Here is a 133,384-nt window from a genome sequence, read left to right as displayed (position 1 = left end):
CGAGCAAATTTAGTCATCATGCTGCCCATCAATCTTTGCTCTTATCCTTGCACTTTTCAGTTTTATGGAGGATGCATACTTCGGGAAAAGATGTACATTTCTTCTGTTGAAAAGAAAGCAATGGTGACTGTCGTGGTGTAATCCCAGTCGGCAACTAAGCACCACGCAGCCGCTCGCTCGCCCTCCCCCTGCCCCGTGGGATGGGGGAGGGAATCGGGGAAAAAAAAAGTAAAACCTGTGGGTTGAGATAAAGACAGTTTAATAGGACAGCAGAGGAAGAGAAAATAATAATAATAATAATAATGATAAAAGGATGTACAAAAGTGATGCACAATGCAGTTGCTCACCACCCGCTGACCGATGCCCAGCCCGTCCCCGAGCAGCGATCGCTGCCCCCCAGCCAACTCCCCCCAGTTTCTATACTGAGCATGACGCCCTATGGTATGGAATAGCCCCTTGGGCAGTTTGGCTGTGCCCCCTCCCAGCTTCTTGTGCGCCCGGCAGAGCCTGGGAAGCTGGAAAGTCCTTGACCAGTGTAAGCACTGCTCAGCAAGAACTAAAACGTCACTGTGTTATCACATTATTCTCATACTAGATCCAAACCACAGCACTATACCAGCTACCAGGAAGAAAATTAACTCTATCCCAGCCGAAACCAGGACAGTGACGGTGATGCTCCTCGGAAAGGCCTTGGCAGAATCCATCGTGTAGAAGAGGCTAGGGAAGAGCCAAGCGCTTGCAGATTATTACGTTCCCCATGCTGCTTGATGCTCTGACCAATCCTGACAGACCTGCTGGAGAACGAACGCTGCTTTAGTGTCGCTTCAAAGTGCGAGACGTGAAGCTACGGCAGCCTGATCTCCTCCATCTTTAGCCCCTGAAGCCACAAGTGCGTTGCTGCTGTGCTGCAAGGGACGCTCGCTCAGTACCACGCTTTGCTTTCTGTGCCGGCCATTTGGGGCATCCCCCAAACCAAGGCTTTTCTGCTTGAGTGCGTTCCCTCTTGGCCTTGTCCTGGGGATGGCTGGAGCCGGATCCCGGCTCCCGGCACAGCCTGGCCGACCCAATACCACCTAAGAAAAGGCAGCATTATTCACTCAACCCAGAGGCTGGCAGGGCTGGAAGGTGAGGGCTGTAGTTTCCTCTTGTTCCCACTTCTCCCTGCACTGGAAGTCCCTCTTCATCCTCACCTTTTGCTTACTGCATTCCCTTTGCCCGCGTGTGATTTCAGAGGACGGTGCCCGTAGCCTGCGCCCGCAGGTTCCAGACGCAGACCTTGGGATGGCAATCTAGATTCACCAACAGAGCAGCCTTCAGTGCTCTCTCCAGTCAAAACCAGTGCGATGCCGACTTGCCGTTGCATTTGAGTCAGCCTTGGGAAGGTTCTTTTAAAGGACTGACGCACGCGTTGGCCGTATTTAAAAATTAACATTAACCTGGATCTTCCCTGCCACTGTTCCCATACCCTGAAGCACAGAAGCAGCGGCAAACTCTTTCAGAGACCAGCTTTGAAACGGACACCCAAAGGATTTAATTATTTCCCTGGGTCTGATGCTTGACAATTTCCAGCGCGACTCTGGCTGCTCGCGTATTAGTTTCAGTTGAGATTGCTGGCATGCAGCTGGAGCGAGAAAGTATATGGATTAATTATAGGCCTGGCCACCTGCTTCACCTAGCGCAAGCTCCGTGAGTTTGCAGCTGACTTCACGTTGGCAGGCTCTGTCCTTGTGACGATGGAAATGGAAGCGGGCTTGTACAACACTGCTTTCACCAGCGTAATAAATTCTGAATGCTCCGCTCAATATTCTGCAAAATAGATTGGAAACTCAAAAGTAGATTTTGCTCATTAAATCCATGTACGTTTCTGGAATGGAATAGGAAAGAAGTGATTAGACCCCGCTCAGCCTCTTCTAGCTGCCTTTCCCTTGGGCTGTGATGAGTGATGGAAGGAGAGCAGGATGGTTTGGGGTAGAACAGAGGCGGAAGGTGACTGCAATTCAGGGAAATCTGCATTTTTTCAGGGCATTTCCAAATAAAGTGAGGCCGGCGATCAGTGGCGGTTTCTCTTATCGAGGTGCTTTTTCTCATTGTCTGCTGCGTCCTCTCGCTCTGGCCTGTAGGTTAAAGGACTGAAATGGCGCTTTGGGATGAAGCTTTGATTGCTTGCTCCGTGTCTTCTCAAAGCTTTTGTATCAGGACACTGAGCTTCTCTATGCCTTAGGTTCCCATTCTGAGGGGAAATGGGTATAATAGTTCTTACTCCTTCTTCTGTCTTTTGTCTTTTGTATAATTTAAGTTGTAAGCTCCTTGGGGTAATGAAAGTTTTCACTGTGCCAGTATGTAGTGCTTACAAATGCGCTGTAATCTTGTCCTGGGCTTCTAAACCCTTCTGCAGTGGAAATAATAGAGTGAGGAAGAGTCTGGAAAGCGCTTGGGATTCAGCGATGCCCTCTGTAATACACGCTCTCTCTATCACACCACAGGGAACAAATCAATCCAAGAACAAGAAGTAAGGAAATAAGGAGACTCAACAAGTTCCCTCCCTCACCTCAACCTCCGAGGAAAGAAAACAGCAAAAGAGAGGATCCTCCCTCCCGAATACAGGGTAACGCAACTGGTTTTCATGGCAAATTAAATCAGGTTCATTTTCCTTGCTACGTCCGTTTCCCTACCTCTGCTGACTGTGTAAGGCCTCTCTCGGTCTCTCCAGCCACCGTCGGTCTCTCCCTGGCAAATTAATTAAGAGTCTGTCGGTGTAATCAGGGCTGGGTGACCCAACAGGCTCTGCCGCGGGAGAAGAGGTGTTCTCGTGAGAGTGGCTGCTCTCCGCTCTCTGGTCCTGGTTCTGTTAAAATTGTCCGAGCTCTTTGACTTTTGTGAAGGCATGATGCGTTAATAGATGATTTATGGATGATGTTTTGCTTGGGAGTGCCAAGCAGGAGCAGGTATCAGAGAGACGATGCTGTGATGATAGGGGTAGCGTGGAGACCTTGATAGATAGGTAGAAAAACCCAGGCTGCTCTGGAGAAGGACCTGGAGGTTTGATCCTTCTCCCTACCTGCAAAATGTTGTAAATTTACTGATGTGGATCCTCTTTCTTACGGTCCTTAGTAGGGAAAGGGAAGGAGCTTGCAATGCTCGCTCACGCATTGCTAGTTATGCACCACACTCGCGGTCTGAGCGGTGAGAAAATCGCTCCTGAATGCTTCGGTGTTTTGTTACCCATAGATTTAAAATTTTTTGTCCTGTCTTTGCTGTTTACAGCTCCCTAAAATGTAGTTTTACAGAAATCGAATCGTGTTTGTGCAAACTCTGGGTTAAAAAGTGAGATGTCTCTGTTATCATACGAATTGCAGTTGGTCGTTTCTTTCCGCGCCCATGAATCAGAAGGGGTTTGCCCTATTTTTAAAGAGGGTAGAGAAGAAAGATGCTGGAGTCTGAGGTCTGAAGTGAAATTTAATTAAGCTTTCTGCTTCTTTATGGCAGCCTGGAGTTTGTTTAGCCTATCCTGGTATCTGAAAAATCATTATTAGACCAATAATTTCTGATGAACATGTTCTAGGAAACGGTGTCAATTATAACTGTGTAGGACTTTGTTATTTCGGTCTATTACCTGTAAATGAGTTATTCAGGAACAAGAAGTTCAATTGATAAAAGGCAAAAAATCAATAAGTAAGATTGTTGAGATTAATTCTGAGTTCATAATGGATTTTCCCCCCATTGAGGTTTCCAAAAGCTTTTGTAGACTATCTGTCTTAGACCTAAATTTAAGTTTCTTGGAGCCAAATTTGTGATTGAACTCAAGGGAAACTTTTGTAAATCTTTGGGTTTGCATTAAGTTTGTTACTAATTTCAAAATTACAGCCATTGGGGATAAATGATGAGAGCTATAAAAACACACTGGACCTTCTTTAGCAGCAATTGCAGGAAGTTTTCTGGATGCAGTGCATGAATGAATGAAGGGATAGATAGTTTAGTTTAATATTTATGTTATCGCATGTATCAAAGATCAGGATGCTATTGTGCAGGCTGCTGTACCGGCTCAAGGAGAGTCATTCAATCAGGGAGATTCTCATCTAAATAGAGAGGAAAAAGGGAACATTATTCTCAGTTTGTAACTGAGCACAAGGAGACTAAATGCTTTGCCAAGGGGGTGCCGTGGCAGACTAAAAATGTGAACCTGCAGCATCCCAGCCAAGTGCCGGGGAGCCGTCTGAGCAGGCTTATTACTGTGCTTGTAAACAGCAGGTACCATCATTAGACCTCGGTTCTGACCTTGTGCTTCCAGGCACCGCTGCCTGAAAAGCAAGTGGGCAAAAAGAGCGTCATTGTACCAGGTCGTTTTGATCTGACATGGAGAGGACTAGAAAAAATTGTTCCAGATGATGTTTTTGTGGAAGTCATGGAGGAAACGGTGAAAGATGGCAGGGCGTAATTCCTGTGCGCTGAGACTGAGACCCTGGCTCATTAGAGAGTTGGAGCGATTACTTAGTTGTAAGTAAATGTGCAGAATTTCTTTTGAAATCCATTTTCTACTAACACGTGTGAAGTAAGATGGGCAGGGAAGCCTTTTCAGGCTCAGCCTTGGCTGTAAACTTGTCCCTCTCCTCCGGCACTCTCGGCACTCTGACACCCATCATGCGTCTTGCCAGCCTTCCTCCCGTCGCCCTCCCTTCCTCTTGTCCTTGCTGAACAGTCCATAAATTCTGGTAACCTGAAGACTGGAGAAGTGTTGAGCATCCTTGAAGAGTCCTTGTTCAGTCTTTTCATGTGACCAGAACAGGTCCCTCAGGATGTTTGGAAAAAGTGCTGCTCACTCTAGTCTTCTCCTACTGGCGTTTGACACCAGTGACACCCAAGTTTCTCATTTCCTTTTACCTTTTTCTGCTGAACCAGCGCTTCCTGGCTCTCCATCCACCCACCTTTCATCGTCACTGGTCAGAAGCTTAGAGCCATCATCTGCATCTCCAAGCCCATCAATTAGTTCCTGTTTTAATCAAGGGATCATATCTTTCTCTTCGGGCCCATCAATCATCTCCGGCTCTTCGTGAAGCTGCAGTCATCCATCCTTCAGCTGCCTCATTACCCAGAGGAAGGTTGTGCTGCGATGGTGGGCAGGGAGGTTGCTGTGCCAGCACTCCCACAGCGCCTGGAGATTGCAGCCTGCGGGGCGTTCCTCTCCAGCGGCAGGACCTCTGTATTTCTTCCTTTCTTCTTGTCTTTCTTCAGGGGACCCAGACCACTTGGGATGAGCTTCTTTCTTACGCAGCTGTAGCCCATTCCTGCTCAGGCCGGGCAGAGATCCCCATGAATGAGGGCATCGCACGATATTGTTTGGCATCAAACAGGCTTTGGCAGCTGTCGTGGTTTAGCCCCAGCCGGCAACTCCGGCCCCACCCAGCCGCTCGCTCGCTCCCCCCCGTGAGATGAGGGAGAGAATCGGAAGGGTAAGAGTGAGAAAACTCGTGGGTTGAGATAAAGACAGTTTGATAGGGAAAGCAAAAGCCGCGCACGCAAGCAAAGCAAAGCAAGGCATTCCTTCACCCCTTCCCATGGGCAGGCCGGCGTTCAGCCATCCCCAGGAAAGCAGGGCTCCATCACGCGTCACGGTGACTTGGGAAGGCAAACGCCATCGCTCCCAACGTCCCCCCCTTCCTCCTTCTTCCCCAGCTTCATATACCGAGCGTGACGCCGTATGGTGTGGAATAGCCCTTTGGGCAGCTGGGGTCAGCTGTCCCGGCCGTGTCCCCTCCCAGCGTCTTCTGCACCCGGCAGAGCAGGGGAAGCTGAAAAGCCCTTGACAGTGCAGCAACACCTAAACCATCTCTGTGTTATCATATTGCAGATTCTGCCTCTGCAACTGGGAACGGCACATACAAGAAGCCCGCTCCCAACAGGCAGTATCATCTATCAGATCTCAGCTGGTGTATCTCTAATTAATTAAGCATATAGTAGACCTAATTAAATGGGAAACAATGCCCAAAGTTAATGCCATCATTTCTGTCACTTGTTAATGTCCTGCTGCTGGTGGGGGGACGATGGAGTGTTATCGTAGAGTTTACGTGCATGTAAATCCCTTTCTAGGGTTACGGAGAGTATGATGACTAGATGCTGCTAAATGTCTTGTTCTCCTGGCTGGAAGTCCCAATATCATGGCCTGCCCTGGGATTTAGGAGGAAAACACTTGTCACTACGGAGCGGTGTCCCCACGCCCCGAGTCCCTCGTGAGCCTCTCGTTTTGAGCAGGGGTCACGCCGCATTTGGAGCTTTCTCTGCCGCACCCCGTGACTGCAGCACTGCAAGCAAGAGCAGGGCGGCGACGCTGCTCGAGGAGAGGAGGGTTAACAAACAGATTCCCTACCTTACACACAGGCATGCAAGCTGAGCGAAGCAGCAAATAAGACAAGGGTAGTAAGGCATATTTCTCATGAAATATAGCAACTGGAAACACAGCTACTGGAAAAGGGAGCTCATTTATCATATCTCATGGATGACGCTGTGTTTTATTACCTCTGGGGCTGTAGGTAAACTTCTGTCTTACTGGGTAACACAAGGAATCAGAGCGTTGTAGTTGCTAGGGTTTCAGCTCCTGTTTTCGTATTTCCCGTCTGCTCCCTTGCAGCTCTCGTTAATTGTGCGGTGTAGTTTTGTGCGGCAGCATCCGAGCCTGCTAGGACGAAGCCCTCCGTGTGCCCCGCCGTGCCGCTGTTCCCGGGCGCAGAGACCTCCGTTGCCTACACGGACTTAACGTCTGGATCTTGAAACTTTGCACCCTGGAATTGCTGCTCTCCCCACCTTGCCTGCTCCCTTGCGTTAAGCCCGTCCCTACAGTGTCATGGTTTAAGCCCAGCCGGCAACTCAGCCCCACCCAGCCGCTCGCTCGCTCCCCGTCATGGGATGGGGGAGAGAATCAGAAGGGTAAGAGTGAGAAAACTCGTGGGTTGAGATAAAGACAGTTTGATAGGGAAAGCAAAAGCCGCGCACACAAGCAAAGCAAAGCAAGGCATTCCTTCACCCCTTCCCATGGGCAGGCCGGCGTTCAGCCATCCCCAGGAAAGCAGGGCTCCATCACGCGTCACGGTGACTTGGGAAGGCAAACGCCATCGCTCCCAACGTCCCCCCCTTCCTCCTTCTTCCCCAGCTTTATATACCGAGCGTGACGCCATATGGTGTGGAATAGCCCTTTGGGCAGCTGGGGTCAGCTGTCCCGGCCGTGTCCCCTCCCAGCTTCTTGTGCCCCCCCAGCCCACTCGCTGGTGGGGTGGGGTGAGGAGCAGAAAGGGCCTTGACCCTGTGTCAGCCCTGCTCAGCAGGAACGACAGCGTCCCTGGGTTATCGACACTGCTTCCCCAGCAGAGCAGGGGAAGCTGAAAAGCCCTTGACAGTGCAGCAACAACTAAACCATCTCTGTGTTATCAACACTGTTTGCAGCACAAATCCAAAACACAGCCCCATACCAGCCACTATAACGAAAATTAACTCAATCCCAGCTGAAACCAGGACATACAGAAAGGGGTTTTTCAGGCCTTAGCTGACACGTGCAAGACAGTGACAACAGCTGCTGTATCACGTATTTATTTCTTGTACAGATAGCAGCAGCTACAAATTTAGGCCCTTTCAGTAAAGTTCTTGACAGTGATTGTCCTATTAAATTTGTGTGCGAATTTTATATCGAAAAGTTATCATTTGATGACTAAACGTTCCCCTAACATCTCATTTATATCAATTGTTGGGGTATGCAGGCATTAGTATGCCTGCATGGTTGTGCAGCTTGTGAAAATGTGTGAAAACTGGCTGAATAGAATAAACTGCCGCTAAAACGTCTATTCTTTTGTTTTAATTTTGGCTGCTGTTCACAGCTGAGCAGTTCACATCACCATGCATCCTTCAGGTGTGGGAAGCTCTCGCAGCTAAACCCAGAGGGTTTGCCATGCTCCTCTGCTGCTGAGGCTCCTGCTGATTCAAAAGCATCTCTGCAGCCCAGAAGCGTTGGGAGCCCTTTGGGCTTCAGCTCCGGTGTCTGTTCCATCACGTCATTTTGTTTTGCTTGATAAGGGGACAAAGATACAGTAGTCATAGTGACTACTATATCACAAGGCAGCCTAGGGAAGCTAAATCCATAGGTGGTTCCTAGTCAGCCTTTTTCTGCCATGCAAGGAGTGAAATTGTGCTTGATAGGACGAGAGGAAATGGCCTCAAGTTGCACCAGGGAAGGTTTAGACTGGATATTAGGAAATTTTACTTCACTGAAAGGGTTGTCCGGCATTGGAACAGGCTGCCCAGGGCAGTGGTGGAGTCGCCATCCCTGGAGGTGTTTAAAAGCCGTTTGGATGAGGTGCTCAGGGACATGGGGTAGTGGTGGGCTTGGTAGTGTTAGGTTTACGGTTGGACTCGATGATCTTAAAGGTCTTTTCCAACCTATACGATTCTGTGATTCTCTGATTCTGTGAAATGCCGGGATCCCTGGTCCGATTTTGAGGCCAGCTTGAGGTCCGTGCTGGAGCATGACCTCACTGTGGCTTTGCTGTACGTACCCAAGGGGTGCTGATGGGTTGGTCTGCCAGCAGCGGATGCAGAGGTGGCTTACGTGGCGAGACCTGCCTGTGTTGAAGCATTCCAGGAATATCTGAGCAGGGATCCCAACTGCGTCTGTGCCCTCCGGGGAGGACACCCAGATGTCATCCTGGCAGTACATAAAACATATAGCATATATTTTAAAGCTCGTATATGAATGTATGTTCCAGTCTACATGATGCATAGGGGCCAATAGAAAAGCTTGTCAACATCAAAGGCTGACAAAGGGCTGCCTCTATGCATGTTAACACCTCGAGGTATATTAATTTGCTTGATATGTTCTCTAACCTTATGCATTTATCAGTCTTCCCTGATTTGTATATCAAATGCATATCTTGTATTTATGCCATGCTTCGCTTCAGACATCTTGCAGCGCTGATATATTCTGGCAGATATGAAGCACCTGATTCCTTCCTTCCTAGCGTGCGGTAGGATTAATTGCCCCATTTTGCCCATGCCCAGGATTAGCACGGGCAGGGAGCCGTTCCTCCGTCACGTTAGGCCTCAGGCTGGCCCGAGCTTTGTCATGCTAATTGCTTCCCAAATATATACCGAAGAAATTGCAGTCTCAATGATGGCCAAATCAAAGTGGTACCAGATGCGGATTACTGATTATGAACCCACTAGAGCTGCACTTGCGGTTTCCTCTCTAAAGCCCAACCTTTTTTAACGTTCAAAAGGACAATTCTCTAAAGAGTATAACTCATGCCTGGTACGTTCTCCTCCATTTTGCAACCGTCGTGCTGCTGTGTAAGAGGGCTGGGTGCCTCATGGCCCTGGTGGGATGGGGGTTCGAGTGGCTGGAGAAACGGCGGCGATACTTCTCCGTGGCTCAATTTTCCTGGTGAGGGTGAATTACAAAGGCAGAACAGATCTTCATGCATCATCTGCAGCCCACTCAGAAAGGGAAAATTGTAGATGATGATGATAAATCTTATGAGGAAAAACGTCAAACACTAGTGAGCTTTCTAGTTAAAACATTGCTACTCATAAGTGTCATATGGAAGGGAATCACTCTTTGCATGTGATATAAAAACTCATAGATATGAGAAAGCTACGCAACCCAGGCAGAAAAATCTATTTTTGCATTCAGTGTGATTAAGCACAAGTCAGTTCTGCTGATATGAAATGCCTGCCCAAAAGAGTTATGCAAGCCAGGTAATAATAGCTGTGGGAGATGAATTTTAAAACACCGGGACATCACGTATGAATAGTGGGTGGACTATTCATTAAGCCAGAGTTTTGTTGCAGGGACAGGACTTGTCCATGTATTTGATAGGAGAAGAGAAAACGTGGTGGAATGGGTAACAGAGTAATTATCCATATTGTTGCTTACCATTATTACAGCAGGTCACAAGGAGGACAGAACAGACTAGGTACCATAAAGGTCATATTTCTAATTTTAATGGCTTGAATTTGCTCTGTAGACTGAGGTCCAAGATGGCTGTTAATCTTTGTAAACAGTTTTGGCGTATAAACTAGTTTAATCGTCCTTTTTGTAAGGAAACGTGTACTCTAGGTATAAAAGTAAACAATTTTTTGTTCTTTATTATCACATCTCTGCAGCAAATGCCTAAGTTATTGGTACTAGTTACAAAAAGCTAGATTTCTTCCTTGACTGGCTCAGGCTATATTCAGTGTTGAGACTCAGTGTTGAGCTTATATAAATTAAAAATATTATATGAATAAAATGTGAAAGTGGCTTGCTTTCTAAGCTGTCAGTTCGCCAGCCTCAGTTGGAGAGAGAATAAATGATTTTTTACAGATTATGTGCCTTTATAGTGTAGCAAAAGATGTAGGGTAGAGTCTGAAGAAGAATTTTTTGTCTTCTTTTCCTGCCCCTGTCTTTCTGAATCCACCCAGGAATAAAGAATTGGGTGTTAGAGCGGAGGGGGAACCTGGATGTATAAAGGAACCTGAACTCTCGTCCTCAAAATCCCTTATCCACCACCTTGCCTGTCAGGTGGGTTTTTTGAGTTCGTGCCATTGTGCGCAAGTCAAGATCGTTTTCAGCCCTTCTGCTCTAGCAGCGTGCTGTAGAAAAAAGGCCCTTTCATTTTTCACTAAGTCTGTTGTTCGACTTGAAAGCTGCCTTTTCCCCGACCCCCCTCGAGTGGCTACCGGAAGCCCAGGAAACACTTTTTGTTCTAGGAACGGTCTTTTAAATGGAAACTAAACCATATTACCAAAGGCAAATTGTGTACTAGTGTTTAAATAAACATAGGCAGGAAAAGCATCTTTTCGCCCTGAGGAAACGGTGAAAACACATGATGCTTCCCCTCATTTTTATTGTAATACTCTGTCTCTCTGTAATAAATGTATTGTCTTTTCCCTACTACGGTTGCTTTGCTCAGCTTTGCCACATCTGACCTGGCTTCGTGGCCTCTTCCCATCGCTATATCTGTGTCTTCTTCCATGCAGCTTTCCCTGCCAGGGTCTCCAGCACTGCCCACCATATTTCCCCCTGTTTAGTATTTCTGAAAGAGCCTGAAACCTCTTAGCGACTGGCCTTTGCACGGAGCTGCATAATGGGAACTGCTTGTGGTTGGTAGTCCGTCGGCTAATGCGTAGATCCGGGAGTCCACAGACATGTGCGTTGTTCTTCATTTGACCCAGTATGTGCCAGAAGACAGAAGAATTCCTCTGCCGTGGCCTCAGGTTTCCCTCTCTGGAAATCAGGAGCAATGGTAATTTATCTCCAGCGAGTACTCCAGGAGAAAATCAATGTCTAATGGCTGAGCCTACGACCTTAAAAGCCCATGAACCTCTCCGAACTGGGACTTGGGCATGGAAATATCACAATAGCCAGCACCATCCACGTTCTCTGGATAGGCCAGGGATATTGCGGTGGTGTCTGCTGTGATTTATAAGCACCTTCTTGCACACAGAGGGAAACAGGTTGTCAGCGAGTTCCCTCTTAATTTGCATTCTTCCAATCTAATCAAACCTTTGTAAACACCAGCTCTCTGAAAATAATAATCAACGGCAAGAGACACATTGGCAGGCTAAGGGAAGGTGAATTAAGATGCTTTTCTTTCTCCTATGCTAATCTTTTCCTAATTATGTTTTATTAATATTATGATGCAGACGCTCCCGTTCTTGTTTTCCCTCATCGTGTCCGTAGTTAAAATCAAATTGCAAATGAATGAGCTATATATTTGACTTAATCACTTAAGCCTCTGACTTTCATCATTTTTGTAAGCAACCCCTACAGTCAAGCCAGAATTGGGTACATTTCTTTTTCTCCCTGCCCCCCCGCCCCTTTTTGAAGTATTCTTGCATGATTATTCTATGGGTGACATTGACATTTTGTTATGATAAATTGGCTGAGTCATTATCATCAGGAGACAGTTGGGTTTTCTTATATTTATAATAAGGTGCTTTTCATTCCAGAATGGGGGGAGAAAAAAAAGCAACCCCTTTTTGTTTTAAACAGTCTAATATTGCAGCTTTTATGCCAGAATTGCCACAGAATAATGTTATATTCTTCCCTTTTGATTCTTGAGGGATGCTTTGAAAGGCCTAATCAAAAAGAAATTGGAGTCTTGAGCTTCGTTGTTCTCTGTAGATGAGCAAGGCTTTGAAGTTGAACAGTTGGTAATCCAGGTTGTTCCAGGCGTAGGGAGTCCGCAATACCGGGCACGGGTATTATTTTTATGGGACAGTATGGCAGGACCCAGTGTCTTCAGACACCGTACAGTTCCCTTTGCTTCCGCAAGAAGAGTTTTGGAAAAGAGAGATTCCTCTGGTAAATGAGCACCAGTAGCTGCCCCTCTTTGGAGGACAAAGTGGTCAAACGAGCGAGTAAGGTGTTCCGCTGCCAACGACAGACAGGCTTCCGAGACGAAATACAAACCCTGCAAATCCCAAATCTTTCCCAATCTCCGAGGCAAATAGAGCGCAATGCTGTGGTGTTTAATGTATAAGCTATTGACTTGGTTTCGGGTGGGCTGAGTGATGGCTATCGCTTCGCCGGGTACCATCGTGGCCGTAACAATACGTTTTGGGTTGTTTATGTGTTCTTGTTCAGGTGCAGCGATGGAGTGAAAAAAATTGTAAAAGAAATGTAAATGTATGTCACGCTGAATTTAGAAGCTTTTGCTCAAGATCTGTTTTGATAGAAGTGCCAAATTCTATCAGCTTAGTTTATTTCAGGTGGCTCTTGCAAATCCTCCCGCTGGCTTGTCCATCTGTTGATGCTGATGTTTTTTATTTTCTGGGTTTTTTTATGGAGAAATGAGGATACCCTTCACCACTACGGACAATTCTGAAAACACTGCCGATGTTCTGTAGCTTATCAAAGAAATGTCAGCCCGTGAGTTTTGTTTCTTCTCAGAAAGAAGCAAATAATGCCTTGAGAAGAGAAACTATTTAAATACATAATTATCACTGGGAGGGAGTCATTAAGATGATACTTTTTTTTACTCTGATGAATGTATTGAATTATTAGTTGCATCAGAACCATTTATAGATCTAGCTTAAAGACAGATACGCAAATAAGATGCGGTGGCATACTCCAAGCTAACGTACCCTCACCGCGGTTGTGTGATGATTAAGGGGCTCCGTTCTGATCCCGCAGCTCCTAAAAACGGACGTAAATTCATTATTACCCAGCCGGTTGTCCTGGATTTTCCCAGGTATTCCTGAGATGAGTCTGTGGACCTCTGTTTATTAGGGGGTGAAATTCAGTTTTGCACAAAGGATCAGTTCAAGTCCCGTGCATGCTTAAGCACCGCTTAGCGTTGGAGGAGAAATGCAAGGTCTTTTGGAAAGCACAGTTTTAAGGGCTTGAGCGGAGCTGAAGAGGCACAGAGGTCTCCTGCAAAGGACTCTGTTTTCACCCTGATGGCAAGGAGGAGAGTATCTTCATTGCAGAGTGCTCCTCAGTGCTTTGTCGTGCTCTCTCTTCCACTCCACAAATCTGGCATTTGCTGAAGAGTCAAGGAGATGAGCAAGCTGCTGAGAACGGAGCCACTCTTAAAGGAAGATTTATTCATGGCTGAGGAGCAAATACTCACATTAATGTAGAAAGAAAAGGACTAATGTTCAGAAAATGCTGCAGCAGTAAAGCCCGTGTTAAACTGAGGCACGTGGAACCTGTTTCTCATCTTCGCTAATTGACACAGTCGTCAGGTTGCACGAGTTGACCCTGGAGTATTTTTGTGCAAACAAATTGCTTTATTCATCCTTCCTTGCTGCGCATTTTTCTTTATCTTATCCAGATCTTCTTTTTTCTTTTAGATCCAGCTTTTATCTAATCGCCGAGCTCCCTGTTTTCTATCTGCGCTAAACTGCGGTCACAAAAAGATAGAGAAGAGTCGCTAACAAAGTTAGAGAGGCAGGGACTCAAAGAGATATTTAATGGAATTGTCCTCCAGGAAGTGCCCCAGAGAAGGTGTATATTGCAATAAATGGCCAACATTCTTGATTAAATTGCTTCCATTGACGGAATGAAGTGTGCATGTCTTGCCAGAAAACTTGATTTTTCTCCTGCTATGCACAATATATTTGCTTTCAAAGATGCAAATACTTTCAAGAGGAGCAATTGAATATGCAGCCTGTCACACCGACCTGGGGACATTCTCAGGCTGAACACTGTGATCTATAGCATAACACGTTGGAACTGGGAACGTGTTCCTGTTACTCATTAATCTTGACGTGCTGAGAAGAGATGCCCCATGTAGTGTGACAAAGTGCATCAGACACGTAAAGTTAAAGAGCAGTAATTAGAGTCGCTCCTGGCTTTCCAGCTATTCCCTCGGCGCTTCCCTGCACACACCAGCTCTCCACGTACATTTTCTCCACGGTCCCGTAGCTGATAGACCAAGTGACCTGGTCATTTGGATCAGATACATCTCGGATAATTTCTTAAAACAAGCTGCACGTGCAGTTCCAGTTGGTTTCAGTAACAATTAAGTGTGCGTAGGAAAAGATTTGCTTTAAGAAAAAAATAATCAAGGGGCCTGCAATGTGTATTTTTCAACCAAACTTTAAGTGGGCAGGTTTCAATATTGTCATCACTCATCTTAATTGCAATTATTCTTAATTATAGAATTCTTCTGTGGTTTATAGATAGTGAGGGTGAGTCACTCCTAGGCCAGAAGTGACTACCGGCTGTAAAACAGCTGATGGATGCTCAGGGCCAGCGTGAGATGATTTGGTCTCAGTCCAGTTCCCAGTAGACATGTATCCACATGACAAAAATAGGACATTATTAAACGGCCATTGAATTGATGGAGTCAGAACAAAGACTCAGCAGGCCGTTAATACTGGACGCTTCCGTGCGCAGGGTACAACCTCCCCGCTCGGAAGGCACGGTGCTATGGGCACCCGTTCGTGCCTTTGACTGGGTCACCGGCTGGTTCCCCCATCCATAAAATGCAGATTGCTGCCCTTTCGGGAGAGCTGCGGAGGAGATCCTCTGAAGGTTGTGATGTGTGCTGATCACACAGGGAGCTGTGAAAGTAGTGAGCTGCTTATTTCTCATTCCTGTGATAGTTAGTGCTTTTGATCACTAAATGGGCACGCACCCATGTCTCCGGCCAGGTCGTCATTTTAGTGTACGCTGTCGCATCCTGCTGTAGCAACTCGAAGGAACATCTTCCCTGAGAGACACCAGGTACTTTCTTACTTTCTGGCTGTGCTTGAGAGTGTTAGAGCTGGGCTGAAAAAGGTGGATGTTGACGTTATTTTCCTAAATTCAAAATTTCACGATTTGTCAAATGCAGACGAGCACTAACAGATGAGGCAGCTCCAGTGGTGGAGAGGAAACTCTAGAGGAAGCTCTGCTGAGGAGATTTCGCAGAAACCTTAATTGCATGTTGCTCGGCATCGTCAGTTTGACACGCTGACATTTGGAGATATTGAGCACCTCTTTTTGCAGCGCAGTGAAGCCCTAACAGTGACAATCAATTATGCCGGTAGTAGTCGTCTTCCACTATCGTAAAGTGAACATCTACTCCGTAAGTTAAAGAAGAAACTCTATTACTGAACAGCCAAAGAGGGCTCGCATCTTCTTCTGAAGACACATGTTCTTCTCTGTACGCACATTGCAGAAACGTGGGGGCAACGGCCTTATTTCTGTCCCTTCGGTGCCGGCTAACGCCGTGCAGTTCAGGGGTTGAAAGCCTGGTTGCTCACTATTAACAGCTGAACAAGTTCTCCTTCATCTTTAGCAAAGCCTCAGAGGGAAAGCAGAGATAAAAATAAAAACCTGGTGAGAATAAAGGTCAGCGTGAGAAACAGGGCTTCAGGATGAAAAGCCTCAAGAGAAAACAATTGGTAACAGCTCTCCAGGTGTCAGAGAGGAGAGGAGGGAGGTTTGTGCCCGCAGCCTCTGCTAATAAGCTGCCTGAAAGGAAAAGCAGCAGTGCTGGTGAGGAGCGTTCGCTCTTTTGCTTTCGGATCAAAAGGCGACCAGCGGCAGCGGAGCGGGCTGCTGTTTACCGGACGGTGTGACGGCCGTGGAGGGTGCGTGATGGAACCATCTGTTTGTGCAGAACCTGCTGGAAAAGTAATAAGATGCAGGAGAGGGGTAGAGAAGTGTGATGTTATTGATTTAATTTGATTACGCTGTTATTGGTTTTCCGTTGTATTGGGAAGTGCCAGATGGTTTGCGTTTCATTTCCTTTTTATCTGATTTAGATAATAATGAAAAGTCTTTGAAGGATGGGAGGAGTACGAATTACCAGCCCAGATCGTATCGGGCGTTCTGGCCGCTGCCAGGCCTTGAAGAGGAAGGTGGGGTGGGAGAAGCTCAGCTGGCACGGGATAAAGCAACCCCCTCGTGGAAGCTTCATCCGTATTTCTCCATGGCAAGGGAGCACTTCAGGGCCTAAATCACAAGGTTCTGTATCCCGCTGAGCTGAACTAAGAATGACTGCGGTACCTCAGGCCATGTTTGTCTTTTCCCCACATGTCCAAGAACTGGAAACATGTTTGGTTTTAGGGGTGACAGTACGGACTTTTGTAGGAAAATGGAGGAGCTTTGCTTTTTGGTAGAGAAGGTCTACTGTACCGAATGAAAAACTTGAAATGCCAATGTATTAATCTTGAGGTGGAAACCGGAATCTAAAACCTCAGAGCTCACTACAAGTGTGTGTGGTGGACGTATTCCTGCGTTCTGCGTCGACGGTGGGCTGAGCCCAGAACACCCATAGCTCCTCCATGACACCTCTCGCCCTCTCGACCGTGTGAAGCTCAATCTGACTCCCATCAGGGCTGACAGGAGCCCTCGGTGGCCTCAGACGGGTCCCTGCTCATTCAGAGCATGAGCCTTCCCAAGGGGCACATCCCAGCACGTCCTACATCTCTGTCACCCAGGACCTGGATCCTCCCCTGGATCTCCGGGCGATAGCTGCCAGCCTCGGTTTTGTTGTCTGTTTACTCTTTTCTCGTCTCTTACATTCATGTATATTTATGTGAAGCTCCAAAATAGCCAAGAGCACTTTAATCAGAGGACTATCTGCAACCGTAATCAGGGATAATACTAATCAGGAAGTTCAGAGCATGCTTTAACACTTGCTGCAGGAGGGGAAAGTTTACTCCCAACTCCAAAACAGAGTTTGGCGATGCATCTTTTGCGTTTGCCCCAGTTGCTGGCAGAGAAAGCAAAGATTTACTGTTTGCATCTGGCGTTGTAAAGCTTCGCGGCAGGAGCGACGAATGCTGGATATGTCATAGGAGGCGGCGTTGTCATGAGTAGATTATGCAAGCAGCGCGACGCTAGTTTAGATCTGAGGTCTCTTGTGTTTCCAACCATAGGGATCTCACTTTTCAAGCCAATCCCTCAAAATCCCATCTCTTTTTTTGTCACGTGGCTGGGGTTGGATGCATGCTCGAGCTTGCAGGAGGATGATTTTAATGCAGAAAAGCTGGTGTGCTCCTTCTGTCCAAGTTTGTTTTAAATCATTGACTTTGCAATCTTGATAACTAGGATTTTCCGACAGAGGTTGTATTCAAAAGGGAGGGAAAAAAGCTCTGATATAAATAAAGGTAAAACTTTTTAAGGTTTAGCCAACTTAAAATTAGAGCTCATGAGGGTTTTAGACCTGCCAGGCAATACTGTACATCTGTTTAACATGATGCCCTTTCTGGAGTTGAGATTTTTTTTTTTATTCTCACTCAGACACAGAGTTTTGCAGAAAATCCTTTTACATGATTCACATGAAAGTCGTTGCTTCCTGAAGTCGTCTCAGATATAAATGACAAAAGCTCACATTATCTGCCCCATTTTTCAATTGCAACTTTATGGGATAAGGAACCACAATGCTACTGGATGATATCTTTAATGCAGATTTTCCACTAAGGTTTTATTTTTAAAGCATTCATCTTTAGAAATATGTGGATTTAAAAATAAATAATCTCTTAGGTCACAATCCTGCTTCAACTGAAGCCAAAGGAAGCAGCATTAGGCAATAATTTCTGTCTCGTTAGCGTGCGTCTCTGCTTGCTGGATGTCTTTCTTCTCTTTCCCTTGGATTAATAAGAAACCGCGGGCCCGATCCCCTGCGGGGCCGGTCACATGGACGGAGCTCTGAAGCAATGCGTGCCTTCGGACGCACAAACTCTGCACGAGCACAGAAATGGCAGGGTGCTAACCCGTAGCGGGGGGGATGCTTTTCCCCTCTCCTCTCTTGGGAACGGCCCTTCTCAAGCCGAAGTAGCAAAATAGGTACTTGTTTTACAAATAGCGAAGCATGGCGTTGATGCCGAATGGTTACGTTGGCTCCGGTTCAGTGCAGGAATCCAGTTTGGTGTCGGCGTAAATGCCGTGCTGTCTATGATCGCGGCCGTCGTAGCGTGGAGCTCGAGTGCCGGGTATGGCTTTGCCGGGGAGGAAGGATTTCTCCCCTGCTCTGCAGAGAGCGGAACTTAAAGCTGCTCGGAGCCACGGCCGGGTTACCATCGCCGGGTGCCTTGCGGCAGCTTTCTTCCCAACTTCAGCTGGGGACGAACGTAATGTATGGCAAAATAGCTCTCGCTATGGACCGAGCTCAACCAAACTGGCCTATACCTTTGGCTAAAACAGCCCATGAGACGGTTACCCTCCGTCAGCCGTGAGCCATGGTAACTTCTTACACCACAGCAAATCGGTGGGTTTGAATTTGCAAGGGGCCGTATAAAACCAAAAAAACTGAGCTGGCTACGAGTGCTGCTCCCCTCAGATAATTATCCTGGCCTCTCTCTTGCTTTAGCGCTGATGCAGTTGTGTGAACAAATTCAAAGTAGCAGTCGTGGTAGATTTAAAGCCGTTGCAGTCCGGATGAGCTGATAGTTTATAGCCCTACCACAAAGGGATTTTTTTCTGTTGTTTTAATCGCTAGCACAAAATAATTACATTCCTTTTTTTTTTCCTCCTGTGAAGCAACAAAATGACAAAGCAGCAAAATAAAAATTTGTGTGATCTTCTTCACACAGCAAGCAAAATTGGGTTTGCAAAATAAAATAAAGGAATCAATCACTTTCCATACACAAAGACTAGTTTTAAGTAATTCTTGAAGCAGGAGATGTTTTAGGATCAGAGAAGTGGCTGTAATCAAAATGCGGGAAGAAAATGGGATTCGTTCAGAAAACTAAGTACCTCATTAAAAATCAACTTCTTTTCTCCTCATTCAAATGGTGTATTGATTATAATACTTTAGCAGATCTCTTTATAGTTACGTTCGCTTGAGAGGGGGGGAAAAAAACCCCATGTTGTATCATATTTACTGAAGGATTTAGCCATGTATAGGTGCAATCTAGTAGTCAGAAGCTTTATGAAGGAAGGTAGGTACCTACCACGGCAGTTGGATGGGGAAGGGCGGTTATAGAAGGAGTTTATCTGCGTTGCTCAGTTCCTAATTGTCACCCTCGCCCTCTGCGATGAGTTCATGGCGACCCCGCGCTGCTCAGCTCGCTCCTTCTTCAGCCTCAGGGCTGTTCTCCCAGGAAAATGCGAGATCTGCTGTCCTTGCAGGGCGTGTTGCTAAAGATCGGCAAGTGAAAACGGGGAAACCAAGCAGTTCAGGGGAGTCTTGGTGCTCATCCCTTGAGTCTTGGTGCTCATCCCTTGAGTCTTGGTGCTCATCAGTTATTTTTCTTCTTTCACCCAGCAAAGCTAACCCAGCAGGTGTGAGCAGAGGCTTCAGATTCCATTGGCAGCATCGTGGTCCTCCTTTCTTACCGAAAAAGCCTCTGAGTGTACCCTTAGTGCGATTCGAGGTTATATATCGGCACCTGAGTTAGACTTTAAATTGTGCTTCTGAATATATATAGGAGCGAGCCTAACTGTGAATCTCAGCCGACCATCCCAATGGCGATCTCTCCCCCTGTGTTGAACCCAGGCAAGTTGGCATGTGCGGTGCGAGTGATTGCTCTGCTGTTCTGCATCACAGACACGTCCTTCGCTTGCATTTACCTGTTCAGTCATCGACAATTAGAGCTGATGGTGCCTTCCAGTGACACACCATTCTCTCGAAAACTCTCCTTTCCCTATCCACTGCCAGCTGCTAGAGACCGGAAAACCCGACGGAGCTGACAGCATAACCTGCAATTGATCTGCATTCACAGATCTAATCTAAAATAATCTCAAGCTTCCTTTCGCTGCCGGTATGTATGCTGTTGGGTTGCAGTCGCCTCACTGAAGACAGACTGCCGAAGTTGCCTCGTGTCGTTCGGGACCGGCAGCGCTGTCTCTGCCCCGCGTGGGGCTGAGCCCCGGGCTGCGGCAGCACACCCCACCGGAGGCTCAGCCCGGCAGCTTCAGCCGACTGCGGTATCTGGAGCACCTTTTTGGTACCAAGAAAGACGCAAATGCGGCAGAGCTTCCCACCGCCCTCCTTGAGAAGCCGTGGCAGGCTCTGATTTCTGTAAGACACAGGTGCTAATTACTGGGAAACAGTTTCCTGAGAGATACCAGTCCCCTAAGGGGAAGTGTTGGGGGAGGCATTATTTTCCATCTAATCTATTAAATTTAGAAGCTAGGACGGCTGCCACCTGGGAGACCCCTGTGATTATTGACTTATGCAAGCACACTAATTTCCACCGCTACCTCGTCTCCACTCTCCTCCCACTGCATTTTCTCCGTTTGTATGTCAGCTGCATATTACCAAAATTGTAGACTTTTTTTTTTAACACCACACGAGCACCCAGGAGCGCTGCCCAAGATCAGGGTTTTGCTGTGACGAACTGTGCTGAGAAGGGCAAAGTCTGTATCTACCCAGGACGTACAAATAGGCAGCCAGGTAGGAAAGAGCAAGAACGAAGACAAGCCTAGTATCTCGGTCTCACGGCTCTGAAAATAACGCCTGGCGTGCCTGGGTGTAGACGACGTAAGGTTGTGAGCTGCCCGGAGCAGGGACTGCTCCGTGGGTGGTGTGTAGTCAGCACGTAACAAAAAAGGACATTTCATGTGAAATTTCAGTCGCAGAGCTGAGGCGTCTCCAGGCTTCTCGATCTCACCAGAGCCAGGGTGTAAAAAAATCAAACAATAAAAAAAAAAAACCAACCCAGTGACTTTCTAGTTCTTCTTCCCAAATTCACCATCACTGAGCCTCTGTAAAGCTTGCTTGGGGCAGGCGACGTCCTTGGGGAACCCTCCTCCTCACCGTGACGTTGATCGTCTGCCATCTTCTTTCTGCGCTGTGCTGTTGTTGCATGTGCCCACCTGTCTCGACCCCCTCGGTGGGTTGCGAGAGGGGTGAATCTGTTCGATTCCCCGACGGTTTGTGTACCGACAAAAGCCGATCTCTGCTCGGCAGAGCCGCGCGGTCGGTAGAGTCACGACGATGACTCAGAGGAACGGGCTGGCCAGCAGCTTTATTAACTGGCGAATTCCACAAACGGACAAACTTAACGAACTGGCAAGCTCAACAAAGGAACAGAGGCGATTTGGCCATGGAGCTATTTTCCGGGCAACCCGTCACAATTTATCCCACACTTGCATATATTGGAAGAGTAGAGGAAGAGAGAAGCGAGAAAAGGAAAAGAAAAGAGGAGGAAAGAGAAAGAAAAAGTACCCCCCTTGGATCCCGCGATGACAACGCCACGCGCGGCGACCCTCCAGTGCTGAGCGCGGGCGGGTCCCTGCAGGGCGTGTCTTTTATAAGCGAAGCCCCGCCTCCAGGCACGCCCCTTCAGGGCTTACACGGTTCCTGTTCTAGAAAGTTCTCAATGTTCTGCGCAGGCGCTGGGGGAGGGGGGTGGTGGCGAGGGGTCTCTCGGGCGGTCACAAGCCCCTTCCTCAGATCCACCCTGTGTGATCTCTGGCCGTACGTGGTCAGGGCCGGCGGAACGCGCAACCGCGCGTCCTCCGACGCGCTCTCCACGTCCCGCACGTCCCGCTCCCGCTCTCCCGCACCCCGTGCTCGCCGCCCTGCCGTCTCCATGCAAACAGCGCCTCGCCTCGCCGCGATGTTTGGGACGTTGACCCTTTCAGTCTCTCACGATGCGTGAGACATTAACCCTTTCATCAGTCTCTCACAGTACCTACCCAGCCCGTTTCTGCGCAGGGTGGCCCTGTTCTGTAGCCGTACGTACGCGTGCTCCGTGGCACCGTATAGCCCAAATAGACCTTTAATGGCCGAGTAATGGCCTTCAGCTCCATGTATCACCGTGCCGTTGATTTCAATGGGCCTTGGATTGGACAGTAAGTCTTTACGATGTGTTTTACTTCTCACTTCCTAGCTCCTTGCCTTTTTTGTTGTTGTTGTTTAACGCAGGCCTTTCCCCGTTACTTTAACAAAGTTTTATGTGTTTTAATTTTCTTTTATTACTTTGTAGCCGATTTCCAACTGCTTCACGAGACAAGTCAATGAGACAGAGCTCCTAATAAACCTGCATTCATCAATGCCTTGTTTTACTCCCTTTCATCTCTAACTGCTATCCCATCACTTGGACAACTGATGCTTCTGAGCTTGCAATTAGACCCATGCTTTCTGCTCCTGATGAAGGAAGATTAATTAAATCAGTGCTTTTCAAGACTAGAAAAAATGCGGGAACATTTTTGGCAATTTTCTCCCTCCTTTAAACCTGTAGCCTATTAATTTAAGACACCTGGCACAGAACTAACATTTTGCCCTGATAGGAAACAATAAATGGAGATTTATACACTGGAGCCTTATGGAAAGGCTGCTTTTCCTTCCCAAAATGCAAATTACGGAATAAAACTACATGAGATCAGGGGAAAAGTTTATAACCTTCCATCCAAAGCATAAGGCAGACTTCTGCAACGAACCTTTCACTTTTTAACCACACCGAAGGGGGGGAGAGAGGATGACGCCGTGCTACCCCAGTATCGGTATTTATCTCATGGAGCATTCACACCGCTCTATCATCTGAAACTCCCCATCATGCCAGTGCTGTCTGCGTCCACATGCACGTTTAAAAGCCTGTCTCACAGGCGCTACAGCCTAAATAAACAAGACAAAACGGAGGAGAGAAAGAAATCGGTGTGATTCCTATTGCATAGAAAAAGAACTGAGTGGCAGCCAGGTTTTAGAGAATGGGAAACGTGGCTAAGAGGCAAAAAGTCAGAGGCGAATGAGCGCTGGTGTGCTGCAGAACAGGATCCCGGGACTCTGTAAACCTTTAATTTCCCTTCCTGAGGGCCGTCGGCAGCTCAGCACTGAACCGTGAGACGCTGCCGTGCTGGCTCTTCTCCCGGGGTCGTGGGGAGAGCCCCTGTTGCTTTGCCCGCTCCTGCGGTCAGGCTTTGATGCAGGTAAATGAATTTGGGTGCAATTCTGCCCGGGGTGACTTCCCACCGTGGGCTCCGTTGCGGTCGCTACAGGTAATGCCACACGCTTCCCTCTTTATCTCCTGGAGAAGCCTTTTCCAGTTTGCTTGTGCTCTGGTGACAGTGGATTTTAAGTGACTTCGGGGGTTTTGCGAGAGGGCAATTGCCCTTTTCTGAGGCTGAGAACAGCTCGTGCCTTTCCATACATCGTGCTTCTCTAAGACAGGTTTTTCTGGGGAGAAAAAGGAGATCAACTGATCTTTTTTACGGTCTATTTGTGTGAAGAAACATCAGAGATAACAAAAGACTAATTATTTTCCTACATCGGCAGTTGCTAGGGGAAAGTTCCAGGCAGCGCAATTAGCTTGTGACAGGTATTCTCCATTTACTAATTAATTACTGTATATTTAAGACCCATATATAAGTTCAGGGTTGGTTGTCCGTGTCCTAACTGCTGATATCGCGTGGACTTCTTCGTTTCTGTGGTCGCCGTTACAGGTTCAGTGAGTGCCTGCTGAAGCCAAAAAGAAAAGCGTGACTTAAAAAATCCGGATAGGAGCCATCGTGTTGGGTGGAATTCACCCGGGCAGGGTTCGGTAGATTTTCCTGTGCGTTGTTAAGTCATTTAGATGTGAAAGGCCTAAATCCTCCTCTTCTCCTTGTGTTTTCTGTTAACCGGTGCTTATGAACCCTCCAGAGCCAGGTATTCAATGAGACAGTTTCGGCTGTTGGGTTTGGGTGGCAAATTCTAGCAATGCTAAAAGATATTAGAGATACGTCTGTCTGTGCACCTCTGCGTCGATCTGATAACCATGGCGGGGTGGTTGTTCGGTAGGTGTCGTTGTATTTTTAAGGATCGTACATGCAAAAATATATTCCTAACATCATCTCTTTGAGTACCAGTGACTGGGCAGCTGTACTGAAGTACAGGTAAGGGACTGCAGGTAATTGTCACTGTTTTAAGTATCATATAAACGACACAATAAGCTACGTACACCGCACAAACCCCTGGGAGAGATTCCCTCTCTATTTCCCAAAAGCAAACGTTCATTATCGTGCTCTTTCAGCACTAGCCACCTCTTTGTTATTGATCTTTTAGTTGGTGCGGGTGCGGTTGGCGCAATTCTGTGGGCCTATATCCATTGCCACCGCCTGTCCCCTCGCTGGTTTGTCAGTGTCGGTATCGGCCAGGGTTGTGTTTCTGGGGCTTGGGAACAGTTTTGGGCACCGCTTAGCCGGTCTTAAAATGTGCAGAGTCTCTGTTGGCATCTGTTGTCCACCCATCACCTGCGCGTTGCAGGGGTTGGCTCCAAATGCTGCCTGACGGTGGCCCGCGTGCCGTTTTTGCTGGCCGAGGCAGTCTTTGTGGGGCTGTGCAGCTTTTGGCTGGGGTAGAGTTCATTTTCTTCATAGTAGCTGGTATGGGGCTGTGTTTTGGATTTGGGCTGGAAGCAGTGTCGATAACCCAGGGACGCTGTCGTTCCTGCTGAGCAGGGCTGACACAGGGTCAAGGCCCTTTCTGCTCCTCACCCCACCCCACCAGCGAGTGGGCTGGGGGGGCACAAGACGCTGGGAGGGGACACGGCCGGGACAGCTGACCCCAGCTTCCCAAAGGGCTATTCCACACCATATGGCGTCACGCTCGGTATATGAAGCTGGGGAAGAAGGAGGAAGGGGGGGACGTTGGGAGCGATGGCGTTTGCCTTCCCAAGTCACCGTGACGCGTGAGGGAGCCCTGCTTTCCTGGGGATGGCTGAACGCCGGCCTGCCCATGGGAAGGGGTGAAGGAATGCCTTGCTTTGCTTTGCTTGCGTGTGCGGCTTTTGCTTTCCCTATTAAACTGTCTTTATCTCAACCCATGAGTTTTCTCACTCTTACCCTTCCGATTCTCTCCCCCATCCCATGGCGGGGAGCGAGCGAGCGGCTGGGTGGGGCTGAGTTGCCGGCTGGGGTTAAGCCGCGACAGTGGCAGAAGCTGTTGGCATTCATGTCCTCTCTTTCTGGAGCGGGCGAGATGATAAGCATATTTGTCGATGTCAGTCGTTGCATTTCCAGACACAGATGGCATGTGAATCCCTGCAATTTCAGGTTTGTTGAAGCCTTCCTTACTTGTCCACACTGCAGGAACAGTTTGCATAAGATTTAGGGCTCCTTTCTTCACAGAGAAAGCTACGAGCAGAAAAAAACCGCAAGCCAAGCGGTGCGCTGTGTGTGTCAGTTCCAAGGCAACATGCTATTTTATTACCCTCAGCAAACTTTCCCTGGGTCTGCATTCCAGCTCCCTGCTACAGTCGGTGAGATCTGACAGTGCTGAACTTGAGGCAGAGCGCGGAAATACCTGTGTTTTAAGCCGTGATTTAAAAAAAAAAAAAATTATTTATTTGTACCCGTGTTTTAAGGCATGGAGAGTGCTGGTGAAATACTACACGCACGTATGTCCTTTATCTGGGATGCTTTGAGATGTTCAGGTTCCTCACCACGATCTTTTGATTAGCTTGAAGCAGAAGAGTTCCCCAGATCTTAGTTAATTGAAACACACATCAAGTAACTACATTCATAAATGAGTCATTTATAAATAAGACAGCAAGGAAAGGAGCTTGGCAGCAGTAACGGCGAGAATTGCTAATATGTACCCGGGCTCCTCCAAGTGTGCAACGTGCATGGACACGCATCAAAAATTCTCTGGCACCACAAAAATAAGAGCAGTGGTAGCAGATGGAGAAACACAACTAATACGATGTAATCCAATTGTCAGTTTGGTGACAATCTTGGGAAATTTAGTAGCGTATCAAAAGACTCGGCTGATTGATACCAGTCCGTTTGGCCCAGGCGTTGCCGCTTGAAGGCTCGTGGGCTATAAGCAGGAAGAGCCTCCAGAGAGGAAGGCTTGAGTAGGATTGACACGGTCTGATTTTGGCCATTGATGTCTCAGAGCATTAAAAAAGTCATTTCAATCTCTGATTCTTTGCCCCGTCCGTATAATTTATAATCACTGCAAGGTCAGACAGTGCCTCTCGCTCTGTGTACATGCAGGGTTTATCGTCAGAAGACCTGCACCTTGAAGTCTGCGTTAGCATTGCTGCAGTCTAAATATAGACGTAACAAAGTGTGTCAGTGTTGTAAACCATCATTATCTGTAAGCAAAATGTTTTCCAGTCCACAGATGAAAGAGCTTTTTCAAGTGCAAAGCATTGCTATTACTGGAAGTTACTTCTTGTTGGGTTTTATTGGATTTTTTAAAAAAATTTTGAATATCTTCTCTGGTTTTCTGGCTAATGTTTCACATTGTATACCTAGACGCATAAATAACACACACACTAACTCTTTGCCACAGTTTGTGATTTATAAAAGGGTGTAATACTATTCAATATTTTCCTTAAATAACCTTCTCTCTGGAGTCTTGCACTGCTCGTGCGAAATACTGCGTTTTCTTTTAAAACTACACCGATGTCGCAGCTGAAAGAAGCCCACACGCTAATCAAAGATAAGTACCAGTTTATATCTGTGGTTCTCAAGAGCTTGCGGAAAGACTTTTCACGTGGGGAGGCTGAGGCATGAATGGGCAAAACGATTTGCTTATGAATGCTGCTAATAGCGTACGCGCCTCAAGACTTTGGTTTTCCCTTCTTGGGACCAGAAGCGTTGGCCCCGTTGGTGGCGTCCTTGGTGTCTCCTCTTCTGCTTTCCTCTCGAAGGAGCCTTGCATGGCCCTACGCTCTCCCCTACGCTCTCACCTGCGAGCAGACCTCTCTAGCTGGGGTAAGAGCAGGACTCTTCCGCTTCCCATCGTATCGCCACCAGCGGCGGGCAAACGTTTGCGTGCGCCACGTAGGGATGTGAGCAAACGTATGGGCACCGTAATCGAAGCATGCTCAGTCTGTGTCTATAAAAGTTAAGTCACATTTGCACGTTGAGTGGGAAAGGAGGCTTTGTAATTGCCATAGGAGCTGGCAAGCGAGATGGGCCGTCTTCAGCAAAATTGCCAAAGGGGTCGCTTGGATTTAAATCCACCGCGTACTCGATATGGGGGGAATGGGAGCAAAGGGATGTGTGGTTTCGCAGGGTCCAACCCTGCTTGCGTTCGTTCACTCCGTCCAGACGAAGCCGCCCTATGTCAAGGGAGCCCTTTGCAGCTGCTTCTGCTCCCCGAGGTGGAGTTTATGAAAGCAAACAGAAGAGATTTGCGTTGGAATCAGTCAAAGTTGGATGTGACGAAACAAATCAGGCACTTGGGAGCATTGCAACTTTGGTCAGCGAGGTCTCCCAGCCCAGAGAATGGGGGGTCTGTGCCCCCGTAAAGGAGCGTGCCGCTCTGGCGTGCGTAACCGCGGGTTATCCGTCCCGGCAGCACGGCGGGTAATCCATGAACGTACCGATCTGAGAAAGGCTTTGGCCCTGGCTGCCCTCGTTACATCTCCTCCGTGGTCCGTAGGGAAGTTCAGGCTCCAGAACTGCCAGTCCAGCATGAAATTCCCATTAAAACACGTACAGTTCACGGCTCCGAGAGCCGGGGGGTATTAGCCCTATAATTGGGCAGGTTAGACTCACGCTAGAGTTTAATGGCAATTTAAATCTCTCTCGCGCTCTGATGCAGAAATATTAACACTTTGATCAAGGCCTTTCAGTCTTTCAGCTCTCTATCAGGCACGGTGCAGAGCCGATTCTCTCGTAATGAAGCAGGGGACCCAAGTGTTTAAGATATCAAAACTAGGCAAATTTCCTTTTTCTTTTATTTCAAACCCTCCAGTCTGTGGTTGAAACCTGCCCTTTTCATACTTCTTCACAGTTCTTGTTATGAATGAATAAACCCAGTTAGGGATATTGTGTTTGTAAGGCTAATAATAATTAATGCATTGATTAAAACCAAGAAATTATGCAATTGGAGCAGAGAAGAAGCCCAAACCCTTTTTTACAGGAGACTGTTTCCTAGGAGGTTTCCTTCTGTTACAGAAATATTCACTTGCAATCAGAAAAACATTTCTTTCCAGTGGAAGAATGAAAAATCATTTTCTCCCCAGCCTAATGGGCAGAGGCATATGTTTTTAATAAACATATGGAAGGATATTTTTTCTGCAGTCAGGAATTAGTATTCAGGAGCTTTACCATGCTTATAAATCTCCGTGCCTTTTCTTTCTTTTTATTTAATTAAGGCAACGTTCAGTCTGTGTCCTCTGACGTCCTAGTAGTTTCACTGAGCCTTTCCATGATCATTTAGGCTGCGCGGGTGCTCTCAGCGTCTGAGCTTTCATTACGATGGGGTTCCCCTGCTCTGTTGAATCTCCCTCTTTCCCTGTTGTGGCAGGTTCTTCATTTGCAATTTTTTGGATGTGATCTTTGACGGGGGGAATCTGCTGTGATCTTTCAAACTCGGTTGTCTTCACACGATGGCTTCGCCTCTGCCGTAGAGCCCCGTCGTGGAAAGAGCCCCGTCCCGGTGGCATCCTTGGGATCTGGTTCTCCTCCACGTTGTAGGTGGTTTTCCAGAGGTGGGGGTTTTTTAAGGGTCTGATCCTGGGTCGATGGCTTTGCAAAGAGGTTTGCACCAGTTTGAAGGTGGGATCAGCATCATAAGGCACTGGGATAATATTTGCTTTACAAGTGCAGAGCAAAATGATGGCTCTTGCCGTAAAGACTGAGCAGCCTGCCCATCGCCTGCCAGCTTTTAGCTTCCGATGGACTGAGGTGCCTGTAAGCAACCTCTGCCCAGGCGATCACCAGCTTGAGAAGATGCTGGGATGGGTGGATGGGAGCCTGCTGGACCTTTCCCTCCTCATTCCTTTTTATTCAGAGCACAGTATCGTTAGCAGCAATGAAGTTTTTATACTTTACAGTTAGCCCAGCCAGGTCATGATGCGTTATAAATCTTTGACAAGTCACGCACTACTTCTTGCTGGGTACAGTATATGCTTGGCCCCATTAAGAATAATAGCATGAATAACCATAAGCCATTAATTTTGACGGGATCAGGCCCATATCACCTTAAAAAGAGTGCACTGATACCATGGGAGACATTTGGCTATTTCCGCTGTTCACTCCCTTAATGAATAAAAATACGAAAGTAGCTGCAGTTTGCCTGACAGTCAAGCACCCGGAGCCCACGAGAAAGTTCATCCCGTCAGCATACGCGGGGGGAAAGCACCGAGAAATTACCGCCGGTGCTCCGAGAAGTGGCAGCCATGGGAAGAGGCACTAACTGCACCCTGCACGGACCACCCCGGGGTCTGGGAAAGGCCTTTTGCAGGGTGAGCAGATTTATTTCCTGCAATAATAAGGAATAAAAAGCCCCGCTTTCTCATTTATCTCGGCCAGAGATAAATCCATCGAGATGCCCGGGTTTTGGGGATCTTACTTTACGGAGAGCCAGGCAGAACCCGCCGTCCAGCACCGAGACGCTAGAAGTATCTCCCTCCTTAGCATCCGCTCGTACCACGTTCTCGTTAGCTCGGCGTGCCCTTCACTAGCACCTCGCTTTTACCTGCGTGCGGGTTTGGGTGCTTGTAGCTATTTTCAGATTTCCCTTAGAGAAAAGATCCCTTTTGTATTTTTTTCTCTGCAAAAAAAAAAAAAGCAGGCTGGGACAGTTTGTTCCCTTGACTTTCAAATGCTCAGAGTGAGGGAAAAAAAAAGGAAAATAAAAGGTGGAGGGAGGGCAGGAGGAGAGTTGCTGTCAGAGTCCCACATGTAGACAGTATTCTTTGTAAGGCAGCGGGTTATCGTAGCTGCTGCTGTCATTTAAAGCAAGGCACTGTTTTGTTTAAAAGCAGCATCTTTCCTCGTTATTTTAAATATCTCTGTGCAAGGCTGTTGCGTGTTCGCTGGCTACGCCGAGTTCCTCATCAAAGTAAACACCGTTGTGCCGGCACCGAGGGAAACGATGTGCAATTATGAGCTTTTCTCATCCCATCTCTTCTTGTTTCCAGTGCTCCTCTGGGACCCGCAGTGGAAACGAGGAGGGCAGGAATGGCAAAAATGTATACGCTGTGTGATGGTAAGGGAGCCTTTATGCTCGATTTAGAGGTTGATGGATGCTATTGCAGCACACCTGTGGATGCCTCTTTCTATTACACGGGTAAACCCGGCGGGCTGAGGACGCGTGACCTCGTTCTGCCGGGTCCGGGGCTTTTTGGAGGGGTCCTGCTTCTGCCCGCGTGCAAACCTCAGTGCTGTCACGCCTGGTGCACAGCAAAAGCCCTCGGCACCTTCTTTTACAGAGGTCTGTGTCCGCCTGCAGCCTTCAAACCGGCCGGTCTCGTGGTTGTTAACAAAGGACTCGAGAATACATCAGCCCTTGATGTAAAAGCGAGCAGGAGGCAAGCTAACCGGGCGCCTGTTTTTCTCTTCTTGTTTTTGTTTCTGCACAAGATAAAGGCAAAAATGTCTAAACATTTGGGGTCTCACTCACTCCTTGCATGTTTTCCCATGAATGCTGTTTCCCATGATTAAGGAGCCAGGCTTAAGGCAAAGGGGAAAGGACAGAAAGGTTTTAACCTATGTAATTATTTCATAACGAGCCTCTGGTTCCTGGGGTTCATTGACTCCTGTTATGCTCGCGTCTGAATTTGGCAGCGACGATTTTGTCGCAGTGGCCTGCTGCTCGCTTCTTAGGTCGTGCCAGAAATGCGTTGGGTTTCCAGGTAGTTTTCTGTTCGAGTATTTGGCAGGCCACGAGCAGCCGATCTCAGATCAGACAAAAGTCGGCGCGTTCCCTCTGGCGTGGCTGCCGTCCAAGCATTTCAATATGTAATTTCCGCTAATTTGCAGAATTGTACTGTTAATTACATGAAAGATTTACTTAGAGCTACCCCTTCCGTAATGTTCTTAATGCCTGCAATTAACTACGTTGCTTCTCGTTTGTAATTCTCGGTCACTCGGGGAGGTGAAGATGACGTAGTCGATGCCCTCTGCTTGCTCAAAACATCCCGTACCGCGCAGAGCACGGTCTCTCCCCGCTGCCCTCGGAAACCGGGCACCGTTTCAGTGTGGGCAGGCGGGTCGAGGCCATCGCGTCCCTGTGAGTCGAGGTGAGACGGTCCAACAGCAAATCTCTTTTTGCTGGGAGGCGAGGGCTCTGCAAACCACCGTTAAACATCTACCGTGTACCCAGCCTCCTGCACCCCTGATCTCGGTAGCCTCAATCTTCCTAATATCAGCCTTTCTTTTCGTTTTTTTCGTTCTCCTCTTCACGTACCACAGGGTGAGGACGATGATAAGCAACCGTACGCCCACTTTTCAGGAACTCTTGCTCACGTGCTTAATTTTTCCACTGAACTAATAGCTCAGCTTTGATCAGAGCGTCCTTACAGGACACAAATTATCGTATTCCACCTTGTGCATAATAGATCGCCTACAACCCCGCGCTGGCACGGGCAGACGAGCTGGGGCAGTTACAAGCGCAGCGTGGACGCTTTCTGTCGGACAGGCTTTCTCGGGGCCCCCAGAATCGGGATTGACGATGAACTATGGAAAGAGTTAATCTTCCTCCTGTGTCTTATACTCAGCCATAAAGAGCTGCAGCCGGTTTCCTCGCCAGCACTCGGAAATGACCAGCGGTTCAGTGGGAAGAAGCTGCGAGACAGAATCAGAGAATCACAGAATCGTACAGGTTGGAAAAGACCTTTGAGATCATCGAGTCCAACCGTAAACCCAACCCTGCCAAGCCCACCACTACCCCATGTCCCTGAGCACCTCATCCAAACGGCTTTTAAACACCTCCAGGGATGGCGACTCCACCGCTGCCCTGGGCAGCCTGTTCCAATGCTGGACAACCCTTTCAGTGAAGTAAAATTTCCTAATATCCAGAAAGGATCCAGGCGAGCTCCCACCTCGCCGCCCGGTGTAAGAGCCCTGGGAGGAGAGGGCAGGGGAGCTGCCTGCCGTCCTGCCCGCTGGTACGGGCAGCAGCACCGATCCGGCTCCTCTCTTCGGCGCCCGCGTCAGGCATCTGTCACCGGTGCGATTTCACACTCAATTTCAGTAATTGCTTGGCACAATTTCTATCAGGTGAAGAGTAGGAAGATGGTTGTGCTTCATCAGAAGACCGGCTATTCATCATGAGAGCGATCTGACACCGGGACACAGTCCGATTTGTTCCCCTCTCCTGTACGGCACCTGCCAACGCGCTCCTCCCTAGGCAGCACAAGGGGGACAGCAGAAAAAAAAAAAGAAACAAAATTCAATTACTTGGTAGTTTCCCATCTACACGCTCCTTTTTAAAATTATTTATTTAAGGTTGTGCCCACCATGGGCGAGGTGCTGGGCAAAGGCACGGGAACTGCCCCAGGAGTGCGTGGTCTGTGACGGGGCAGCTTGGAGCAGACGGGGGAGAGAAATGGGACTACGGCACCGGGGGCTTTGTCCCACTGGGATGACCGGTATCCAGCATACAGACCTGCTCCCGCTCTCTGCTGTATTGCGCTTAGTCAAAGTTGCTAATCATGGCGAACGTGCCCAGCCGGCCTGGTTCATCTCTGCAGAAAAACATCAGGCAGATCGACCTAGACCTGGTTGTTTAGATGCGAATGCCTTGTTGTTCAGGTTGTGTTACCGGTAAAAATGGAAAGGCACAACGTGACCGAAGCCAGGCATATGCAGGTGTGTCGTGGCTTAACCCCAGCCGGCAACTCAGCCCCACCCAGCCGCTCGCTCGCTCACCGCCATGGGATGGGGGAGAGAATCGGAAGGGTAAGAGTGAGAAAACTCGTGGGTTGAGATAAAGACAGTTTGATAGGGAAAGCAAAAGCCGCACACGCAAGCAAAGCAAAGCAAGGCATTCCTTCACCCCTTCCCATGGGCAGGCCGGCGTTCAGCCATCCCCAGGAAAGCAGGGCTCCCTCACGCGTCACGGTGACTTGGGAAGACAAACGCCATCGCTCCCAACGTCCCCCCCTTCCTCCTTCTTCCCCAGCTTCATATACCGAGCGTGACGCCATATGGTGTGGAATGTCCCTTTGGGCAGCTGGGGTCAGCTGTCCCGGCCGTGTCCCCTCCCAGCGTCTTCTGCACCCGGCAGAGCAGGGGAAGCTGAAAAGCCCTTGACAGTGCAGCAACAACTAAACCATCTCTGTGTTATCAACACTGTTTGCAGCACAAATCCAAAACACAGCCCCATACCAGCCACTATAACGAAAATTAACTCAATCCCAGCTGAAACCAGGACAAGGTGCCAAGAAAAAAAAAAAAAAAAAGGTCAACGTTGATCTGGACTCATCAATAACCTGACGCACATCCTTGCCCGTGCTCCGAGTCGAGAAAACACGGCAACGATCAGCACGCGGGGCAGGATTTCACCCAGCTGTCCAAGGAGAATTGACTCTAGCTTCTTCCTAACAAGAGACAGAGGCATAAAAAACAATACAGCGACTTCTCTTCAAGCAATAGCTGTGTAAAATATTGTTCATCAGAGCTCTAAAGGTTACCTCGGCAGAGAAATAACGTCTGCAGCTTTTGGCTTGATATTCCTTTGGGCAATGCATTTGTGAGTGTTGAAGGCAAGGAGAAAGAGCTGGCGACGGGCGAGGGGCGATGCGGCACCCCCGGTCTTGGATTGAGCATCGTCGTTTTTCATCGGCTTTGAGTTGTGTCTGGTTGATAGAGGTTTGTAAAGCAGTTGGAAGCCATCCAGCGGTGTGTTATAATACCAAATACCTCCGCGGGGCCGGATCGCGCTGCACAGAAAAGCCACGCGCCAGCCTGGGGCCGCGGAAAGCGTCGATGCTTTGCACCAGATGAGCGAGCTGAAGGATGAGGAGAGGTTAAGCAACTATCACGAGACCTGACAATCCTATGTCTCGCTTCTGGCTGTCACCAGATGGTTAAGAGAAGGTCAAGCCTGAAATAGTTTACTCTAGAATAGCCTGATGACAGGGAAAGTTTCCTAGTGCTGATTATTTCTCAGTCGTTCCTATAGAAGGCCAGGAAATCTTGACTAGGACCAGATCCCTGTGTGTTTTCAGCCCGTGAATCCTGTCTCCTATTTATAGGATGCACAAATGGCTCAAAGCTCCAGGATCCGTGAGGGCACCCGATATTCTCTGCTGATCGCCCACTTCCACCTCTTCAAATAAATCAGTTCCGTCGCGAAAATCCAAGCGAGGGCTGGGGAAGGAGACTGGTGAATAATTGACATAACAAACAAGATTTTTATTTAGTTTGGAGCTTGTTAGGTTACATTTGCATAGCTACAATGTCAGATTCATTATTCATGAGCATCAACTGCAGTGACCCCCGCCTCCCCCACGTTCGCAAACATCGGCTCCCAGAGTCCCAAGATTAGACATCTTTCTTGCTGCTTTAAGCAATTTCTCTTTAAAAGGAGCACAGCAGAGTGACAGCCTGATTTTTTATTCATGTGTGGGTCTTTTCAAGGCGTAACATTTACCACAGTACATAAAAATCAGGCTTGGGGTCGGGGGGAGAAACGACTTCAGCAAATTGGGTTTAAGAGGAGTTTTCAGCGGCGGGTGTTGGCGGGGAACAGGAACGTCCCTCCCGGGGTCCGGTCCTTTCTCATCCCACCCGGGGCAGGTCAGGCAGGGCATCTCCCATCACACAGCAGCTCCTTTCCCCCCGGGTGACACGGAAAAAGGGTCCCCAGGAGGGGCTGGGAGCGGGCCACTGCCCCACGCAGCGAGACCGATTTGTGTTCGTGTCTCCTAAGGAGGGGGACCGGGAGAGCCCGTCCCACGGCAGATGTTGCTGCTGGGAGAAGGGGAAGCGTACGGCCCTTTGGAGGCCAGACTGATGATTCAAAAGGATCCCGTTCACTGGAAAAAATGGGCTGGAGTCGAGAGGATAAAGACAGGTGGGTGCGGAAATGCTAAATACTAAATATCTGGCTATGCAGCGTTCGCACAGAAGGGGGTTAGGGGGTAAGAGCACAGCCCGTGGAATAAGCCAACACCGTGATGCTCGTGCACCAGCACAAAAGTAACGGCAAAAGAAATGCAGACGGGTATTGAGCGGCTCGTTGTATGTAAGACACGGCGGGTTGCTGTCCTGCTTGGCGCTGACGAGGGCTGGGGGTCACCACGTGTTTGGAAAGACGTCGGCAGCCCGGGGAGCACGCGGGAGGGAACAGGCAGAGCTGTGCCAGGAAGGAGAAGGCAGAAGAAGGACGGACCGCAGCTTGAGGTACCGCCGCGTATTGCAAAGCCGACGATCAGATGTGCGCCGCAGCCGCTGAGGCAATGACGGTCTTGGCTTGGTTTGCAATTAGGGGAGTTGCATTATTGCTTTAGGAAAATCCTCCTGGAAACGATGCTGAAGCCTTTTGATGGGACCCTTCGGCAAACAGCTCTCAAGGGTGGCCGGGGCTCGAGCCTTCCTCGGCGCAGGAGGAACAGCAAAACGACCTTGGGGTCCAGCCATAAACACCGGGAGGAATGAGCGTCAGAACAGCTCCCTCTATCAGTATGTGGCCTGCAATAGAGAAATAAAAAAAAAAAAAAGATGCTTTTGAAGGAGCTTTGCATTGTTTCGGGGCACCGTTAGCATTTTTAGCACCAGGAGGGGGGGATCAGAAGCCGTTCTGGGAAGCGCTGCCAATCAAGCAGTGATTTGCTCTCGGTGTGAGGCACTCTCCTGCTCTCTTACCCAAAGAAAAAAAACAAGTCATCAACACAAATGATCCTAAGAAAAGTAATTAAACATCTCAAAAATTGAGAGAGATTGCATTTAGCGTGTGACAGGCACAAAAGGGAGATGCTGAAAGGAAGCGTTTCCAGTAAGCAAAAGCGAGACCGTGCTAGGACGCTAATTGCCGGATAACTTGACCTTTTCTTGCCGTTCGGTGGCGAATAGAGACAGGAACACGCCAGCCCTGCTTCTCCCCGCGCCGTCGCCTCTCTGTCCCTTCACAACTCACAGAGCAGGGACCCGGGGGCACGAAAGGCAGCGGCAGAGCCTAGACACTGTCCTCGCCCCACCTTGTGCCCAGGTCTCATTCACAGCTTCCCGCCCTGAGAAACTCTGCGCGGCATCAGGCGAAAGCAAACGCGAACTAGAAAACAGCACGGGCTTAGGGCCGAGTTGTTTCTTAGGGGTCTGGTGCGGATTTGCTCTGAATTTTGGCCGGCGGCGGCCGCTCCGAGCTCCGCCGTCTCCACAGGGGTTGATAACGCTGTCACGCAGGGATAGAGGGAAAACGCGGCGTCTTTGGTGCCTGATGGCCAAATTATCAACCTCAACGAAAACCTCTCTTCTATTATCATTTTAATCAAAGGGAATATATTCTGGAGAGGCGCGCGGTCACTTGTCATGAACAGAAACCTACCTGAAAGCCTCTTTTGGCTCCAGCAGCAACTCATTTCCAGCGTCGACCTCTCCCCGGCCAGGGGGTCTCGCCCCCATCCAGGGCCAGGCTGTCCTCCACGTCCCACCGCTTTCCTTCCCCGCTCGCCTGGTGTGTCCGTGCCATCTGGTGGCAAATTGGAGGAAAGAAAAGTTGTTTAAAATCCCTTTTGCCAAGACAGGACTCTCTGTTAAAGGAAAGGGGCTGGAGGAGCGGTCATCTTAAATTTGGCCGCTTTCGGGAGAATGGGCTCTGCCGAGCAGCAGAGTTGGTCCATCCTCGTTCCGTCCTCCGTCGCCGGCGTTGGATCATTACGAGTCTGATTGCCGGCAAATATTTTGCCAGGGGGTTGTTTTTGGATGGAAGTAGCAATTTGTCTCTATAGAGGTATTCTGATTTCTTATCCTAAGAGTGGAAAAATAAGACAACCTGCAAGGTCGGGCTTTTAAAACTGCCCCTTTTTCTTTGCTTTCAATTGCCATTTTTTTCTAGTTGCCTGGGCTTTTTCCTCTTGTTTTCATACTTTTTCCCTTTGCCATTCCCTCAGTGAATAAATGAACTAAAGAGAAAGGGGAGAAACAATCAAAACTGGAAATCAAAGTCAACAGCCAGAAAACATCCTTATATTTTCTGTCTCTGAATTATTTTTTTTGCTTTCTGATACAGGAAGAAAGCAAGGAAATGGGTATTGGGGGACCTGGATGTTTCTCTGTGAAATACATTTATCAAATATTGATTATAATGCTGTAATGTTTAAGCTCAGAATGATGTATGTAGGTTTATGGGGGTTTTTTAGTGCACAGAGAAAGTTGGTTGCCAGCACCCAAGTATGAACGGTCTTTCTGCAAATACAGCGAGAGGAGAGAGAGAGATAAATAGATTATTATCCACTTGGTATCGGATAGGATTACAAGGAGAAGGGACATGCTGAGACAAAGGTTTCATAAGGCTGCACTTCACCCCCACGTGAAGGAACAGTGCAAGGCCATGCATCGCTTATGCCGTATTTATAGGTATTAAATAAGACTTCACTAGAACATAGCTCTTGTGCTGACCCTCTGCAGATGGGTGAATTGCACCCTAAAGCAAATATAGGAGACTTGTATTATTCATCAGCCTCTGTTAATAGGGTTATTGCAGGCTGAGATGTTGCCTGTCTTGACTGAAGAACAGACGCTGGCCTCGGTGACTTATGTTTGCGTAATTAGACTGTAAATTCTGTCCCGCTGTGTCTGTCTAATTACATTTTTAAATAAGAAAAAAATATTTATATACATGTAGGGCTTTTTTCCAAAGCTTTCAAGGCCAGATTTTCAAGTATTTGGGAGCAGGGGTGCTTACCAAGCAACAGAAAAAGGAAATTATGATTCACATTTGTCTTGTTTGATAGCAGAAGGAAACCAGGTGCTTCTCCTGCCCGTCCAGGAGGACAAGCCTGGGCTTTTTAGGACATTCGCCCGGGATGAAACAGGCTCCTTCCCTGCCAGGGGAAGTCGGCCTTTGTGGTCTACCTGGCGCACTTGATCCTAGTCCTTGTAAATACCCTTTGGGAAGGAGAAGGAGGTCAAGTCTCCCAGGCCGTGGTTTTCAAGGAGCGCTTGGTTGTGTGGGTTTGCGGGGAGCAGCTCGCAGCAAGCAAGGCTGAAAAGAGCTTCTTGGGAGACCTTCAAAGACCAGCCCCGCTTGGCTTTCTACTTTTACTGATGACTTCAGGCACTAAAACAGTAATGAGGATCCAGATAACGTTTTCTGATAATAAAAACAAAATTCAGGAGAAACCATAAGCCCGGAGGAGTGGCCTTACAAACGTGAATATGGTAAAAAGGGATAAAAATGTCATAGCTGTGTATCCAAGCTGGTTTTGCTGCCCGTGTGCTCAGCAGCTGGAAAGGACTGAAAAGGAAAAAGCCTGTGTATGGCTCAGAGGATAACGCAAGAACTACGGCAGCGATGGGAGAAGCGAGAAACCAGACGACTGCTTTCTGTAGGCACCAGGGACCCCGGGCACCCCGGCGGGAGGAAAGCGTTGAACCCGGCAGCGCTGGCACCGCAGCGGGTGGGTATGAGCTGGCCCTGCACCAGTGAAGGCTGGAAATGAGAAAAAGCCATCGGAGCAGAGAAGCGTCTGCGGTAGCCAGGGTTGGTCTCGCAGTCTCACGAGGCCCTTTCTGGACCAGCCGCCCCGTTTTAACTCGATACCTCGAGTTTTTCCAGGTTTTCTCTTTTAATTAAACACAGAGCGTAGTCGCCTTGGAATCAAAGCAGCGCTGTCGCCGCAGACCAGAGGATGGAGCCGGACTCTTCTCAGGGGCGTTCACTGAAAGGACAAGAGGCAATGGGCACAAACTGAGATACTGGGATTCCATTTACACACAAGAAAAAGCTTTTTTTTTTTTGTCTTTTTAACGTGGGAGCTGTCGAACACTGGTAGGGGTTGTCCAGAGAGGTTGCAGTGTCTCTGTCCTTGGCAATACTCAAAACCCAACGGGACGCGGCCCTGAGCAAGCTGCTCTGAATGATCCTGCTTTGAGCAGAGACAAACCTGAATTAGGTTTGGGGAGAAACCTGAACTATTTTGTGATTTAGTAGCAGAACCTCCCCTCTCTTGTTCCCCTGCCGGGCGTGAGCCGCTATCAGTGCCGCTCCACAGCTGCCTGCATCTCAACACGCCAGGCTCCTCTTCCCGGGTAAGGACAGCCAAACCGTCACATCTCCGCATCCTTTTTGTCTGTTTTCCTTCAAGGACCAGAGCAATGGCAGCTAAGGGCTAGAGCCTGCATGAATGTCAGCGTCTGCAGCTGCAAAAGCAGTTCTCTGCAGCCCTCTAGTGCTTATTAAATACATAGAAAAAGCAAAGTTTGCAAAAAGCCACGGGGGAAAAAGGGCAAGGACAGCTCCGGCTGGGCGTCCTTCACCTCCTCCGGCCCAGCCGCGGTGGGTGCAGGCCCCAGCCCCACAGCAGGGTGAGGTTCCCGGGAGACCTTCGAAGACCGCCTCTGCTTGGCTTTACACCTACGCACAGAAGGTCCCCTCGGGCGGGCAGGAGCATGCCGGCACGCAGGCTCAGAGGTTCGGGCTGGGGGCTCGCGGAGCCCCCGCCCCGAGCAGGCAGGGACGGCGGCAGCCGCCGGCCTGTGCCGCGTTTCCATCCCTGCCTCTGCTGCTGGGGAACCCGAGCAAAACATTTTTCTGTGCCTCCTTTCACCGCTGCCGTAATCCTGATTGTTCTGCCGTCCCTCGTCCCCGCGGCGCGGCTCAGAGACGATGCGGATCTGCTGGTGGCTACAGCGGTTTAGCTGGAGCGTTTTCCCCAGGAGTTCACCGTACCATTTGTATTTAAGTTATTTATTTTCCAGGGGAAGACAATGTGGCTATTTAAACATCGTTCTTCCTTGCAACACTAATTTGAAATAGCGGCTTTTATTTGCTAACAGGACAGAGTACCAGCTGGTATTTACCTAAACAGTTTTACTGTTTAGACAGGCTCCTGAGCCACAGCATGCAGTCACAGAATCACAGACTCACAGAATCGTACAGGTTGGAAGAGACCTTTAAGATCGTCGAGTCCAACCGTAAACCTAACACGACCAAGCCCACCGCTACACCGTGTCCCTAAGAACATTCCCACCAGAGCAGCTGCGCTAGTGTACAAAAAGCGCATTTTGGCCACGCGAAGGGTACAGATGGGTTGTGCAGCACCAACATCTGGTATGGAAATGATTTAATAACTTCATCCCGTGGAGCATCGCTGGGGGAGCAGGGGGGATTCATTGCAAACCCCCTCCCCATCTGACGTCCCCTCGCCCCTTCTCCCACCTGCCCTGTTGGGCTCCCTGGCCCCTTTGTCCGTGACTTCAGCCTTCCTCTCTTCGAGCACACGCCGTAGCTCCCCACGGCCTACAAAATGGAGGATGAACACCATGTTTGGGAGGCCCCACAAAGGGAACAGACGAGGAAAAGGGTACAGGTTACTCGTCCCTTTCCCGGCAGCTTTTGCCTGTTCGCGTTAGGATCGTGCTGTATCATCTCAGTGACAAAAATACACGCGGAGCCAAGTTGGGAAACTTTTTCTGCATCTGTTTCACTTGTGTCAAAAACACTCCTCCGATTTTCATTAAAAATCAACCCCTTTTGCCAAATAACAGCTCCAAAAAAAATTAAAAGTTAATTAAATGAAATACAGTTGCTTTCCGGGCTCTTTCTGATAAAAACCTGAAAAGCTTCTTTACAATTGGATTTCTCCCACATATCTCCATTTCGACAAAAGAAGTCGCCTGCATATAAAATACTTTGAACGATTAATTCTCTGGAGCTGCAGAGACAGATGTACCGATACCAACTACATTGAAACAGGTCAATTGTACCTTATAGCTGGAGGATTAAGCTCTTCCCCGTCCCCATGCTGAGGTCCAGGTCCTCCCACACAGTGCCGGCAGCACGGGCCCACTGCAATTTTCACTTTTCCCCCCTAATCTAATGGAACAGGATTTCTTCGAAATGAGTCGCGTGTTCTTCGACTTCATGCTTTTGCCGTTAAGGATCTGAAAAGCCGCGGTGCTGAGTTTTATCCCTGGCAAAGTTCAGGCGCTGAGCCAGGAAGGAGCTGAGCTGCGTTTGCCTGCCTGAGCCAGGACTCCAGGATGCTCCGGCTCTGCCAGCGCTTGCGCTGGGCCCCGTGTCTTGGTGGAACGAGCAGAAAAGGTCTGTGAGCCACCGCCTCCCCCATTAAGGTGAGAGCGAAGGCTTTTGTCCTGGTTTCAGCTGGGATTGAGTTAATTTTCATTATAGTGGCTGGTATGGGGCTGTGTTTTGGATTTGTGCTGCAAACAGTGTTGATAACACAGAGATGGTTTAGTTGTTGCTGCACTGTCAAGGGCTTTTCAGCTTCCCCTGCTCTGCCGGGTGCAGAAGACGCTGGGAGGGGACACGGCCGGGACAGCTGACCCCAGCTGCCCAAAGGGCTATTCCACACCATACGGCGTCACGCTCGGTATATGAAGCTGGGGAAGAAGGAGGAAGGAGGGGACGTTGGGAGCGATGGCGTTTGCCTTCCCAAGTCACCGTGACGCGTGATGGAGCCCTGCTTTCCTGGGGATGGCTGAACGCCGGCCTGCCCATGGGAAGGGGTGAAGGAATGCCTTGCTTTGCTTTGCTTGCGTGTGCGGCTTTTGCTTTCCCTATCAAACTGTCTTTATCTCAACCCACGAGTTTTCTCACTCTTACCCTTCCGATTCTCTCCCCCATCCCATGGCGGGGAGCGAGCGAGCGGCTGGGTGGGGCTGAGTTGGCGGCTGGGGTTAAACCATGACAGCTTTACAGGAGCCAGGTCTTTGCAAGGACTTAGAGACAGAAGTAAAAAAAACCAAGGTAAAAAGCAACTAGTGGGGGTATGCCCCTGAAACTTTGGGTTTGGTCCTTAAATTGAAAAGTGCTTTGAGATTTAAGTAGAAGACGTCGTATAAATCCCCCTCAGCAGAAGAGGAATCTCAGCTCCTCTCCTTTACCGCCTATCCAGGCTGAAGCTGCCTTTAAAGAAACAACCTGAATAACCTTGTCATTTCAATTTTTCACACATTTTTCTGTGCTGTGTGTTCTCGAGATCTGGGAAGTTTAATTTTCCCAGCACAACTGCCAGAGGCTGCTAGTCCCTATCAGGGCTCGCTCAGCCACATCAAAGGGAAGAGGACACATCAGAGGGGAGCAAAGGGCCGCGGTCCCATCCCGGGGGGCCGAGGGGATGCTGCAGGCTCTGAAGCATCCCTCAGCTTCTGGAAGCAGGCTCGGATTAGCAAAGCGTGTTACCAGTGCTGTTGCGATTGCCCAAGGTGAAACAACTGAAACGCGGTCGTGTCTCCTAGGCTGTGTCTGAGCGACGCTGGCTTCCTGGAGAATCACAGCGAGACCCTCGGTCAAGGTGGTGTAGGATGATGCTTTTCAAAAAAAAAAAGCACCCCTCTTCCAAAAAGCAACAGGAAGACAACTATGCGATGACAGCCTTTGCAGTCGTTGCATCATCATCGCATCACAGAAAATGGATGCAAGTAAAGAAACCAAGAATGTTAAAAGGCTCCGTTTTCCTGATTTTTCTGGTATCGATCCCTACGCCAGCTCAAATACCAAGTGCAAACCCTGGCATCGTAAACAGGCTTACAGGCCTCCAGCAGAAGCCAAAACGCAGAGCTTGCCAGCCCTGTGCCCAAGCGTAACGCAGGAAGGAGACCCCAGAGAAGACTGGCATTCTCACGAAACCATCTCAACTTAAAACTAACTTAAGGTGCAGCCGTTCAGCAGGGAGGCTTGTCAGAAGCCCGGGGATGGAAGGCACCTAATGAAGGAGGGCTGGATGCCTAGGCAGGATTTGCATCCCTTTGGTTATCCCAGCTGTGTCTTTCCAGAGCCTGATGCAGTCAGCAGCAGCGTTTCCCTCTGGTTTAAAACAGGAGGGGGCCTTGCTTTGAAGACTTTGCTTGCATAGGAAATGAACTTCTTGATTCCTGTTGACATTTGCAGCGAGGTGTAGGTGGGCGCTTGTAGCGGGTTTTTTTCAAAGCTCCCTAGCTCTGTTTGTTCAGCTACTTCACGCTCATGTGAAATGTGATAATACTAAGCAGTGGGCGGAAGGAAGAGCACAAATGTATCCCTTCAGGAGGCAGTAGGTTTCAAAACTGCTCTGCATGTGAAGACAACTCCTTCCATTACCAGCTTCCGCGCCGCTGTCACCAACGTCCCTGCACGCACGGAGCTTTTAACTAGGGAAGCAGCAAGCTGCACCGTTGTATTTTGTTCCAACTCCGCAGCAGCCAGAGTGACTCTTGTGATGGTTTGTTTCTCTGGATTCCTAAAAAAACAGGCGAAAATAAGGCTTTGCCTTTCCAGTCTCCCACGGTGAGGACTTCTGTTATGGTAATACCGGAGTGTTATCACTCTCTAGGCTAAAAAACAAACCAAGGCGGTAAAAACTGGACAATCAGGAGCAGTGCAGTGTTCCCCACATCTATAGAAAAGTTAATTAACGCTTACTTTCAGGATTAGGTCTTAGCAGTGTCCCTGTGAGTCCAGCTGTACTTTTCAAGCACCAGCTCCTGGAGTCCAGTTAGTAAGTGGAGATTCCGGCTGGCACTTTCATTCTAACACTGGTGTTCGGGGAGAAGGAGCTCGCAGTGACAGTGCGGTGCTAAAAGATGTCTGGTTTGTTTTCAGACAAGTCTACGGCCTTTCCACGTGCTTAGGGATGACCCAACCCAGGTCCTGTAACAGCCTTGGCCTTAAAGCTTACAGTGCCCTTGAGAAAGCACTCAGCATCCTGCAGGACTGTGGCCCGTAGCATTAAGTTAGCTGCAAAACCAGACAGCTGAAGAGCAGCCAATTTTTATTTTTGCGAGATGGCGGCATTAGAAATTCAGGTGTTGCAACAGTCGTTGCAGTCGTGGACCTTCGGCATTAATGCTGGCCACTTCTGACTCCTGTCTTGTTCCGCTGCATGCTCCGAGTTCACCCCCCTTTTGTTCTTTGCGTTCTAACCCGCTTAGAGCTGCCCTTTCTCCCTGCAAACACCTTCTTTTTTGCCTTCCAGGTGCCCGGGAAGCTCTGCTCGTTAGACCAGGCAGCTCTCGGCAGCACTTGCCAGGACCAGGCTCCGAATGACCCAAGTCCGCATTCGCCATTCTTCTCAGGGCCGTGCAGCCAGGCTAATCGGGCTCCGAGAGCCCCGAGAAGCTGCACTGGAGGAAGGCGCTGGGTTTTGCTGTCTGCCTCCCAGAGCAACCCAATCTGCCCCGCATCCTCCCCAGCAGAGCCTGCCCGTCCTGCAGCCGAGAGCACGCTGACATCTCAGGGCATTCCCTGCTCCTGCCCGGCATTTCCAAGGCAAAGGGAACGGCCCCTGCGCCCCGTCGCGCAGTAAGCAACGGCACAGCGTGCTGCTGCGAGAGCAGACAACGGGGAGGGCTGCTATCTCTAGAGCGGTTTCTGTCCCGACGCCTTCTTTAAAAACATCTGCGCGTCACTGCTTGATTTCTTCCCGTTTTAAAAGCCTACCTTAAAGAGTAGCACCTTAAAGATGTAACAACCAGAGCCCCAAAGTCATCTAAGTTCCTTCTTGTCGTGTCCCGTGGGACCTCGAGACGCAATGCCCAGACTCATACCTCTTCTTCTGCCCTGGCAGCATAAAGTGGGGAAGCAGCAGCGGTTTCATATAGGCTACATGATGAGATTATGGACTTACCCCTCCCATCAGTCATGGCCTAGATGACACGTCTTGCTTAATAAGGGAGCCTCCGTAGGCCACTCATCCTACCGGGCTATAGGGAGGATCGCCGACGGGGCACCGCGCCCTTGAGCCCAGCTCCCGTGCTGGCCCAGCTCCCCCGCTCCGTGCCCGCTCCCCAGGAGAGATGGACGAGGAGCCAGAGATGACCCCAGCGCTGCGGAGGAACCTTCTCCGCCATCCCTAGCACACGGGTGCAGCAGAACAGGGTGTCCCCAAGGTCTCTCCAGCAAACGCGGCTTACAGAGGGACTGGGGTTCCTCAGACGGGCTCAGTCCCAGCACCCCGCAGATGCGGGCAAGGGCGCGGAGCCTGAGCTTAAACAGAGCTCCTGGGCTGAGGGGGGAGCGGGGGCTCAGGTTTATTAGCGGAGCCCCAGGGTGGTATTCAGTTTGGGGGTGTCTGCCTCGTGCAGGGTCCGTGCTCTCTGCTCCTAAGCTGCTCTTAGAAAGGGGAAACGAAGCCACCGGCGTTGTCCTGCGGCTCCTCTTTGTCTCGACGTTTGCAGGAGGTGTCCCATGGTCCGTCAGGTCGCTGTTCAGGCCATCGCTCTGTAGGTAGCACTAGGTTTGTTTTATTTTTTTTCTTTTCTTCTCTACAAGCAGGTTTTTTCCAGGCTTCTGAGTACAGCTGTAGCTTTACCTCAGTTGTTACAGCAAGAATTTAATTTGGATGTGGCAAGAAGAGAGGATAATCGAATGTTTCTCCTGTTGTGTTGGTTTTGCTCTTACTTTGGCTGCAGATTATTGTTTGCCAGCAGTGGCGGTGCTGGTGTTTGTTACCCTCTTTACAACCCGAGTCGTGCACAGATCTAATAAGGGGGAAATGATTTCATTGTTTAGATATAAATAGAACAAAATCTCCGAACCCCTTTGAGGGATGAAACCTCTGGATTAGGTCTCTGGGCACTATAAAACAGCCCTTCTTAATATAAATGAGGGTTGTGTGAGCATTTCACTTCCCGCAAGGCTTAAATGGGATATCATATAGGCGATAACGTAGCTTATACGATATCCCACGTGTTCTGCTTTGGGCATTCCTTGCTCAGGAGCTGACCCGTGCTGGGGCCGGCTGCCCTACCTGGCTGCGACCATCAGCGTCCGAGACGCGAAATAAGTGGGAAAACTCTCCCGAACGGTGTCACTGTGGGGTATATGGAGGCTTTTAAAATCTTTATGCCGAGCGCGGTTGGATTTCCCCATTTAGCTATTAGAAAACGGAGGGAGCACTCCACAGCCTTGACTAGAAATGCTGATCCCCTCCCAGTTTGCTTCAGCATCCCAGCCTGCACGTATCCATCTGAGGTCTGGGCTTCGCTTAATCACCCGACTCATTTTTCAGGCTAATTGCTCCCCGTGATTATTAGTGCTCTGACCAGCTCTGGCACGAACCTTCCCTAGCTAGCTGTCGGAAGTGAAGCGCCGGTCATCAGCCAGCCCTCGTGGGCGACGGATCAACACTGCTGGGGTCAGGCCAGACCCCTTGGCCGTCACTCTGAGGTGACAAGGGGTGGCTGTCCTCGAGCACGTCTTTATTCTCCTGCACCGCACCGGATTTCGCTGTGGCTCTGTGGAACAGGACCGGCTCCGCAAAGAGTTTTTACCTCCTTGCTGCTTCGCGTCACGGTAACGGAGTTCCTTGCCCCACAGCTCGATCTGTGTTTGCCGTGCTGAGTTGGGGTACGCCCTTAGGGATGAATAAGATGATTTATCATCCTGGATTGCTGCTTAAAGTGCTGCCGAGCCCTGCAGGGAAGGGTTTGCGTGCTGTTGTGGCCCGTGCTTGGGGCAGTCGAGACAGTTGGTGACAACGGACCTTGCCCCTCCCGTGGAGGCACCCGCGGCCAAACCGCACTTCAGAGTAAATGTGGTTTCTCGGGGACCCCGTGCAGCGTTTCGTAAGAGGGCTGTCACACGCGGGGCGAGCGCCTGGGGGGGCTGAGCTCCTGCAAAGAGCTCGGTGCGTGTTAGCCCAGGCGGCGGTTGGCCCCGTGTCCCCCGGAGCTCACTGGATTTCTTTGTTCTTTATCTTTTTCATTAGAAAGGCCAAAGCCACCGGTGTGTGAGCGTCAGAGGGATACGGAAACCTCTTTCTGCTGCGGCCAAGCAGACCGTGGACCACAAGGAAAGAGAACTGACGGCAGAGGAGAGCTAACTGAGAAGCAGGAAAGCTTTACGTGCGAATAAAGCGGGGATAACTCCTTCCGAACCGGGATGAGCATGGTGCAGATCTGCCACTGTGCATTAGAACCGATTAAAACCAAATCAACCGTTTATCGCGCCTGGATCTTTTGGGCTTGTTAGTGATGGGTTATTTAATGATAAGAATTGTACCCTGGGTCTGGGGGATGATTTGTAAGAATGGCAGAAAGCAATTAAAGAAGAACAGCTGAGGTGGTTATCGGGAAACTTGTGTAGGGGTGAAAGCTAATCCTTTTAAAACTGTGATGGAATACTCCAGGGAGCATTTGTGCTGCCTAAAGGGGGTTTTACCTATTTCTACCCACGATGTACCTGCAAGTGAGTTCAGTAGTTTTCCCCTTTTCGCCCTGCGTGTCTGCTGAAGAACTGCGACAACCTGACCCATTCTCCCCCAAAAGTCGATGCACAGCATCTGCACCCCCATCGCACAGGGTAACGTACCCGTCATCTGCAGCGGACCACAGACGTGGCATTTAAAGAATGCCACCAGAGCTTGTTGTGGCGGGAGAGGGAATTCTTGGTCGTCCCACTGAGCGTGGCCGACAGAGCAGAGGTGGGTCCCACAGCGGCTCCGTCCTCGCCGCGCCGGCCACGACTTCTCCAGTAACTAATCCAGAGGAAGAAATTGCTTAGCGGTAGCCACGCTACGCAGGCAATTTTCTCAATCTAATCTAAATAGGAAATACTACAGTCTTGTGGATCCTTGCCAGCTCCTCTGAACTTTAAAGCAAGTTTGAGGAGGAAAAAGCAAAAAAAAAAAAAAAAAAAAAAAGGTATTGCATTATTCATGCATGAAAACAATTCCTTACAAGTGCTCCCCGGGGGTCTATCCTACCTCCCGGCCCTCTTACCTCCCTGGCAATTTATAGGTATCACGAGAGTGCTAAGGGGACAGATTCTCATGTTGGTTTAAATCAGATTAATCGTTTGGCTCTGTACCGTAATTATTCTCTTTCCACACAATGTACATTCCTCGAAAAAGGCACCAAAACTTTTAGTGAAGCTGGATTTAATTCAGCAAATCGTCTTGGCCGAAGAGGGGGGAATACTTGCAAATGTCAAAACATTCCGATCCGACAATTAAAAATATGCATTTTGGAAATGTTCCAGCGTTTCAGGCAGAGATTTAGGAGCGGGGCGCTTTGATTGTTTGAAAGCAGATTTTTCACTTGGAAGCAGCCCTGAAGCAAAACTGGGGAAGTTGAACGGAGGACAGAACCTGCGGGTGATGTTCAACGCCAGCGTAGTCTTTCCAGGCTGACCTGTAGCTCTGCGTGGGTTTTTCCCTTCCCTGAAAACCCAAAAGCTGCCCGTTTTGTTTTGGCCTGAGCTAAAAAGCTTGAAGTCCTCTTCCGTAGCTTTTTTTTTTTTTTTTTTTTTTGCAGTTCAGCTACTGAACCGTGAATCCCCTTGTTACGTACAGTCATGAGGTTGGGCTTAAGACAAGCAGGATTTCTTCCCTGACGCGGACGTAAATAGGAATGTACGTGGGGAGACGGTCTTGTTCCTGGTGTCGCTTTGCTGTCTGCTTCGGACATCTAGACAAGTTTATTTCTGGGCTTCACGGGGAGGCAGAACCGGAGCCCGCTCCCCGCGCCGACTTGTGCCACCCCTCTCTGCTCTCGCGCCTGCCGAAACCTGCCCGACGGCGGCTCGCTGGGAGCCAACGCGTTGCAGGGAGCCGGGCGGGATGAAACGCCAGGGTGGGCTCGTCTGGGCTCCAAGGCAGAGGTGGCAGGAGGGTCCCCAGGGCCCAGCCAGGGACGCGCTGCAGCCCCCTCGCTACGGGTGCTTGCGGGCCGCCTGCGCCGCTGCTCCGTGCCTCAGTTTCCCTGCCTGTGCGGAAGGCGACCGGCTCTGGCCCTTTGCAGGGACGAGCATCCTCGGTCCCTGCTGCTCTGGGGTGGGAAAAGCCAGGAGATGGCACCATCTTCCCAGCTCGGGGTGCCCGGCTCCGGGGGAGCCCCGGGTCGGGGTGTCCTGCTCCCTGCAGCACCCCTGCAGATGGGCAAGGGCTGGCACCCTGTTTTCCTAGCTCCTCTGTTTTCCTAGCACTGCAGCGAGCCCTCCGAGCCGCTCCTGGGGGCGGCTGCCCGCGCAAAGCCCACGTACGCCCCGGAAAACCTCGTGCACCCCATAAAAGCTCTTCTTGCCCGTTAAACTGCGCCCAGTCCTGCGCTGCTGCCCAGGGACTTCCCCGGGCTTTGCAGGGTGAGGCCAGCGAGTTCAGAGCAGCCCGAGCGAGACGGTCGCCATCGGCCGTGTCGAGGCCCCGCTTTGGTGGCGTTTGGTTCCCTTTTCAGTCAAACAGGAATGGCAAGGGACTGGGAAGCGGCGTTTCGCCTTCTGCCACCCACCGCGGCCGAGGGAGAGATTTTATTTCTGCTTTCTGGTGAGCAGCCCTGACCGGAGGTAGCCGGGCAGCCTGCCAGCTCGTCTTTTATCTTTTAATTTCTGGCATTGGGTTATTTAATGGTGTTTTGGGGAAGAAACGTGAGAGAAAAAGGATAATTCTGAAAGCTGCGTTTGACGGAAGGGGATCTTGGTGCAGCTCAGCCCGGGTTGCCCCTGGGGCCCCGCTCAGCAAAGGAAGGTGTCGGATGCTCGTTGCTATTCCCCGTCCCTGTCTTTTGAAATGCCGCCCCGGCGTTTCGGTGTCCTCTCCGTGTTGGCATCGTGCAAAAGACCCCAAAGCCCCATTCCAAGAGCATTCGGGCTTTACTGAGCTGGGATGCCGCGTGCGTCCTCTAAATATATCTTACCTAAGCCCATCTTTGGTGCCTTACTCAGAATGAGCGATATTTTTAAGAGGAGATTGTTGTTTCTGGGTGCATTAGGGATGCAACAGGTGCCTGTCGGCCGCAGGGCAAACCTTCCAAAATCCCTGGCCAAAGGAGCGTACGGTCAAGTAGGGGTGTTTCCTCCTTTTTTTTTTTTATTTTTCTCCAGTTCTCTCCCTAGAGCTGCCCGCTCACCTCCCGGCAGCTCACCTCCCGGCACGCCTGCCGGCGGTCCCGGATCCAGCGCCGCGCCAGGTCGGCTCTACCTGCCTCGACCTCGCTGCCGTCCCCATCGCGGGCAGCAAGGGCTCCCGGCGCGGGCAGCCTGCCGGCACGCACCTGCCCGCAGGGAGGGACGCCAGAAAAGCCGAAGCGCTTTGCCGGGACCCGGCCTCCCCGGCGAAGGAGCTCGCCCCCCGGGACCGCCAGCCGAGCTGGGACGTCTCCCCGGCTTCCCAAGCCAGCCTGCGGATAGATTTTTCCGCCGGGCTCCTTGCAGGCGCTGGCTGGCAGCCTGCCGAGGAGTTCACCCGGCTGTTCAAAGGCTTTTCTTGTTCTGCGCCCGGGCTCCTGGAGAGCCCCGAAGAAGGGCTCCTTTCATGGCCCTGCCTTTCCTAGACAGAAATTGTCATTTTTCAAACACAGCTTCCCTTCTCTTGGCCTGGAGCCTTTCGCCTCCCCGAGCCCTGACGTCAGGCCGCCTTTGTGATGCTCGGGGCGGCATTTTGTGCTCCCGTTTCTTGTCGGCGGTTTTAAATGACGGCCGGGCCGGGCAGCCGGCGAGGGGCAGCCGGGGCGGCCACCGCGTGCTTCCAAAAGAGCCCGTTGGGTTTGCACCTTCACCCGAGCCAGGGCTGTCAGCCGCTCAAAAGAGCCCCGACGGATGCGGCAAACTTGGTTATCGAGTTTCTTGATGTGATGGGAGAAGAAAAGGGTACTTATTTTATGTTATTTGATGGTTTGTAGTACTGCCTGGGATTTTGAGGCCGTCTGCAAGGGAGTTTTCCAGCGCGGTCACGCAAGCCGTGGGACCGTGGCTCTGTCCCAGGAGGGCTCCAGACACGCTCAGCTCCGGTGCATCCCCCAAGGGCTCCCGGCACCTTTTCTACGACAGGGAAACAACAGCGAGGAGCCATCGCAACCCTCGCACGGGCCGCCTGGAGAGGAAGCTGAAGCAGGCATTGCAAAGGGTGTTTTCTTAGGGCCGCTCTTGTGAAACAAGGCAGGCCGGCGCGGATGCCGTCACCCGGCCGAGGCGCAACGTCACGGCTCAGGAAACCGTTGCAACACAACCCCAAAATAGAAACCATCCCCAGAAAACTAATTCCCTTCTCCCTGCCCGAATTCCCCTTCTTGCATCAGCTGCGGCGGCGCGTCCTCGGCTCCCGGGTCTGTCGTAACGCACGCGGGGCAGAGCCCGGATCCCGGCTGCGGCAGCGTGCATCATCCCGGGCCGCCGCGGTGGAGCGCGGGCTTTGCGCGGCTCCATCCGTCCGCACACGCGGCCCTCGTCGGTGACTCTCAACTTTGCCCGCGCTGCTCCTTGCACTCGAAATTTTCCAGGCTTGGCGTGCGCCCAGCGGCCAAGTTTGTTTTGCAACCCAGCAAAATCGGCTCAGTGTTGTCAAGCTCGGCGGCCGCGTGAGCAAAGTTCGGGTCTCCCCGGCTCTTCCCGCTGCGATGTTTGCGTTTCATCTGGCTTCCCGCTGCGGCCTTGGCACGGAGCCGCGGGCAGGTCCGGGCAGGGGCTGTGTCCCCTGGCAAGGTCCCCTTGGCCACAGGGCTTCTGTCCCCCGCGGGGGTTTCGTTTGCTCCTTAAAAATGGGTCTCGGAGGTCCCTCCGTAAGGGGTCTGAGCAGCCCGGCACTGCGGCTCCTCGTCCCGTCCCCACCCTGCCCGTGGAGGGGAGCCTGGCGGTGTCACCAGCCCAGCCTCGCACCGTCACCTTCTGCTCGAGCCTCCCCTGGCAGGCGGCACAGCCCCGTCGTGGTCCCCGGTCCCCATCCCAGCACTGCCCCGGGGGCAGGGGCGCTGGGGGGGGGACGGCAAACGTTCCCCTGGCCGGCAGACGGGGACAGCACCGCCGAAAGCACCGCCGAGGCCGGCTGCCGTCGGCTCTCGTCCTCCCCGCCTGCCGGAGGTTTTTTGCAGTCTCTTCCCCGCTCCGTTACGAGCCAAATTCAGAGCGTTTAAGTGTTTTAGGGTCGAACACGAAGCTACGGGGTCTAAAGGCAGCGTGGCAGGGGCTGTGCGGTGACTATTTCGTGGGCTCAGGTGCAAACGTAAGCCTTCCCCTCCCGGGGTTTGTCTCGCTTGAGGAACGCAGGCGTGAGATGCTGCAAGATCTCGGAGGATCTCCAAGCGCTTGGGAGCATCTGATCCCTCCAGGGTCTCTCTCTCCTTCCCGGAGGAGTTATGGCAGCAGAGAACGCCTGGACCTGTTATACCTGTGTGTGATTTCCCTGGGCAGGTACAAATTCCTGCCGTTCCTGCCGGGCTGAGTCACGCGTGTCTCCTCCGGGCTCCCGCGCCGTCCCCGGAGCTCCCAGCCTCTCTGATCCTTCACCTCCATCTCCGCTTCCGAAGGTGGCAAGTGACTCATTCCCGCGGGAGGTGGGGTTGCCTATCGCGCTGGGGAGTCTCAGCCCAGGGGGAGACACGTTTGCTTTCCCACGTTCCCGGGAAAAGCCGTGTTTTCTTTGCACGCTCCGGTGCAGCCGAGCGGCTGCGGGGGCTCCGGCTGTGCCGATGCTATCCCGAGCCTCCCGGCTCCGCGGAGCTGGCTCGGCAGCAGGGCCGGCCGTCGGCGGATGCCCGGGAGGTCGCTGCGTGGGGACACGGGGCTGCGGGCGCTGACTCAGCGCTGCCGGCGGCGTTGGACGGGCGCGGGGCGGCGAGCCTGCCAGGCAGGCACAATGCAAATGGTAGATAAACAAGCAGAACAAGGACAAATACATCAAGCTCGGGCATGTGCCATGCATTGTGACCTGCCGCTGCGCCTTTTGTGACGGACGGATTAATGGCCCAGAGACTGAGGGCCTCTGTTCGGCCGCCGGCTGCTTTCCGGCCGGACTCGGGTGCTTTTCCCAGCCGGACGGCGAGGTCCCGTTGCCCCACGCCGGTGGCTCGGGGAGAAAGGGTGGGCACGGCGAGCCCCAATACCTTAGCTGAATGCCTCGGACCCCTTGCCTGCTGGGTCCCACCTGCACTGCGAGGGCATCCCGAGCCTCCCAGCCCCTTGCTGGTGTGTCCCGCAGCCGTTCGGGGGGGCTGCTCCCCCAAAAGCCGCCCCAACGCCCTTCCCAGCTCCGTGCATCCCACCCTGCTGCTCTGGCCACGGGGTCCCGCTGCGAAGCCCTGGGAGGGGACCCCGAGGAGGAGGAAAAACAGAGCCTGGCCTCGGGATTTTTAAGGGCACGGCCAGACGTGCAGCCGCTCGAGTGCTCGCTGGGCCGCCGGCCGCCGCAGCTGAATGCCCCTTGTGTCAGGCAGCCCTCGGCGGCGTGCACGGACGTGGCTTCCTCTGACCGCGGTGGGTTACGGAGAGCCGGTAAACCCGCGGCGGCCAAAACACCTGGCAGAGGGACCTGACAGCCACCGCTGGGACCGGCTCCGGCCGCCGGGCATCGGCCCCTCTGCCCTCGCCTGCGCTCCCAAGGAGAATTCCTGCTCGCTCTGATCCACGCCGGACCACGCTTACCCCCCCCTCCGCCACTGCTGGATAAAGATAAATATATATATACATATAAAAAATATAATCTCGCACTAACCGGCCCACTATTGACATTAGCCTGAGAGGTGCCAGCCTGGAACCAGCTGTGTTGCTGCAGCCAACAAAGCCCTTTTTAGTGGCCAGGCTTGAACTGGGGAGCCCATAGGTCAAAAATCCTTTATTTATAGAGGCTTTCTGCAAAGAAAGGCCATAAACAGAAATGGGGGAGCTAAAGAAAATGTCTGGGAAGGAACAAAACCCCAAGAAGTTATTTAGGAAAAGAAAAAAAAAAAAAAAACCAAACCCCAAAAAACAAAAAACCTTGAATAAAATGTACATTCACAGGGGAAAATCCCGGCTATGAAAGAGCCTTTTAAGCTGGCAGAAAAACAGAACCAGTGGCTGCAAGATAAAGCCAGGAAAAAAACTCCAATAAGGCCCCATTTTTAGCGGGCAGGCGGATTACGGGCCGGAGGAGACGTCAGAGGCGCTTCCCCTCCGGCAGCGTCCTCGCGCAGGGCGGGACCCCCCGGTTTGGGGTCCGAATTCGGGACGGGGGAGCCCCGGGGGTGCTGCACGGGTCCGAGCATCCCAGGGCCGGGACGCGTGAGCTCCGGGGCAGCAGCGTCGGTGCCTGACCCTGGGCATAATATTTAATTTATCCTGAGCCCATACATTAAGAAAATAAATGGGGCGGGGGGGGGGGGGGCTTAACTCCCCCCGGCTGCCGCAGCCTGATTGATTTCTGCGTTCAACGGAGAAGCCAAAAACATCCCGGCGGCTACAATTTGGGTTTGTGTGAGCCATCGGGGAAGGGGCGGGGAGGGCGAAAGGCAATGTTTTCCCTTTGCCTAATTTTCACGTTCACAATCCAAAATAAACAGGCGGCCGGAGGCTTTTATGCCGGACACCAGCACACAGCCCCCTTGTTACACGCCGCTTCGAGGCAGGATATAGATGGGGGTTTGGGGGGGATTTTTTTTATTTTTTTTTTCCTTTTTTTCGCCGCCACGTCAGAATATTTTAAGTAGAGATTAAAGGGATCTCTGTCGCGGGGAGGGACAAGCAGATAGAGCGTCCTCGCCGAGCGCTGGCTGCGGACAGGGGCATTCGCCGGCAATATTCCTCATCCTTCACGGGGGCTTGAGCCTCCTCCTTGCACCGTTGGGGCACGGAGGGTGTTTTGCAGCGGGGGATCACCCAAAACAGCCACTGAATTTGTCCTCTGCCGTGCTTTGGGTTGGTTTTCCCACCGGCCCCTGCAGCCTCTGACAGCGGAGGGGTCCGAACCGTCGCCCTCCAGCCTCGATAGCCGCCCGCAGGCATGGAGACGGGGCGAGGCGAAGGAAAGCTTCACAAATAAATAAATACCAAACGCGTCCTCCCCACTCGGTGAAAGGCGAGGGGGTTTATACGCCTTTTTCGGGGTTTTGCCCTAAATTGATCCATTTGCCACAGCAGGATCAGTTCGCTGCCGGCCGGCTCTGCCTGGCATGAAGCGAGGCAAGGATCTGCCCCGAGTTTCACTTAACGTGAGGGAGGGAATAAACCCTTTAATCTCCAAACCCGGAATAAGCCACTGACAAAGAGAGATTTGAAAAGGGAAAAAAACAAAACAAACAAAAAAAAACCCCGCAGAGGCTCCCGGCATTGTGCACCTTGCCAGCATCGGGGCAAAACAATTAAATAATTGTTTTTTGTGGTTTTATAACAGCGGGAAAAGCATGAAACCCTCGAGCCGGCGCTAGAAGGACGGCTGGTGCGGGGATGGGCGATGCTCTTGGCCGGTGCTTCCAAAGCAGCGCCCGGCCGGCGAGCAGCCGGCCCAAAGCCTGCGGCAGAGAGCGAGGAGCCCCGGCCGGCGACCTCGGCCAGCCCTCTGCGCCTCTCCGCAAGCTTCTCACCGGGCTTTCTTGGATCAAATACAATATCTTCCCTTGCGGGACCGCTCCTGCTCTTCCAAGGTGGCTGGTTACAAATTAAACAAAACAAAACAAAAAATCAATAAGCTGAAGTTTTAACCAGAACAACCTCTTCCCAATTACCCCTTTGTGTCACACAACCCCAAAGCCAGGGGTTTTGGCCCCATTATACCATTGCTTTTTTGCAGCGCATCCTCACGCCGGGAGGAAAGAGTTAGTACGCCTGTTAGTACGACTTGCCCGTGATTTCCCGGCCGGCTTTCTAGGTACTGGAGAACATCCCCAAATTCCTTTGGGCTTACTGCTCTGCCTCGCTCCTGCCCGCCCTGCCTGCAGCGCGCTCCTCCCTGCCAGCTTTGCCGCCCCGACTCCGCCGGCCCTGCCACCATTCCAGTTCTTGCGGCGGCGGCGGCAAGTGATTCACGCCAGGAGTGGGAGGACTATTGCAAAGGAGGAAGCCTCTATTTACTAATAAATCTCCCGGTTATCAGCCCTGGGGAGGGGGGGAAGGCAAGAACCAAGGGAACAACACAACCTTGCCCACACCGGGGTCGTCTCCCAGGTTGTTTTTTCCTTTGGGTGCTTCCAGCCGGTTGCTGGAAAGCGTATCCGCCGCTGCCGGCAGAGGGTTTGGTGACCCTTTGCGGGGACGGTCGGAAGCCCTGCCCGTCACCGCGGCCACCCCGGGACTCGGCAGCCGGCCGGGATTTATTCTTTCCCGGGGGCCGTATCGGCCTCGTGGTGCACGAGCGGCGGGGTGCGAGGGTTGGGGTGTTGGGGCTGAGCCCCACAAGGTGGGACCGCTGTGGGGTGCTCGAAGGGACGGGGAGCCGAGGCTGCGCAGGCTCCAGAGCCACCCTCGGTCCGCTGCTTGCTCGTGGCTGGGGCTCCGGTGGGATTTTCGGAGGTGGGTGATGGCTGCTGCCCTGAAACGCTTGGGCTTTTGGGGTAAAACTCGGTGCCGGGGATTTGGGGATCAGCAGCGTTGGGAACAACCAGCTCCCAGCCCCTTCAAAGAGCTGCTTTCAAGTGCTAAGGTGAGATGGTATCACCTGGGAACGCCGGGAAGGCTCAAACCACAGGGCTGGGAGCAGCTCCCGCGGGGACGCCGGCTTAGCACCGGCACGGCCGCGAGGGCTCCCTGCACCGGGGGGGTCCGACGGGGTCCTCTGCCTGCCCCCCACGCCCTCGGACCACGCTTGCCCCTCGCCCGCGAGGCCGAGCCCCATCTCAGGAGGCTTCTAAGGCACGCGTGTCCAACAGCGGCCGTCCGAGGGGACCGTCCTCCAAGGGCCACGGCAGCCACACTCGCCACCGGCCGCTTTTTGGCCACGACCGTCTTCGTGGTCCCCGTCGCCCCGTCGGGACGCTCTGCCCCCCATCCCCACGCAACGTTCCTTCCCCCCGATCCCCGGAGGAAACCTGGGCTCGGCCCTATTGATTTAGGGATGACAAAGGCTGGGATCGGCGAGGAAGGGGCGTAGGCGCCGGGCCAGCGGCAGCAGCAGGAATGCGCCCGGGGTTGGTGAGGCAACCGGGGAGCCCGGTGATGCACAGAGGGGTGCGGGGGGGGGCTGCTCCCGCCCTCCTGCCGGCCCCCACCTCTGCCAAGGGGCGGCAGCCCGGGTGGGGTGGCAAAGCCGAGAGCTTTGGGGAGGGAGGGCTGGGGAGCGGGGCTTGGAGGGGGCCAAGGGCGGCGGCTTGAAGGGGGTCCCGAGTGGGAGCCGTGACTCGCCCCACGCTGCTGACACGCGGTCCCCCCCCCCCCCAGCCCAAACCGCAGCCTCAGTTTCCCCGGGGCCGGGCTCCGAAGCGGCTGGGACCCGTCCCCCTCGGACACCCGCGGCTCTGCCCCGCCCCGCCCCGCGTGGGGCAGCAGCGTGGGGGTCGGGGGGCAGCAGGGACCCCCCCTGCGCGGTCCCACCGCGGCGGGGGGGCCGGGGCCGGCGGGGCCGGGTGGCTCCGCCCCGGGGCCGCAGCGGCTGGCGGCGAGTCCGCGCCCATTTCCGCCGGCGCGGAGCCCGGCCCCTCGCCCCGCCGCGCTGCTGGGCGCCCCGGCACCGCCGCCTCCCCCTTCCCTCCTCCTCCTCCTCCTCCTCCTCCTCCTTCCTTCCCTCCCTCCCTCCGGCCCTCCCGGCTCCCCCAGCCCCACCGCCAGCATGCCGGGCGAGGCGGCGGCCGCGCTGGCCATGGGTAGGTGCGGGGTGGGGGGGACCCCCGGCACCCCCCGGTACCCGCCGGTACCCCCAGCCCCGACCGGCGGCTCCGGAGAGGGTTGAGCCGCCGCCAAGCCGGGGCATCCCCGCCGGGGAGGGGGCTGGAGGGGTTGGGGGGTGCGGGGGGGGGGGCTCCGCTCCCCCCAAACTTTATCAGCAGCTGGGAGGGAGCCGGGTGTCGTGTCCCCCCCCCCCCCGAGCATCCAGCCCCAGCATCCCGAAATAGGCTGATTTTTAAAGGCAGCGCTTTCCGTAGGGGGGGCTGGCGTACGGGGAGGGGGTCGGGTTGTGTGGGTCGGTCGCCTCTTGCTCCTGAAGCCCTACAAAACATTTGGCTTGGGTCCCTCCCGAAGTTATTTGCTTAACCGCTCCTCGCTTGTGGGAACGCGCCTTCGCCACGACTTGTAAGTACGGCCTCGGCGGGAGAACGAGCCCTCCGGTCTGCTTCGTTTATTTTAGGGTAGAGTTAATTAGCGAGAGCGTATCGCTGGGTTTGCAATTAAAAGGAGGGGATGTTAATCGGGTGCCCCTTTTGCTGGGGAAAGGGGCGAGGTGGTGATGAAGGGGGGCCGGGAGCCATACCCGCAGGTACGTGAGGCTGGACCCGGGTGATGCTGCGTGCGGGACGGGACGGGACGGATCCGGACACGCTTCCCAGCCTGGAGATTTGATGACTGTAGAGGTGGGAGACGCAGACCTGGGGCACGGGCGCTTCTCGCCGGGACGGACGTGATGCTTTGGCACCGGGGAAGGCGACCCGGGCGCTGGGGCTGATTGCGGGCGCAGCGCTTGCTGGACCTTGGTTGGCTTTTTTCGGCTGTCCCGAAGGATTGTGCGTTCCCTACCTGTGTCATCCACAGCGCCGGGGCTCTGCCGCTCCTCGCCGCAGCTCTGCGGTCGAGCCGGGGCCGGGGGGGACGAGGCAGTGCCAGCCCGGCGGGAGAGAGGCTCTTTGCAGCACTTGGGTTCAGGAAAGGAGCTGGTCTTGGCCCCCCTCCAGCCCTCCTCTCCGGCGCTGCCTCTCTGGCTCTGGCACGGCCGTGCCGAGATGCCTCCTCGCTCCGCTCCTCCGGCACGTCTCCTCCGCCGAGCATCCCTCGGGCGGGTGGGTGGGTGGCCGCCGCGGGGGTCGGTTACTCCAGCAGCCGCATCCCCCCTCGGCTCGTCCGGAGGCTCCCGCTCGGACCGAGCTCCAGCTCGGTTTGGGGACGCTCACGTCCCCGCTGCTTTGCCGCTTGTATGGCTTTGGACCTCTCCGGCCCCGATGGTCGCCCATCTCGGGGGCTGAGCCGCGGGTTTCCCACCTGGCCGGGCTCCCCGCTCTCCCCGGTCCCCCATCCAGGGGTGATGGCTGCTCCCGGCCTCCAGCCCGGTTGGGTCCAAGCCTCCGCGGCGCCCCGGTTGCTGCGCGGGGAGAGGAGCCCTTTATAAACCGCATCGATTGGAGCGACCGCTTAAAATATCAGGGGAAGGGGGAACCTCCCCCGGCCCCATGGACGTGCACCTGACGGCTGCCAAGGGCTGATCTGCAAAGCCGAGGGGAAAATCTGAGCCGAGCGGATTAGGGGGGAAAACTTGGGGCAGGGAACAAACCCCAGCGATAACTGGGAGCTCCTCACGAAGAGCGTTGTGAGTCACTGGGAGATGCTGGGGGCGAGAGGAGCCGAGCCCTTCGCTGGTGGTGGAGGAGAAGAAGCAGAGGCTGGTAATTAACGTCGCGTTGGGGACGGCGTCGTTAAGTGCGTGTTTGTCCATCAGCAAGTCGGGGGGGCTTGGGGGTCCATCAGCAAGTTGGGTTTTCCTGCCGGGAGGGCGAGTTCAGGGGGGCTTTGCTGGCGGGGGGTGATGGCAAGGAGACCTTCCCTTTGGGGCCAGGGGATGGACGGGGACGCGGGGCGGCAGCCTGGCTGGCACGGCCGAGCGCCGACTTTGGAATAAAACCGGAGGTGTTGACGCAGGATTTGATCTTTCAGGTTCGGGGAGAGAAAAAGCTGAGATGGGATTGCCAAAAGCAAGCGAGGGCGGCCGCTCGGGGCAGCTGACGGATGTAGTCCTGCTCTCGGGGGTCCCAGTTTGGCCGGTCAAGGCACTGATGCTCCATGTCTCCGTAAGGCGTTTGGCTCTGCCAGGGCTGCCCGGTGTCCCCGCGCCGGCTCTCGGGGAGCTCACCGGAGCCCTCGGCCGGCATCGGAGACGTAAAGCCGCTGCCGAGGGGCGACGGAGCAGCGACTGGGGACGAGGCGATGGCACGGGGCGAGCTGGGCGGCTTCCTCTGCCGGGCTCCTCCGGCCAAAGTGGCTTTAACTTGAGCGGGGCCTTACACCTGCCTGTGGGGAGAAGCAGGGAAGAGGCACTGCCGGAGCCGAGCGGGGTCCCAGCAGGAGGACAGGGAAGCCGGAACGCCGGAGGGGATGGTACGGCCACCCCGTGACACAGGGATGAGCCGTTTCCCAAATAACATGTGGTTTCCTCGGCATGTGGAGGTACGGGTATCGGCACGAGCAGGAGCGGGGCAGGAGGACGAAGCATCTTCCAGCAACGAGCTCCTTGGCGGCAGCAAAAAACGAAGCCGGGAGGAGATGGGATGCTTAAAATTAAAAAATTTCCACGGGAAGAAAATCCCCAGGGGCTGGCCGGGTGTGCAGCGATGTGAGGAAAGGTGCAGCGAGGACTGACGGGGAGAAACCAAAATGAGAGAGGCTGCTGCCGTAACTAAAGCCATCGGTCGCTGCCGGGGTTTGCTGGATGCGAACCCGAAGGGCTGGCGCGTGGGCTGGTCTCTCGCCCGTCGCCTTTCTGCATGATTTGATTAAACCCATGGAGGAAATTGGGTCAAACCCAGCGAAGAGGCTGCTGGTCTCGTCTGGCTTCGCACCCCGGGGCCGAGCTGCCCCGGCAAAGCCTCTTAGCTGGGGGGGGGGGTCCCCAGTCCCCTCCGCCCCCCGCAAAGGGACGACTCGGGGAGGTTGTTTAGAGCCTGCCGGGACCTGCAGCCACCCCGTGCTCGGGTATTTCTGCCTGCAGAGGACCCGCCGTGCCCGGGCATTTTGCAGCGGGGAGCCCCACTCGCACCGCGGGGGTGCAGCCTGCAGGGCCCCGGGGAGCAGCAGCGGTGTTTGCAGGCAGGGCTGGGGGGCTGGGGGGGGCTGTTGCAGTGCCTGAGCTTGCATCGAGGCTGGATCCGGTCCCGCCGCGTGGATACGGGCAGGAGGAGCCGGTGGGACGACGCAGGGTGTGCTGCCCGCTGCTCGGGGGCGGCTGCACGGCTGGCACCTGCGCCGGCACCCGGCTGGGCAGGGGATGCCATGCCGGCGGGCGGCCGGCGGATGAGCAAGCACGTACATGCAAATACTGGTTTCGGGCTCGATTCTGGCTTTAAAACACCCTAGCGAACACCGTTGCGTTTTTCCTTTTAAAAAAACTTCGTAAATCTTTGAGTGATTTTGTGTAAAACCCCCTCCCCGAGCCATCAACCAGCCCTCCCGGCTTGGGGGGGGGGGACGGACGCGTTCCGGCTGACCCCCGTCTCTCTGGCCTCTCCGCAGGTATGCTGCTCGCCGCGTGCCACGCGCTGGAGAACACCACGGCAGCCTGGAGCGGTGAGTTTGCCAACGGGGCAGAGCTGGCGCGATCCCGGGAGGGGTTGTGGGGTGGCTGCGTTGCCGACCTGCCCGGGAACAGGCAGCAAAGCACGGGCGCAGGTCAACCATCGTCACGCCGAATGCGCACCGGATCAGGCGGAGGGACGCTCTCGCGTCCCATCCTCCTCCCTGGGGGATAACGGTGGGATCCTGACCCCGGGGGTGCCCGGGGTGCTTTGTCCCCAAGGGAGAACTGGGGAGCAGAGCTCTGCGGCAGGTACTTCCCATGCACCTTGATTTGGGGGGGGGGGGGGGGTCAAATCCTGGCGCTCAGCCGCTGGGCGTGCAGGGAAGTCTGGTCTCGTTAACCGTGCCGCGGCTCCTGCGGGGAAGCTGCCGGTGCCTGACGCCGGCTCGCAGCGGCACCGAGCCGGTCGCACCCGATAAATCGCCTCATTCATAAAGGCGGCACAATGGGCTGCGACGGCCAAGAGCCCTTCGCTTCCCCCGGCACGGCGCGGGGGCTTTGCCGTCAGCGGGGATGTGCCGGCTGCGGGAAGGGCTGTTTGCAGGCAGGGATGGAAAAACCTCCTTTTGGGGCTGGAAAATGGGACGGTTCAACGGCGTCGGTTGGGAAGCGTTAAAGGAAACGGTGCTCCCGCGGCGCCGGGAGGCTTCGGAGCAAAACCCCACGGCGCGGAAGGCGCCGGCACCGCTGAGGATGCTCGCAGCCCCTTTCCCGGCGGATGCTTGCCCGACCAGGGGGGCTGGCGGAAAGCGGCTGCTCCGAGGGGTGCAGCGCCGGCTGGGGACGCGTCGGGGACGGGGACAGGGTCTGCGCGGGCGGCAGCAGCGCGGGGCCGCGGGAGGATGAGGCGGCTGCAATGTGGCCGGCAGCTGCGAGCGCACCGAGGCTTAATGCAAGCCAGGATCCCCAGCCCTGGGGATACGCCGCTGGCGGCGGGGGGGACGAAGGGACACCCCACGCAGCCGACGCCGTCCCCACTGGTGAGGCGAAGCCGGGGCACGGCCATCGGAGCCTGGGCTGGGGGGGACGGCGGGTGCTGGCAGCAGGGGTGTGCAAAGCTGCCTTTGGGGCTCGGCTTTGCGGGTTAAAACCCCAAAAACGGGGTTTTTTTGTGGGGATGTTCAGGCCGGAGGCAGGAGTCCGGGCTCCCCTGGGATGAAGCCGTCCCTGGGGAGGGAGGCGTCGGGATTTTCCCGGCGAGGGGCTGTGCCGAGGCGTGGATTTCGGCAGCGACGCCGACGGCGGCGATTCTCGCGGCGAAGACCAAATCCCAGCTCCTGGCTCTCCGAGGATGCTGCCGTCGGCTCCGACATCCCCAAACCTCCCAGCGACGCCTTTCTCCCCGCCGCGGGAGACGAGGACACGGGGCCACCGCCCCGGCCCTGCTCCGTCTTTCCTCGCTTCACCTCCCCGAAGACCCGGAAGCATTCGGCAGACGTGGGTTTAATTACCCCGGCCTGCCATAAATTCAAAGCAACAGGAACTTGAGGTGGCTTTGAAACGACAGCGATCGGATGTGCTTTATACCCCGGCTAATCCGAAAGCAGGATATTTGTTTTCCGTCTCTGCTGCGGAGGCTAATTTAAACCAGCGCGGGGTGTAATGGAAAACAGCATCCCGGCAAAGCCACCGGGCCGGGGCTGCGGCCGGCTCCGCCGTTATTTAACTCTCTCCTCCTCCATTTTAAGCTTTAAGCTCTTTAGGAAATTCCTCTAGAGCCGGCAAGGCTCATTTTCGGCGCCGGTTTAAGCAGGACCCGCCTGGGCTCCTTCGGGCGGTCCTGGCCGGGATGCAGGCGCCGGCCCGCGTCCCACCCGGCAACCCTCAAATAAATACGTCCAGCCCTAAAACAGAGCCACCGACCTGCCGTGGGCAACGCCTGGGTGGCTGCCGGCCCGGCAAACGCCAAAAAAACAAAAAAAAAAAGCCATTTTCTCCTTGTTTTTGCTCCCAGCTCCAGGCCCGCCGGTGGCGGCAGCGGTGAGGTCCCACTTCAACGACTGCCCCGACTCTCACCGCCAGTTCTGCTTCCACGGCACGTGCCGGTTCCTGGTGCAGGAGGACAAGCCGGCCTGCGTGTAAGCGCCGGGGAAACAACGCTCCGAGGAGTGAAACCCGGGCGCGTCCTCCCTCGCCGCCCGCGGCCGTCCCGTGGGGATGCCCGGCCACTGGGGCTGAGCCTGGCTGTGCCGGGCTCCGAGCGGACGCCCCGGTCCTCACGCTGGTGCTGATGCTCTTCCCCACCCTGTCCTCACGCTGGTGCTGATGCTCTTCCCCTCCCCGGTCCTCACGCTGATGCTGATGCTCTTCCCCTCCCCGGTCCTTGGGTTGATGCTGATGTTCTTCCCCTCCCCGTCCTCACGCTGGTGCTGACGCTCTTCCCCACCCTGTCCTCACGCTGGTGCTGATGTTCTTCCCCTCCCCGTCCTCACGCTGGTGCTGACGCTCTTCCCCTCCCCGGTCCTTGGGTTGATGCTGATGTTCTTCCCCACCCTGTCCTCACGCTGGTGCTGATGCTCTTCCCCACCCTGTCCTCACGCTGGTGCTGATGCTCTTCCCCTCCCCGGTCCTCACGCTGGTGCTGTTGCTCTTCCCCTCCCCGGTCCTCACGCTGGTGCTGATGCTCTTCCCCCCCCCGGTCCTTGGGTTGATGCTGATGTTCTTCCCCTCCCCGTCCTCACGCTGGTGCTGACGCTCTTCCCCTCCCTGTCCTCACGCTGGTGCTGATGCTCTTCCCCTCCCTGTCCTCACGCTGGTGCTGATGCTCTTCCCCTCCCCGGTCCTTGGGTTGATGCTGATGCTCTTCCCCTCCCCGGTCCTCGGGCTGATGCCCTGCCTGTCCCCCCCACCCGTGCAGGTGCCATTCGGGGTACGTGGGGACACGGTGCGAGCACGCCGACCTCCTGGCCGTGGTGGCCGCCAACCAGAAGAAGCAGACGATCACCGCCTTGGTGGTGGTGTCGGCGGTGGCCTCGGTGCTGCTCATCGGCGTGTGCGTGCTCATACAGTAAGTACGTGGGGCCGGGGTGGGGTGGGGGTTGGGCTCGGCACCCCTCCCAGCCCCTTCGGGGCAGGATGCGCCCCCAGGAGGGGGGGTCGAGACCCCCGCAGCCCCTGACCGTCCCCTCCCCGCTCCCTTGCAGCTGCTGCCGGCTGCGGAAGCGCTGCCAATGGTGCCGGGCGCCCGTCGGTGCCCAGGAGAAGCCGGGTGGGCTCCTGAAAGGCGGCACCTCCTGCTGCCACGCCGAGACGGGTAAGGGGGCCGGGGGCCACTGCGGCGGGATGCCGGCCGCCGGCGCTCCCGGGGTGTAACCGCGCTCCCCGTCCCCTTCCCCGCAGGGGTCTGACGGAGCGGGGGGTCCCGCCGCCACCCCCTCACCCAGGACGCCCACGCCGGGGACCAGCGCAGCATCTCTCCTCTTTTTTTTTTTGTTTGTTTGTTTGTTTTCTTCTTTTTTTTCTTTATTTTCCCCCACCACGGAAGACGGCAGGAGACGCGCTCAGCAGCACCATAAGCGTGCCGGCAGCGGCAAAGCGCTGGCAGAGCCGGGCATCGCCCCCGCCGCTGAGCCAAACCCCCGGCCGCGTGCAACTGGGTTGTTTTTTGGTTGTTTTTTTTTTTCACTTTGGTTTTGGGTTTGTTTTTCCTTTTTTCTCAGATTATTTTTTTTAAACCAGAACCCCCCACTCCCGCAGGATGGGGCTTTATTTTTCTATAGAGACAGAAGCGCCGGCGAACCCTCCGCCTCGGCAGTCGCACGGACCGCGCTCACTTTGGGGACAGATACGAGCTTTTTATTAATAATAAAATGAACCTTAATCCTAGGAAACCTCCTCAAGCCGGTGCTCTAACCTCCCGGTGCAGCGTTAATCCTTTCCGTAGTCTTTATCATAACCAATCCGAAGCTTTTTTGTTTGTTTTTTTGGTTTTTTGTTTTGTTTTTTTTTTAAAGTCATGGTTACTCTCATGTCTTCTGTATATGTTGCACTGAAAGTTAATATTTAATGTTTTAATTTATTTTGTGTGGTTAAATTAATTTTGATTTCTATAATATGTTATTGTGATCAGCTGTTCTTTTTTCCCCTAATACCTGGATTATAGTTATTTAAGTGATATAAAGGACACTTTTTTTCAGAAAACTTGTCTCTCGGGGCTTTTTTTGGGGGGGGAATATTTGCAAAGGAGGTGGTGGGTCCCGTGGCCGGTTGCAGGGGGAGCATCCCCAGGGCGCAGAACTGATACCCCGGTGATGGGCTCAGCCCCGTTCCCCCCCGTTTCCAGCCCAAACCGCGGAGCGAAGGGGGAGGGAGGGAAGGGTGGATGGGGTTGATCCCGTTCCCACTGCGCGGGGAGCAGAGCTGGCGGGGTCCAGCCTCGCACCGCGCTCGGGAGCTCGTGGCGGGGACCCCCCCGCCGCTGCCTCCCCAAGGAGAGACCCCCACCACCAGCGCGGGAGGTGGGGACACACACACCCCCCCCCCCGGCCCCATTCCCATCTCACTGGGGGGGTTTAGTCCCTTTTCTTTTTTAATATTTTTGCCGTCACCGGCAGCGGCAGCAAAGCCTCCGCACCGCAGCCCTGGGGACGGGGGGGCTGCAGCCCCCAGGGGCAGCAAATGGCGGACCCCCCATGGGTGCTGGGTGGGGGGGACCTGCAAACAGCCGTCCCCCAGGAGCAGGGGGTGCCGTGCCGGTGCCCGGGTGCCGCGCCCGGGCGGGGGTGCGTGCCGTGCGCGGGGGTGCGTGCGTGCACACGCTCTTTCCTCTGCGCACCCACCGCCGGCCCAGCTGGTGCGCAGGTGCCGGAGCGGATATGGCTTCGCTGGGGCCGAGGGGGCCGGGCAAGCAGCGCCCGTGCTCCCCCACCCATGGAGCCACAGGCCTCATCCTGCCCTAGGAGCCCCTCCACCGGGTCAGCGCCCCACCCGGCACGGCCTCAGTGTGCCGGGCTGGAAAATGGGCTAAGGCGGGTGCAGGATGTGTGCTGGGGTGGGATCCTGCCCTCTCCGTGCCCTGTGGGGACCCGCTCGGGTTACGGGGCTATTTTGGAAGCGGCTGCGGGGGCCCCCCAGCTCCGCTAGTTACCGGGTGCGGGTTCTTTGCTGCGGGGTATAAATCGGGCAGGTGTTAGAGGAGGGGTCGAGCCCAAACCCCTGCGCGGGTCGGGGCCGAGGGCACGTCCCCGAGCACCCCAGCAGCCCAGGCCCGTGCTTGCAGGGAGGTGACGGGTGCCCTGCATGGGACCCGGAGCATTTCGGGGGGCCTGGGGAGCGGTCGCATTTGATCGCTTCGCCTCGGCAGCCGGCGGCCGCAGCCCAGTGCCGGGGGCAGCGGGGGGCGCGGGGGGCAGCCGGGGCCGTCGCTCCCTCCTGCACGCTCCGGATTTTTCCACGCCACCGCCGCGCCGGTGCCAGGGCGTGGGCGGGACGGGGCTGGCGGCCGCCCCATGTCGCTGCCCCACCCGGGACGTGCCCACCGTGACGGTGCTCGGCTGCTGCCCCCGGCCGTGGGGCAGGATGGGGCCCTGGGGGCTCGGTGCAGCCGCAGCCGTGAGCCATAACGTCACGGCCACGAATAACCCAGGCCGGCTAACGGCCCCCAGGGCTCAGCCGGGCCCTTTGCAGCGCGGTGCGGGCGTTGCATCGCTGCGCAGCAGGGCGCGGGCGTTGCAGAGCAGCGGGGCGGCTGCATCGCGGCGCAGCGTCGCATCGCGGTGCAGGCATTGCATTGCGGCGCGGGCGTTGCAGAGCAGCGGGGCGGCCCCATCGTGGTGCAGCATCGCATCGTAGCACGGGCATTGCATCATGGCGCAAGTGCAGGGCGCGGGCGTTGCATTGCGCTGCCGGCATTGCGTTGCCATGCAGTGTTGCACAGTGGTGCAGGCGTTGCAGGGCAGCGCCGTGTTGCAGGCTGTTGCACGGTGGTGCAGGGCATTGCACGGCGGTGCAAGCAGTTGCACGGCAGTGCAGGCCGTTGCACGGCGGTGCAGGCCATTGCACGGCAGTGCAGGGCGTTGCATGGCCATGCAAGCAGTTGCTGTGCGGTGCAGGCCGTTGCACAGCGGTGGAGGGTGTTGCACGGCGGTGCAAGCTGTTGCACGGTGGTGCAGGCCGTTGCACGGCGGTGCAAGTGTTGCACGACGGTGCAGGCCGTCTGTCACACGGCAGTACAGGCTGTCGCATGGTGGTGCAAGCGGTTGCATGACAGTGCAGGCTGTCGCACGGCAGTGCAGGGCGTTGTGTGGCCGTGCAAGCAGTTGCTATGCAGTGCAGGCTGTCGCACGGCAGTGCAGGGCGTTGCATGGTGGTGCAAGCATTGCACAGTGGTGCAGACCGTCGCACAGTGGTGCAGGCCGTTGCATGGTGGTGCAAGCATTGCACAGTGGTGCAGACCGTCGCACGCCGGTGCAGGCCGTCGCACGCCGGTGCAGGCCGTCGCACGGCGGTGCAGGCCGTTGCATGGTGGTGCAAGCATTGCACAGTGGTGCAGGCCGTCGCACGCCGGTGCACGCCATCGCACGGCGGTGCAGGGTGTTGCACGCCGGTGCAGGCCGTCGCACGGCGGTGCAGGGCGTTGTGTGGCCGTGCAAGCAGTTGCTATGCGGTGCAGGGTGTTGCACGGCGGTGCAGGGTGTTGCATGGTGGTGCAAGCATTGCACAGTGGTGCAGACCGTCGCACGCCGGTGCAGGCCGTCGCACGGCGGTGCAGGGCGTTGCATGGTGGTGCAAGCATTGCACAGTGGTGCAGACCGTCGCACAGTGGTGCAGGCCGTTGCATGGTGGTGCAAGCATTGCACAGTGGTGCAGACCGTCGCACGCCGGTGCAGGCCGTCGCACGGCGGTGCAGGGTGTTGCACAGCGGTGCAGGCCGTTGCATGGTGGTGCAAGCATTGCACAGCGGTGCAGGCCGTCGCACGCCGGTGCAGGCCGTCGCACGGCGGTGCAGGCCGTTGCATGGTGGTGCAAGCATTGCGCAGTGGTGCAGGCCGTCGCACGGCGGTGCAGGGTGTTGCATGGTGGTGCAAGCATTGCGCAGTGGTGCAGGCCGTCGCACGCCGGTGCAGGCCGTCGCACGGCGGTGCAGGCCGTTGCATGGTGGTGCAAGCATTGCACAGTGGTGCAGACCGTCGCACAGTGGTGCAGGCCGTTGCATGGTGGTGCAAGCATTGCGCAGTGGTGCAGGCCGTCGCACGGCGGTGCAGGCCGTTGCATGGTGGTGCAGGGTGTTGCACAGCGGTGCAGGCCGTTGCATGGTGGTGCAAGCATTGCACAGTGGTGCAGGCCGTCGCACGGCGGTGCAGGGTGTTGCACAGCGGTGCAGGGCGTTGCATGGTGGTGCAAGCATTGCACAGTGGTGCAGACCGTCGCACAGTGGTGCAGGCCGTTGCATGGTGGTGCAAGCATTGCACAGCGGTGCAGGCCGTCGCACGCCGGTGCAGGCCGTCGCACGGCGGTGCAGGGCGTTGCATGGTGGTGCAAGCATTGCACAGTGGTGCAGACCGTCGCACAGTGGTGCAGGCCGTCGCACGCCGGTGCAGCGCAGCGCAGGCCCTGCCCCGCCGCCCGGGCCCCCCCTCCGCGCTGTGGCCGGGCGGTGCCGGGGCTCCGGGCCCGTCCCCCGGCGGGCGGGGCGGCGGCCGGGCGGGCCGGGGATGGCGGAGGCGGCGCAGGGCCGGGTGCAGGCGGCGGTGGAGAGCGCGGTGCAGGCGCTGGAGCGGGAGCGCATCCGCGGCATGCAGGTACCGGGGGGGCCCGTTCCGGGGCCGGGCTCGGACCCGAGGGGCTCCCGGGCGCGTACCGGGGGTGTGGGGGTCCCGCCTGCCGCCGTGCGTGTGCCCGGCGTGACCCACGCGTGTGCCCGGGGCAGCGCCGGGACCCCCAGAGCAGGCCCCGTGCCCCACAGCCCGCTCTGTGCGTGGCCCTTGCCCCCCCCCAGTGCCTGCCCTGTGCCCCCCACATGCCCTGTGCCCCCACATGTGCCCTGTGCCCCCCAGTTCATCCTGTGCCCCCCAGTGCATGCCCTGTGCCCCCACATGCCCTGTACCCCCACAGTGCCCTCTGCCCCCCCAGTTCATCCTGTGCCCCCCAGTGCATGCCCTGTGCCCCCACATGCCCTGTGCCCCTATATATGCCCTGTGCCCCCACATATGCCCTGTGCCCCCCAGTTCATCCTGTGCCCCCCAGTGCATGCCCTGTGCCCCCCACATGCCCTGTGCCCCCCAGTTCATCCTGTGCCCCCCAGTTCATGCCCTGTGCCCCCAGTTCATGCCCTGTGCCCCCACATATGCCCTGTGCCCCCCAGTTCATCCTGTGCCCCCAGTGCATGCCCTGTGCCCCCCAGTTCATCCTGTGCCCCCTCAGTTCATGCCCTGTGCCCCCAGTTCATGCCCTGTGCCCCCACATATGCCCTGTGCCCCCCAGTTCATCCTGTGCCCCCAGTGCATGCCCTGTGCCCCCCACATGCCCTGTGCCCCTATATATGCCCTGTGCCCCCACATATGCCCTGTGCTCCCCCCAGTTCATGCCTGTGCCCCCCAGTTCATGCCCTGTGCCCCCCAGTGCATGCCCTGTGCCCCCTCAGTTCATCCTGTGCCCCCCAGTGCATGCCCTGTGCCCCCCACATATGCCCTGTGCCCCCTCAGTTCATCCTGTGCCCCCCCCAGTGCATGCCCTGTGCCCCCACATGCCCTGTGCCCCCTCAGTTCATGCCCTGTGCCCCCCCAGTGCCTGCCCTGTGCCCCCCTCATATGCCCTGTGCCCCCCAGTTCATGCCCTGTGCCCCCCACATGCCCTGTGCCCCCCAGTTCATCCTGTGCCCCCAGTGCATGCCCTGTGCCCCCTCAGTTCATGCCCTGTGCCCCCCAGTGCCTGCCCTGTGCCCCCACATGCCCTGTGCCCCCCAGTGCCTGCCCTGTGCCCCCACATATGCCCTGTGCCCCCTCAGTTCATCCTGTGCCCCCCAGTGCATGCCCTGTGCCCCCACATGCCCTGTGCCCCCTCAGTTCATCCTGTGCCCCCCAGTGCCTGCCCTGTGCCCCTATATACGCCCTGTGCCCCCTCATATGCCCTGTGCCCCCCAGTTCATGCCCTGTGCCCCCCACATGCCCTGTGCCCCCCAGTTCATCCTGTGCCCCCAGTGCATGCCCTGTGCCCCCACATGCCCTGTGCCCCCCAGTTCATGCCCTGTGCCCCCCAGTGCATGCCCTGTGCCCCCCACATGCCCTGTGCCCCCATGCCCGGGGACGCCTCACACAGCAGCAGACTCGGGGTGCAGCCAGCTCTTCCCAGGGTGCTCCCCCAAAGCAGGGGGGGTGTCCCCGCAGGCTGCACCCCCCTGACTGCCCCCCCCCCCCCCGCCCCGGTGTCCCCGCAGGGCGCCATGTTCCGGTGCAGCGCGCGGTGCTGCGAGGACGGCGCGGCCTCCATGCAGCAGGTGCAGCGCTGCATCGAGCGGTGCCACGCGCCCCTGGCCCAGGCCCAGGCCATCGTCACCGCCGAGCTGGAGCACTTCCAGGTGAGGGGAGGGGGGGGGACACAGAGGACACCCACAGCGTGGGGAGGGGGTGCACGGGGACCCGCTGACAGCCCCCCCCCACCCCCCGATGTGTCTGTTTGTCCCCCCCCGTCCCACCACGACGCAGGACCGCCTGAGCCGCTGCACGCTGCACTGCAACGACAAGGCCAAGGACGCGCTGGAGGCGGGGGGCGCGGAGGCGCGGGTGCGTGGCCAGCTCGACGCCTGCCTGGCCACCTGCGGGGACGACCACCTGCGCCTCGTCCCCGCCATGGCCAAGAAGATGAAGGACAGCCTGGCCGCCCTCCAGCAGTAGCGGCGTGCCGGGACGCCCCCCACCCACCCACCCCACCCACGCGCTCATTAAAGGCGAGGTGCCGCGCTCCGACCACCCGTGGGTGCTGCGGGGTCGGGGCGAGGGGGGCGGAGGTGCTGGGCGAGCCCCGGGCTGGCTCTCGTGCAGGGCGACCCGTGCAGGCGTGCCGGGCATGGGGCGATGCTTGTGCAAGGCGGGGGGGGCACCCCCTGCGGGCGGGCGATGTATTGGGGGGGCGTGGGGTGTTTGTGCGGGGTGTGGGGCGACGCATGGGTGTGCTGCGCATGGGGGGATGGCTGCGTGTGGGTGCACAGCGTGGGGTGGGCCCCGCGCATGTGCGAGGCGTGGGGTGACCCCCGTGTGCGTGCACGGCATGGGGGCGACCCGTGTGTGTGCGAGGCGTGGGGTGACCCCCGCGTGCGTGCACGGCATGGGGTGACCCCTGTGCGTGTGCAAGGCGTGGGGTGAGCCCTGCAGGTGTGCAAGGCGTGGGGTGACCCCCGTGTGCGTGCACGGCATGGGGCGACCCGTGTGTGTGCAAGGCGTGGGGTGACCCCTGCGTGCGTGCACGGCATGGGGGTGACCTCTGTGTGTGCACGGCATGGGGGTGACCCCTGCGTGTGTGCAAGGTGTGGGGTGACCCCCGGGTGCACGCACGGCATGGGGTGACCCCTGCGCATGTGCAGGGTGTGGGGTGACCCCTGTGCGTGTGCAAGGCGTGGGGTGAGCCCTGCAGGTGTGCAAGGCGTGGGGTGACCCCCGCGTGCGTGCACAGCATGGGGGTGACCCCTGTGTGTGTGCAAGGCGTGGGGTGACCCCAGGCGTTTGCAGGGCGGAGGACACACGGACACACGGACGGACACACGGACAGGCCCCACACACGCATCCCCCACGCGTGTCCGGTGCACGCGGACCCCGCGCACGTGCCGGGCCGGGCGCGCGGGGCCGGAGCCGGGCGGGAGGCGCGTAGCGGCCATGCCGCCGTACCTCCCCGTGAAGCCGCGCACCGCCCCGCCGCGCAGCGCTTTCCGGCCCCTCCGCCGCGCCGCTGCTCGGGGGAGTGCGGTAGCGGCTCCGCGGGCGGTGATTGGCTGCCGGGGAGGCGCGAAGGGGCGCCGGAGAGGGGGGGAAGGGGAGAGGGGAGGGCGCGGCCGCCATTGGCTGGCGGCGGGGGGTGACGCGCGCGGCGCGGTGGCGTCAGAGCGCGGCGCGAGCGGCAGAGTGCGGGGCTCTGTGGAGACGCCATGAGCAAAGCGCACCCGCCCGAGCTGAAGAAGTGCGTCCGGGGGCCGGGGGGGGGCCGGGGCGGCGGGGGGGGTCGGGGGGAACGCACCCGCGGGGCCCGGCGTGCTTTACCGGGGCCCACGGCCCGCCGGTGTCCCGGCGTGCACCGCGGGCGGGCGGCCGGCCGGTGTCATGGCGGCGGTGCGTGTGTGTGTGGGGGGGGTGGTTGGCGGGTCTCTCCTCCATCTCCCCCCGCCGGTGCTGACCCGCCGCCGCCATCTCGTTGCAGGTTCATGGACAAGAAGCTGTCATGTGAGTCCCGGCCGCCCGGAGCTGCTCCCGGCCCCGAGTTGTCTTTGCCGCGGGAGAAAGGGGCTGCGGGGCAGCCCCCAGCCCGCCCCCGCCGCCCTCCGCACGGTGCCCTGCAGCGGGGAGGGGGGATGCCGGAGGCCTGGGGGAGCGGGCCTTGCCTAGTTTCAGGCGTCAAAAATCCATTCATTGGGTTCCATATTAATTTAAAATTGGCGCTCCTAAACTTTTAGGACAGTTGTTTCTTACCGCGTTGGATGTGATGCTCTAAATGCTTCGGATTAACAAAAGAACCTCCCTCCTCGTGGCCCCGCTCGTTTTCAAAGCTGCAGTTCTGGTGAGAAAACGTGAAATGCTGGCGTTCAGCAGTCTCCTTCTTTAAACGTAACTCGATTTCTTGTAGTGAAATTAAATGGCGGCCGACACGTCCAGGGGATATTGCGGGGGTTCGATCCCTTCATGAACCTCGTCATCGATGAGTGCGTGGAGATGGCGCCGGGAGGACAGCAGAACAACATCGGCATGGTGGTGAGCGCTGCTTCGGGCTGCACCCAGCGCAGGGTGACCGGTCGCACGCCAGCCTGCAGACATCGCTGGCGTGTGTAAAACGAGCTGAGTTTTAAGAAGTGGACACGTTTACTGTAATAGCACAGAACAATCCGCGGGGTTTTAGAGTTGAAATCAGTTGGCGCTCATCCCCGGGGAGGGGGGGGGGGGAGCGGGAATTGACGTGAATTTTTGGCGCAGCGTCAGCTTTTTAGGAAAATAAATCGGGGGGGGGGGGACGGGACCTGCGGAGCGGCGGGTAACCGCGTGCTGCGTCTCACCGGCTGCTCTGAACGTTCACTTTTAGGTAATACGAGGAAACAGCATCATTATGCTGGAAGCCTTGGAACGAGTATAGCACCAGAGAAACCTGCGTCGTTACCGGCCCTGACGAAACCTAGCACACCTATTATTACTCATTGAATCTGCCACGAGTGTAAACTTTTTTTGTTGTTGTTTTGTTAAATAAATTTTGTAATGGTTGACGTAACTTGTGTTAAGTTGTACTTGCTTTTTTTTGGGTAACGGGGCAGCTGGTTCTCCAGCGCGGTGGGAAGCGTTGTTAATTCTGCTCGTGATAACTTTAAAACTCTGCAAAGTCTTTCAGGAGGCTTAATTTATTTAAGTGGATGCTAAATTGGCGTTACCTTTGGTGTCCTTCCCCTTAATATCTTGTAAAGAACAAGCTACAGCTCTGTGTCGTGTTTGGTCAGTGGGTTATTGCTTCTTAATTGCCAGCAAAATGGTAAAATTCCCCTCTGCAAAGAGTGACGTGGAGTATTTGTGCCAAGCTGGGCTGCCTAAAAGTAGGAATTTTTTTAAATAATTATTTTTACTTTTATTTCTGCATCACAGAGTTGTGGTGCAGGAACCAAAGCCTGCGGGGGCTGAACTGGACCGAAGAAGTTCTAACTTCTTCTCAGTTCCCATTTAGAACTCCCGAAATGGGAGCCAGGTAGAAACCGGCCTTTTTGGTTTGCTCTTGCGAGCAAACCCGCTTATAGAGGTCCTTATTGGCAAGGATGGTGTGGTTTTGTCGCTGCATTTTTAATATAGAGGGGTGCTCAGTGCTTTCCCAAGCACCACTGAGGACGCCGAGAGGTTTGGGCAGAGCTCAAAGGGTTTTCTCAGAAAATCCGATGACAGCTCCAGCACGGCCGTAGGCGTCCGCCACGACTCGGCGTCCGTCAGACCCCACGAGCACAAATCCCGAGCTCGCTTTTCAGACTTTCCCGACCTTCCCCGCAGCGGGAAGTCTGTTCTGCCGGGATAGAAAGCATTCCACTGGGATAACGCCGACTCTAAGTACAGTAACGGGTTGGTTTTTTTTTTTTTTAGCTTTTCTTGCTGCTGCGTCCACTGTGGCACAGCGAGGATGCGGCTAGACTACAAGATCGGTCGGATGGTTGAGCCCCAGACAGAGCAACGCAACTAACGCCGCCATACGCGATCTCGAGGCGACGGCGGTAGCTTACTTTCCAAACGGTGCGCTAATTTTATTCGTAACGGCAATATTCAGACACGGTTGAGTTATCGTAGCGATATTAGATACAGTCAAGGGACACAATGTTCTCACAAAAAGGGTTTTTACCTATTCAAACCTGTAGGGTCAGGTCATCTAAATTATTAACGCTTTCAAACCGTGACAAGGCGAAGGGCATCTGGTTTTGCTTGCTTACCACCCGTTTTGGCAGCTCCCTTAAAAAGCAGCAGGCCTCTCCCCCCACCTGTAAGCTACAGTACTTCTTCTGGAAGCAAATTAAGAACGCAGCCTCCATTTCCACTGCGCTAGTCCCACCCCAAGGAGTAACTACTTGAGAGACCCTTCAGAAAATACTTCAAGCAGAGAAATTTACAGTCAATAAGTTGATTTTTTTTTTTTTCCCCCCTGCCTGAATGTGTCCAGAGAGGGAAAGCGACGTGCACGGGTTCATCACAGTGATGCAGATCCTGAGTTTGGCAGACTCCTTACCGTGGAGGGCACTTTTGGGGTCAATATGGCATTTAAAACCTCTTCTGTAGTCTCACATAGGGATGGATCGAGGAGTTTGCTCGAGGAAGGGCCAGCTCGCTTGGGAAAGCTTCCTCTGCCTTTTCACTGCTGTTCTAGTCTCTCTGAGTTGGCTGGGTGTCTCCTCTTCCTTAGGGGCTAAGCAAGGAGTTCCTCGTTCGTTAGCGTTAATTGTGGCCAAACACAGTACGGGAGCCGTCTCTCCGGAGGTTGTATCGCGGACGCTCCTGCGAGCACCCGGCCGTTGGCTCTGCGGGGCTCAGAGCTCCGTTTTCAGCTTCTCGTGCAAATCTTCCTGGTCGATCCTGTCGCTGTTCCCGTACCACCGGTGGTAAGCGAGCAGGGCGGCGTTTTTGGCCGCGATGGCGCTCATCTCCATGGCGCTGGCGGCCCGCTCGATGCCGTTCAGGTAGTAGATGTTGTCGTGGAGGATGATGGGAGGGCATTTTTCCGGGGGGCTGTAGTGGGGGTACGCCAACCACTTCTTCACTTTGACGGAGTCGTAGGAGGAGAAAAGCAAGTTCAGCTGCTCTTTGGTGAGCACCTCCTTTGAAAACACCTTCCAGACGGCCGATCGCAAGGGCAGCTTTCCTTCGCTGCCTACGTCTTCCACGGGAGATACCACCCCCAGGCTATTGATGAACAGTTTGGGATTCTCCGTAGTGAAGATGGCACCGAAATGAAAGGCGGATGGGTCCCCGTAACCAAAGAAGGAGGCGTTTAATCGTCCGTGCACTAACGTCGTAACAGTCTGGTGGTAAGGATTTGGGAACTGCGGGACAGGAGGGTCGAAGTTCTTGAAGGCGATGTTGGCCATTTTGCGGCTCAGCGGAGCAGCGATGACAACGATGTCGTACGTATCCCCCGTTAGTCCCGACGTAGTGTTGTAAGTGACCTGGTAGAGCTTCACCGGGTCCCCTGGGGAGAAGAGCGGGAGAAGAGCTCAATTATCCCGCTCCGTGGATGGAGGGAATCCCATTTGACAAACACCAGGCTTTTAAAACACCATCCCGTTTAGACTAATTATGCCTTGCTGCGAGCCAAAGTAGCTTTATAAAGTAGTACCAGCTTAGCCGCGGGAGTGCCGAGACCTGGGGCTTTGAGCAGAGCCTAGTTTTCATCTTCAAAGACCGAGGAAGACCCAGGCTGTTGCTTCGGCCTGCCGAGAGCTGCAGCCGAGCAGTGACAGAGGCCAGCTCCAGCTGCCAGAGCGTGCCGTTCCCCTCCCCACCAAAGGGAAAGCAAACGCAACTCACCCGTGGGTCTGGGTCTGATTTTTGGCTCTATAGACAAAACTGTACCAGGGATAACCTCGGCTTTGGAGGCGTAGATAAGGCCGGTGCAGACGAGTTTGTTCCCCCCTTTTACCGACCAAAGCCCCGATTCCACCCCTGCCAGAGAAACAGCACCTACAAGGAAACCACGATCATTAGAGCGGCTTGTTCGGCGTCATTCTGTAGGGGAGTATTTGAAACAAAGTGGAAAATTAGGGGGGAAAATAACATCCCTCTGGGGCACAGAGCGTGCTGAAGGCTAGGGCTAAGCAGGTCGCGTTAGCCAGCAATTTGTCGGAGTAAGGCAGCGACCCAGCACGGGACGTACTGCTGCACGGTACCAGCCCGGGGAGGAGGAACCCCAACACCCACGAAGAGCACAAGGTCCCTGGGACAGACGTGTTGGGAGATTAACCTACGAAACACTCGCCTACGAAACCGTTGATGTTGACACCTTGCCCATAATTGACTCTCATGGCCGGACAAACCACCTCATTTATGAACTTATGGGAGAAGCCGGCTTTCTGCATGGCTTCATCGATGGTTTGGTTCAGCATGCGGGTGAAGTCGTTCCCTCCGAGGGCGTGAAGCAGGCGCTCGTTACTGCTGAAGGCGTAGTCGTGCGTCTGGTAGCGATAGATCCTTTAACCGGAGACAAAGAAATAGGTGTTCAGGAGCTGTTAATTATCTCAGTGGCCCTCAGAAGCTGTGGAGGATCCCACAGCCCCTCATGGGAGCAGCAGGGCTGGTCCTTCCCGCCAAGCCCTAGCCTAAGTGGTACATGCCTAAGTAGACCTGGACCTTCATTATTCGTTTCCTGATCTCTCCTAACGAAAGCGCTTTGTGCACAGTTATGAATGTAATTCTCTTTAGCGCCCCGGTGCCAGGCCGATGGGACACCCCACACCTAACGCGCATTTCTACCGCAGCCTCTTGTTATTGCTATACCTGTTTGACGACGACAGCGCTTATCTCGATCTTTTTCCTTAGGAAAGTAATCGGCAATGGAGAGAGGGCACTCGGAGACTCCTTTCTCAATGGCGACAGGATGCTTTCACCAATTTTTACAACTCGGCAGCAGGTTTCGCACCTTTTCCTGCAGCCGCTGTCCCACCTTTTCCCTAGCAGGGGCCCGACGTACCGCATGAACTTGTCCAGGACGTCCTCCACCCACATGTACATTCGCAGGGGGTTGAGCCCGTAGCGCCAGAGGAGCTTGAGAAGGTTGACGATGTACCAGCTGCTCTCCTCGAACACGAACTCCTCCCCGTTATAAATGCCTGCGAGGCTGCCGTGCGCCGGGGCAACCAAGAGGCCTTGAGGAAAGGGGTGAAAAAAAAAAAAACGGTAATTCAATAAAAGGCAGATTGGGTCGAGCTAAACTATATTACGCCTCGATTTTAACTTCCCGAGACAACCTAGCTTTGCGTTGATTGGGGGTGAGCAATTAAAGAGTGGATCCCCAGGATGTGGAAAGCTTAATTAGCTCTTGCCCGGGAGCCAGGGAGTTATTTACAGTGACTTTTGGAACTTTATGATAATTCATCACCCATGGGGGGGGTGTGTCCTGTTTGCATTGGGAGGCGGGTCCCCTTTTCCTGGGGGCTGGGGTGTGGTGGGGGGATATGGGGGCAAGGAGGGGGGGATATGGGGGCAAGGAGGGGGGGATATTGAGGAAGGATGGGGGGGGCAACCAAGGCTTGTTCTTTTTGGGGATGTGCCCCCAGCAGAGCAGGAGAGCTGGGCCCAGAGCATCCCTGGGGGAGGGGGGGGGTGTGGGTGTGATTGTGGGGGGGGTCCCCACTCACCCAGCTCCTTGACGAAGTGCTTCATGTGCAGGTTGAGGGGGTGGAGGACGGACCCCCCCGCCTCGTAGCCGGCCCCCTCCACCTCCAGCGTGGCCAGCCGGCCGCCCACCGCCGCCTTCTCCAGCACCTCCAGCCGCACGCTCCTCCCGAACTTCTGCCGCAAGAAGTAGGCGGCGGCCGCCCCCCCGATCCCGCCGCCGACCACGGCTGCAAGAACCGGCACCGGCCGTCAGCGCTGTCCCCGCCGCCCCGCAGCCACCCCCCCGCCCTCCACCCGTTCCCCCCTCCCCCGTCGTACCGATCTTGCCGGGGGCATCGCGCTGCGGCCGGCGGCCCGGGACCGGCGGGCAGAGAGCGGCGAGGAGCAGGAGGAGGCGGAGGGCCGGCATGGCGCTGGCTCGGCGGGCGGGACCGCCCTGTCAGCTGTTTCCCGCCGCGGCGGCGGGGCCGCAGGATCATGACGGCGGGCGGGGAAACGGCCACAGCCGCGCCGCTGGTGTAGTGGTATCATGCAAGATTCCCATTCTTGCGACCCGGGTTCGATTCCCGGGCGGCGCACAACTCCTTTTACCACCCCCCCCCCCCCGGTCGTTATTTCTCTTATTTTTATTTTCCCGCCCGGCGGGGGTGAGGAGAGGCCGGGCCTTCACCCCGCTGCCACCGGGGGAAGCGTTACCGTTACCGGTTACCGGTGGTCGGGGGGGGCGCATGCGCGGGAGCGGCGGCGGGCGGGAAGCCGCATCCGGAGGCGGCTCGCCTCCTCTCCGGGCGCATGCGCGTTGCCGCCCCCTCTCGGCCGGCCGGGCCCCTTCGCCCGCCACCCGCCATCTTGCGAGGACCATTGGGGTTATTGTCCGCCGCTCGGGCTCGGCGGGGCCGGCCGCGCTCGGGCTGCCCAGGCGCTGACGGGGCCGCGGGGCCGGCTCGGCGTGAAGAGCCGGGGCGGGCGGGGGCGGCGGCGGCGCCATGGAGGATGAAATGCCCAAGACCCTGTGAGTGGGGAGGGGGCGAGACCGCCTATTGTTCCCGGCTCCGCGGGGAGGGGCGGCCCGGGCTCCCCTCACGCACGGTCCCTCAGGCCCGGGCGGCGCGATCGGGCCTCCGCGACGGGCAGCGGCGGCTGTCCCGGCCCCTCAGCCGCCTCGGTGCCAAGGGGGGCGGCCCCCGCCCGCCGCAGGGCTGCGGCCACCCGGCCTCGGCTCCCCTCACGGCGGGCCGGCCCCGGCAGAGCCGGGGGGAGCCCGGCCGGGCCGGATCGAGCCCCTCCGCCCGTGCCCCGCTATTCCTGTCTCCTGCCTTGCTTCCCAGTGCTGTTCACCGGCTTTCTGCCCCCCGCCTGGGGCTTTCTCCCGGGCCTTTCCAGCTCACGTCTGGAGGGAAGCGGGCTGGGGAGATGTACCCCCCCCCGGTACTTGCTCCTTGTACATTTTCGCGAGCACCTGGCTGAATTTTGCCATCTCTGGGCTATGTTAGCACCGTCAGCTCCCGGGGGTGCCTGGGGGGGTGCTGCCCTGGCCTAAAAGCTGGAGCCCGACTGCGATGTTCAACAGCTGGATGGAAATAAACGGGGGGCGCCCGCGAAACCGGCCCTTGTCCCAGTGTTCCAAGCATGCTGCGAGCCTGTTATTTCCCGAGGAACTAATGGTAGCTGTAGGGCAGCCCTGTTAAAATCATAAACGGGGTTCCTTAATTACAAGCAACTTTTCTGGCGGTGTTAGGCAGCTGACGCCCGCCGCTGTCAAGAGGCTTTTGGGCTTTCGGTCGGCTGTTGCTCCTGCAGCTGGCTGTGTCTGAAAAGCACAGGAGAGCTCCTGTGCACCTCTTGCTTGTGCATTTCTCTCCTCTTCTCTGGCAGGCGTTTTCTGTAGCGGTTTTCCTCGTTTAGATTGGGGAAATCACAGACTCCGGTCTTTCTATTCCACCTCAGTGTAAGCTTTGATCTCTGTTTCGGTACAGGAGTTGAGGGGAGGAAAGACAGGAGGGGGACGGAATCTTGCCAAGGTGAGGGGAAAGTTCTGCCCTTGGATGATGGTTGCATCTACCCCGAGGGTTGATAAATGATTTGGCTGAGTGACTGCAGGAAAACAAGACTCTTACGTGACTCATGCCAGCTCCTCTGGTCCAGGCTTTCCCGAGCAGTAAACACTCTGTCTGTCTCCCTGTGTATACGATCCCGTTGTCTTTCTAGTGCGTGCATTTTGGGAACTATTCTTGGCGTCTGCAAACATGGGTCAGACCTGTTGGCATATTTACATGCTTATTTAGAAAAATGTTCCCCCCCCCCCGTCCCAATGAAATCGTTGTCCAGAGTTTAGCGGTCTCAGCAGTACATGGGGTGTGCTCAAGGGGATAAATTACCTGCCCTTGAGCACGTGCGGCTCATCGCATAAACACGGCCGGCTTTCTGAGCTGCAGAACTGACTGTTGAGCAGAGTGCTGAGAACGGTATTTGAATCACTCCGAGTGACTTTCTCAAGTCATAGGGAGGATTGTCACGAGCTGAATTTCACAGATTGGGTTTAGAACCAGCAGCTTGAAGGCAGAAAGCGCAGCTAAAAAGAATCTCTTTCCAGCTCGGGTCCGAAGCATGTGTTAAATATTCAATTGCACGAGGATTTCTGTAGGTAGTGCTACAGAAACCCCATCGGGACGTGGGTTACGGGGCTCCCTCCTCACTTGCGTTGTCTTGCTGCGTCATGAGAGGCCACCAAAGTGGTCCGCAACGCACGTGCCTTTTCCTTTAGTTCCCGTAGCACGTTTAGGTTGTTTTCTGGAACGGATTCCAGATGTTGTTGGAAGTAACTTCTTGGTTTTGCCATTTCCATGTCACCTGTTTCTTTGAAGGGGGCTGTTAGAGCCTTGGCGTTTCTTAGGAGCTGTATTACTTATGTAAATGATTTCCTGGATAGGCAGCTCGTTTTCACGTGGCTAGTGACCTTCCTTGAAAGCCACTCTTCAACGGCAGAGATTATAAATTTGAAGAGCGGTTACAAGGCAGACGGTGTTTTTGAACTTTACAAAGACCTCTTGTTTGTATTTTTCACATAAGTACGTAGATGCTTGTGGAATATGTGTACTTCTACTTTACTTTGTGTGTCTAAAAGGATGCAGAAGTGCTAATGCTCAGTAGTTTGGTATTACTTTTCAAGAAGCTGTATACTGATCAATGTGCAGTGAGTAAATGGAGTTGTCTGCAGAGTTTGCCTTGTATAGTATAGTCCTTCACCTGCAAAGAAACGTCAGCCGACTCATTAATGAGAATCCAATTAGCAGGAAAGAGGGATGGGGAAGGTGCAGGAGATGACAGAACTGTCAGGGGGGATGGGTCTCCTCCTGTATTAGCTGGCCGTACCTGGCAGGGTCACCTCGGCACTCGGTTATTTCTTGTATAACTGGTCCTGGACAAGGTCCGGGTGTGCTGGACCCTGCCCCTGTGCCAGCTACACGGAAACAGAGCTGCACCGGAACTCCGTGGAAAGGTTAGGGTGGTCAAAGAGTTCGAGTGTGGCACGGGGAGAGTACATCAGAGAAAATAACACAGGGATTGTTGCTCGGGGGGTTACAGCTCTGTGTTTTTCCCATCAATCTCAGCACGGTTGATAGCATCGCAGGAGTCTGTAGTTTGTCAGCTGGTGGATGGGAGAAACCTCTCCAGACTTGCTGGCTGCAGAGAGCGAGCAGCAGACGTACGCAGCTAATTGTAATGAGGTTATGCTGACAAATAACACAAGAAAAACACTGCTGAATTTGTACAACGTTAAGCTGTTTTTCTGAGTGACCAATGTGCTTTACGATTCCCCCTCCTTTTTTTAGCGTTTTGCAGGACGCTCTTGTTCTGTGTGTCATTACTGCTTGCGTGGCCGTGCGTGCAGAGCTGAGCTTTGTTTTTACCTTTGTGCGGAAGCAAGTAGGTCAACACCTAGTACGCAATTACACTGCTCTCTCGTGCATGTGTATGTATGCATATATGCTGCTGCATTGATCCTTCGAGGATGCATTTTGAAAGGTCTGGCCGTGCAGAGTTTCATGGGGCTGTCAGAGCTCGCTTACCTAAATCCTGCTTTTTCCAGCTAACTCCAGTGTAAAGGTAGGGAATGCTTCAGGAGATGCCTGTCTGGTTATCGGGGTGAAAATCCAGCAAGAGCGCAAAGGTCAGGGTGTAGACACTGTGTCTAGGAAACTTTCAGTTACAAGTAAACTGTTAATAAACTTAGACCTAGGAGGTGACGTGAGAGTCTCATCGCTTTAGTGCTTTTGCTTATTCATTATCCAAATGGCGATGATATTAAAAAAAAAAAAAAACAGAGTGGAAGTCTCGCTAGTTATGACTCCCAGTTGAAGTTGATGCAGGGTAGAATGTCCTGGTGTTATCAAGCACAAAGTTAATTGCCTTAATGGAAGTGGACTAAACCCTCCTCTGTTTAAGGAACCATTGTCAGAAGTGCAGGAATTGCTCGCTTTGTTGAGCGAGAGGATGCCCGTGACGATCTGATTCTGGTGAAGCATGTGTTGATTTTAAAAGGGAATACGATTCTGAGTCCCACCTAAAATAGTTGTTCAAATTACTTGCTGGGTCATTCCTGACAGGAAAACAGAGGCTGTGTGTCTTGTTCCCCCATTCTCTCTTGCTAAACCAAATACTGGAGTGCATCCATCTCTTCAGGAAGGCTGTTCACAGCCTTGTGTCAACAGAAGGAGCGTGAGAAGTCACTGGGTTTGCTGCCTTGTTGTTTTCTTACAACATCTTTGCAACCCTTGCAGCGAGACGGGGAGGACTGCTGATTTATTGACGTGGTTTCAGCAGCGCGATTTGGCTGCGGTTCTCATTGCGGAGGCCGTGGTTTGCCACATAACGTTGCTTTGCGGAAAGGTGCTGCCACACCTTTGGAGCTGAGGTTTTGCTGTGTGCTTTTTTTAAAAATCCTGTGACTTGGGCTGAACAACAACAACAAAAAAAACCCACCTGTGGATCAAGGATGATCTTGGTCTCTGAGAATGCCAAAATCCCAAATCGGAGCAGGGGTTCGGGTTCTGTTTGTGCTTGAGGAGGCTGATCCTTTCAAATGGACGAGGATGGAGGAGCACGTTTGCCCTTGGTTGTTTTGAGGCAGATCTCATGCTTTCAGACGATGAGTCTTTTTTTAAAAGGAACTGATGAAATAATTTGTAATGTGCTTGCTGCCAGCTAATCTGCCAGCACCAGACTGAGCTACTGGGACAGCTAGGGAAACGGTGCTTGGTGAACGATGGCAGCGTATGGTTATCCTAACTGCCGTTTCTGTACATGGAAATCCATTTGGTAGGTCGAGTTGTCCACATCTGGCTTTCCGTTCAGCTTTGAGATTTTAGAAGCGCAGACCTTTGGTGGGACTGAGGGCAGGTGCTGTTACTGCCCACTGTCACCGAACAATTTCTGCCCCATTGCTCCACGAGTTGGCACAGAGTCCTGCCGCACGCTTCATTTCGACAGCCTAACCTGGCGGGTTGGGTGTTCGGGGAACAACTTTGGGCTGTGTTTGCTCAGTTACCGACGAGCAGACTGGAGCGTCAGGATGACTTTTAACTTTTTATTTGATCCTGTAGATATGTGGGGAACCTGTCAAGAGATGTGACCGAAGCTCTAATCCTCCAGCTGTTCAGCCAGATCGGACCATGCAAAAACTGCAAAATGATAATGGATGTAAGAGCCTTCACCTAATGATTTTCACGTTTCTCATAACTGATGGCTTTGGGCCGTACTTGCGTGTTTCAGAATTCCACTGGAAATACGGCATGACCACTTTAAAGGGGTGTAATAAGGCTGGAGATTAGAGTCATGTACTTTTGGCATCATTTCTGCCTCGTCTCTGACGTTAAATTTAAGGATGGGTGGATATTGCGAGAGGGAGTGAACAGGTTAATATATGTGGGTGTCATAGACGAGATGAGGTGAGATAAGTGCTTCCTTGCCTTACTTTTACCTTTCTAACGCAGAACTGAAACCTCCAGGAGCACTGTTTGTGCATTGACTGTGGTCTCAGTGTAGAGTAAAAACACCTATCTGTGTTGAGACATTTAGACGTAACGAAGAAGGAGCTGAGTAGAGTAGTGAGGGGACAGTTTTAAGAGGTTTGTATCAGTAATCCTTTGTTTGTTTCTTTTATCAGACAGCTGGAAATGATCCGTACTGTTTTGTGGAGTTCTATGAGCACCGGCACGCGGCTGCAGCACTGGCTGCTATGAATGGCCGGAAGATAATGGGTAAGGTAAGCTGTCATGTCTACAGGGTGAGTTGGAGTTGAAAAACAGGCTGTCTGAGATGGCGCGGGTGAAATATCCCTGGGGGAAATACCACTTTGAGACAAAGTGGATACGCTGCAAACATTAGGCGCTTCGTTTGGATGGAGGTCTTAACATGACACGCCTAAGGAGGAGAGGTGTTTGACTGTCGTAGGAAGCATGCAGAGGGAGGGGGGGATGTAGAACTGGGGAGGGCTCAGAGACAGCGGGCGCGAGGAATATTTTAACTCTGCCGACCGTATTAGGATAAGGTCTCTCTCTCCCCGCCCCTGCAAAAAAACCCAGCCAACCAAACCAAATTCCCAGGCCAGGTCTGTTTCCCGTCTTTGCTCTTAACCGGTGGAACACAGTTTGGAAGAACAAACCCTCTCCCGAGAAACGTGTCTTAAACTTGAGCTTTCACCCCAGACTTCCACGTCTGGTGCCCCCGTAGTGTCAGAATGAAATGCTGGAGGTATCTGAGCTTGGTTGGGATTTGCTTGATCTAACGTGAGCGACTAACGTTTGCAGGAGGTCAAAGTGAACTGGGCGACGACCCCCAGCAGCCAGAAGAAAGATACCAGCAGTAAGTGTCGCTTACGCTTTGAGTACGTCTTTGATTTGTACAAGTAGTTTTTAAACATAAACAGTAAGCATCGTACAATTATATGCAGTAATGTTTTGATCGTAATCCTAAGATATTATTTAATGTGTTTGTGTTAATAAACTTAAGAACAAATCTAATCTTTGTCATCAGGTAGTACCGTTGTCAACACACAGCGTTCACAAGGTAATTGTATCTTCTTACGCATAAAATGAAATCTCTCAGGGGTATTCACTAACCACCTGAAGCTATGTATGGGGTTTTGTTCGTTATTAATTTATTTTTTTATGGAAAGACTTCCCTCTCATTTCCCTGTAGCATCAGAAAGTGATCTAGTGTCCACTGTATAGTTCTGATGCTAATCTCCAGCTGTTTGTCCTGAGCGCAACTGTAAAAAAAACAAAACAAAACAAAAAAACCCCCTTGTCCCCTGCTATGGAGGCAGAATAGTTGGCTCCCTGTGAGACTGCAGTATGCGCTCCTGCAGATGGGCTCCTTGGGAGTACCTAGACTGTTTCCAAAATTGGGCTCCGTCGCTCCCCGCTCATGGCGAGCCTACGGACTGCTGCTGTTTGCGGCAAGCTTTGAATTTCTGCAGGCCGGTGGGGCTAAACGACATCGGTATCTGAGCGGAGTCGAGAGTTTCGTACCTGCTGTAGTACCAATAAGTACCAATAAGTGTATTGCTAGGGTGGTATGTGACGTATTGTTTGATTGTAGTGGAAAACTCCGTAGATACAGGACTGTTGTTCCTCTCGGGTGCGTCTTTTTTATGGTTCTGACGTAAATTGAAGGGATTACTGTTTCCATTCTGTTGCCTTCAGTCTTAGTTCACTTGCACATGGATTCACACACATTGAATTCACATGGATTCACATGGTGTATTGGCTGGGCAACCAAAACTGTTGGCTTTTGAGAACTCAAATGCTTTAACAGCAAACTGTTGCAATGCAAGGTATTTTTTTGATTTGTTCTTCACAACCTATGGTGTTAAACCAGATATCGTGGCTAGGTTCGAAACACGTCCTGCTCTAGAATGAGTGTTATCCTGCGTTTCTTGAATCTGCTAGATGTTTCAGTTGACCAGACTTTGAATAGCTAGTTATCTCCTGCTGCGTCAAAGCTTAACACTAGCATATGGAGAGAAAGATTTTCGTGTAGTCTTGGCACAGTAGTTTAAGGCTTTGTACAGTAAACGCTGGCTGGTCTTAAAAGCAGTTTGTAAAATACGAAACGTAAATGCCATATGTCACGGTAGTATCCTTAAAACCACTGGCTCTGTAGCGCTGCCAAGCAAAGGATCTGTTACGGACAGCAGTAAATTCTGTTTCATAGTAAACTCAAGTCTTCATGTAGTTTTTAATAATAGCTGGAAAGCCGTGCGACGTGAGATTGCTGTGCTCTGTGTGCGTGTGTGCGTGTGCGGCTGGGGGTCGTCTTCAAACATTAAGATCCTTTTTTCTCTTTTTCCCAAAAAGACCATTTCCATGTCTTTGTCGGAGACCTCAGTCCAGAAATTACAACTGAAGATATAAAAGCAGCTTTTGCGCCGTTTGGAAGAATATCGTAAGTAATTTCCTAGGGCAAATGAACTAAAAGTTACCTCTCCTAAATGGAGGCAGCCTTATGTTTCAGTAAGTAAAGAATGAGAGTTGTCGCAGTGCAGGAATATACATTCATCTGTTCGTACAGCGACTCGAGCCTGAACAGTCGGGCATTAGGCAGGGACGTGTAACCCGATTCCTTTATAGTATGTTCTGCTTTCCTAGAAAAGTTGCATCCAACTTGCTTTGGTTTTATGCTCCTTGCCTTGTTTGGCAAAGCAACGCTGGAAAAAATTGACTCCTAAACCTGGGGTTTGCATTTCACTGGCCCTCTCAGCGATCAGATCGCCATCACGCTGTACAGCTTGTGACCGAGTCTGTTTGCACGTTCACGTCTTGTGAGGCTTTGGATTTTTTTGTTAGCTGTGGTGTGCCAGCCACCAGTAGCCAATGTTTTTTTGCAGTTAAATTCCTATTTCCCACAAAACGAACCTTTTTTTAGCACAAGACTCGTTGAGGCGCCCGGAGGCTGCAGCTAGAGTGGCCTCGAAGTGTTTGGCGCTGGGTCAGCGTAAGCCCTTGACCCAAAGAGCTCGGCCAAAACCACGGGGCATCTCGGGTCAAGGAGTTGCACTCATCCCAGCGGTGCAGAGCGATGGCGTAACAAGCGAACGTGTTACAAACGGGGAACGGTGCTCGCAGGTCTCCGCCTGCCAGTTTGTTGCATTCAGGGTGTAGCAGAGTAAGGAGCGGTTCGTTCATTCCATCCTCCAAATGTAAACCATTAATTTTCCTTGTAGTGTTGTCTGTACTGGACATTGAAGTTTCTTGATGGTGATGTAAGAGAACATAGAGTGCTTTGGCGTGTTGTGTAGTGAAGCATTTAATTGAAGTAAGTTTGTTTTTTGTTTGTTTTTTTCCCCTCAGAGTCCAGTGTATTACTCTTTTAATGCCAGCTTGATTTCCTCTCATGATAAGGTTTAAAAAAAAAAAAAAAAATGCTCTGAATGTGACTTGCTTCAGACAACTATAACGCTTGACTGCATCTTTTGTAATTGTCATCTAGGAAACGCAGAGGGTCGGACTCCTTAAGGAGAGTCAATTTATCCTCTGGCCAAATGTGGTCTGGATGGAAGGGATGAGGGACTCTCAAGTAGGTCTGAACTGCTGGAATGAGTGCGAAAGGGAGGCAGTAAGAGACAGCCGCGGTGGTGGGACTGCGGTGGAGCAGTGCCAGGGAGTTTGCCCTAGCTGAGTCAGCGCTGGGTTTCTGAGGTGACAGTTCAGTGGACGGTCGCCTTTCAGGAACGACCCCCCAAAAAAACAAAACCCCTCCTGAGCTTGAAGCAAAAAAGTAACGCCTGAATGTCAGCTAGGGGAGTATAAAATCACAGTGAGCATCGGTCCGTGGGCCGCAGTTCTGAGGCCGTGCTCATTGTCCCATCTTTTCTAGAAGAGCTTTTTGGACGCAGAGCTGCTGCTGCGTGGTGGTGGTGACGGGGAACGGGGAGCAATGCTCTTGCTTTTGGGGTACGCAGTGCGCAGCTGTGGAGCTAACACACGGAAAACTCGCGGTTTGCCCTGGCTCAAACTGGCTGTTCAGAACGAAACTCAGTCCTTTTCCTCCCACAAAAGCAGTAGATTAAGAATTGTCCCCGTAATGACTCCTTTGAACTCTTGTTCCAAACCCAAGGGGTTCAATAAAGCCGAAGGGACCTAAATTTTCTCCTTGTTTAAATTTAACCTGGAAAAATATTGCTACTGTTTCATAAGTCGAATGAAGTTACTTGACTTTACCTGTTCTTCATCTCTTCATCAGTGACTAGTTTCTGGAAATGTGGTGCTAACGGAATATTTCATTATTATTATTATTATTATATTTATTTATTTATTTATTTATTAGTTTATTTATTTTTAACATTGTCTTCGTTGGTGCTAAACTGAGCTTTTTTTTTATGACACCGAGGTTGATCTACTGCATGATTAGCACATAAGAAATTTTGGTAATTCTTTGCATTGGGATTTTTTAATCACTGTAAAAGCACACTTTCATTGTGGTTTCCTTTTATGCTTGCTGTACGCATGTTTTCACTTGTTCTCAAGTCTTTATTTTCAAAGTTTTCAGTTGAGGGTAAGTAGAGATGAGTTTTTCCCCCCCTCCCTCTATAGGCTCTTCAGAGCAAACCGATCTAAGCTTACCAAAGTGGCTCTTCTCAGGCAATTTGTAACGTATGACCCAAATTCTGACCTAACCCAAGAAGGGGGGGAAGAAAAAAGGGGGAAGGGGGAGGTCTCACAGAGAGGAAAGAAACAACATTTCTGCTGTAGCTTTGGGAGAGGTATTTTCCTCGGGCCTGCGGCGATGGCATCAGCGCTATGGGCTAACGTACGCCAGAATTAGGCTTATGATGCAGCATTTGCCGCTACTGTCAGGCTGAAAAAAACGAGCGTAACGAACCTTCTCTTCACCGTGACTTTTCTCGCCAGTCTTGGAATGCTAAATGTTGTGCACATGTTAACGCTCGTTTCTCTGAACCCCATTATTTTATACAGCCGTAAGTTACATTGCATGACTTTCTGACTGGTTTTATGTTGTTGTTTCTGTTCTTTTAATGCCTGTATGTGTGGGGCAAAGGAGGGGAGGAGAGGGTGGCCTGTAGGCGAGAGCATCTCGACCCTCGGCTAACTTGTACGCAAATTGCCTGAGAAACGCTGTAGAACGGCGTTCCACGAGTGGGGTTTAGCTCTTGTAGCTGGGTTCTCTTTTTAACTCAATCTCAAATAATAGGGCTCTGGTTATTTTGCAGAGTGTCTCTGAAGAATGGACAGAATTGCCATGGCTAACTACAAGCTACAGTTCACAGTGGACAAACGTTGTAGTTTTCTTATTTACTTTTATAAATCTTCTTTTTTTTACTTTTGCTTTTTTTGCCTTTTTTATATCTCGTAGTTTCCAATCGGTCCTGTATGATTGCTATTGTACAAATGCAGTTTAAATGATGTGTAATATGTAGTTTAAGACGTGAATGTTTCGGTGTTTTATTTTCTTCAATAATTTCTGAAAATGTCAATCTCTCAAAATTTACAGCTGCCCACAGTCCAAAAAGGGGGTAACGAATTGACCCGAGAAAATTAAAGAATTCGGTTAACAGGCGACGTATGCCTTTTAATTCCTATCTTTTTTCATTTTTTCTATTTAATATTTTGAATGAGTAGGTAGAATGTGTTGGCAACTAGCGAGTTTAAAAATTGCACGGTTAAAGAGAGCCATTCAGCTAATGTTAGTCAGCTACGTGCCTTAAGTGATTCTTTTGAATAGCTGCTTTGACCATGCTTTGTGTCTTAACAGTCTGTAAAAGCATTTTGAAGCGGGAGCCAACTGTCGTAAAGTACATACGTTTGTTAGAGAAGCTATTGATTTGCATGTTTACACAATTAAGTTTAATTTTGCTACTACCTGGCAAAGCATTAGTAAAGTTCTGTTTAGAAAAGAAGCCTTTTGCTTTGACTGTGTTGCTGGTGCAATAAACAGTTGACGTTAGTAAAGGTGAAACATGAAAATAAGCTGTACGTGTGACTCGAGTTGTCGTTTTAGTAAGGCGGTCTTTCGAAGGCGCTGAACTGGCTCTCGTTTCTGCTTTTTAGAGACGCACGTGTGGTTAAGGACATGGCGACGGGAAAATCTAAAGGATACGGCTTCGTTTCCTTCTTCAATAAATGGGTAAGCTGCGGCACGGTCTCGAGCGCCCCTGGAAAGCAGACGATGATTTTCAGCGGCCGCTGCGGGGAAGGAGTACTGTCGGTCCCCATCTCTCTCCGGCGTTGCCTTCCCTGCCTTTCGAGGGGGAAGCTTTTCTCTCTCTTTGTTGGGACGCTCTACCGCTGCTTTAGCATTTCTAAAGCACGTGGCGAGTGACATCCAAAGGAGCGATGCGTAGAAATGACAGAGAGCCGACAGTACGTCTGTTGTAGATCGAGAGGGTCTCGGCTGCGCTCAGCGAGGCCTGACAGCGTCCTTCGTCCTGCCTAAAACCGCTTCTCTTGAAGTAGGATTTCTTCTGGCACGTTGCGAGCGTCGGGCAGGGCGGGCGCGCGGCGATGTCGTTCGTTTGGCTCTGTCGCAGAAGGAAGAGATGCCGACGGCGGGTTTTTCTTCTCTCCCTCTCTCCTGGACAGGATGCAGAGAATGCTATTCAGCAGATGGGCGGTCAGTGGCTCGGTGGAAGGCAAATCAGAACGAACTGGGCGACAAGAAAACCTCCGGCTCCAAAGAGTACATACGAATGTAGGTTCTCAATTCTTTGCGTCTTTGCACACCGCTCGCCACGCCCGTAAGGAGGAAAAGAAAAGGGCGGGCTGCAAGCCGTGGAGATTGTGGGAGGAGGGAAAGCGGGTCCTAAAAGCGAAGGCGCTCTCGAACAGTTCCAGACCTCCTCAGTAAAGCAGCTTCCTGCGCTACGGCGACTGTACGACTGCTGCGGGGGGGATTCCTTTGGCTGCTGCACGCTCGGGTTGGAAGCTTGCTTTCTCTCTAGACAGCTGGGACGACTCTGGCTTTTTAACCTTGCTCCCTCGCTTTTAGGGCTTTCTCTTGTGATACAAAGCGGGACTGTGTCAAAGAGAGCGTTTCCAGTGGAGAGATTTTAAATTAGGTATATCGGACCTACTTGATAGGTGTCTGCAGTTTGTGCTCGACACCTCGTGCCAGTCGGGATTAGAATGTCTACGTTACGTGTGTCTGAGCCACTGAAAAGCTCTGTAAAAATCTCTTTAAGCAAACGCCAAACAACTCTCTTACGACGATGTGGTCAATCAGTCCAGCCCGAGCAACTGCACTGTGTACTGCGGAGGTGTTACTTCGGGACTGACAGGTATCGTGGCTTCAAGCCTCCATCGCGTTGAATGTCTCTGAGTAACGACGGTGGTTGCCTCATTTTGACCTCTCTTTCTCCCTGCTCCAGAACAGCTAATGCGCCAGACCTTTTCTCCCTTCGGGCAGATAATGGAAATTCGAGTCTTCCCAGATAAAGGCTACTCCTTTGTACGGTAGGCCGTCATGCGGTTTGCGTGTTGAGGAATTTAATAAGAATTACGGGGTCGCATGCTTTGGCTGTCAGCGGGGCACGGGTGGGTGTATGCCGAACTTTACAGCAGCCCTCTCCGACAGCAGCCTGCTCCGGGGAGTGAGTTACGGCTCGTAGCGCTCTTGGCACAAGTAGGAAAAACCCCTTGCTGGTCTAAACTGGTGCAGTGCCCTTCATCGTAAGCGATCTCGGTCTGTTCCTCCTGTGTGATCTCACAGGCAGAGTTAGAGAGGCAGACAGTCAGGTTGCAGGGTTGTTTCCAGAAGCGTCCTCATCTCTCCGTGGACGAGGCTCCAGATAACGAGAAATAATTATAAATTGACTTGCTCTCTTTGCCGCTGAATTTTCCGATTTGTTTAGGGAGAGTTACGACACCGAGACAGGCAAAGTGACCGTAGCCTAGCTGTGGGGGCGGCAGGAGGACGTGTCTGCGGTCGGGCTGGTGTTCTGACGGAGCCCAGCTCCGTGCTGAGCTAGCGGGGACTCAGGGGGTCACTTCTGGCTGTTCCTCACCGAGTGACTTGTTTATATTGGCACGACTTCTATTTCGACAGGTTTAATTCTCACGAGAGTGCCGCACATGCGATCGTTTCCGTCAATGGAACAACTATAGAAGGACACGTGGTGAAGTGCTACTGGGGCAAGGAGACGCCGGACATGATCAGTCCGGTCCAGCAGGTCAGAACTTCTCCTCTGCTAAAGACGACGGCTTTGCTCGTTAGGCTTTGCCATTAACCTGTGTGCGTAAAGCCCGTGTGCGTGCCGGTTAGAGACTTGGCGTGGCACGCGTCGCCTACGTTACAGCTTATTTCGTCAGAGCGTAGTTCTCTGAGCTTACAATCAAAGATCTTAAATCCCGTGGAGCGTGTGGACTCCCGTTACGGAAAAACACGCGATGGAGAAAGCTCGCAGAACACCGTCCAGCCCGTGGCGTGTCTCCTCTGGCACGAGGGTGGCCGGAGCTGCCGCGCCTGTTCCCCGCATCTCTGCGGATATTTGAGGCGGTGACCGCGTTGCTGATTGGGGTGGGGGGCTGCGACGGGGCGCTCTAGTAATTAAATGCTCGCTGACTCCAAAGGGGTGCCTGGCTGAGCGCCTGCCTGGCCGTTTCAGTGCCGTTTTTTGGCGAGTGCGGTCGTAAGCCCCCGTCGGAGTCCGATGTAAATGGCCGCTCTCTCGGGCGCCGCTGAACACCCGGGTGTTTGCCCTTGCAGAACCAGATCAGCTACCCGCCGGCGTACGGGCAGTGGGGCCAGTGGTACGGCAACGCCCAGATCGGTCAGTACGTCCCCAACGGCTGGCAGGTCCCCGCCTACGGGATGTACGGGCAAGCGTGGAATCAGCAGGGCTTTAAGTGAGTATTTTGAGCTTTTTCATCCCGTTTTCCCCCCCGAGGGAGGTGACAATCCGAGTCGGTAGCAGCGTAAAAGCTGCCGAGGCGTTCTGGCCCGTCGTTCCTCGGAGACTTGGGACGAGGAACGCAGGACGGGCCCCGCTCGGAGAGCGACCCCCGTTAAGCTCTCCCTCGTTCCATTTGCCTAACGAAGTGTTTGGTTTTGTTTCCCCCCCGCCCTCACCCCGCCAGTCAGACGCAGTCTTCGGCAGCGTGGATGGGCGCCAACTACGGCGTGCAGCCGCCGCAGGGGCAGAACGGGAGCGTGATAACCAACCAGACGGGATACCGCGTGGCGGGCTTCGAGACGCCCTGAGGAGGAGAGGAGTCGGGGGAACCGCCGGGAACGTCGCGGAGCCTCGATCCACTGGATTATCCACCGGATAAATCCACAGGATTTATCACCTCGAGCGTCAGATACGATGTATTTATTTAAGAGGGAGAGAGAGAGAGAGAAAACACACAACAAAAAAAGCGTTTTTAATCATGAAATTTGTCATCCGCATTGTATTAAAAAAAAAAAAAAAGAACAAAACCAAACCCGACCGCCCAAACCCCATGCCACGCGATGCTGGATGCCTGCCAACTTCTGCCTTCTTTTTTTCCTCCTTTCTGTGTTTCTCAAGGATCCACGTTTTTAGAAACACAGCGAATGCAGGGACTACTGCCGCTGAAAATCGGGGCAGCAAATTGCACAACGTCGACTTCCCCCCGCCCCCCCCCCCCCCCCCCTTTCCTTTCCTCGGAAGTAATGCGCCGTTCTACTTTGCATTCCGAACGATTTAAAAAAAAAAAAAAAAAGTATTATAAACCGTTGTACAACGAAAACCAGAAGCCAAAAGCGTGTGAATCTTGAAGCCGCCGCCTCTTCGGCCTTTGCACCGTCTGTTTTAAAAGAGCCGCCGTCTCTCCGCTTTTGTTACACCGGGGGTTTTTGGTTTTTTTTTTTTTCTTTTTTTCCGAGGATAAATTATTCCTTTACAGCGGTTTTGTATCTCGGCGTCTTTTTCGGGGTCGTCTTTGCCTTACGATGGGGAGAGGGGGACGGCGCCCGGCCCCCCCCCATCAGCGAGGATTTCCACCCTGGGACAGCGAAAATCCTGTGACTAAAATGTGACAAATCCCTTTTTTTTTTTTTCTTTTTTTTTTTGTTTTTTACCGATTTCTACCTTGCCACGTACCGATTATGTAAAATATCTTCGCAAATTAATAATTTTGCACAACCGTTAGCCGCCTTTGTACGTTTCCTTATTTAAAGGTAGGAGGCTGAGTCCTTTGAGCTGAATTACGCCTCAAATTTTTTTTTTTTCTTAATTTTTTTCTGCATGCGGATATCAAACAGACTCTCTGGTACTCTTGGAACGCCAAATTCATCTCTTGGTTTTTAAATAATTGGATCAAATTCCCCCTGATAGCCCGGATCGTCCTGTGACTGCGTTTCACCCGACTAGTGGAAGTGCAAGACCGGAGCTCTGCAAACCTGGTCTTTTGCAACGTTCGGAGGCCAAAAAAAACCGACTTTTTCTGTCCTACCTCTTGACCAGCCTTCAGAAAAAAATGCAAAAAAAAAAAAAACCAAAAAAAAAGGGAAAAAGGAAAAAAAAAAAACAAAACACAAACCTGAAGCTCGTTGTGTGCTCTCTTTTCTTATTCCGTGTCCCCGCGGCCGGCTCTCGCCCTCCCTGGGCCGAAGGGGGCGGGAGGGCAGCGGCTGCTCGGGGAATTTGGGGGGAAAAAAGCCGAAATCGGTCAAGTCTGGCTGCGCGGGGTGGCTGGGAGGTGTAGTCCGCGGAGGCGCCGCAGCGCGCATGCGCGCTGCGGCGCCTCCGCGGACTACACCTCCCAGCCACCCCCGCGGCGCCCCACGTGGCGTCGGCGGACCAATAGGAGCGAGGGGGCGGGCGCCGGGGCGGAGGCGGGGCGCTGAGCGCACTCGCGGTGGTCCGGGCAGGAGCGGGGGGCGCGCGCCGCCGCCCAGGTAAAGCGGGGGAGGGGGGGAGGGGGGGGCACGCGCTCACGGGACAGGAAGTGACATCAAGGGGGGGGGTGACCCCCGCGTTCCCGCCCCGTCGGCGGGGTGCTACGTCACGGCGACGCCACGGCAGTGACGTCAGCTGCAGCGCACGCCCGCGGGGTCGGGGCTGGGCGAGGCCTTGTCGTTGAGGCCGCCCGGAGACGGCGGGGGGGCGGCCCCGGGCCTGCTCCTGAGGAGAGCCGGGGCCTGGTCGTGAGGTGACCCGGGCTGAGGGAAGGCTCCGCTCCGGGTGCCCGGCCCCGCTCCCACCGCACCCGGCGGCCTCGGCCCGGCCTGGTCCTTCGCGCTGGTCCCCGGGCGCTGTGACACGGGTCCTGCCCGTGGGCCCCGCGGCTCTGCCCTTGCGCTGCCTGGGCTCCTCGGCCGCTCCTCGGGGCCTGCCCTTCACCCCGGGGAACGCCTGGCGCAGACCCCCGGTTCCCTGAGCTGTGCCCTGCCCTTGGCAGCTCGTACCGCCCGGCACTGGCAGAGTTTATCCCATGCAGATAACCGCTGAGGGCTCGGGACCGGCTTAAATCACCACGGGAGCACCGGGAGCCGCTTTTCGGCATCCCACGCGTCTCGTCACATCCGCCGTAAGGTGCTCGGTGCCGACGGCTCCGCGAGACGTTGCGGACGTCCCTTTCGCCTCTGCCCGGCGTCTCCGTCTCTCGCCTGCTGCCCTCGCTGGGCGCGAAGCCTGGCTTGAAGTCTCGGCTGCCTGCGGCTCTTCGCGCGGTGCCTGGTTTTGCCCCGGAAAGGGGGGTTTTGGCTGCGGCGGGGAGCACCAGGCGGAGGCAGGGGCGAGCGGAGGGCTCAACCGGGGGGTGGAGGGGAGCCGGGCAGCCCTCCCAGCCCGCCTCGTGTCCCGGCGTGACGGGGACAGGGCGCTGTGCGAGCCTGGGCAGGGGAAGGGGAAAATGTGGTCGGCAGGGGAGAAATGCTTGAAGCGTCGGACGGGGCGGGCACAGGGCCGGCGGCTCCTCCAAGCACCAGGGTGGCTCACTGAGAGTCGCCATCTTGCTCCTCGGCCGCCAACCTGGTGCAAAAACCTGACGTGGGTGGATCAGGAGGGAATTGCCCCGTTTCCATCCCATTCGCCCGGGGTTTTCTCCCTGTCGTCGCTGCCTTGGACCGTCATTCCCGCTTTGGCGGCCGAGGAGCAGCTCTGACGCGCTCAGCCAGCGCTCGGGGGCTCTGTCTGTCCCCTCGCCCACGCATCCCCTGGCGATGGTGGGCAGGCCGCCCGCCTTTATTTACATCCTGCATCCTTTATTTAATTTTATTTACCCCCGGGGGGTGAACCCGTGGCTTGGCCCACGAGCGCGCACGTGCCAAAAGCTCTCTTTTTAGCCTCGTTTTCCTCCCGTGCGGCCGAGAGTGGGAAATAGCAGGGGGTGGGCGCTGGGGTGGAGGTGTCGGGGTCCCGTGCTTCTGGGGGTTGGCACTTTGTCGCTCCGTGAAGAGAGGCACGCCGCCGGGGTGTGTCGTGTCACACCCGGGTGTCGCTTCAGGCCTCGGTTGCAAGGAAGGAGCTGAAGTAGCCGGCGTGGGGCTGTGGCAGGGTGGCACAGTGGCCGGCAGGGACCCTCGCCTGTCCTGCCGGGACCAGGCAGCCAGTCGCTTCCCCCTCTCCCTCTTTCTGCCCTCCGTCTCTGGGGACCGAGGATGGCCACCGCCTCCTGCGGAGGGACCCGTAGGTGTCACCTACGGCTGCGTCCCCGCTGTCCCTCGGTGGGACTCACCCCCCCGCCCCCCATCTCTGCCCTTCCAGGTTCCCCAGAGGATGGAGCCGGCATCGGTGAGGACCAAAGTCCCCTCCTTCCTGTCCGACCTGGGGAAGGCCACACTCCGGGGCATCCGGAAATGTCCCCGCTGCGGTACTTACAACGGCACCCGAGGCCTGAGCTGCAAGAACAAGAACTGCGGGACCGTCTTCCGCTACGGCACGCGCAAGCAGCCCAGTGTCGACGCCGTCAAGATCATCACCGGCTCCGACTTACAGGTTTATTCGGTGCGGCAGAGGGATCGGGGACCGGATTACCGGTGCTTTGTGGAGCTGGGGGTCTCGGAGACGGCCATCCAGACGGTGGACGGGACCATCATCACACAGCTCAGCTCCGGCCGCTGCTACGTGCCGTCGTGTCTGAAAGCGGCCACGCAAGGCGTGGTGGAGAACCAGTGCCAGCACGTCAAACTGGCCTTGAACTGCCAGACCGAGGCCACCCCGCTCACCCTGAAAAGCTCGGTGCTCAACTCCATGCAGGCTTCGCCCGAAACCAAACAAACCATATGGCAGCTGGCGACCGAGCCCACGGGGCCGCTGGTGCAGCGGATCACCAAGAACATCCTGGTGGTGAAGTGCAAGGCCAGCCAGAAGCACAGCCTCGGCTACCTGCACGCCTCCTTTGCCCAGAAGATGAGCGCGAAGACGCTTGCGGACCACAGGTTCTCCTGCTCCTGCCAGGCGCTGAAGCCCAGCAAGGGCGGCCCGGCCGAGGAGGAGGCGCCGCCGCCGCCGCGCTGCATCCACTTCTTCGCCTGCATCTGCGCCTTCGCCAGCGACGAGAGCCTGGCGCAGGAGTTTGCCGACTTCCTCGCCTACGACTCCGGCGGTAGGTGCGGGGCGGCGACGCGCGGAGGATTTCGGGGTGGGGGGGCGTCGAGGGGCCGTGTCGGGCTGATGCCGCCCGCTCCCCTCCGTGGCAGCTGCCTCGCTTTGCCTGGGCTGTGGGGCGAGAGCTGCCCTCACATCGGCGCCTTATCCGTGCTTCGTTAGCTGGGGCTTCATTTCCTGCCCCCTCCTGCAATCGGCTTTGTGGGGAGTGATTCTTCCTGGGCTGCAGCTTGCTCCTGGCTCCCCCGTGGGAGCAGAGCGGGGCGCTCCCCGCGCTCCCCCGGCAGCTGGGGGGGGGGTAGATCCTGCCGAGCTTTGCTGCGATGGGTGCTCGGGGCGAGTCGGGTTCCTCTTCTGTCCTCTTCCCTCTGGGCCAGGGCAGCGCTGGGGGAAGCCCAGCTCGTTGCAAACCCCGCTCCCGCAGCGGCAGCCGCCTCTGGGGTTCAGTCCCCGGGGGGTTGCGCACTCCGATAGGCACGCCCGGATAATTCTACCCTGTCGTTAGGCACCCAAAGGTGAAAATCTGCCCCGAGCAGAGCGACCTGGGTGATGTGAGTGGATTAAAATCACCGCTCGCCTCCATGTTCCTCCCCCAAGAAGCGTGTCTGTAGGGCCGGGAGGACTTTGGGGTTTCTCTGAGGGCGGTTGGGGTGTGCTGAGAGGGCTCAATGCTGTCGTGGGGCGGGAGTACGTGAGACCCCGCATCCCCACAGTACTGCTGCCAGATGGTTGAGATGCTTTTAAGGACGGAGTCTTGTTTCTCCTAGGTCTGAAAGGGATCGTGGTCCCGCAATTGGTCGGCAGCCCCGAATCCACGGGGCAGGCTGGGGAGGCGGCTGGTGCCAAGCCCAAGAAGAGGAAAAAGGACGTAACGCCTGGTGAGTGTCCGCTGGAGGCTCTGTGGGATGGGGCGGACGTGGTCTGAAGCCGAAAGCCGTTGCCCGGCTGGCGTGACCGCCGGAGGGGCAGTCCCGCCATGATCTGACGGACTCGTAGCCAGCCACGTGCCGCGTCCGGTGCCGGGTGGGAGCTTTCGGAGAGGCTCTGGGTGTTGGGCACGCTCCTGCCCTGAGCCTCAGTGGGTCTTTTAGTGATCATTAGTGGTGTTAAGGTGGAAAGAGCTGCGGTGACAGCCCGCTCTGAGGAGAGAGGTGACTTCTCCATCCCACCCCCCCCGCCTGTGGCAGGGATGCCTGCATGGGGTGCCCGCGGCCCCCCCAGGACTTGTGCGCTGACGCTCTTTGAAACGTTCCCTCAGGGACGCAGGCAACCAGCCCTCTCCTGGCTCAAGACCCAGCTCACCCCAGGAGAAGCAGCCTGAAGAAGCCGGCCGTTGCCTCCTCGCTGAAAAGACAAGGTAAACCTCGGCCACACGTCTCACCGGCGGTCGGGAGCGCTGGGGGACGCCCGCAGGCGTTTGGTTCGTGCCGCTGTAGCCCCTGCGGAGGGGACGGCCGAGTCCTCTCCGTCCGTCGCTTGCTCGAGGAGGGGAAATTGGGCTCGGGCACCCCCCTGCTTCCCCGGCGTCGCTGGTAGCTGCGTGCGGCTCGCCTAGCTCTGGCTGGCTGCAAGCGTGGTTGTTAGAGAAGGACGATGCCGGTGTCCTCCCAGGGTGGCTCTTTGGTGGATTTCTTGGTGCAGCAAGCTTCAAGAAGTTGGCTTGTGGTGGTGCCAGCGCTGTCGTCAGCAGGTAGGCGTCACATTAATGTCTCCTAAGTGCCCTCCTGGATAAAATGGATAGGCGAATCGGTTCAGGCAAAGTTGTGAGCTGGTTTCCATTGCTTTTTTTGCCTCCGCCAGTGTTTGCAGCATGGCTTAATGTCCAGAGCTGCTGGGGGGAGGACTTGTGGCCAGAGTAGCTGTGGTTTCTAGTGGCAGATTCTTGCTCCAAAGCACCGTCCGGGGTCCGGCCGAGCGTGGGGAGCGTGCCAGCTGTGAAGGAGATGGGAACTTGGGTAACCCCGGCCACCTCGGGGAGGTTGTCGTGGGCACATATGTAATAACTGCTGTCTCTGAGCAGGCGGCTGTGTGTTTATATGTGTTTATATATGACGGTCGGAGAGGGAAGGGTCAGTCCAAAGCCATGAAACCTGTGGGTTTTCCCAGCGACTCAGAGCCCTTTAGAGAAAGCCGCTCTCCTTGCGGGTTATGGTCTGGGCCTAGATAGGAGCCTTGGTGTAATGCTTTTTTTCCTCTTAGCTTTACTTTTGGCTTAGGAAGTGGTATAAGTCTCTCCTAGTTCCCCTTCCCTCCCCCACCCGAGATAGTTTTGCTCCCGCGGATGCCCACACGCGCCCCGGGGAGTGTCATTGCTCTGGAGGGGGGTGAGGATGTGTCGGGTCCCGCTCCCGGGGATGGACACTGTGAAAGCTGCTCCCCAGTGAGTCGGTGTGATTGCACCGGTGCCGTACGATTGTACCGGCACGGTGCCGAGGGTGCAGCTCTTGCTGAGAGCAGGAGGGGGGGGTTTAAAAGCAGATTGCCACTGTTAAAGCAGTCCTGCGTTTCCCAGCCCTGGGAGCGAGGCACGCAAGGCAGCATCGTCTCATCCATCGAGCTGATGGAAAGACGGTTTTGGTTGTCGTCCTGCTGCCTTTCTGAGCTCTGTTTAACACAGGTAGTCGTGTCTGTGCTGCTGGGGAAACTTGTGCGGGTAAAATGGGGAATACTGGACTGGAGCTGGCCGCAGAGGAGCTGCGCCTGTGGGGCAGCCGGTGTGGCTCGGGCTCGGTTATTTCTCCTGCCTGTCTGGCTTGGCGCTCGTGTGCCAATGCGGTTCCTGATTTCCCTTCCCTTCCTCTTGCAGGCTGTAACCAGCTGCTGGACGAGTCGCAGGTGACCCTCTCCTTCCAGGACTGGCTGGCCAGCGTCACCGAACGCATCCATCAAACCATGCATTACCAGTTTGAGGGTAAGGCTTTGGGGACCGCCTTTGGACTTGACTCCACTCTACTCCGCTGTGTGCACTACCTCTGTCGTTAAGCTCTCGGCAGCATTAAATAACTGTCAGCCCCGAGGGAGGTGAGCGCTTTGCCCAGCTTGGAGCAAATGTTCTGTTCCCCTGGGAAGTTTCTGTCGGCTTTGATTCCTTCCCTGAACATGGGCTTGATGCTCGTCAGCAGCCTGGTGCTGCTGCTCATGCCAGGGAAGGCAGAAATTCCCCAAGAGGTTATTGATGCTTGAATTCAAACTGCCCGGGGCTGCGCAGAAGAGGTGAGGTAAAGTGAGGTGAGACGCTTCACGTGGCGTTAAGTCTCAGAAATGCTGGTGATCCGCTTTTCCTCCTGCGGCTGGCTGGAGCGCTCCACCATCCTCCTCGGCCCCCCCACACACCCCGAAGGCAGGGCTCTGCTCGGTGCAGGGCTGCGGTGCTCCCCGTGCACGTACAGCTCCGGGCCATGGCTTGTGGCTGTGATACCTGGTTCTAGGCTACCGTCACCTCCACCGCTCCGCTGCCCCAGCGAGCGAGCAGCACGGGACTTGTGCGGGCAGCGGGGCACGTCTCTGGCCCATCCTCCAGACGGAGGCGGCAGCTCGTATTAGGTCTGTAAAATTCCTTATTGGGGATGGACTTTCTAAGTCTCTTGGCTGCTGGGAGAGCTGTGCCTGGCTGGCAGGTGCTGCAGAGCAGCCGGGCTCATCTAAAGAGCAGGACCCCAAAAAATGCCTGAAAGGGAGCAGCTCTTTGCAAGCAGCATAAGAGCCCTGTCAGGTTGTCACATAAGGCACACACGCGCATCCTGCTATCCAGCAGCTGTCCCTGCGACATGTCATTAAGTGCAGGAAGCGTGCAAGTACGCTGGCCTCTGGCACGCTGCTGGCGCTGACAGCTAAGAGCCGCCGTCTGTTGTGCTCGGTTTCTGGCTGGACACGATGGTCTTAAGGGTCTTTTCCAACCTCAGTGATTCCGTGGTGCTTACAGATGGTTACATTGCCGCTGCCCGGCCCCTTCAGCAGCATCGCCCCAGCTTAGCAAACAGCGTGACCAAAAGGGGCACAGCCCCCCTGCTGCACTCCACAGGATGGGGCAGAGAGGGACGCCCAGGGACAAGTCCGGCACAGGGCCACAGAGGGGCTGGAGGCTCTAGCAGAGAGTCAGGGCTGTCACCTGGAGCACAAACAGCTCAAGGGGGAGTCACTGCATAGAAATATCCTAAGAAATATCATAAATATCATCTTAAGTTGGACTCACAGGACTAGATGTTGCTGGTTTGCTCTGTCTGGTTGGGGGGGTAAAGCCAGCAGGCTCAGGCTCAGGCTCTGCTCAGCACTGCCCACAGCCAGGACAAGAGACAAAGGCCACAAAGTGAAGCACCAGACTCAGAATGCAAGAAAATAGTTTACTGTGAAGGTGGTCCAACGCTGGCAGTGCTCTTGGCAGAGCCTCCAGTTGCAGAGCTAATCAAAACTTGAGCAGGAGGGGGGTATGCTTGAGCAACGCAGCCCCCCGCACCCCCTTCCCCCAAGCCCCCACCCAGGGCTGCCTCTCCCTTGCCCTCGCCTCGTATCTTCTTGTTCACGCCCGCACAGGCAAGCCCGAGCCGCTGGTGTTCCACATCCCTCAGGCTTTCTTCGATGCTCTGCAGCAGAGGATCTCCAGCGGGAGCACAAAGAAGAGGCTGCCCAACTCCACTACAGGTAAGATAAACACACTTGCACATGGGGAACACTGTGCATATGATTAAGGCAGGCTGCTTTTGGAAAAAAAAAAGCCAGCAGTAGCAACAAGAAATAGATTCCTCAGCTAGTTCCAGCAGCTTTTCCCCTCACTGCAGCTACGTGAGAAATGCTACAGCTGGGTGAGCGTGCCTCAGGGCAGAGGACACGAGCTAAGTGGGACAGACAGCCTCTGCTACGCAGGGCTTGCCGTCAGCTCCCACTTAAGCCCAGCCTGCCTGCAGGCTCAGTGCCCGACCGCGGGCACCGGCTCTCCCAGCAGCGCAAGCCTGGGCTGCAGGAATAAACCCAGCTCCATCCACCAAGGCTCAAAGCTGAGATTTAATTCCCCGTCACCCCTGCCCAGCTCCGCCCGAGCGCTGCCTTTGAGCCAAGGGGAAGTTCACAGCCCTCGCTGCTGGCGAGCGTCCTCGCTGCTTTACACCCTCTTTCCTACGCTAGCATGGAGTGTAAAGCCAGGCTTAAGCACACGCTCGGGGCTCTCTGCAAAGTTAAATGCGTCAAAGTTAAATGGAGCACAAGTCTCTGCCTCCGCTGCACCAGCACCACCTCCCTTCGTGCCCCCTCCGCCCTTAGCTGAACATCAGCGCAAGCAGAGGCAAAGCAGCTCTCTCGAGCCCGGTGCCAGTTAAGACTGGCTTTAGTAGGCTCTGGATTAACGGAGCCCTGGAGAAGAGCCCGCGGGCGAGGGCAGAGCCCGCTACTCAGGAGCTGGGGCTGCCTCCCAGACGAGGCAGGTTGCTGCAAGCTGAGGCCACCGCAGAGAAAACCGCAGAGAAAGGGGGAGAAGAAGAGGAAGAAGAGCACCCCCAGTTTCACAGCGAGCCACAGCCCCCCACCCCTCACTGCCCTCTCCCTCCCCGCAGCTTTTGTCCGCAAGGACGCCCTTCCCCTGGGCACCTTCTCCAAGTACACGTGGCACATCACCAACATCCTGCAGGTCAAGCAGATCTTCGATACGCCTGAGGTAGGTGGGAAGGCAGCCCCCCGGCCCCGCCGCTGCCCCTTAACCCAGCCCCTCACCTGGGTGCTCCTGTGCTTGCCGGCAGCTGCCGCTGGAGATCACGCGCAGCTTCATCCAGAACCGGGATGGCACCTACGAGCTCTTCAGGTGCCCCAAGGTGGAGGTGGAAAGCATCGCTGAGGCCTATGGGCACTTGGAGAAGCAACCAGCCATCCGGCCCCTGGAGCTCAAGACCTTCCTCAAAGTGGGTGAGTGACCTGAGGGGGGAGCGACCCCCCCCGCCCCGCCGCAGCCTCTGCTGCCCTGGCCAAGGAGCTCCAGAGGCCCGGGGGAGGCCGGGAGAGCTCACCCCACCTGAGCAGAGTCTCCGGAGCGCGGGAGCCACGGCCCCAGCCTCCTGCCAGCGGCCCGGAGCGAGGCACCTGCGAGGGCTGCAGAGCAGGGGGGGCCGGGGCCACCCCCGACCCCCTCCTCTCCCAGCAGCAGTTCTCCCAAGCGCTGGAAGGGGGGTCCCCGCAAGAAGGGCCCCCCCCCTCCCTCCTTCCCACCCCGGAGGCCAGACCCCAGGAGCAAGGGGCCTGCCCACAGTCCCCAGGGCTAAGGGGGTCCCCACTAACAAGGGCCCCCCCCCCCTTGTTCCTACCCCCACCCAGGGGGGCCCTGAAGCCTAAAGGCCCCCCCTCCAGACCCCCTGCACCCACAGGGAGGCCCCCGCCCAGAGGAGGGGTCCCACCCTCCCAGGGCCCCCACAGCTCAGATGCAGATGCCCACCCCCACCCAAAAAATAACCTCAAACATCTGGGATAGCCCCTGCCACCCTCTCCAGCCCCCACCCAGAAGGAGCTCAGCACCACCAGCCCCCCTTGCACTGCTGCTCCAGGCACCTAAAAAACAAAAAACCCCACCAAACACGTTAAAAAAACATAAATCGCAGAGCACGAGGGGGTCCCGGGGCTGGAGGGCACGGCCATGGGGGCCCTGCGCCCACTCTGTCCCTCTCTCCCCCCAGGAAATACCTCCCCCACCCAGAAGGAGCCCACCCCCTTCATCATCGAGTGGATCCCCAACATCCTGCCCCGCTCGCACATCGGGGAGCTGCGCATCAAGTTCCAGTACGGCCACCACGGCAGCCGCCAGCCGGCCACCAGCCCCGACCGCCAGCCCCCCGCCGCCCTGGAGCCAGCCCTGGAGCTCACCCCGCTCGCCACCATCGCCTTCCCCTGAGCCCCCCCCAAGGGCGCGGGGGGCACAGCCCCAGGGCCAGGGACGGTCACCGGCCACGAATCTGCTCCTCCGCCACCCGCTCAATAAAGCCCCCGCTCCCCGGGTGTCCTGAGCCTCCCCGCGCCCGGCACGGGGCAGGGAAGGGGGGGGCTACGCCCCGGGACCCCCCCGGGGGGGGCTCGCACTTACTGGGGGCTTCAGCCGGGGCGGGGGGCACCCGGGGAGCGGCCCCCAGCCAGGGCCCGGGGGGTCCAGCCCCGGGCAGGGGCACCCCCCCCCCACCCCCGGAGCTGGGGGGCACCCCCTGCTCCCGGCAGCGTGGGGACGCGGCCCCCCAGCCCCTGCGGACTGAGGGCACCGGCAGCGCCCCGCGCCCCCCAGCCCCGAGCCGCGCTCCCGGGCAGCGCCCAGCGCCCGCTCAGGGCAGGGCCCCCCCGCCGGCTCCCAGTAGCCCCCAGTAAGCCCCCAGTAGCTCCCAGCAGCCCCCACGGGGCTTTAAGAGGCCCCGGGAGCGGGCCCTGCCCAGACCCGCGATGGGGCTCGGCGGTGGGGGGACCCGCCCCGGCAGCGGGGCTCGTTGCCCCGATAGCGCCGCCGGTCCCGATAGCGCCGGTCCCGATAGCGCCGCCGGTCCCGGTAGCGCCGCCTGTCCCGATAGCGCCGGTCCCGGTAGCGCCGCCGGTCCCGGTAGCGCCGGCCCCCGCACCCAGGCACCCTTCCCGGGGGAGGGGGGGGTCTTCTCTTCGCCCCCCACCCGTCCCCGCCGAGCCATCGCCCACCCGGGGCAGCCTCGCCCCGGCGCTGGGGACCCCCGGCAGCAGCGGGAGCCCCCGCCCGCCCCGGGGCACGGCGGAGCTGGGGGCCCTTCCCCGGCTGCGGGCGGGGGTGCGGGACGCGGTAGCCCCACGGCGCGGGGGGTGAGCCCCGGGCCGGGCCAGCCCCGGCCCCGCCAGCCGTGCCCCCCTGCGAGGGGAGCGGCACCCAAAGCCAGAGCTCGGGCACCCCGGGCCGCCGCCCCGCGCCCCCGGCCCTGCCGCTGCCCCCACGGCCCCCGGGGCCGCCCCACGGCCGGGCCCCCCCCCAGCCCCCACGACGCGTGACGCCGCACCAGGCGTGGGGCTGCGTGTGAGGGCGGCGTGCGGGGGTCTTGTGTAAGGGGCTTGGCACAAGGGGCCTCGCACGGGGACATGGCCTCACAGGGAGACATCACCTTGCACGAGGGACATGGCCTCACACGAGGGACGTGGCCTCACAGGGAGACATCACCTCGCACGAGGGACATCGCCTTGCATGGGGACATGGCCTCGCACGGGGACATGGCCTTGCACGAGGGACGTGGCCTTGCACGAGGGACGTGGCCTCGCACGGGGACGTGGCCTCACAGGGGGACATCACCTCACACAAGGGACATGGCCTCGCACAGGGACATCGCCTCACATGGGGACATCACCTTGCACGAGGGACATCGCCTCACATGGGGACATGGCCTCACAGGGGGACATCACCTCACACGAGGGACATGGCCTCACACGAGGGATGTGGCCTCGCACAAGGGACATGGCCTCACAGGGGGACATCACCTCACACGAGGGACATCGCCTTGCACGGGGACATGGCCTCGCACGGGGACATGGCCATGGCCTCGCACGGCGACGCAGCCCTGCCCAGGCGCCTGGCACGAGGGCACCGCGCCCCAGCCCCTCACCTGGCCCTTGGGGTGACCACGATGTCCCCGAGCGCCTCAGCACTCACCCGCCCCCCAGTGCCATCCCAGTTCCCCCCAGTGCTCACCAGTGCCAGCCCCGAGCCCCCAGGTGCCATCCCGGTGCCTCTATGGGTGCCCCTGCAGTGCCCTCCCAGTGCCAGCCTGGTCCCCCATGGCTGCCTGCCCAGTGCCCACCAGTACCCCCCAGTAACCTCCAGTATCTCTCAGTATCCCCCAGTGTCCCCCATTACCCCCAGTGCCCTCCAGTAGCTCCCAGCACCCCCATTACCCCCCAGTGCTCCCAGTACCCCCAGTACGTCTACTACCCTCAGTCTCCCCATTACCCCCAGTACCCTCAGTGCTCCCAGTACCAGTATTACCCTCAGTTTCCCCAGTATCCCCCAGTACCCCCATTACTCCCAATACCCCCGTGATCCCAGTACCCCCAGTTTCCCCAGTATCCCCCAGTACCCCCATTATTCCCAGTACCCCCGTATCCCCTAGTGCCCCTGTAACCCCAGTATCCTCCAGTGCCCCCAGTAACCCCCAGTGTCCCTCATTACCCCCTGTGCCCCCCAGTAATTCCCAGTATCTCCCAGTATCCCCAGTGCTCCCAGTACCCTATTACCCTCAGTTTCCCCGGTACCCCATTAACCCCATTACCCCCAGTTTCCCCAGTACCCCCATTACCCCCAGTGCCCCCAAGTGTGCCCCATTACTCCCAGTACCTCCAGTGCTCCCAGTACCCCCATTAAGCCCAGTACCCCCAGTTTCCCCAGTATCCCCTGTACCCCCGCTACCCCCATTACCCCCAGTACCCCCATTACTCCCATTACCCCCAGTAACCCCTGTTACCCCCATTACCCCCAGTGCTCCCAGTACCCCCATTACCCCCATTACTCCCAGTACCTCCAGTGCTCCCAGTACCCCCACTAAATCCAGTACCCCCAGTCTCCCCCATTATCCCCCATTACCCCCCATTATCCCTACTACCCCCAGTGCCCCCAATAACCCCCAGTGCTCCCAGTATCCCCCTATTACCCCTAGTATCCCCCAGTGCCCCCAGTGTCCCCAATTACCCCCGTGCCCCCAGTACCTCCCAGTATCCCCCAGTGCTCCCAGTACCACTATTACCCTCAGTTTCCCCCATACCCCCCATTACTCCCAGTACCTCCAGTGTTCCCAGTACCCCCATTAAACCCAGTACCCCCAGTATCCCCAGTATCCCCCTGTACCCTCCGCTACCCCCGTTACCCCCAGTGCTCCCAGTCCCCCAGTGCGCCCAGTACCCCCGTTACCCCCAGTACCCCCCAGTCCCCCAGTGCTCCCAGTACCCCCGTTACCCCCAGTCCCCCAGTGCTCCTAGTACCCCCGTTACCCCCAGTACTCCCAGTGCTCCCAGTCCCCCAGTGCTCCCAGTACCCCCGTTATCCCCAGTCCCCTCCAGTCCCCCCTCCCCCATTCCTCCCCCGCGGCCTCCAGCCGCCAGGGCGCACCGCCCGCCCCGCCCCGCCGTGCCAAGATGGCGGCGCCCGCGGCTGCCCGGGCGCTGCGGGTGAGGGAGGGGACGGGGAGGGGGGGAGCGGGGGAGCGGGCGTGGGGACACCGGGGACACCGGGGTGGGACACCGGGGTGGGGGACACCGGGCGTGGGGGACACCGGGCGTGGGGACACCGGGCGTGGGGGACACCGGGGTGGGGACACCGGGTACAGGGGACACTGGGTATGGGGACACCGGGTGTGGGGACACCGGGCGTGGGGACACCGGGTATGGGGACACTGGGGACACCGGGCATGGGGACACCGGGTGTGGGGACACCGGGAGTGGGACACCGGGAGTGGGACACCGGGTGTGGGGACACCGGGTGTGGGGACACCGGGCATGGGGACACCGGGTGTGGGGACACCGGGCATGGGGACACCGGGTGTGGGGCACACCCGGCATGGGGACACGGGGTACAGGGGACACCGGGCATGGGGACACCGGGTGTGGGGACACGGGGTACAGGGGACACCGGGCATGGGGACACCGGGCGTGGGGACACCGGGCATGGGGACACGGGGTAGAGGGGACACCGGGCGTGGGGCACACGGGTCGCAGGAGGCCACAGGGACACCCCGTGTGGGGGCTCCAGCAGTGGTGGCTCCGCTCTGGGGACAGCGGGCGGCGGGTCCCAGGGCGGGGGGGCTGCAGGCGTGGCGTGCCCCGGGGACGCTGCCGGTGGGGGGCACGGGGGACCCGGCAGGGCCGGGCCCCGCCCGCCGTCCCTCACCCCGTCACCTCGCAGGCAGCGCCCCGCATCCGCCCCGTCCCCGTCCCCGATGCCGCCCGGCACCTCCACACCACCCCCGCCTGCCTCAAGGTGAGCCCCGGGGGTGTCGTGTCCCCGTCCCCGTCCCCCCCCCCCCGCCCCTCCCGTGGGGGGTGTCCCCCCCCTGACGCCGCCGTCCCCACAGACGCGGGCGGCGCGGGTGCGCGTGGGCAAAGGGGACAAGCCGGTGACCTACGAGAAGGCGCACGCCCCCCACTACATCGCCCACCGCAAGGGCTGGCCCTCCCTGCACACCGGTGGGTCACCCGGCGTCCCCCCGGGGCTGGGGGGGACCCTGACGCCGCGGCGGGGATGGGGGCTGTGGGGCACGGGGCACCCGTGGGCATCGCGGGGGTGGGGGGTGCAGGGATGGGGACGTGGGCGGGGGGGCATCACGGGGACGGGCTATAGGGCGTGGGGGGACAGGGACGTGGGGGGCACACGGGGGTCGTGGGGACGGGACACATGGGCGTGGGGGGACAGGGACGTGGGGGCACACGGGCGTCGTGGGGATGGGGCACATGGGCGTGGTGGGGACGGGGACGTGTGGGGCACGTGGGCGTTGTGGGGAGGGGACACATGGACATTGCAGGGACAGGGACATGTGGGGCACACGGGGGTCATGGGGACGGGACACATGGGCGTGGTGGGGACAGGGACATGTGGGGCACACGGGTGTCGTGGGGATGGGGCACATGGGCGTGGTGGGGAGGGGACACGTGGACGTTGCAGGGACAGGGACGTGGGGCACACGGGCGTCGCAGGGGCAGGGCGCACGGGGACGGGGACGCGTGGGGCGCAAGGAACGGGCCGTGGGGCAGCACGGGGACAGGGCCGCGTGGGGCACACGGGCACGGCGGGGACGGGGACGCGCGGGGCGGGCAGGCGGGCGCGGCAGTGCCGGTGCCGGTGCCGGTGCCGGTGCCGGTGCCGGCACCGACCCTCCCCGCGCCCGCAGGGAACCTGGACGGGGAGCCGGGCGCGGCGGAGCGGGCGGTGGAGGACGCCTTCCTGCGCCGCTTCCTCTACGGCACCTTCCCCGGCGTCCTGGCCGACGAGCCCGTGCTGAAGCGCCGCGCCAACCTGCTGGTGGTCTGCGCCGTGCTGGCGCGGGGGCTGGCGCCCGCCAAGCTCTACTTCCTGGTGGGCTACGCCGAGACCCTGCTCGCCCGCTTCTACAAGTGCCCCGTGCGCCTGGAGCTGCAGACGGTGCCCGCCAAGGTGCCCTACAAGTGCCTCTAGCGCCCGGCCCTGCCCCGCGGCGGGGAATAAAGGGGCCTCGTGCCCGCTCTGCCTCGCCCGGGGGTCGCCGAGGGTTTGGGGGGGGCCCCGCGGCGCCCCTGCGCCCCGTCCCCGGGCGCCCCGTCCCTCGCCCTCGTGCCCCACGCGTCCTTGTCGCCACGATGGCCCTGTGCCCCGCGCGGCCCCGGCTTTGTGTGCCCCTGTGCCCCACGCGGCCTTGTCCCCACGGTGCCCGTGTGCCCCACGTGGCCCCGTCCCAGAGATGCCCGTGTGCCCCACACATCCCTGTCCCCGTGATGCCCCTGTGCCCCGTCCCAGAGATGCCCGTGTGCCCCACACGGCCCTGTCCCCACAATGCGTCTGTGCCCCACATGGCCCTGTCCCCTGGTGCCCCTGTGCCCCACAGGGCCCTGTCCCTGTGTGCCCCGTCCCAGAGATGCCCGTGTGCCCCACACGTCCCTGTCCCCACAATGCGTCTGTGCCCCACATGGCCCTGTCCCCTGGTGCCCCCGTGCCCCACCCCTGCCTCGCCCCCATGCCCCACACATCCTTGTCGCCACGATGCCCCTGTGCCCCACACAGCCCCGGCTTTGTGGTGCCCGTGTGCCCCACAGGGCCCTGTCCCCACGGTGCCCTTGTGCCCCACACGGCCCTGTCCCCCCACTGTCCCCTGCCCTGTCCCCGTGATGTTCCGGTGCCCCACACGGTGCCGTCCCCGCGATGCCCACGTGCCCCACATATCCCTGTCCCCACGGCGTCCCTGTGCCCCGTCCCCGTGACGCCCGTGTTCCTCGCGTGTCCCTGTCCCCACGATGTCCCCGTGGCCCCGTCCCCACGATGCCCTTTGGCTTGTCCCCACGGTGTCCTCCTGCCCTATGTGGCCCTGTCCCTGTACGCCCCATCCCGTGTGCCCCACACGTCCCTGTCCCCACACGTCCCTGTCCCTGTGGCGCTCGTGTGCCCCACGGGGCTCTGTCCCCACAGCGCCCGGTGCCTTGTCCCCACCGTCCCCTTGTGCCCCATGTGGCCCCGTCCCCGTGGTGCCCGCGTGCCCCACACACCCTGTCCCCGTGTCCCCGTCCCGCACAGACCTCGCGACGCTTCGGAGCCAAGGTGCAGTTTCTGTATAAGCTGCCCCAGCCCCCCCCGCCCGTCCCAGTTAAACCCAGTCCCGAATGTGAGAAAACCAGTTTAAATACGACAGCAGTAGAAAAAGCAGCGGCGGGAGGGGGCGGTGGGGGGCAGCGGGGCTCAGCCCTGCCCGGGGACCGTGGCCTCGGCCTCGGCCTCGAAGCAGGGGTTGCTGAGGGCCAGCCCCGCACCCCGCTCCGCGCCGGCCACCGCGTCCCCCGCCGCGTCCCCTCCCGCGTCCCCCGCCGCGTCCCTCGCCGGCATCCGCGGGCTGGGTCCTGCGGGGACGACAGGGGACGGCGCCGGGCTGTCGCCGTCCTCGCCGGGGAGGACGCTGGGGACGGGGCACCGTCCCCGGGCGGGGACAGGGGGGCCTTACCCACGTAGCTGAGGAGGACGGGGAGGAAGGCCAGGCCGTGGGCCAGCCCCGCCAGGGTGATGATGAGGTTGAGGCGGAAGAAGAAGATCTGGATGAGCTGGGCCTTGGCGAAGGCCAGCACCACGATGCCGGGCAGGTTGGTCATGGCCACCCCGGCCACCACCTGCGCCCGGGACGGGGTCAGTGGCGGCCGGGTCACCCTGTCCCTCCGCTCCCCGGGGCGGGGAGGGGGTCCGCCTGGCCCTCGCCCCCCGTCCCGTGCCCACCTTGCTGCCCATGTTGACGGTGGCCTCGGCGGCCCGTGCCACCCGGCTGGGCTCGGTGCTGTGGGCGAAGGCGCAGGTGAGGTGGGACACGAACTCCACCGAGATGCCCACGGCCTGCGGGGACGGGACGTCAGCCGGGGGCACCCACGGGTGCTCCTCCGGGCTGGCACGGCGGCGTGCCCACCCCGCGCTCGTGCACCCCGCCTGCCCCGTGTCCCCGTGCCCCCTTGCAAGCCCCCGTGCCAACCTGCCTGTCCCCGTGCCACCCTACGTGTCCCGGTCCCCTGCGCCACCCTGCACGCCCCAGGCCGCTCTGTCCCCACGTCACCCTCTGCACCCCATGTCCTCCTGCCCCCCCCCCCCCCCAAGCCACCCCACACGCCCCAGGTCCCCGTGCCACCCTGCACGCCCCGCACCGCGACGAGGTTTATGAGGGCCACGGCGTTGTAGGGGATGTCCCAGAGGGCCATGGCGCCCACGGTGTCCACCAGGATCATGGCGATGGTGAGGAGGGTGGCGGCGCTGGAGCGCAGGTCCATGCCCAGCAGCAGGAAGGAGACGACGAAGGTGGGCACCAGACACAGCGCCAGCGTGATGACGCCCTCGGCCACCACCGTCAGGTACTGCTCGTAGTAGACGTAGGTCACCCTGCCAGGGAACGTCACCGCCGCGCTGGCACCCCGCCGCGGGCACCGGGCGCCCGTGCTCAGCTCCCCGACCGCTGGGGCACCCGCAGCACCCTGGGCTGGGCACCCCTCCCCGGGCACCCCGTCCTCCCACGGCCGAGCACCCCGACCCGCGGCGGGTGCTTACGTGTAGGGGAAGACTCGGAAGTCGGGGTGGGTGCCGGGCACCCGGCGCAGGGTGGCGGTGATCTCCTCGGCCAGGGCGCGGGCAGCCCGCAGCGCCGCCGTGTACTCCTGCGAGGTGCGCAGCGGGCGCTGGTACGCCATGAAGCGGGAGGCTGCCGGAGAGGGGTGGGGTGGGGAGGGGTCAGCCGGGCACCCTAGGGTGCTCCCCTACCCCGCACCACCCACCCTACGCTCACCCAGGATGGTGCCGTTGGCGTCCATGCTGACTGCCGTGTCGTAGGCGCCCAGACCGCTGCGGGGAGGGGGCGAGGGGTGAGGGAGGCACCCAGAGCACGTGCGTTGCCCGCTCCCCCCCCTCATTGCCGGTGGCGCCCGTGGGTGCCCCCCAGGGTGGCACCTACCCCTTGGCGCACTGCAGGGTGGGGAGGTCGTGGAGGAACCAGGGCAGGAACCGCTCGAACTCCTCCACCGACGGGCGCCGCGTGGCGTTGAGGCACTGTCCCCCGAGGCAGCTGGGGTCACCTGCGGGCACGGCCGCGCTCAGCACCCCGGGGCACCCACTGGGAACCACAGCAGGCACCCAACGGGCACCACGGCCGGCACCCAGTAGACCTCCCCCAAGGGACACCACAGCAGGCACCCAACGGCACTCAGCGGGATCCCAGTGGGACCCATGGTGGGCATCCCACGCGCACCGTCACAGGCACCCAACGGACGCCTAATGGGATCCCAGTGGGCATCACCCTGTCCACCCGATGGGCACCACGACGGGCACCCAACATACATGGAACAACCTCCATGGCGGGGACCTTACGTGCACCCAATGGCCGCCATGGTGGACACCCAACAGGCACCATGATGGACACCCAAGGTACACTCAGTGGCCACCACAGCGTAGACCTCACGTGTCCCTAACGGCCACCATGGTGGGCACCCAATGTACACTCTATGGCCACCACGGTGTAGACCCCATGTATCCCTAACAGCCACCATGGGGGGCACCCAACGGGCACCATGATGGACACCCAACGTACACTCCATGGCCACCACGGCGTAGACCTCACGTGTCCCTAACGGCCACCATGGTGGGCACCCCATGGTTGGGTGTCCAACCATGACGGACACCTAAGGTACGCTCAATGGCCACCACGGTGTAGACCTCATGTATCCCTAATGGCCACCATGGTGGGCACCCAACATACACCCAACGGCCACCACGGTGCAGACCTCATGTGCCCCCAGCGGCCACCACGGCGTCCCCCGTGCCCCGGTGCCCACTCACTGCTGGTGGACGGACAGAACTCCCCTTTGAGGCTGCCAAACCGGTGAATGCGGCAGCAGCGGCCGGTGGGGTTGAGCCAGTCCAGGAAATCGTCCACCCAGGAGGTGGCGGGGATGGCGAGGTAGGACCTGGGCAGAGGCAGGGCTGGCAGGAGGCTGGCAGGACCCTGCCCGCCGCCCCCGCCCCGTGCCCCCCCACCCCACTCACACGTTGGGGAAGCGCGTGGCGTACTGGATGGAGTTGGTGAGGGAGTCGGTGGCGCAGCCGGCGCTGGAGCAGATGCCGTTGGTGCCGGCCGGGGAGGAGAAGTTGTAGCCGCCGGTGGTGACGAAGTAGGTGGGCACCCCCACCGCCAGGTACTGGTTCAGGGCGGCGAAGTACTGCAGCATGTAGGAGTCCTGGGGGGCACCCACCCCCCTCAGCCAGGGCGCCGGCACCCACCCATGGCACCCATAGGGTCCTGGTGGGCCCCGGATGGCGTCTCCCCGTCCCCACACCACCCCTGCCCAGTGCGTCACCCCCGTGCTTTCCCGTACGGGGCCGTCGGCTCCACGGTGGCCGTGCTGTGCCCACGTGGGGCCACGCCATCCCCGTGCTGGCCCCATACAGGGCTACGCTGGCCCCATAGGGGCCATACCAGCCCTTGCATCCCCACACGGGGCCGTGCCATGCCCGTGCTGTGCTCAGAAGGGGCCATGCCATCCCCGTGGTGGCCTTATACAAGGCTATACTGTCCCACGCGTCCCTGTAGGAGCCATGCCACCCCTGTGCATCCCTATGCATTCCCATACGGGGCCATGTCAGCCCCATATGGGGCCATGCTGTGCACGTATGACCCCGTATGGGGCTATACCGTGCCCATAAGGGGCCACACCATCCCTGTGCTGGTCCTATATAGAGCCATACTGTCCCCATGCTTCCCTGTAGGGGCCATACCATCCCTGTGCATCCCTATGCATTCTATGCAGGGCCATGTCAGCCCCATATGGGGCCATGCTGTGCGCATGAGGGGCCACACCATCCCTGTGCTGGCCCTATACAGGGCCATACTGTCCCTGTAGGGGCCATACCACCCCTGTGCATCCCTATGCATTCCCACACCGGGCCATGTCAGCCCCATGTGGGGCCATGCTGTGCACGTATGACCCCGTATGGGGCTATACCGTGCCCATAAGGGGCCACACCATCCCTGTGCTGGCCCTATACAGGGCCATACTGTCCCTGTAGGGGCTGTAACACCCCTGTGCATCTCCATACAGGGCCATGCCATGCTATAAGGTGCCACGCTGGCCCTATAGAGGACCGTACTGTCCCCGTGCATCCCTGTATGGGGCCATGCCATCCCTGTGCATCCCCATATGGGGCCATGCCATCCCCATGCTGTGCCCATATGGGGCCATACTGTCCCCAAGCCTTCCTATAGGAGCCAGCTGTCCCCGCCCCGGGCACCCTGCTGTCCCGGGGTGCCCCTCGCCCCCTGCACCCCGGGGCGGGGGTGCCCCGGAGCCAGCCCCCACCTTGGGCATGGCGAGCTCCTGGTCCAGCCCCACGGGCACCTGCAGCGTGAGGTAGAGCCCGGCGCAGGCCAGGAAGAGGAAGAGCAGCATCTGCCGGCGGCACCGTCAGGGGACCCCGCGCCCCCAGGTCCCCTCGCAGCACCCCTGTGGCCCCCCAAACCTCCCGCACCCCCCCCCCGAGACCCCCAGCTCCCCAGGTCCCGTCTCCCCACCCCCATGTCCCATCGCCCCAAGCTCCCCATGTCCCCCCCCCGCCTCCCAGGGCCCCCAGACACCCCCTCTGACCCCCAGGAACCTTGACACCCCCATGCCCTCCCCCAGCCCCTCAAGGACCCCCCCACTCCCATGGCCCCCCAAAACCCCCAGGACCCCCAGACTCCCCCTACACCCCACCTCCCCAACCCCCAGTCACCCCTACACCCCAAGGACCCCCAGCCCCTCGAGGACCCCCCACTCCCGCGGCCCCCCAGCCCCCCGGCGCCCCTCACCACGGCGGGGCGCGCCCAGCGGTGCAGCAGCAGGGGGGTGTAGTAGCGGTGCAGCAGCGGGCGCAGCAGGCGGGCGCCCGGCCCCCCGGGGCCCCCCCTGCCCGTCCCGCAGCAGCAGCAGAGGTCGAAGCGGGCAGCCTGCGGGCAGCGCCGGGCTGGCGGGGGTCCCGGGGCGGCCCCCACGGGCACCCCCCCGGCCGTGGGCACCAACCCCAAAGCACCCCCTGCCCGTCCCGGGCCGCCCCCTCGCACCCACGGGCGCCCCACACCCGCCCATGGGCACCCCGACGTCCAAGGTCACCCCATGCCAACCCTCATTGCCGTGGGCACCCGTGCCCACCCTGGGCACCCTCATGCCCGTGGGCACCCCACACCCACCCAGAGCACCCCACGCCCGCCCCGTGCCCACCCTGGGCACCCTCATGCCCGTGGGCACCCCACACCCACCCAGAGCACCCCACGCCCGCTCCGTGCCCACCCGTGACACCCTCATGCCCACCCTGGGGACCTTAATGTCCATGGGCACCCCAAGCCAACCCTGGACACCCACATGCCCATGGTCACCCCGTGCCCACCCCGTGCCCACCCTGGGCACCCTCATGCCCGTGGGCACCCCACACCCACCCAGAGCACCCCACGCCCACCCTGGGCACCCTCAAACCCACGGGGCACCCCACGCTCGCTTCGGGCACCCTCACGCCCACGCCCGCCCCGTGCCCATCACGGGACCACCCGGGCACCCTCCCCAGGGTCCCCCAGCGCCCACCCTCCTGCGCAGGGTCCCCCCCCCGTGCCCCCACCTCCTGCCGCCGGGCGTCGAGCGCCACCAGCGCGACGAACCCCGACATCTGGAGGAGGAAGTCGAAGGCGATGGCCACGGCGGCCGTGAGGGCGAAGGTGCGGACGGCGGGCATGGAGGAGAGGGCGCCTGCGGGCGCCCGCCGTCAGCCCCCCCGCGCCGTGCCCGCCCCGCGCACCCACACCCGCCGCACCCACTGGGTGCACAACGCCCGCGGGCGCGGCGCGCCCGCTCTGTGTACCGTGTCGCTGTGCCCACCCCGTGTCCCCCATGTCCCTGTGCCCCCCAGTAGCGCCCATGTCCCTGTGCCCCTCGTGCCCCCGTGTCCCCCATGTCCCTGTGCCCCCTGCACCCCCATGTCCCCCTCATGTCCCTGTGCCTCCCGTGCCCCCATGTCCCCCACATCCCTGTGCCCCCCATGTCCCTCATGCCCCCCATGTCCCTGTGCCCACTCCGTGCCCCCCATGCCCCTGTGTCCCCTGTGCCCCCCGTGCCCCCCATGTCCCTGTGCCCCCTGCACCCCCATGTCCCCCACATCCCTGTGACCCCCCGTGCCCCTGTGCCCCCGTGCCCCCCATGTCCCCCTCATGTCCCTGTGCGTCACGTGCCCCCATGTCCCCCACATCCCTGTGCCCCCCATGTCCCTCATGCCCCCCATGTCCCTGTGCCCACTCCGTGCCCCCCATGCCCCTGTGTCCCCTGTGCCCCCCATGCCCCCCATGTCCCTGTGCCCCCTGCACCCCCATGTCCCCCACATCCCTGTGACCCCCCGTGCCCCTGTGCCCCCCGTGCCCCCATGCCCCCCATGTCCCTGTGCCCCCTGCACCCCCATGTCCCCCACATCCCTGTGACCCCCCCGTGCCCCTGTGCCCCCGTGCCCCCCATGTCCCCCGTGCCCCTGTGCCCATCCCGTGCCCCCCGTGCCCCCCGCCCCGCTCACCCAGGAGGAAGCAGATGACCTCGGAGAGGCTGCAGAGCAGCATGCTGGGGGCCACCTGCGCCAGCACCCGCCCGAGGTGCTGCTCCCGCGTCTCGCCCGGCTCCCGCTGCGACTGCTGCTGGCCGGGGCCGTGAGGAGGGGGTGTCCGTCGTCGTCCCCCGGGGACCCCCCCCCGCCCAGGCACCCACCGCCCAACCTGGGGCTGCTGCCCCACGCCCCTGCGCCCCGTGGGGACTCCCCCACCCCAGGCTGCCCACCCGCCCCGTGGGGACTCCCGTGTCCCCAAGGTGTCCCCGTGGGAACCCCCCCGGTGTGTGTCGTCCCCCCCCCCGCCGTGCCCACCGACCTGGTACTCCTGCACGAAGATGAAGATGTTGTCCGCGCCCACAGCGAGGACGAGGAAGGGCACGACCTCGAGGATGATGAGGGACGAGGGCAACCCCAGCAGCGCCAGGAACCCCATGGAGGCGAAGACGGCGCCCAGCACCACCGCGATGCCCCCCAGCGCCAACGTCACCTTCGACTCCACCTGCAAGGGGAAGGGCCACCCGCTCAGCGCCCGGCGGGCCACCCCAGGGCGCCGGCGTCGCCCCGAGCCCCCCCGGCACGCACCAGGACGCGGCGCCAGGCCGTGTACTCGCCCAGCGCCAGGGCGATGTAGGCGAAGACCACGAGGTAGCTGATGGCGAAGACGGGGATGTCCTCCCCCGTGGTGCGGTTGATCTCATCCTCCAGCGAGCGCTGCCGGAAAGGAGAGGGGTGAGGGGGGTGCCGGGCACCCTAGGGTGTCCCCCCCCACCCAGCCAGCGGGCGCTTCACCTCGGCCATGAAGGTGACGGAGAGGTTGGGGCCGTGAGCGCGCTGGAAGTCGCCCACCACCTCGAGGAAGCGGCGTTCCCAGCTCAGCACCCACTCGTGGCGGGGATCGTCGTGGGGGAAGTTGTTGAGGGAGTAGGTGACGATCAGCGCCTCGGCCTCCGTGTACTCCGAGCCTGCGGGGACAAGCGGGTGACATCCCCCGGGTGACATCCCCGCCACCCCCGCCGCCGTGCCCGCCCGTCGCGGCGCTCACCGGGGTAGCCGCCGAAGGCGATGTAGGGGAAGACGGGGCCGCCGTAGTCGGCCATGCAGCTCAGCTCCAGCGCCGTGATGTCCTTGAAGGAGAGCGGGGAGCTGGTGGGGACACGGCGCCGGGTGAGCGGGGGCTGCGCCCGCCCCGGCACCCGCCCCGACACCCCCCCGGCAGCACCCCATAGATAGCACCCCAGCCCCACAACCTAGCACCCCACGGGCACCGTGCCATGGGTGCACCCCGCAGGCAGCACCCTGTCCCCAAAGCCCAGCACCCCACGGGCCGGGCACCCCACAGACAGCACCCCAGCCCCAAAGCTCAGCACCCCACGGGTGCCGTGCCCATCACCCTGTGGGCATCACACTGACCCCACAGCCCCACACCCAGCCCCACGCCCGCCCCCCCATCCCCGGGGAGCAGCACCCACTTGACGCAGTAGATGAGGTGGTCGTGCCAGTCGACGGTGCCCGTCACCTTGCCGTCGGCCTGGGTGGCCGTCATGGCCAGGCGGGTGCCGTTGTTCTGGAAGTACTGGGTGACGCTGTTGACGCAGCAGTCTCGCAGCCCGGGGCTCGTGGGGTTGAGGGGGGCGTAGCAGACGTCACTCAGCGTCACCTCCCTGCCCGCCGCCGGCGCCCACGCCGTGGTGGCTGCCAGCCGCTCCTGCAGCTCCAGCAGCGCCCGCAGCACCTCCTCCGACAGCACCCCGCTGAAGTTCTTGGCACCCAACACCACCGACTCGTAGCCGGAGCTGGGCCGGCCCGGCGCCGTCACGATCACCTGGTTGGTGCGGAGGAAAGGACCGAAGTGTCGGTCGTAAAAGGCTTTCTCTTGGCGGGCACGGCTGCCCGGCGCCGACCACAGCTCCACCGGATCGGTGGTGAGACGTAGGGTAACCAAACCAGCCGACAAACCGCCGGCCAGCACCACCGCCGCTGCCAGCACCACCACGGGGTGCCCGGCCACCAGCGTGCCCCACCGGCGGAAAGCCCTCGCCAGGACGCGGTGGCTGGCGTCGCCCAGGCGCGCCGAGCAGCCGGCGGCACGCGCCGGTGCCGGCTGCGGCGCGGCATCCTTCTTGGACCGCCGGCACAGCAAGGCGACGATGAAGATGAGGGCGAGGAGGCCGAAGAGCAGCCCGCAGAGGACCAAGGCGCCGTCGGCGTCGCCCAGGCGGAAGGGGGGCGGCGGGTCGGGGGGGGCAACCAGCGGCGGGCAGGATTCGGCGCAGTCCTGGCAAGAGCAAGGCTGCTCCTGGGCGCTGAGAGCCTGGTTGCAGCGCCAGGCCCGCCCGCCCAGCGGCACGACGGCATCGCCGGGCCGGGTGCCGTTGGGCACCAGCTGGAAGTCGATCTGCAGCGGCGCCAAGCCGTTGTTTTTATCCCCTTGGAAATCCAACCAGCGCTGGGTGGTGCAGAGCCGGGCGCCGTAACGCCCGCACATGGTATCGATGGCGTAACCGCCGGTAGCCGGTAACCGGACGCCCCGGCAGGAGGTGAAAGAGGCGTCGGCGAAATCCTTCTGGTAAAAGCACTGGTACTCCACGACGGCGCGCTGGGGCAGCCCCTGCACCGTGCGGTTGACGACGCGGGTGACGTTGGTGAAGAGGCTCTGGTCGGGGCTGCAGATGTTGTTGCAGTAAAGGTTGGCGAAATTCCTGGCACACGCCGGGCAGCGGGAGAGGACGGTGCCGGAGAGCGCCACGCTGAGCTGGAGGGCTCCGAGTTGCGCCAAGGAGCAGCAAACCCGCGTCGTCTCGTTCTCCCGCACCAGCTCGGGGCAGACGGTGCGGAGCAGCGTCAGCAGCGCGCCCGTGGCCACCCGCGCCGGCGTGTTGGAGAGGCAGGGCACTTTGGAGGGCACCAGCGAGATGTTCACCTCCGGGTTGCGACCGCATTCGCCGTAGAAGGCACAGTAACCGGCGCGGTGGAGGGGAGTCAACGTCGGCGCGGCCTGCGGCGATGGCGGGGGGGGGGGGGTCGGGGGGCGGCGCCGTTGTCCCATGGGGCACGACACCCAGCCCCTCCAAACGGCACCTGATGAGCACCGCGGTGGCCACCACGCCGGCGTCCCGCCGGCTCTGCCACCCCCAGCCCCTCCAAACGGCACCCGACCGGCACCGTGCCGGGCACGGCGCTGGCATCTCCCCTGCTCTGCCACCCCAGCCCCTCCACGCCTCACCCCACGGGCACCGCCATGGCTTTGCCACCACGTCCCGGCCCCCGGCACCCCTCCGGCACAGCCGTGCCAACCCCCAGGCACCTACCAGCACCAGGAGGGTGCCGAGCACCGCGCCCGTCAGCGCGACGGACCCCGGCATCCTGTGCAAAAGGGTGCTGCCGGCTTTGCCCGGCACCTATAAGACCCCTTACCCCCTGGGCGGTTGCCCGCCGGTGAGGTCTTCTGGCCTGATAGCACCGAAGCCAATCAGCCCTCGCCGGAGCTGTAAAGCCCTTGTGATCATTAACCGCGATCAATAGCCGCGGCCAGCCGACGCATGCCCGCCGGGGAGGTGCCTGGGTGCTCCCCTGCCCCGGGAGGAGGCACCCCGCTTCCCCGGCAGAGCCTTGAGGCGAAAAAGGGGGAGTTTTGGAGCACGTGCCCACCCAGGACGCCCCGCGGGGTCGTGGGTTGCACCGGGTGGAGAAGGAAGGGCAGCGGTCGCGCCGGCCGGCGGAAACTCGTCCCACCAGCCCGGCATCGGGCACACGGGCGCTTTTGCGGTGCCGGCGGCGCGTGCCAGGCCACCGGGAGCCAGGGGCAAGAGAAACCGGCTGCCGCCCTGCCGCGCCGGCTGTAAAACCTCCGCCGTTACCGAAGCGGGGCTGCCGTGCCCACGGGAGGGGTGCCGGCACCAGAGCCCTCTGCCCCGGTGCCGGGAACGGTTCAGGGCCAGCGGGCAGCCTTGGACTAGAGCTGCGGCCCCCCGATAAGATGCCGTAACGCCGATAAGATGCCTCGGCGGGTGATTACGGGCACCCCGAGGGGTAACGCCTGCCTTGCACGCCACGGGGCAGGGCTGGGCTGAGCCGGGCACCCCGGAGGCACCGCACGCCCAGCCAGGGCGAGCGGGCAGCAAGCGAGCGCCAGCCCCGCGGCGAGACACGCCAGGCTCCCGGCGATGTCGGCACGGGGGTGGCGAGGCGCCTGAGGGGATCCGAGCCCCCAAAGCTGGCGGTGCCGCCCCCCACCGCGTCGGTGCCCAGGTTTATGGCCCCTGCACAGCCTTGGCCTCGATAAGGGGGGGGTGATAACGCCCTGGCACCTTTGCCCGGCATCAGCGGGAGACGCCGCTTCCCGCCTCTGCGTCACCGACCTTCCCCCGTCACATAGCCGGCGGGGGCACCACACACGGCCCGGCAAGGCGGCGGCACACACCTTTATTTGGCACAGCCGCCCCGCAGGGTACGGCACGGAGATACCCCGTCCCGCGGAGGGGGGGCTGCGAGGTGGCTGCGGTGCCCCCCGCCCGGGGCGGGCACAGTCCGTGGGGCGCCGGGGGGGCTCAGGAGGGCGGCGCAGCCGGGCGTTTGGCACGGCGGCGGGCGTACTTGAAGCTCTGCAGCGGGTTGCCGGTGCCGCGGGACTGGAGAAGAGGGGAAAGAGAAGCAGCGTCGGACCCCCTGGCAGCGAGGGGGACGTGGGGGGGTCCCTCCGTGCCCGTCCCGCACTCACCGTCGAGCCACCCCGACGACTGGCGCCGGCGCGGGGCGGCCGCAGCCACTTGCGCTTCTTGAGGTTGGGTTTGGCGATGCCGCGGAGGCTGGGGGGGACTGCGGGCAGAGAACAGCGGGTAAGAGGGTGCCGGTGGCCCCAGGGACGTCCCCGTTCCCCCCACAACGTCACCCCCAGGCTCCGTTTCGCCTCTACGTCGCTGTCACGTCCCAGGGTCGCCGTCCCCACCCCTTTTCCGCACCCCGACGCCGGGGCCGGCGGCACGGGGACGTACCCAGGTACTCGGGCACGTTGCGGAGGTGAGGTTTGACGATGGCGGGGTGCAGGGGCTTGTCGTGGCGCAGGACGTGCAGGTCGCGGGGGTTGTCCTCGAAGTACGCCTGGGTGCGGAGAACGGGGTGGGGGGGGCTGGCAGCACCCGGTACCCACCCCGCGCTGCCCGTGGACCCCCAAAACGCCGCCCTCTGCCCCTCAGGCGGCCCCGAGCCCGCCGGGAACCAGGGGGGTTACCTTGAGTTTCTCCGAGTTGAGCAGCTCATCCTTGATCTCCCGCAGCCGGGCCTCCTTCACCGCCTGCTTGGTGACGGAGCGCATGGCGTCCTGGGGACGCACAGGCGGGGTGTCAGAGCCCGGCACCCCCCCATCCGGTGCCGCCGGCACCCCCCGGCGTTGCCCACCGCCCACCTACCCGGCAGCGGTAGCGCAGGGCCTCGATCTCCTCCGTGGAGAACTTGTAGGGCTGCAGCATCGACTCGCCGTTCTCTGGGGACACACGGGGACGCGTGGGGTCACCCCCACCCTTGCTCCCGACACCCCGCACCCCCCCGATGTCCCTTGGCACCCGCTGCCCCCCCACCCCAAGTGACACAGGGTCCCCCTGACCTCCGGCGAGCGCGTCCTCGATCCGGGCCAGGCCGTCCTGGTCCTCAGGCAGCGCGAAGGTGAGCGCCGTGCCGGGGTTGTCAGCGCGGGCCGTCCTGCAGGCGCGGAAGGGACGCGGCGGTGGGACGCCCACCCAAGGGGGCCACACGGCACCGTAGGCACCCCCGTGTCCCCCCCTCCGCGTCCCCACGTACCTGCCCACGCGGTGGATGTAGGACTCGACCGTCGGCGGCACGTCGAAGTTGATGACGGCGGCCACGTTTTGGAAGTCGATGCCCCGCGCGATGCCGTACTCCGGGTCCTTGCCCTTGCTGGGGAGGGGGGGACACAGGAGATGGCTCAGGGACCCCCCAAGGACATGGGGACACCCCAGGCAAGGGGACATCTGGGACACAGACAGTCACGTGGGCACGGGGACACTGGGAAAAGGGATCCCCGTGGGTACGAGGACACGCCGAGCGTGGGGGCACGCTGGGCACCGACACCCACGCGGGCACGGGGACGCCTTGGGCACGATGACCCCAGAGCCATGGGGACAGGGCAAGGAGACCCCCACAAAGAAGGGGACACGCTGGCACAGGGACCTCCCTGGGCACCCACGCCCACACAGGGACACGGCATAAAATCCCCCAGGCAAGAGAAGCCCCCCGCCTTGGGGACACGGTGGGCACGGGGAACCCCCTGGGGACAGGGACGTCCCCACGGGCACAGGGACATCCCCTGGGCACGGGACCCCGGTGGGGACAGGGACACCTTGGGCAGAAGCACCCCCGCAGCTCTGGGTCACCTTCCCCGGCCTGAGCCCTCCCTGCCCGCAGCAGGACGTTGCCTCGGTGACACAGTGGCACCCACGGGACACTGGTGGCACCCGTGGGGCCTCGGTGGCACCCGCGGGGCTCACCTCTGGGCAGCACCCTTGCGCCTCTTGCGTGGGGGCTGCTCCGCGGGCACCGCCGGCGCCTCCTCGTCGGTGGCCACGATGTAGTCGTAGATGCCCCGGTTGAACTGGGTGATGACGTGGCACCTGGGGACAAGGCGGGTGCCCATCGGCGTCCCTGCCACGGGCACCCCTCTTTGTTGTGTCCCCCCCCACCCCCCAGGTACCCCTGCCCTTCCTCCTCAGGCCCCCTGCACCCTCCCGGGACCCCCCAGGGTGTCCTTTCCCCCACGGGCACCCCAGCTGGGAGCCCCCCATGCGCATTTCCCCTGGCACCCCGAGGGCACCCCGTTTCCCTGGGCACCCCTGAGCTCACCGGGGACACCCCCAGGCACCCCTTGTCCCCAAGGAGCGCCCCGCTTTCCCCTGACCCGGGGCTGCCCCTCGTCTTCTTCCACAAGCCCCCCAGCAGTCACCTTCCTCCCCGGCGCACCCCGTCACCCCCCCGGGCCCTTCGCGGGCACCCCTGAGCACCCCATTTTCCCTCTTCCGCGCCACCCCGGGGGTACCCCGACCCAGCCGGGCACCCCACCATCCCCTCGGGGGTTACCGGGAGCGGGCGGGCAGCTCGGAGTTGAGGGCGCAGGCGGGGATGCCAAACTGCTCGAGGAAGAGCTTGAGGCGGTAGCAGCGGGCGAGGGTGCCCACGAAGAGCAGGGCCCGGCCCCGCAGCAGCCTCAGCTTCAGCAGGGCGCAGAGCAGCAGGAACTTGTCCTCCTCCGTGCCGCAGCGCACCGCGAATTGCTGCAGCTGGGAGCCGCCCGGCAGCCGGGGCTCCGGCGGGCGCACCGTCACCTGCACCCGTCGGCGCGAGGTTGGGGGGGGATGCGGGCACGGGGCTGTCGTTCCCCCCGGCGTCCACCGTACCCCATATGTCCCCCCCTAAACTTGCCCCTGTGGGTGCTGCGTTCCCACGTCCCGGCGTCTGTGCGCACTCCGGACCCCCCAAACCAACCCTCGTGCCCCCCCCCCGGACCCCCCAGACCTCTCCCCGTGCCCCCCCCCAGGTGCCCACTCACCGGGTTGTGCAGCACCAGCTCCTTCAGGGCCTCCACGTCGGGGCTGAAGGTGGCCGACATGAGCAGCGCCTGGTAGATCTTGGGGAGGTGGCTGGGGGGGCGTGGGGGGGGGCTCAGCGCCAGCCCCCGCGGCGGGGGGCGGCGGGGCCCCCCGCACCAGACCTGGCGGCGCCCGGGTCCCCCCCTTCTTGAGCCCCGCTGTGTCCCCCACCCTTGGCAACGCGCCCCAAACGCTCCCCCGGCTCTGCAAGTGCCCCCGTGTCGTCCTGCCCCGGCTGTGCCCCCCAAACCCCAGGCTGCGCCCCCCATGTCCTCCAACCCCAGCAGTGCCCCACAGCCCTGGCACTGTCCCCAAAATCCCCAGTGTCCCCCCCAGCCCTGGCATTGCCCCCCAGCCCTGGCACTGTCCCCAAAACCCTGGCTGTACCCCCATGCCCTCCAGCTCCAGCAGTGCCCCACAGCCCCGGCAGTGCCCCCAAACCTTCAGTGCCCCCAAACCCCTGGCTGTGCCCGCCTTGCTCTCCAGCCCCAGCAGTGCCCCCCAGCCCTAGCACTGTCCCCCAAAACCTTGGCTGTACCCCCATGCCCTCCAACCCCAGCAGTGCCCCATAGCCCTGGCAGTGCCCCCAAACCCCTGGCCGTGCCCCCATCTCCTCCAGCCCCGGCAGCGCCCCAGCCCCGGCAACGCCCCCAAACCCTCACAGTACCCCCAAATCCCAGGCAACGCCCCCAAACCCTCAGCGTCCCCCAAACCCCTGGCCGTGCCCCCCACATCCTCCAGCCCCAGCAGCGCCCCACACCCCTGGCAGCGCCCCACAGGTCCCCGTCCCTGCTCCCCGGGGTGCCCCTCACCACAGCAGGGACTTGATGTCCTCGCCGAAGCCGAAGGAGAGCAGCAGGTCGGCCTCATCCAGCACCAGCAGCTCCAGCGAGTGCCGCAGGCTCAGGCTGCGGGCGCTGAGGTGTGCCAGCACCCGCCCCGGCGTGCCCACCACCACGTCCGGCTTCTCCATCAGCACCGGCCTGCCGACACGCCGCGTCACCCGCCTCTGCCGTCAACCCCCGCCTGCCGCGGCGGGGACGGACGGACGACACGGACCCAGGCACCCGGGGGGGGGGGTGTGCGAGCTTACCGCTGGGCGGCGAGGTCGGTCTGGGCACAGAGATCGGCCACGCGCAGGTCGCGGGCGCAGAAAGCCGCCAGCTGCCGCAGGCTGCGCACCACCTGCTGCCCCAGCTCCTTGGAGGGCACCAGCACCAGCGCCCGCACCGCCTGCGCCACCGCCGAGGGTGCCTGCGCCCGCCCGCGGCCCCGCTCGCCGTCACCGCCGGCGCGCGGGGACGGGAGAGCCGGCCCGGCACCCCGCGGAGCCCGCCGTGTGCCCCACGGAGCCCGGCCGTGGCCGCGTACCCCACGGTGCCCACGTGTCCCACAGCGTCCCCCCTGCTCGGCACCCCGCAGGGCCCAGCCCTGCCCCACGGTGCCCGGCTACAGCACCCACGTGCCCCACGGTGCCCACCCACGCCCAACACCCCACAGAGCCCCTGTGCCCCACGGCGCCCACCCCTGCCTGCCTGCCCCACGGTGCCCACCTGCCCCACGATGCCCAATCCTCCCTAGATACCCCACAGTGCCCACCCACGCCCAACACCCCACAGAGCCCATGTGCCCCACGGCGCCCACCCCTGCCTGCCTGCCCCACCTGCCCCACAGTGCCCAATCCTCCCTAGATACCCCACGGTGTCCCCATGCCCACCCACGCCCAACACCCCACAGAGCCCCTGTGCCCCATGGCGCCCACCCCTGCCTGCCTGCCCCACAGTGCCCACCTGCCCCACGGTGCCCAATCCTCCCTAGATACCCCACAGTGCCCACCCACGCCCAACACCCCACAGAGCCCCTGTGCCCCCCAGCACCCACCCCCGCCTGCCTGCCCCACGGTGCCCACCTGCCCCACGGTGCCCAATCCTCCCTAGATACCCCACGGTGCCCCCCATGCCCAATACCCCCAAAGCCCACCTACCCCACAGCGCCCACCCCACGTGCCCCACGGTGCCCACCCACCCCACCTGACCCCATACCTCCCGTGCCCGCCCATGCCCCCCACCGCCCCACTCACCGCCTTGACGCGCAGGAGGTGCTGCAGCAGGGGCAGCCCGTACGCCCCCGTCTTCCCGGAGCCGGGCCTGGCCCGGGCCAGGAGGTCGCGGCCCTCCAGCGCCAGGGGAATGGCCTCGGCCTGGATGGCCGTGGGGGTGGCCCAGCCCAGCTCCGCCACCGCCTGCGGGAGCCGTCACCCGGGGGGCCCGGCCGGCTGGGCTGCCCAGTGCCCCCCGCCCGCCACCCCCCTCCCCGCGGCGGGGGGACCCCAGGCCTGCGAGGCAGCCCCACCCCGAGGGACCCCGGCTTCCCGGCCCCTCAGGGCCGCCCCCTCCCCACCGAGGGACCCCGGCGTCCCGGCCCTCCACGACCCCCCTCACCCCCGGAAGGACCCCGGTGTCCCGGCCCCCTCCCCACCGAGGGACCCCAGAGCCCCGGCCCCCTCAGGGCCTCCACCCCCACCAAGGGACCCCGGCCTCCGGGCCCTCAGGGCTCCCCCTCACCCACCGTGAGCCCCCCCCGGTGCCCGTAGCCACCGTGGCCCCCAGCCGCCCCGCGCACCCGCAGCAGCCGCCCGTCCAGCCCCATCTGCTCGAAGCCCGGCGCCGCCACCGCCGCCATGCTGCCTGCCCGCCGCCGACTGCGCCTGCGCGCTCCCCCCCATCCCACAGACACTTCCGCCGCGCGCCCAGAGCGGCCTCCAGGAGAGCCAGGCAGCCACCGCCCCCTGGCGGTGGAGGACCGAGCAGCACCCTCGGGGACCGGTCGCCTGGATCCCCCCGTCGCCGGTCCCTGGGGGGACGGGGTGAGGGCACGCACCCCCCCGGGGACAGGCAGCCGGATGCCCGAGCCCCCAGCCCGGCTTGGGGCAGCGCCAGAGCCACCCCCGCCCCCCGGCACCCCAAAAAAGCAGCAGCGAGCCCCATCGGACCCCAAAAACCTTTTATTTTCCCACAAAACATCACCGCGGGGGCCGGCCCCCCCCCCCCGGCAGCAAGGGTTCCCCCCCGGGGCTGTGGGAGCCCCCCCACCCCCCCCGGGGTGGGGGCTACACCAGCTTCTTGGCCTCGAAGAAGCTCTTGAGGTGCCTCATCTGCCAGATGCCGGTGAGGATGAGGATGATGGTCTGGGCGATGGACCACCACAGCACCCGCTGGTTGGTGCTCTCGCTCGTCATGCGGAAACGCTCCTCCCGGTACTGTCGGCCAAAGGAAAAAATAAAAAATAAAGTGAGGGGGGGGAAAAAAAAAAAGGGGGGTGTTCACCTCCTGGTACTGTCGGCCAAAAGAAAAATAAAAATAAAGTGGGGGGGGGGAAGGGGGTGGTCGCCCCCGTGGAGCCCCCTCCTCACCCGTTGGTAGTTCTGCTCCTTCTGGATCTGCTCGACCTGGTCGAGGAGCTGGCGGGCGCGGAGCTGCAGCTCCGTCAGCTTGTCCTTGGCGGCGATTTCGGGGTAGTTGTTGGTGTGTTCGCCCACCTGGATGTCCAGGTGCACCCGCTGCGGGGGAAAGACGGGGGGAGGAAGGTCAGGGGACCCCCACCGCTGCCCACACCCTCTCCTCGGGTTTGGGTGTCCCCGTCCCCGTCCCCCCCCCGGCCCCGATTACCAGTTTGCCGCCGGCGAAGAGTGCCATGCGGGTGGAGTTGGAGTGGAGGCAGATCTGGTGCTCGCCCGGCGTGTGGGAGGTGAAGGTGAAGCGTCCTTCGGAGCCGTACTGCCGGGACAGCACCACCTGCGCCGGGACACCGCCGCCGTCCCCCAGCGCCCACCTTTAGGGGGACAGCCTCTGCCTGTCCCACGGAGGACCCCCTGCCCCGGCTGGTGAGGCACCCCGCGCACCCTAGGGACCCCCTGCCCTTGTTGGGGGGGTACGCTGTGCGCCCCGGGGACCCCACGCCCAGGCTGGCGGGTGCCCCGTGCACCCCAGGGACCCCCTGCCCCAGCTGGAGAGCACCCTGTATGCCCCAGGGACCCCACACCCAGGATAGTGGGCACCCCATGCACCCCAAGGACACCCTACCCTGGCTAGAAGGCACCCCAGGAACCCCCCCCAACCCAGCTAGCAGGCACCCCAGGGACCCCACGCCCAGGCTGGCGGGCACCCCGTGACCGTAGGGACCCCCTGCATGCACCCCACTTGCCCCAGGGACCCCACCCCAGGCCGGCAGGGACCCCACGCACCCCAGGACCCCCTGCCCCAGCTAGCGGGCACCCCACACGCCCCAGGGACCCGCCACCCCGGGACACCCACCTTGCCGTCGGGGTCCTTCACCTCCACGTGCATGCCCAGCCCCGGGGTGGAGGGCAGGAACGACTCCGACTGCTTGTCCCACAGCTGCGTCCGGTAGTTCCCTGGGGGGCGGCGGGTCGGAGCAGGCCCAGCACCCCCAGCCAGGCCCCGTCCCGTCCCGTTACCCCCCACCCCCAGCTCTCCCGGTTCCTGCGGGTCTCTCCTGCCCCTCCCCACCCCGTCGTTGCTAGGGGGGGGCTCCCCATTGCCCCCTAGTCCCTCCCGCTGCCCGGTGGTCGCTCCCGTTGCCCCCCCCGGTCCCTGGTGGTCCCTCCTGTTGCCACTCCCGATCCCCGGTGGCCTCCTCGCCCGCCCGCCCCCCCCTACGCACCCGGTAGTCCCTCCCGTTGCCCCCCCGGTCCCCGGTGGTCCCTCCCGTTGCCCCCGGTCCCTGGTAGTCCCTCCCGTTGGCCCCCGCGATGCCCGGTGGTCCCTCCCGTTGCCCCCGGTCCCCGGTGGTCTCCTCACCCACCCGCCCCCCCAAGTACCCGGTGGTCCCGCCCGCCCCGGCCCCCGCCGGCCCCTCCCGCGCCCCGCACCGATGACCATGGTCTCGTCCGGGATTTCCTCGATGAAGCAACGCTTCTCGGTCTCGCCGATGTGGAAGTAGAGGCCGTGGGCGCTCCAGGCCGCCAGCACCACGGCGGCAACCGCCGCCCGCAGCGCCGCCCCGCCGCCCGCCATGGCCCGCGTCCCCCCGCCCCGCCCCGCGGGGGCCACACTGCGCATGCGCCGCCCTGTACCCACACACACACTGCGCATGCGCGGCTCTCTCCCCGCGCACACCGCGCATGCGCCGCCCGCCGACGGCCACTCACTGGTCCCCACGATGCACCTACGGGTGCCCGCTGGGTTCCCGCCGGCGGCGGCCCGAGGCGCTTCACCGCGCGTGCGCCTCCGCCACAGTGACAGGCGCATGCGCAGCGCGCCCCGCCCGGTGGCGCAGCAGGGAGGGCGCCGCCCCCCCAGTGCCGAGGTTGCCAGTTCGAGCCCCGCCTGGGCCAGCTCCGAGGGGGCCGGTGACCCCCGGGTGTGTCCCGGTGTGCCCCCCCCGCGGCGACCGGCTTCGGGTTGCCACCCCCGGCCGTGCCGAGCCCTCCGGCGGGGCGGAGCCAACCCCACCAGTAGTGTGGCAACACCACCGCCAACCTCCTTGCTTCCTTCCTTCCTTCCTCCCAGCTGCTGTCCCAGGGCTTGGCCGGGGTGGGGGGTCCCATGGGTGAGCGGGTGAGCGGGTGACCGGGGACCCCCCGGGGAAGGGCCCCGGCGAGACGGGAGGGGAAGCGGAACCTTGGGGACGATTGCGCCACCGGCAGCCCCCCGCCTCCGCAGGCTGGAAATTTTGGGAGGGGTTATAAAGGCGAGGGGGGGCACGGGCGTCGGGCATCGAGGTGCCATGGCGTGCCAGCCCGCGCTCACCCTCGCCCTCCTCTTCCTCTGTGCAGAGGCCGAAGGCTTAGCCCTCTGCCACGCGCCCGCCCTGCAGACCAAAGTCTTCCAGTATCGGTAAGCGGGGTGGGGGGAGCACCCACGGGTGACACCTCGGGGAGGGGAGGGGGGGTGAGGGTGCCGGGGTGGGCACCGGTGGCACCGCTGTCCCCGGCAGGATTTGGGACGTCAACCAGAAGTCGCTTTACCTGCGCGACGACCAGCTGGTGGCCGGGCACCTGCAAGGGGCCAACGCCGCCCTCGAGGGTGAGATGGGGACACGGGGACGTGGCGGGGGGACACGTCGGGCACGCCCTGATGGCCCCGGGGGTGCGTGTGTCCCCTGCAGAGAAGGTGTTTTGGGTCCCCAACCGTGCCTTCGAGCCCGCCCGACTGCCCGTCATCCTGGGCATCCAGAATGGCACCCGCTGCCTGGCCAGCCCCCCCGCCAGCCAGCCCACCCTGCAGCTGCAGGTCAGGGGACACCGCGGGGACACCGAAGGGATGGGGACACCAAAGGGATGGCGATGCCACGGGGATGCCGCGGGGACGGGGATGCTGCGGGGATGGGGATGCCACAGGGATGGGGACACTGTGGGGACAGGGATGCCGTGGGGATGGGGACGCCACAGGGATGGGGATGCCACCGGGATGAGGACACGATGGGGACGGGGACACTGTGAGGATGGGGACACTGTGGGGACAAGGATGCCGTCGGGATGGGGACATCACGGGACGGGGTGACCAAAGGGATGGGGATGCCAAGGGGACGAGGACACCACGGGGATGGGGACACTGTGGGGAGGGGGATGCCACAGGGATGGGGATGTCACAAGGACAAGGACACCACAGGGATGGGGACACCATGGGGATGGGGACACCATGGGGAGGGGTCACAGGGACGGGGACACCATGGGGACGGGGACACCATGGGGACAGGGACACCATGGGGATGGGGACACCGTGGGGAGGGAGCACATGGGGATGTCATGGGGATGGGGACACCACGGGGACGGGGACACTGAGGGGATGGGGACAATGTGGGGATGGGGACACTGAGGGGATGGGGACAATGTGGGGATGGGGACACCGTGGGGCTGGGGACACCGCGGGGATGGGGACACCGCGGGGATGGGGACACCGTGGGGATGGGGACAACTTGGGGCTGGGGACACTGCGGGGATGGGGACACCATGGGGATGGGGACACTGCGGGGATGGGGACACCACAGGGATGGGGACACAGGGATCACAGGGCTGGGGCATTGTGGGAATGGGGACACCGTGGGGCTGGGGACACCGCGGGGCTGGGGACACCGCGGGGACGGGGCTACCGCAGGGCTGGCGACCACCGCAGATCCAGGTGGCGCGGTCGCCGCCGGTGACGTCGGGGCGCGGGTCCTGCCGCAGCGCGCCGACATCAGGGAGCTGCCCCAGGCCGGGGTGGCCTCGGCCGCCTTCACCTTCTTCCGCTCCTACAAGGACGGGCTGTGGCGCTTCGAGTCGGCCGCCAACCCCGGCTGGTTCCTCTGCACCTCGGCTCGCGGCCACCAGCCCCTGGGGCTCTCCCGGCACCCCGACGCCACCCACCTCCTCGACTTCTACTTCCAGCTCTGCTGAACCCCCCGCGTCCCTGCGGGTGGTGACATCCCGCACTGGGGACGGTGACGTCCCCCCCGGGGACGGTGACGTCCTCGTCCCTGCGGATGGTGACATCCCGCACTGGGGACGGTGACGTCCCCCCCGGGGACAGTGACGTCCTCACCCCAGGGACGGTGACATCCCCCCCGGGAGGGTGACATCCTCATCCCAGGGACGGTGACACCCCGCACTGGGGACGGTGACGTCCCCCTGGGAACAGTGACGTCCTCATCCCAGGGACGGTGACATCCCCCCTGGGAGGGTGACATCCTCACCGGGAGGGTGACATCCCCCTGGGAACAGTGACGTCCTCACCCCAGGGATGGTGACATCCCCCCCAGGAGGGTGACATCCTCATCCCAGGGACGGTGACACCCCGCACTGGGGACGGTGACATCCCCCTGGGAACAGTGACGTCCTCATCCCAGGGATGGTGACATCCCCCCTGGGAGGGTGACATCCTCACCGGGAGGGTGACATCCCCCTGGGAACAGTGACGTCCTCACCCCAGGGACGGTGACATCCCCCCCGGGAAGGTGACATCCCCTGGGAATAAAGATGCTTAGGACACCTTGGTCCCGTGGCGTGGGTGGCAGCGAGGAGGAGGGGACGGGGCAGGGCAGGGCGAGCGGTGGCCCCCAGGGCCTGCGTCACCGGCGCGGGATGGCCGGTGTTGCGCCACCGGGACGGAGATGGGACGTCCCCAAGGGGGGTGACGCAGCTGGCGGGGCTGCCCCATAGCCGGGCGCCTCCCGGGTTCGGCCCCTTCCCGGATTCGGTGGCGGCGGACACCTCCCGCCC

The 133,384-nt window shown here is 58.3% G+C and overlaps 11 protein-coding genes and 1 non-coding gene across 25 annotated transcripts; 8 read left to right on the top strand and 4 right to left on the bottom strand.

The window, feature by feature from the left end:
- Window positions 1-57,493: 57,493 nt before the first annotated feature.
- On the top strand, window positions 57,494-65,347 carry TGFA (transforming growth factor alpha). Of its 4 annotated transcripts, XM_072846381.1 has the most exons (6): window positions 57,494-57,652; window positions 61,221-61,274; window positions 63,239-63,362; window positions 64,142-64,291; window positions 64,428-64,537; window positions 64,624-65,345. In XM_072846381.1, exons 1-6 carry the CDS (start codon window positions 57,619-57,621, stop codon window positions 64,629-64,631), a joined length of 480 nt encoding a protein of 159 aa, XP_072702482.1. In that variant the 5' UTR covers window positions 57,494-57,618; the 3' UTR covers window positions 64,632-65,345. The 4 variants fall into 4 exon arrangements, with proteins under 4 accessions (XP_072702482.1, XP_072702479.1, XP_072702480.1 ...); XM_072846378.1 differs by having other exon boundaries at window positions 64,428-65,346; XM_072846379.1 differs by lacking the exon at window positions 57,494-57,652 and adding an exon at window positions 57,956-58,079 and having other exon boundaries at window positions 59,649-61,274; window positions 64,428-65,347.
- A 3,535-nt stretch (window positions 65,348-68,882) lies between these two features.
- FAM136A (family with sequence similarity 136 member A) lies at window positions 68,883-71,186 on the top strand. The gene is made up of 3 exons (XM_072846147.1): window positions 68,883-69,023; window positions 70,658-70,798; window positions 70,926-71,186. The coding sequence occupies exons 1-3, from the start codon at window positions 68,937-68,939 to the stop codon at window positions 71,112-71,114; spliced, it is 417 nt and encodes a 138-aa protein (XP_072702248.1). The 5' UTR covers window positions 68,883-68,936; the 3' UTR covers window positions 71,115-71,186.
- A 1,072-nt stretch (window positions 71,187-72,258) lies between these two features.
- SNRPG (small nuclear ribonucleoprotein polypeptide G) lies at window positions 72,259-73,683 on the top strand. The gene is made up of 4 exons (XM_072846077.1): window positions 72,259-72,390; window positions 72,628-72,650; window positions 73,051-73,175; window positions 73,501-73,683. Exons 1-4 carry the CDS (start codon window positions 72,359-72,361, stop codon window positions 73,549-73,551), a joined length of 231 nt encoding a protein of 76 aa, XP_072702178.1. The 5' UTR covers window positions 72,259-72,358; the 3' UTR covers window positions 73,552-73,683.
- Window positions 73,684-74,664: 981 nt separating this feature from the next.
- Window positions 74,665-78,830, bottom strand: PCYOX1 (prenylcysteine oxidase 1). 2 transcript variants are annotated; one of them, XM_072846285.1, is made up of 6 exons: window positions 78,585-78,830; window positions 78,287-78,493; window positions 77,620-77,794; window positions 76,909-77,120; window positions 76,461-76,613; window positions 74,665-76,122 (listed from the first exon to the last, which is right to left on the bottom strand). In XM_072846285.1, the coding sequence occupies exons 1-6, from the start codon at window positions 78,673-78,675 to the stop codon at window positions 75,464-75,466; spliced, it is 1,497 nt and encodes a 498-aa protein (XP_072702386.1). In that variant the 5' UTR covers window positions 78,676-78,830; the 3' UTR covers window positions 74,665-75,463. The 2 variants fall into 2 exon arrangements, with proteins under 2 accessions (XP_072702386.1, XP_072702387.1); XM_072846286.1 differs by lacking the exon at window positions 78,287-78,493.
- Window positions 78,774-78,844, top strand: TRNAG-CCC (transfer RNA glycine (anticodon CCC)). Its single transcript has one exon. It is a non-coding gene; the product is annotated as a tRNA-Gly (tRNA).
- Window positions 78,845-79,081: 237 nt separating this feature from the next.
- On the top strand, window positions 79,082-94,772 carry TIA1 (TIA1 cytotoxic granule associated RNA binding protein). 4 transcript variants are annotated; one of them, XM_072846057.1, is made up of 13 exons: window positions 79,082-79,278; window positions 83,870-83,966; window positions 84,433-84,531; window positions 85,076-85,130; window positions 85,302-85,334; window positions 86,627-86,714; window positions 90,338-90,413; window positions 90,869-90,977; window positions 91,468-91,563; window positions 91,654-91,738; window positions 92,331-92,454; window positions 92,991-93,130; window positions 93,362-94,772. In XM_072846057.1, the coding sequence occupies exons 1-13, from the start codon at window positions 79,253-79,255 to the stop codon at window positions 93,483-93,485; spliced, it is 1,152 nt and encodes a 383-aa protein (XP_072702158.1). In that variant the 5' UTR covers window positions 79,082-79,252; the 3' UTR covers window positions 93,486-94,772. The 4 variants fall into 4 exon arrangements, with proteins under 4 accessions (XP_072702158.1, XP_072702159.1, XP_072702161.1 ...); XM_072846058.1 differs by lacking the exon at window positions 85,302-85,334; XM_072846060.1 differs by lacking the exons at window positions 79,082-79,278; window positions 83,870-83,966; window positions 84,433-84,531; ... (1 more) ...; window positions 85,302-85,334; window positions 86,627-86,714 and adding an exon at window positions 87,533-87,584 and having other exon boundaries at window positions 93,362-94,771.
- Window positions 94,773-95,066: 294 nt separating this feature from the next.
- Window positions 95,067-105,327, top strand: C25H2orf42 (chromosome 25 C2orf42 homolog). 4 transcript variants are annotated; one of them, XM_072846314.1, is made up of 10 exons: window positions 95,122-95,147; window positions 95,690-95,784; window positions 96,958-97,798; window positions 98,568-98,678; window positions 99,059-99,157; window positions 100,607-100,711; window positions 102,331-102,438; window positions 103,344-103,444; window positions 103,527-103,689; window positions 104,451-105,327. In XM_072846314.1, exons 3-10 carry the CDS (start codon window positions 96,970-96,972, stop codon window positions 104,663-104,665), a joined length of 1,731 nt encoding a protein of 576 aa, XP_072702415.1. In that variant the 5' UTR covers window positions 95,122-95,147; window positions 95,690-95,784; window positions 96,958-96,969; the 3' UTR covers window positions 104,666-105,327. The 4 variants fall into 4 exon arrangements, with proteins under 4 accessions (XP_072702412.1, XP_072702415.1, XP_072702414.1 ...); XM_072846311.1 differs by lacking the exon at window positions 95,690-95,784 and having other exon boundaries at window positions 95,067-95,147; XM_072846313.1 differs by lacking the exon at window positions 95,122-95,147 and having other exon boundaries at window positions 95,290-95,921.
- A 2,547-nt stretch (window positions 105,328-107,874) lies between these two features.
- Window positions 107,875-109,980, top strand: LOC140643826 (small ribosomal subunit protein uS3m-like). Its single transcript, XM_072846083.1, has 4 exons — window positions 107,875-107,925; window positions 108,659-108,733; window positions 108,828-108,939; window positions 109,641-109,980. The coding sequence occupies exons 1-4, from the start codon at window positions 107,893-107,895 to the stop codon at window positions 109,922-109,924; spliced, it is 504 nt and encodes a 167-aa protein (XP_072702184.1). The 5' UTR covers window positions 107,875-107,892; the 3' UTR covers window positions 109,925-109,980.
- Window positions 109,981-110,797: 817 nt separating this feature from the next.
- NPC1L1 (NPC1 like intracellular cholesterol transporter 1) lies at window positions 110,798-120,930 on the bottom strand. The gene is given in 18 exon segments (XM_072845970.1): window positions 110,798-110,896; window positions 111,016-111,597; window positions 111,701-111,814; window positions 112,117-112,348; window positions 112,514-112,804; window positions 112,914-113,034; window positions 113,795-113,922; window positions 114,002-114,192; window positions 115,312-115,401; window positions 115,800-116,023; window positions 116,566-116,727; window positions 117,539-117,656; window positions 117,885-118,067; window positions 118,151-118,279; window positions 118,358-118,530; window positions 118,611-118,711; window positions 119,038-120,563; window positions 120,877-120,930. Coding segments are annotated over 18 exon segments (4,518 nt in total).
- Window positions 120,931-121,988: 1,058 nt separating this feature from the next.
- Window positions 121,989-127,869, bottom strand: DDX56 (DEAD-box helicase 56). The gene is made up of 14 exons (XM_072846194.1): window positions 127,786-127,869; window positions 127,244-127,405; window positions 126,257-126,417; window positions 125,976-126,146; window positions 125,124-125,214; window positions 124,655-124,899; window positions 124,069-124,191; window positions 123,362-123,478; window positions 123,168-123,262; window positions 122,974-123,047; window positions 122,796-122,885; window positions 122,560-122,665; window positions 122,286-122,383; window positions 121,989-122,196 (listed from the first exon to the last, which is right to left on the bottom strand). Exons 1-14 carry the CDS (start codon window positions 127,843-127,845, stop codon window positions 122,116-122,118), a joined length of 1,674 nt encoding a protein of 557 aa, XP_072702295.1. The 5' UTR covers window positions 127,846-127,869; the 3' UTR covers window positions 121,989-122,115.
- Window positions 127,870-128,152: 283 nt separating this feature from the next.
- On the bottom strand, window positions 128,153-130,232 carry TMED4 (transmembrane p24 trafficking protein 4). Its single transcript, XM_072846070.1, has 5 exons — window positions 130,055-130,232; window positions 129,477-129,577; window positions 128,832-128,957; window positions 128,576-128,722; window positions 128,153-128,422 (listed from the first exon to the last, which is right to left on the bottom strand). Exons 1-5 carry the CDS (start codon window positions 130,197-130,199, stop codon window positions 128,273-128,275), a joined length of 669 nt encoding a protein of 222 aa, XP_072702171.1. The 5' UTR covers window positions 130,200-130,232; the 3' UTR covers window positions 128,153-128,272.
- A 378-nt stretch (window positions 130,233-130,610) lies between these two features.
- On the top strand, window positions 130,611-133,177 carry LOC140643828 (interleukin-36 receptor antagonist protein-like). 4 transcript variants are annotated; one of them, XM_072846086.1, is made up of 5 exons: window positions 130,611-130,734; window positions 130,961-131,021; window positions 131,122-131,210; window positions 131,293-131,417; window positions 132,353-133,175. In XM_072846086.1, exons 1-5 carry the CDS (start codon window positions 130,731-130,733, stop codon window positions 132,560-132,562), a joined length of 489 nt encoding a protein of 162 aa, XP_072702187.1. In that variant the 5' UTR covers window positions 130,611-130,730; the 3' UTR covers window positions 132,563-133,175. The 4 variants fall into 4 exon arrangements, with proteins under 4 accessions (XP_072702187.1, XP_072702188.1, XP_072702186.1 ...); XM_072846087.1 differs by lacking the exon at window positions 130,611-130,734 and having other exon boundaries at window positions 130,747-131,021; window positions 132,425-133,177; XM_072846085.1 differs by lacking the exon at window positions 130,611-130,734 and having other exon boundaries at window positions 130,747-131,021; window positions 132,353-133,177.
- Window positions 133,178-133,384: the final 207 nt, after the last annotated feature.

This window comes from Ciconia boyciana, chromosome 25 (genome assembly GCF_034638445.1).
Source record: "Ciconia boyciana chromosome 25, ASM3463844v1, whole genome shotgun sequence".
NCBI classification, from domain to species: domain Eukaryota; kingdom Metazoa; phylum Chordata; class Aves; order Ciconiiformes; family Ciconiidae; genus Ciconia; species Ciconia boyciana.
The sequence above is the reverse complement of the archived record's forward strand: the minus strand, read 5'-3'. Positions and strand labels throughout refer to the sequence as shown.

Excerpts from the sequence above, each read along its gene's own strand:
- TGFA (XM_072846378.1), top strand. The coding sequence starts at position 57,619 with ATGCCGGGCGAGGCGGCGGCCGCGCTGGCCATGG. Across the intron at positions 57,653-61,220 it reads GGCGGCCGCGCTGGCCATGG|GTATGCTGCTCGCCGCGTGC; the intron begins GTAGGTGCGGGG and ends GCCTCTCCGCAG. Across the intron at positions 61,275-63,238 it reads CACCACGGCAGCCTGGAGCG|CTCCAGGCCCGCCGGTGGCG; the intron begins GTGAGTTTGCCA and ends TTTTGCTCCCAG.
- FAM136A (XM_072846147.1), top strand. The coding sequence starts at position 68,937 with ATGGCGGAGGCGGCGCAGGGCCGGGTGCAGGCGGCGGTGGAGAGCGCG. Across the intron at positions 69,024-70,657 it reads AGCGCATCCGCGGCATGCAG|GGCGCCATGTTCCGGTGCAG; the intron begins GTACCGGGGGGG and ends GTGTCCCCGCAG. Across the intron at positions 70,799-70,925 it reads CCGAGCTGGAGCACTTCCAG|GACCGCCTGAGCCGCTGCAC; the intron begins GTGAGGGGAGGG and ends ACCACGACGCAG.
- SNRPG (XM_072846077.1), top strand. The coding sequence starts at position 72,359 with ATGAGCAAAGCGCACCCGCCCGAGCTGAAGAA. Across the intron at positions 72,391-72,627 it reads CACCCGCCCGAGCTGAAGAA|GTTCATGGACAAGAAGCTGT; the intron begins GTGCGTCCGGGG and ends ATCTCGTTGCAG. Across the intron at positions 72,651-73,050 it reads CATGGACAAGAAGCTGTCAT|TGAAATTAAATGGCGGCCGA; the intron begins GTGAGTCCCGGC and ends GATTTCTTGTAG.
- PCYOX1 (XM_072846285.1), bottom strand. The coding sequence starts at position 78,675 with ATGCCGGCCCTCCGCCTCCTCCTGCTCCTCGCCGCTCTCTGCCCGCCG. Across the intron at positions 77,121-77,619 it reads GTCCTGGACAAGTTCATGCG|GATCTATCGCTACCAGACGC; the intron begins GTACGTCGGGCC and ends CTCCGGTTAAAG. Across the intron at positions 76,123-76,460 it reads AATCAGACCCAGACCCACGG|GGGACCCGGTGAAGCTCTAC; the intron begins GTGAGTTGCGTT and ends TCTTCTCCCCAG.
- TIA1 (XM_072846057.1), top strand. The coding sequence starts at position 79,253 with ATGGAGGATGAAATGCCCAAGACCCT. Across the intron at positions 90,414-90,868 it reads TTTCCTTCTTCAATAAATGG|GATGCAGAGAATGCTATTCA; the intron begins GTAAGCTGCGGC and ends TCTCCTGGACAG. Across the intron at positions 93,131-93,361 it reads TGGAATCAGCAGGGCTTTAA|TCAGACGCAGTCTTCGGCAG; the intron begins GTGAGTATTTTG and ends TCACCCCGCCAG.
- C25H2orf42 (XM_072846311.1), top strand. The coding sequence starts at position 96,970 with ATGGAGCCGGCATCGGTGAGGACCAAAGTCCCCTCCTTCCTGTCCGAC. Across the intron at positions 97,799-98,567 it reads CCTCGCCTACGACTCCGGCG|GTCTGAAAGGGATCGTGGTC; the intron begins GTAGGTGCGGGG and ends TGTTTCTCCTAG. Across the intron at positions 100,712-102,330 it reads CATGCATTACCAGTTTGAGG|GCAAGCCCGAGCCGCTGGTG; the intron begins GTAAGGCTTTGG and ends ACGCCCGCACAG.
- LOC140643826 (XM_072846083.1), top strand. The coding sequence starts at position 107,893 with ATGGCGGCGCCCGCGGCTGCCCGGGCGCTGCGG. Across the intron at positions 107,926-108,658 it reads CGGCTGCCCGGGCGCTGCGG|GCAGCGCCCCGCATCCGCCC; the intron begins GTGAGGGAGGGG and ends GTCACCTCGCAG. Across the intron at positions 108,940-109,640 it reads CTGGCCCTCCCTGCACACCG|GGAACCTGGACGGGGAGCCG; the intron begins GTGGGTCACCCG and ends CCGCGCCCGCAG.
- DDX56 (XM_072846194.1), bottom strand. The coding sequence starts at position 127,845 with ATGGCGGCGGTGGCGGCGCCGGGCTTCGAGCAGATGGGGCTGGACGGG. Across the intron at positions 123,479-124,068 it reads CGCAAGGGTGCTGCCCAGAG|CAAGGGCAAGGACCCGGAGT; the intron begins GTGAGCCCCGCG and ends CCCCCTCCCCAG. Across the intron at positions 122,666-122,795 it reads TCAACTCGGAGAAACTCAAG|GCGTACTTCGAGGACAACCC; the intron begins GTAACCCCCCTG and ends CTCCGCACCCAG.
- TMED4 (XM_072846070.1), bottom strand. The coding sequence starts at position 130,199 with ATGGCGGGCGGCGGGGCGGCGCTGCGGGCGGCGGTTGCCGCCGTGGTG. Across the intron at positions 129,578-130,054 it reads GGACGAGACCATGGTCATCG|GGAACTACCGGACGCAGCTG; the intron begins GTGCGGGGCGCG and ends GCCGCCCCCCAG. Across the intron at positions 128,423-128,575 it reads AGGAGCAGAACTACCAACGG|TACCGGGAGGAGCGTTTCCG; the intron begins GTGAGGAGGGGG and ends TTTGGCCGACAG.
- LOC140643828 (XM_072846085.1), top strand. The coding sequence starts at position 130,912 with ATGGCGTGCCAGCCCGCGCTCACCCTCGCCCTCCTCTTCCTCTGTGCA. Across the intron at positions 131,211-131,292 it reads GGCCAACGCCGCCCTCGAGG|AGAAGGTGTTTTGGGTCCCC; the intron begins GTGAGATGGGGA and ends TGTCCCCTGCAG. Across the intron at positions 131,418-132,352 it reads AGCCCACCCTGCAGCTGCAG|CGCGCCGACATCAGGGAGCT; the intron begins GTCAGGGGACAC and ends GTCCTGCCGCAG.